The following is a 144179-nucleotide window of genomic DNA, read 5'->3' as shown; positions in this document are numbered from 1 at the left end:
CAATTAGTCGTGTAAACGGAGATATTTTAGGGCAGTAATTAGCATATCAATAGAAGTTCTAGATTGTTCTTATATTCTGTTACATAACCATTTGAGTACAAATAGCGGACCGTACAGCTTGTAGTCAGACATTTGGGACCGTGTCTCTTGCGTTTTACTTCAAGACTTTGGAAACTTCAGCAGTATTTATTTTAAGACTTTTCAAGACCTTCACAGCCACGCTGTATTTATTCTGTGGATTGGTCTAGCTCACTGTCTGACTTCAGAGCTTTGCCGTCCCAGTTGAGATAATAACCTGTAAGCTTACACTTTAGTTTGTATTCTCTCCCTTGCGATTATTGTTTTGTTATAAATTTCGTTTAAAAAGGAAACTGTTCAGTTCACCGTTTGGTTCATTTTCTCTCACGTAACATATTGTATGTAATTTTCTGTCGTCAATCATTGTTTTGAGGTCAAATAATACCTTTGACTCGTTTAATAAATCAACAGAAACAAAACTTGTTGAAATATTGTTCACACCCCCTCCCCCCGCGCGCCCACATTTCTTATTTTTAAACTCCCATTTGTCCACATACCACGATTGGGAGTTATAGGTTGAAAAGGATGTCTGTCTGTCTCTCTGTCTTTCTGTCTTTATGTATGTATGTATGTATGTATGTATGTATGTATGTCTTTATGTATGTATGTATGTATGTATGTATGTATGTATGTATGTTCTTATATATGTATATATGTATGTACTATGTATGTATGTATTATGTATGTATGTCTGTCTTGCTGTCAGTATGTATGTCTGTCTCTGCATGTATGTCGGCTGTCCTTCCATCTGTCCACTCAAATAACGTAAAAACCGCTGCAGGTATCAAATTGGTATTTGGTATGACGATACATTATGGCTTGTAGATTAAGAATTTGTTAAGATGAGTTTGCCTGCTTCAAAAATACGCAGATGAGCCAAAAAAGAGTGAAAATTGTAAAAAAATAAAAACTCAAAAGATACAGATTAGATTTCTTTGATATTTTGCATACAATACTTTGTGATGGTACTGCTTAGCCAATGGATTTAAAATGGTCATAAGAAGTTCCTGGTGATGAAATAAATTAGCTTGCAAAATTGTATGGTGAAATTTAAAGATAGTATTTGGGGAGATTCTTTCTATTTTTTGGTCAAAATAATTTTCTCTGGAAATATTTGTCTGATCATTTTTAAGTTGATATATACATCCCTTATGGTACCTATTCATTTTTTTAAAATTAAGATTTAATGGCAAGATTAAAAGTTCAATATAATAAATCTAACTTAATTGCTTAAGTTTGGCCCCAGACCCCCCCACCCCCCCTTCTAACTTAACTGACCTAAAATTGAAAAACATTGCAGACTCATACTCTGTACTATTTCTTTCAAACGACATACCAATGTACCATTGAATTAAATATAAATCGAAAAACCATTATAAAGTAACTAAATACTTTTATTGCAACCCAGAACACAACAATAACAACAACAATAAATTTGCACATAAGTCATAGACTCCACAGTCACTGTGCCTTGATTCAAGGATCAGGCAGAAATATCTACTGGTCGCTTGCAAGAATGTCAAGACGCTGAGATTCCTGTCTTCGCGTGTTCCAGCTGATACACAGGGAAGAACCAAATGGCAGGGTCTCTTCCAGACTAATAAAGTCACTAAGTGCTTGAACACAGCTTCACTTCGGAATCAGTCAACCAACATCAGCACCTGCACAATGCAAACAAATTAATATTATACAATAAATATTCAGAAATATGGTGCTTCCTGAAATATATCAATAGCCATGGAAATATGAATTGTATGATTTTTAATTGCACTATTAAGAAATACAATTCATATTTTCATGGCTATTCATGCCTTTCATGAAGCACCATATTTCTCAGACATGTACAAAAATTTTGAGGGTTGCATAACAAAATTAGATATATTGTGAAACTGGTATAACATCTGAGTAGGTTTAGTGTTTTTCAGCAGATTTTGAAAATTAGTAGGGTATATGTACAATGTATATCCCATGGTAAATACATGTAGAATACATGCATTTTCCCTTTATACCAATGAACAAGTAAAATTTTTAACAAGAGCAAGTATCTAAAACCATGAAGTTGAAGCTAATTTAAACTTTCATGAAACCTTTTGTGTTGTTTACTTTTACAGGCAATTTTTATAATATACTTTTGTTACAAATTTCAGTAGCGTAGGAAATCAAGCACACAAATGAACATTAATTCAAATCTGAAATGTAAAACTACACTACGCCATACAACTGAAAAAGTACAACTTACCTTGTGCCTGCTGTTTTGGGTGCTTGATATGATTGGTCACTTCAAAAAATGTCATGTAGTGACCACTATGGACGGCACTTAGAGTTTGGGTTGGTAGCTTGTTCCCCATACTCTTAAGGTAACTCATTAGAGTTGTAGCCTTGATAGCTGGGTTTATTGAACAGTGAGTGCACATTGGAGAAGGACATTTGGTGAATTCCAACATATATGTTCTCCTCACACAATGTCTTTGGAGAAATATATACTCTTTTCGAAGCCTTTTCAGAGCTGGTGTCGCTCTGATTTCACGGATTCCCTTTTTGAATAGCTTTTCCACATTTTCATGATCTTTGTATGGTGTGTTTGTTTTCCTGCAAGGCACAGGAACTGGTATTATAGGAAAACCATCGTGATCTTTTCTCCAATACTTATTCAACATTGAAATGGCATTATCATGGCATTACCATGGTCTCCACGTATAGAAAATACGTCGCTGCTATGTCCCACAATGGGGACATGAACGATTGGGCACCGACAACATCGGGAGTTAAAATTTCGGATGGATCGAGTTTTAATCTGATAGGAAACTTTGAATCAATCGCAGTCGGCTCTCACTAGTAAATGCATCCTGTCGTGATTGATCAAAACGAACGCCACCGGTATTCGGGGCTTTTAGGGGTGTACCTTCCGCATTTGAAATGGGAGACCTTTCCTGACTACGCTCATCTGACTCACGATTACCAGCAACACTTTCATCGGGTGAGTTCTGCTTAACCGAAAAATATTTCGAAATACCGGTATACTGTTTCGGCTCGACCTCCTGGGACAAAAACTCAACCAAAGATCGTCGGTCATTTTTGAATTTGGCATGCCACAATTTCGTTGCGCTCCCCTGTACATCAGCACGGGATTTTCCCTCTTGTTTTTGATATTTAACTCCCAAATCTTGTTCGTTAGTTTCTGAAAGTCGTTCGTAGGGATTTATACATTGTGTGAGGAGAACATATACGAGAAAATTCGAACTCACCAAATGTGCCTCACTATCCAAACCTGCAGCCGCTCAGCGTTTCTCAAATGTAATAAGTAAGTAATGTGTGCGCACGTGCACGTACACACCGGGAACTTGAACCACCTCGTCCAAGACCCCCATTTTGTAGCGCACATCTCAAATCTCGTATGCTGAACTTCGACCGGGTGGCTGGATCGATTTTAGTGTACAAAAAGCAGCCTTGAAATCGTAAAGTTTGCCAAAAAGACGTTAAATCGTTTTTGACGGCACAGAAATTATTGGTCAAAAACCCCCCACCCCCAAACTTAAGCAATTAAGTTTTTTTTCAAACATCGATCTTTTGACGGCGTCCCTTAATTGGCAAGATTAAATTTGAGGACAATTTTAAGTATTTTTTAATAAAAATATCCTTCACTCCTAAACCTTATATCTGATTGCCGTGAATTTTGGTCAACAGATTCCCAAATGTGATCTGAATAAAATTTTATGAATGTTATGGAATAATTGAGAACATCTTTATTTTCACACAATATTCAGAACAATGAATATTGCCATATTTTCTGAACAGAACAACACAAAAATGCTGGAATTGAGCATGTTTGGTGCTTGCTACAAAAAATGTGTTTTTCTTAGACAAAAGTTTATTGATGATTATCTAATAGCTGGCATTCCTGCCGTGAGATGTAACTCTAATTTGTAAAGAACCAGTAATGTTACTTGATAATGATATTTTTCACAATATTTGTTCTGAATGTGAACCATAATTCCATATTTTCTCACAACGCATATTGATATATACTGTGTTCACCTTGTCAACTCAGCCTGTACCTAGTAAACTGCATTGTTATTGTTGAAAAGTTACTTCTGGTCTGGACTAGAATTCAAGTGTAAACAAAAGCAATGCATTTTACAAATACATGTATTGACGCTAAGTTGACAAGCTTAGTATTGGGTGTTTCAACATTCATTGGAGTGTAGCATAACAAGTTGCAATTGATGTACAACAATGAAAAAATCACCAGACATATTACTGACCTCTAAAGTGTGTATGAGATTGACATTACAAGGAGTTTTATGTATAGTCTTGCACTGAGATATCTGTGACTATTTATGCATGTAAGTATGAAAGAATACTTTGATTGTCGATGTGTTTTGAGTTAAGGATTGGACTTGTTTTCGTTCTTAGAAACACCTGCCCTATTGCTTTGAAATGTTGGTATGCTGATACTTCAAAATGATCTATTTAGGTGTCTGAATTGATATTTGGTTATATGAGCAAGATTGTACTCTGTTGGTAAAAAATTCACTTTTAATAGCGTCATATCACATATGAAAGGACAATTAGACCTCAAAGGTTGAATGCAATGTAAATATATTAAGTATTACTTGTGGTAGAATAATATGATAGCCCAAATATTGGACTATGTGCCCGAGGGTAGGTGACCATTTTCTTGACATAAGGAGGGCTAGCTGTGATATATCGCAGCGGTACTTGTGGCGTATGCCATAAGTACCGCTGCGATATCACAGCTAAAGGAGGGCAAATGGTCACCTTCCTCAAGGGTACATAGTCCCTTGTTTTGGCTATAATGTTTTATATGATATGCCTCTCTTACATAATGTCACTCCAAATTTTTTTTTACATACATATGACAACTAAACACTGTATTCCATATTAGATGAAAATCTGTTGGAAAAAATAGAATGATTTGTCATCCAAAAGCGCATTGAAATAGAATGATTTGTCATCCAACAGCGCATTGAAATATTTAAATCACTGTTATGTTGTTTATCTATTTTTCCCTTAAGTTTGTAAAACAGTATTTCCTGTGCAAAACATGTAATTTTATCATCTTCAAATCCTGAAGTTGTCAAGTTGAAAATAGTTAAGGTTAATTTTAAATCAGATGATGACTATGCAGCTTTGTCCCGTTAAGTATTGGCATTTGGATGTGCAGCATATCTTTTTGATCTGACCATGAAATTTCTAAATTATCAGAATGTTTGCCTGGTTACAAAATATTAAATCTAATGCCGTGTGGTTATCTGTGGTGTCTTCATTTATCATCTGCTGACATTGACAGGATTGCATCATGATATTTAGAAAATCAACATTTGGCGGAAAGAATGTTAAAGTTAAAAGCACCCACCTTTACTAATGGCGTGGTCAAATCAAGGTGTGGAAGAAGGACATGAGAAAACTGCAGTTGACGTGTGCGTGAACTGCATGAAGGAGGGACTGTGATACAAGATACATCAATATGGAGTGTCATTGGCACTAGTGTCTTAGATAACAGAGGTGGCATATGATATTTTTTATTTCATTAGACTTTATTGAATTAGGGTAATTATGTGGTAAAATCTGTCTCCCAAGTGCCCTGAACATTTTAAAATAAAAAATGTATCAACCACCGAAAATATGGCGAGAGAATTTACAATAATTAAAAACTTACAAAATCAGATAAAAAGACAAATACACAAATCTTCCTTATAATGTTTTAAGTAATAGCTTTTAAAAGAGACTTGACATGGAAGATTTCTTTATTTGACAGACCAGTGAAACTCAACAATTAGTGTGTATTGATTCTGGGTTATCTTTCTAGGTAAAGCAGTGAAACTCTGCCATAATTTTAGTATGATTCCAGTTTATTGTGACTTTTAAGCCACTGTATAGAAAACAAATGACAAAATATTCATGTCTACACTCATGATAAGTGCACCAGTTAACCAAGAGATTAAAGTATACAATAACTGTCAAAATTATGGTCTTTGAATTAAAAAAATGAATAAAGGAGACGCTGTGATTGTGATGATCAACTTTTTAGATATTGATTCTTCCTGAGTTATAACCTTCACAACAAGGATTGACATGTATTGGTGATGTGTTAATTTTAATATATACATGTAGTTGATTGCTCTAAATAAAATAAATGTCTGAAATATGGATTTGAATTTGGTAAGGGTCATTACTTTACAGTTTTTTTGCACTTTATGATTATCTGTAAATATTTTGCTAGGATTCAAATTTTGAAAGGCTGGATTGACAATACTGAGCTTTCAAAATGACATTTTCTTTGTTTTTCTTTTTCCCATAGGTACAAATACTATACTAGATGTGACAGAGCCAGTCAACCAATATGATTACTGCTATACCGGTACATGTATGGATCACACTGATGTAAAAGGGCATAGGGACAAGAGCATAGGAAAACTGAAAATGACAAATATTTGAAAAAGATGGACCAGATATGAAAAAAGGATCGGGGCAGGTGTGTTATGTTGACAGTGAAACTCAAACTGATATCAGTGAACATGACATTGATAGGTTTTTACTAATGGAAAAAATTCAACTGAAAGATAAGTTGAATGACAAGGATAGTCTTTGAAGAGATCTGTTCATTGAGAAAGTAAAATAACTGAATTTGATAAAAGTGTCTTTCGATTCACAGGGTTTTCATCTCACTATTATCTTGATTCTTGTTTTAATGTTAATGTTCTTGACAACAAGTAACCAAAGCTGAAATAATGGTGTAAAAGTACTAGCACACTGATAAAGAATCATCAAAGGCAACAAAAAAACCACAAAACCAGAGCAAAATTTAAACTACGGAGATATAATGAGCGTATATTAACTTTAGTCAGATTACGTTTGCATCCACTTAGCTTTTTTGTTGGGGAAATGTTTGGAGTGTCTCAGTAATTTACTTCTGAAGAAGAGAGCCACTTTACATATTCCCCCATTTACTAGGAAAAATAAACATGCCAAAGGGAAACAGTTGAATTCCTTTGAAGTTCTTGAAACACAAAATTACAAGATTAAGAATTTATGTAGAAAGGGCCATTGGTCATTTGAAATATTTTAAGGTAGAATGTGCCTCAGGGACAAGTAGTTGGACTCTAAGAGTTCTACAATTCTTGTCTGATCTACCACTTGTGGGGGTTCTTTGTAAAACTCTTAGAGAAAGAAAAACTTTCACCAGTTTAGTTTTTGAAAAATCCAAATTTTAATTCCCCCTAGATTTAACACAGGAATGGCAGCCATTTTGAATTTCAAATATCGCAAAATGTTGGGTAATTTGTTTCACTACTTCTAAACTTTGCACAGTGACTCCCCATTTTATTATTGATTTGGTAAGAGAATGGTTGAATGTTTCATCCAGGAAAGTTTGAACAAAAGTTTGAGTCTTTCACTTTGGAGGCACATACTACCTTAATTTATTGAAGCACGTCACATCATCATTACTCAAGCCTGCAATGAATCAAATGGTCTTTGTTGCTGCAGGTATCTGTAATTTCATGCCGACGCTTGTAAGGAAATAAATAGCGTAGTGCAACTTTTGTCTATTATGTCTATTATACATATCCACCTATGTTGACACGACAAATACCAGAGATTGAAATATTTTTTGCCAACTTCAGATAGTGCATGTAAGTTTTTCATCCACATGCACCAAGAATTGATTACTTGTGCTACTGTGAGAGTTAACTTTATCATCAAAATATGTGAACTGGTCATCCCCATCATCCCTTGCAAGTTCCTCTGTAGATGTCTTAGTTGATGGCATGGCTAAGCTACATATGCTTCAACATTTATAACAATCCCATACAAGAACTTTCAATGCATGACTAGAGATCCCCTTCATCTGGCTTCGTTGGTGCCTGGGCTTGGTCCCGATATTGAGAAGGGTCCTATGTTTTGATATAACAGTATATCCAATAAATTAAACTTTAAAATGATGATAGATAGAATATAAACAATGGAATATGACTGACATAAACAAGTGAAGCCAATGAAACACGAGAATATGAAGGTTGGTCCTCTGTGTTATTGTTTGTGAGGTGTATACTTAAGTGTGGTGGGTGAGATTCCAGAAAATCATGAGCCTCGCTTGACTTAATTTGAACGTTAATTTCCACATTGATTTTATGATGGCTGTAGATTGTAATTGGCCTTTTGGTTTATTTTTTGACCTGAAATCAAAATGTAATAAAAAAAATGAGCACATAAACTACAAAAACACAAAAATCTGAAATATTCAAGTAAAAAAAATTGAGATTATTAACCCCCATTATATTCAACCTCAACGGTGATCACATGGCTTTTCAAATCCACCTAATACCTGCACAAGGTAAAATTGAAGTGCACAGTGTATGGTACACCTGGGTATTTTGATCCTGAATACTGGCTTGGTTTTTGATCATACTTAATCTCTAAAGAGGACCAGAGCACTTGATATAATGAGAAAAAATTGTCAAAAAATAAATTCCTTATAGTTACAGCTATAGTCCTTTAATTACAGTAGCTGTGGTAGGGATGTGATGTAAAATATTAATAATATGCAATACAATGTGTACTTTACAATTACTAATTGATATTTATTTCAAATTTTAATATCACAGTATTATAGAGTTATGTTTCATGTCAGTCACAAGGGAAATGTGAATACATATATTTCTATATTGATATATTTGTAAATATGAATAATGTACAGCTAGGGAATTTATAAATATTATATAGAAATACAATTAATAATTTAAAATGATTATTTTAAAATGTCTATTCAAATTTTAAAATATTTACCAGGAATATTTTATATTTTTGAATTGAGTTGATTTTCACCGAAGCAATTTTAGCTAGTCACAATAAACTTGTACATTGTAATTTCTTCAAAATTAAGTCATTTCGACATGGAATCAAGTACTTCATACCAGAAGTAGCATTTGTAAAGTAAGCAAAGTCATCCTATCAAATTTTTGTTGACAGTCCTACCACTGAAGCATTAAATTGGTGATTAATAAATCAAATTGTACTTGCACAATATCAGTTTTTGTAAATAAAATTAATTCTACAGAAATTTACCTGGAATACTATGAAAATTACTACATTAACAGCATTTCATTTCTCTGATGCAGTGTCATATACCAAACAAAGACAATTTCACACAAACATACATGTAAATTGACTTTTCAACGTCCTCTGTAGTTTATATCTTTCCATGTCATTTTGAATATGTAAAATTGCATTGTATTATTGTACTAAGATACACGACAGACTTGCCATCTTACAATGAAATAAAGTAATAACTGGATTGTGTCTCACCAAGAAAATGTGACAAAGTCATTTGTTGAGGCTTTTTCTAAAACACTGCAATCTGAAACTTATTGACTTTGAAGACAGGGAACAACATGTACGTTCCCTGTTAAAAGCTATGGCAACATTTCCCAGAATTGACGATCAAAATCAATTCTCTCTACTGAAATTCCAGTAAGTGTAAAAAAAACAAAACGACACCATTTTGCAGACTCTTCACATTGCTGCACTGACTACTGAGATTTAGGAAAGTATTTTGTGGTCAAATATTCATTTAAGCTGTCTATCATTTCCATACTCAATAATACTATAGATCTGATTCAGACCTGGTCTAGATGTTAGAGAGGATGCATTGATTGTACATCTGCATCCGAACGATCAGTAATTTTACTTCAATCTGGCACATGAGGGAATTGAGAAAATAAGGGGTGATACCATTTGATATCGGGGGGGGGGGTTCTGGGAAGATTTTCGAAAAACAATACATTCTTAGCAAATGTCAATAAAAAAAAATCAGCCAGAGAAGACTTGATAGAAAAAGAATGGGCAAGTGGAATAAAATATTACAATAGATCAGTAAAAATATAATGCTACTTCATCAACCTTCCAGCCTCCCCCTCCAGGATATCAAATGATTCACCCCGAAACAATCGGTACTCACGCCATACAAGGGCATTCACCTGCCACTACATCACCTTCCTCTGACAACAGGTTTAATTGCTAAAGGTTTTTATGAACACTCGTCTCTATATAGACGAGTTTTTGCAAAGCTGATTATAATCATATTAATAATCTCTTGTCAAAAATAGCTTGGAGTTCACTTTTAACCAATAATATTGAAACAAGCGTCGATAACTTCTACGACATTATACACAGGCAATCATTAGAGAATGCGTGCCCCTGCCGAGGGCGCGAAAACGGAAGTATCCTCCATGGTTCGACAATGATCTCATATCACTCCTAAAAGACAATAAGGAAACTGCATATAACGACTATAAACGTTTCAAGTCCCTTACTGCCTATAGTCACTTTTCTGCATTGCGGAAAGACTTTCAACCTTCAAACCGGGACAAATATGCTGAATATATCGAGATCATAAAATCCACATCTGTATGTAATCTAAAAGACTTTTGTAGCTTTGTCTAAACAAAGCGTTCATTTACATCCATCTTCAGTTACATGAAACATTGTGACAAAAAATCAACAGATCAGATAGAAATATTTGAAATGTTCAACGACTTCTTTTACAGCGTTTTGACAACACCCGAATCCGAAAACCCTCCAAATTTGACTTTGCCTCAAGGACAAATATTAGGACTCTCAATTTTTTACAATTCGTTTATGATATATCATTTTTGGGGGTTAATTTTAAATTCGAAAATTGTATTTTTCTCCATAGAGTTAACACAGGGATGGCGGCCATTTTCGCTAAATCTTTGGTTATTTGTTTCTCTAGTACCAAAATTTGCACGGTGACCCCCGATTTGTATTCTTGATTTTGAAAAAAAATAGTTGAAAGATTCCTTAAGGAAATTTGACCAAAAAGTTTAAGTCTTTCACTTTCGAGGCGCATACTACCTTAACACAAGATACTTTGTCTAACCTGTACCGTATGTTACGGTTGACACAGTCAAAAATCATCTCAGTGATATAAATGTACACAAAGCTTGTGGACTAGACAAAATCTGGGCTTTTTTGCGAAAGGGTGCCGAAGAATTGGCAATACATTTAACCATGATTTTTAACTATTTTTTCTCCCTGTCCTCTGGTGTTTTTCAATTTCATTTTAAAACAGCCGACGTCATCCCAGCTTTTAAGAAAGGCGATTGCCATGATGTCAAGAACTATCGTCCGATATCTCTTCTTTGAAAAATCTGTATATACAAAACTTTTCGAGCATGTTGGGAGTTCTCTTATCTCTGAGCAACACGATTTCAATAAGAACAGAGACATCGTGTCATTTCATACGTTGACCCCCTGTCAAAAGCTTTTGACTCCAAGCAACAGGTGGACTCGATTTATTTAGATCTCAGCAAGGCTTTTGACTCTGTGTCTCACGAACTTTTAATTCACAAAATGAAATATGACGGATTTTCAGGCCCACTGCTAATATGGTTGAAATCGTATCTCTCAAGTATACTTTGGGAAATTGCCATACATTTTGTCTTTGCAGTATGAAAGATAATGTCGTGCTCATTCTCATAATGTTCACAAATGTTATTTAGTTTCTGTAATGCTTTAAACGACGGACAAATCATGACTAAATCATCGGCATAGAACAAATGGTTAACAATTTGCCAGGTGGCAACCCACACCGGCCGACTTAAGCTTACTACTTAAACCATCTACATACATGGCAAACAGTTTGGGTGAAAGGATACTACCTTGACGAACACCGTTCAAAAAAAAACTTAGTAAGCAATTGGGTTATCTCAATGAATGGCTAATTGATAATAAATTGTCTCTTCATGTCGGTAAAACAGAATCTATCCTGTTTGGTTCTAGTCGAAAATTAAAACAGTGTTCGGAAATGCAGGTTCTGTGTGGGGATGTCAACATCGCTGCAAAACAGTGTGTGCAATATCTTGGTACTGACTTGGATCAATCCTTGTCTGGTGAAATAGTAGCATCTAAGGTTATTAAAAAGACATGCTCTCGTCTCAAATTTTTATATCGTAATAAGAAGTTTTTAGATTTTCATACGAGAAAACTGTTGGCTAACTGTTTGATACAATGCCATTTTGATTATGCAAGCTCTTACTGGTATAGTGCCTTGACTTTAAAAAGCAAACAAAAACTTCAAACTTCCCAAAATAAGTTATACGGTTTGCCCTTGGTATGTCAGCAAAAGCACCTTGAATCGGTTCACTTCAAACAATGGGATGGCTACCTGTTAGCCACAGAGTCGCAATATAAAACTCAATCATGTTCATAGAGTTACATTAGGATTAGCACCGAAATATTTGTCTGATAATTTTGTTTTTAACAGTCATGTCCATAGAATGAGATCCGGACCCTATTCTATTTTTATTCAAGGTGGGGCTCGGTTTTATCAGAATAGTTTTGTATATACAGCTAGTGTTGAATGGAACAAAGTTCCAAGAAATATACAGAGTATTACTTCAAATTCTCTGTTTAAAAGAAAGTTAAAGAAGTATTTTTATGAAGCAATGATTCAACGTGAGCAAAATGATTTTGTTTTTTATTAATTGTTGTCGTGCCGATTTGCTTGTGATTTTATTTTTCGTGGGACCGCAGTGGAAATAAGTTTTTAACTTTTCTGTGTTATCCCAGCACTTCTGTCTTTGTCTTTTTTCTTGTTTGTACTGTATGGTTATTTTTTAAGTGCTAAATCAATCAATCAATCATCAATCAAACCCAAAAGAGTTAGAAACTGCAGATGCCCATCGAACAAAAAAACATTGGTTACTGTACCAGTATTGTAAAATACGAATAATAAAAAGAGGTATCTTACTGTTGATCAGTTTTCTAAACAATGTCCAGTGGTTTACCTTGTCAAAAGCTTTCGTTGCGTCCATGAAACACAGATACACTGCTGGCGAGTTGTGCCTTTTATAAAAATCTACAATTTCTTTGAGCACGATAATACACATATCAGTAGAGTGGTTACTTTTAAAACCAAACTGTAAATTGCTGGTATCTAAAAATGATTCAATACGAGAAAGAACACAAAGTTCAAACACCTTCGAAATGGCCGTCACAATTGCAATTGGTCTATAATTATCCACAGAAGTAACATCCTTTGGTTTGTCCTTCACGACGGGACAAATGATCGCATGCATTTAAGTCTCGGGTAAATATCCATGTGTAAAAAATCTAGCAAAGCATAGACTCAACAAATCGCTAAGGATTGAACTAGCATAAATAAGATGTTCAGCTGCAATACCATCATTAGCCAATGCCTTTCCCTTTTCTAGCTTATTGATACACCCTTTTACTTAATTTGCAGTAACCACCATCGCATTGTGGAAACCAGTATCATTTAATGTTGATAATACAAAATTTTTATCACGACACTTCTGTCGTGGTTCTGTCTGTGGCCTCTCAGCTAGGCGACTGATGCCGTATGTTGTGGGTTCGAATCCGATTGAAAATTATCCGTATTCGAAACAGAATTAAGCAATTTTTCATAGTATTGTTTCCACATATCAGCAACAATCTCGTGACCAGTGCACCTACCTACACTAGTCGGAAGCGAAGACAGACAACCACGAGTGGTGTGAACAGAATGCCAAAACTTACGTGAGCCCCCCTGCGTCAAGTTGTTAGCCAAAGCATCGGCTTTGGCTTGATTTTCATCTTTTTTACACGCTCGTAAGGCAGATTTAAATTTTGCACGCGTTTTGCGCATAAGATCAAAAAGCGGACCATACCTAGGCTTACCATCGGAGGCTCATAAATTAAATGCATCACGAGCGGCACTGTGAAACTCGCGCACATGTTCATTCCAAGCTGGAATGAATATCTTTAAACCCCTGACCGTCTGCCTTCGAAATACGGATACAGTTCTGAGCAGACAAATAACAACATTCAAATACAATGGGTTCAGATTGGAAGGTGCTCAACGTTCTTACAATTAGGATCTCGACACGCAAGAGAATTGCTGGGGATTTCCACTCTACGGAGTAAGCAATCGGTTATATATTCATAGGCAGACATATCAGGCGTTGCTTTACTCCAATTAGGTTTTGCATGAGAATTGGTCACATTCTGCCGAATTTGGTCAGTATGAACAAGCTCAATAATATCAATATTGACACAAAGAGGAAAATGATCGGATGACATACAATCATACATAGCATCAGAGATATGCAAATTATTTTCAATACAAACAATATCAAGCTCACTTGCAAATAATGTACCGAAATTGGCATTAAAATCGCCAAGAATGATAACATTCGTAGTGTCAACCTCATTTATAATACTTTTGATTTTTGCCAAATAACTCATATAACTATCATAGTTTTCTCTAGAACAGGTCGGAAGATACGCACAAACAATAAATAGCTTTCTGGAGGATGTAACTATTTCAGCACCTAAAAGTCTCGTATCATTGAGATATTTAATCGTGAAAATTTGTCCCAAGGACTTACGCCATATGAAGGCAACGCCACCGAACGGCCGCCCGACGCGAATTCCACAGTTGTCATTAATAGCAGAAACACCATATGCGTTAAAGTCCTTGTGAATTCTCGAAATAGGAGGCAGTTCCGCTTCCGTCAGCCAGTGTTCTTGCACAAGAATAATATCATGATCTTTACAAAGGGTCCTAATCGCGTCAATGGATGACTTTATTCCACGGCAGTTATAGGATGAAAGACGTAATGTCATAAATTAATAATATCTGCGGACGAGAATTCCAGTTGGCCATATTGCCGGGTCACGCATTTTGTCGGCAAACTCACGGGTTGTTTCAATCAGAAATGATGAATATGTGTCATATTTGGTTTTTATGATATTTTCCTTTCTGACAATAAAGTTCATCCAAAAACATTGAGAGATACATGACGTCACCTTACTCATTGACCTATGGTCGAGAGTATTTCAACTTATAATTTTATTTCAAGGAAAGAAATGTTTTCGCGAAGTTACACCGAAAACGTTTGCAGAGACTTTCAAGCTGTCGGGTCCGATTACCCTGTGTGCAACGTTTTCTTCAACAGGTCGAAACAGTGGCGCGATACTGTTTGATATATTCACCATCCTATGTAATTATGGGCTGTAATGCTTCCATTCATTTATTGGGAAATATATCCATTATGTTAAGCATTTGGAAAGCTGTATTTCAGTCCCAGTCGCCGTAGTCTCAATGACAAGGACTGTATCAGCAAAATTTGACTTGTCGTCACGGGACCGTTATCGCTGGAATAATAATGGTTTATAGTTCACTAGTTGCCCGATCCAAAGTTGTCAGATTGCTGCTCATTCTAATTTTGTTGTTACCGAATTCGACTCTCTTGTCCTAGGATAGAACACGTTGTTGTAGGACTCCGAGCTGTGACTGTCTTTGCACTGTATGATTGATAATTACAAAATGGAACACAATTTGAATGGAGTTTGAAATTGACCTGTTGAAAGCAATCAATAATGATGATTTCTCAGTAAGTTTCACCTCTCAATGGCTGACAACTAAAATAACACTTCTATGTATCCGTGTGTCGATAGTTACTGTCAGGCAATGATGGTGTAACCAATTCAAACGACAGTTGCCTGCGTGTCCCCATGTTTTCTGTGTCAATGATGTAGTCCACTTTTCATCATCATTATCATCGTCATTCTGATATAAATCGACAAATAAAAATTGCTTACACGAATGTATGCTTGAGCCAGTTTGATTAATGCGCTGTTCATTATGAAACCAGTCAGCAGTTCGATGGCCACAAGGCTTTCAAGAGGTCTTTATAACATTATGGTTCCTATCCAGGCATGGTGCATCATGATGCGTTTTATTGATGATTCCGTGCAGAAAATACAGAGAATAAATGACAAATTATGAGAGAGAAGAGGGAAACCAGATCTTACCTCCTAAAACCCGAGATTTCAAGCGCAATTCAACTGCGACAGTAAGACTAGATGTTATTTTGAGAATTTATATAATATTTGTGGTACTGACTCTGATCATGGTAATACAGAATCGAGAATTTTAAAATCTAGATGTCGTTACAACTATCATGAGGGATTAATGTAGGGCCTATACTGTATAGGTCAGAAAGCTTCCGGGAATCACCATCTCACGTTTATCTTCACAAAATTCCTGATGTCCACATTCTGTACTCCACAACTCTGCCAATGTCTGTATGGCTACAAATTTTGTCCGTGACAGTTTGGAAGTACGGCATGATTCCGGAAATTCAACAATCATTAAAATGCTTTTTCTTTCTGAGGAAAAGTGATTTTCCTGAGTCTCTATCAGTTTGTAATTTTTAGAGAATTCTGTGTGCAATTGCCAATGTTAATCCCTTTGCATTCTTGTGTAGTCGATTCTTGATGTCAGGGTTAAAAGGCACGCCCCTTTGAAAATTCAAATATATAATGTCGTAGCAAAGGAAATAATGGTTTAAAGTTGGTGCAATGCGTTGTTAGTGGGTCGTCCAGACGAAAAATGCACAATGAACTGTTGGCCGTCGACTTGTATTTCAAAGTTTCGAAATTTCATGGTCGTTGCCAAGGTCGATTTTGAAGTTTTGAAAAATCTAGGGGGCGCTGCCACAAGCTCTCGAACATAATAAATGTTCGGCGATATATTGCTACCCAAAAGCAATTACAGAGCCATACCAAGTGTTGAACCACAGCACATATGGACACAGAGAAATTAATTGTACTCACAGTGTGGTTTTACGTCAAACAACATTAAAGGCAAAGCAAAGAAAAGTAGGCTCTTATGAACATTATGAACCACAATACTGCAGTTAACAGCCTACCTTAAGTTACTTCTATATAACTTTTAGTAAATCTGCCAACGACTGTCCCTTTTTGTGACCGCTTGGAGCGAGGTGGTTCGTAGATACACAGAGAACAGAACGAACAAACGCGTGTTCAGTCAACAACAGCAAAAAAATCAACTCAGCTTCATTTCCGCCAAAGCCTCCAAAAACACGTACCCGTTAAAGAGGGCGTGGTACAATACAAATACGGAAAGTCTGGGTGATTGACAGCGAGACAATGCGCAAATAGGCAAACGAGCGCATGCAACTGTTCTCAACACTTTTACTGTATTATTAAAAAAGTTGAAGTGTAATTATAGATACTTCCTTCAAATTAACTTTGTATGAACTTTGTAATATTTATTTTATTTAGAACTTTGTTTCTGATTTACTGGTGCCCTGACACCGTGTATCGTGTACGGTATAATAAATTATTGTCTGAGTTTTGTTCAGTGTCTGAAAACTCCATCGTGTTAATCCCTGGGAGTATCATTTTGGTGTATATGCTTGGAAAGTGACCATTAATAGAGACAGTCGCCTATAGATATTGACATCACATACTCATGGTGATGGTACTAGAATGGAAGATTGTCAAAAATAGTGAATTTATCGCCTTATGTAAAGCATACATCAGTACCGGTACAGGCGTACGGGTCGGGGGGGGGGGGGGGTTGGACGAGACGGTATGTCAGATTAGCTGCCATGTAGGTCAGAGAGGATAAGGAATTATGATTCATGGCAAGATTGAAAAAGTCAATAAATTTGTGATTATGATATTGTTGATAAAAAGTTTAACATATACTTGCAAAAGTACCCTACTCCACTCAAATCTTCAATGATGATCAGTATTTATGCCAAATTCACGAAGTTGTAGCGCAAACCTTCAAAAATATGGCCAATGTAGTTACAGCCGCAGCATTGCACAGTATGTAACTTGATGCGCGGTGACAGTACTGCATTGTCAGTCTCTCTAAGCAACCTATCTGTCAAGAGAAACTGCAGTACTTTGAACGCGCATCACGTGACTGTGGAATGTTACAGCTATAACTATATTGACCATATTTCTGAGGGTCTATATCACAACTGCGCTCATTATCGCCGAGCGCAGTGTCCTCTTGATCCTTGATCGAAATGAAGAACATGAAACATTAAGTTCAAAATAAATAAAACTGTAATGTTTACATGTAAGAAATCACATGTTTCACTAAATCGGCTGGTAGGCTTCCCTTGAGTAGGCCTTCGAAAATTCTGTCCCATGAGTTTTGGTAAACACTGGATAAGGCTTTTGTATTTTCTCAGACTGGTTCAAGTGGTTCAACTAGTACTGGTTGTAAATTCTTACTGCCCCCCCCCCCCCCCCCCCCCCCCCCCGTTTTGCTAAAATCAAACAGACAAGCTTTGGATTTTACCTTCCATAAGTTTTATTTTCACTTTGTCTCATACTTGTGGCAGCGGCCCTAGATTTTTTAAAACTTCAAAATCGGCCTTGGCAACGAACATGAAATTTCGAAACTTTGAAATACATGTCGACGGCCTGTTCCTTGTGTATGTTCGTCTGGTCGTTCCACTAACAGCGCATCGCACCAACTTTTAACCCTGACATCAAAAATCGACTATACAAGCGTGCAGGGGGATTCTCTAAAAATTACAAACTGATGGAGACTCAGAAAAATCACTTTTCCTCAGAAAGAAAAAGCAAATTAACGATTGTTGAATTTCCGGCATCATGCCATACTTCCAAACTGTCACGGACAAAATTTGTAGCCATACAGACATTGGTAGAGTTTTGCAATCGAAATAGTGGACTACAGAATGTGGACATCAGGAATTTTGTGAAAATCAACGTGAGATGGTGATTCCCGGGAAGCTTTCTGACTTATACAGTATAGGCCCTACATTAATCCTTCATGATAGTTGTAAGGCTGCGTTCACAAATAACGATTGGGGGGGGGGGGGGCTGAGGAATCGCGATTGAAATCATTTTTTTTCAGATCCCCCTCAATACCCTAAAAAAATTTCAAATACTCCCCTCTATATGATCAACTATCACAATCCCACATATTTGTAAAGGATGTGCGCGCAGAAAAAAATAAACACGTATGCGCCATTCCACTTGCAGGTGTTCAAGACTACCTGTTATTAGCACTTTGTAAAGTCATATTCCCAAGGCAAGTTCTTAAATTGATTCATTTTGGATTTATCAATCTAAGCCAACTTTAGTTAATCCAGCTCTGGTCAGATCAATTGCTCCTGCCGAAGAGCACACAAAATGACGATCATGAAATTCTGAATTCTGGCTAATTGCCATATTGTAAAAAAATGAGCACAGTGACCTACCAAAAATTTGTTTCAAAAGTACAAGACATATATGAATTAGATGCTACTCAAAATTGGCGATACTGGAAAGTTACAATATTCCATCAAATAAATGTTTTAATCTCGGAAATGCTGGGTGTAATAATGGCAAATTTGGTTAAAAAATAAATAATTCCATTTAGTCACATATTCTTTCATTTAGTCTTTACTGTTCAAAGTTTTACTTTTGTATTATTTTATGACGAGAATTTGAAAATTTAGAAAACAAGCATAGTGACCCTATCTTTTTTCTTTAATATTTGGTTATTCTCATATGCCAGAATTCAAAAATACCCGATAACTTTTCAAGTCTCCTGGTCTTTCATGTGTTGCTTCTGGCCTGATGTTGGGTACAAGTATATGTTTCACTGTCATGAGCGTCATTTGACTCCAACTCTTCTTCAACTACATGTACCATGTACATCAGAGTCAGAGCTATCTCTATCACTGCTCCGAGTCGGATATGCAGTAACCGTCACACTGCAGTAGCAGGGCAGTATCTGATAGTGACAGTTGCCCGTAGGCAGTAGCTGTATTAACTTTGATAATTTTGACAATATTTTTGTTCAGTTTATACAACTGCGTTTCTTGTTCCACTCCCTACAGCATGTTGAACTGTCCAGTATTCAGCTTGCTATCACAGCCTGTGTATGTGTACCATGCATTTGTTTCAATGACAACTGACTGTCAGCCTGGACTCTAATTAAATTATCACCTAATACATATTTATATATACAGGCTTTATCAACAAACTGAATATTGTGTGTTTGAGCATGCTGTATGGAGACAGCAAGAAACTGCATATATTGCATAGAAATATTGCAAAAATCATCAACAGTTGCAGCTTCTGCCCTGTTACTAGGCTCAAGTTTGGTTTTTTTATCACAAATCATACATGTTTAGATTTTTCCGAGATAAAAGTCATGAAATGTGACAAAATGGTTATAGATTTTGTTAAATTATTACTAATATTACAACAAATGGATGAAATAAAAATGGTATTCATTTTTCATTGAATTACCTACAAAAACTAGGAATTGGAAAATCTGAAACACAAAAGGGAACCGGAAAATTTTCAAGTCCCTCCCCCTGCAGGCAGAGCAAAATTTTCAAGTCCCCCTCTACTACCCCAAAAGTTTTCGAATCTCCCCCTGAATTCCTCCAGCCCCCCCCCTAACATTTTTTGTGAACGCAGCCTAACGACATCTAGATTTTAAAATTCTCGATTCTGTATTACCATGATCAGAGATGGGGCACCGGTATCTTTTCCCTAGTGATATTAGCATAAAATTTGCATAATCTTGTTAGTAACGTGAGTTCAAAGTTCACGTGAAACGCGAGACTTACCTACTGCGCTTGCGTACACAGATGTAAACATAACCTTACTTGAGGCCGGTAGTTGAAGATCGGTGTGTAACTTTTTGTCAAAAGTGAAATTTGGAGAGATTTTGATACCAATGCCCCGAAAACCCAAAAGACAACGTGTGGCTGTCGCTGCCAGTCATTTACGTTGGAGTGAGCAGCACAAGATACCGGGATCGGGAGATGCCGACTTCAGGACTTTGACTTCCGCATCGGAAAGTGGTAAGTGTCGCCCGATGCTTCGCTTCTTTTCGTGTGAGGAAGTTCATTGTGTTGTCATTCTTGGGATGATGGAAGTACACTGTTGTGATGTTTTCAATGTTCCGTGTGGAGTACAAACATCGATAGTATAGTGATTCACTGCACCAATGATGCGATCTGATGTCTATAGGGCTTCGTTAGCTGCAGTCGTAGCTCGCGCTCTCGTATGTTTTCCCCGGGGGAGTATGAGTTGCCACGGAAAAAGGAGATCTCATTTTTCCGTTGCAACCCGTACTGGCCGGGAAAAAAACTGCAAGAGCTGCGACTGCAGCTAGGGCTTCGTCAGTTTTGACAATATTACACCCATCGCATTAGTTGAGACTAAACTTTCTTTCTCGCCATTTCCCATTCTCTCTAGCTCTTGTACCAGACGGACTGGAAGTCAGTGCAGACTCTTCTACTGAAGGGCCCCAAATAGATCAATCAAATAATTCTACTACAATTTTACCATGTCTCCTATTTGCCAATCAAACAAATCCCCATTGCATTACCAATCAGATAAAATATCACATCACGAAAAATTAAATCAATATATTTCCCAAGAAGAATTTTCTTTTCCTTCATCATTAATAAATTCATCTCTTTCAACTCAATCATCTCACAATCCTATCCTTACAACATCAGAAACTATTATTAATTTTGTGGAGCAAACAAACTGTGGAAAATGTCAAGAGGGAAAATTGTGTCATGAAATTGAAAAAAATGTACTGAGATTTAATTGTAATGTTTGTTTTAATCAGATGGAATTGGTCAATGATAAAAAAATTAAGGGGGTGACAAGACCAAGAAACTGGCTGCCCACATACACTGTCATGTCATTTTTAATGTCTGGTCAGTATCACAAAGATTACAGTGATGTGATGGATCTGCTGGGGTTGCCCAAAGTAGCAGAGTCCACATTTGAAATGGATGTAAACTGGCTCTTCCCAGCAATTGCCACACTATGTGACTGGTCTTGCAGTGAGGTGCAGCGTATGGTAAAGGAGCGGGGTGATGAGCACAACTGGGAGGCAGTGGCAGACGGTTTCTATGGAAGCAGAAGAAATGCTAATAATAGTTCATTCACCCTACATGATCTGAAGAGTGGGAAGATCGCCTTCAGAGCTCACCGAACCAAACTTGGCCAGGGACATAATTGGGAGGGAACAAGTGCTGGGGCTGAGGGAGACATGTTTAGTGAAATCTGTCACAGTGTCAAAGCTTCAGGTATCACCATCAGTCGGCTAATTGCAGACAAAGATGCAGCTCTCGGCAATATATTGGTGGAGTTGTTTCCTGAAGCTGAAGTCACTTACTGCAGCAATCATGTTCAGAAAACTCTCTATGGTGAATTGGCAAACTTGTCACAAGTGAAATGTAAGGTAAGATTGGGTTCCTTTGGAAGGGAGTTGGAAACTTTTATGTTTGGAAAGTATGTGGATGATAGAAGCAAAAATAATATTCCTTCGTTAAACTTGATATTTTATTACACCAACACAAATTTCATGATGGTTACATTAGAATTCACTAGGAATTATCTACTTCTGGTTGCAATACAGCAAAGTTGATGTGAGCTTAAAGAATCAACCAAATTATATGAGAAATGTGCAAATAGCGATATGTTACGAATTTACAGTAGTGGTGTGTCAATCAAACAGCAGATTAAGACTACTATCTTTATTTTATTCATCATGTTGTGGATATCTGCACAGGTGCCACTACTCCATTAATTATGAAACCATATAATAGTCAGTCATTGTCTATGGTGTATAATAAGAGATTGTGGTATATGGCTTTGTGAAATACTACAAAAAATATCTTTTGTTACAAATTTTCTTGTTCTACAGTGCAATACCAAGTGCAAACGCTTTACAGCAAAAGTGTTGGATGCATTCAAGGAGTCATTCAATCACTTTGTAAATTCGGAAGACATCCTGAAAGCAGAAACCCGCTCCAGGAATTTGCAGAGGCAGTGATGAATTTTCCACGACACTACTCTGATGATCATTCTTCAGAATGTGCAGATTTCATCCAAAGGTGTGTATCATTGTCAGGATCATTCATACACCTGTAATATAAAGATGCAAGTCTCATAGCTATTATTAATAATATAATGATTACAAATGTCTTCTTACATTCTCCATGATAAAATGTTGTACTTCTACAATGGAAATGTGTCTAATTTACATTTTTAATTTTTTTTTAAATGTTAAAATTATTTTCAGAAGAAAGACGGTAAACTTACAGCACTACAAACTTGTGAATTGTCCAGAACAGTTAAAGAAATTCACAGACATCATGCAGAAAGTAGCTAACAAGCCAGAAGAATCATTAATCCTGCTGGTAAATTCACAACAAATGTTGCTGTGGCCTTCCACTCGCTGGCACTAAAATACAGAGACAAAAGGATTTACCTAGGTCACAAACACTACTGTATGAAGACGGATATGGCAATCTTGCACAAGGTAAAATTGGAAAATACCATCATTAATAATACACTTCAATGTGACATGGGACAAAATCATGGTTTAGCATGTTGAGTGTTTTTTATTGTTTTATTCCTTACCACAAAAAATAACTTGGTATATTACATCTATTGATTTGCTATGAGGGTAACAGTATATGGCTGTCTACCCAAGGGATTGTGAGTCACCCCATATTAACCTGTTCCTCACAGGTGAAGGCTGAGGGGAAACAGATCATTTTGGAGTGACTCACAAAAGGAGACATTCATCATGCTGTTAGTACAGTAAATATTTTATTTGTAATGCATCTCACAGAGTTCATCATTTAGGTATGTTGAATCATTGTCAAACACAAGTGACAATGATTTGACAAACCATATAACAGAAAATAGGCCAATTGTGTTTCAGATATGAATTAAAACTAGAGACATAAATATTTTACTTACCTAGAATATTGGACCAATTTGGAAACTGATGCTGTTCCTTTACTTAGAAGTTGATGTTCCTGAAACAGCAGTTAGAGCAGTATTAGAGCAGCAAAGACAGTGGCGACTAAAGAAAGCAGAGAATGAAAGTCAGGAAGTCATCAAGAAAAGGTATCCTGTATCTTAATGGCACCTTTCTACATTTGTATAATTAGTAGTTTGTCACACTGACATCAAATGTTTGCATTCTACATTGATTTTATTGAGGAATTTATAGGTTCGCTACCCACTAAGGCCTCAAATCATGATCTCACTCAAACAGTATTACTAAAGCATTGTGTGTGTCAAGTATCTCTGGCAATTACACGCATCATCAATTCTTCACTGAATTCTGGTGAATTTCCAAAACCCATTAAAATCAGGGATTGCACACAGCTCACTATTAAGGAAATCAACCCTTGACAAAAATGTTTTAAAAAATAATACAGCAGTGTCAAATGTAATGTGAAGTTGATGCAGAAGTCTGTATTAATTTAAATTAATTTGTATCTGTGCAATGACAGTCTGGCTGCACTCTTTGCTTTTCTACTGATGAGGCTCATACCATTTTAGCAGTCTATAGTTAACACAGCATTTTATTGGGATAGGGCATTCTCTACAAGTGCTCCATGTGATATACAATGTACCTACAGTCTTTTTTCTATTAGAATTATTAGATTAGTGAATTGCATGTCTCAAACACAGAGCTACACAAAAGAAGAACAGGAAGCGTCGCTTGCGGCATGAGAAGACTAGAATGGACAGTATTAGAGCCACTGGTGTGACAACTGTTCAATATGTAGGCAAAAGTATGGCTGTAGATCAGAGTGACAGCAGTGATGAGGATGAGACTGTCATCACTGAAGACAACATGAATTCAGCAACACTTGCTATCACAACCAATTCGTCTAGTACAGTTGCTACCACCAATGCCAGTACTCAAGCTGCAGCAACTTCATCTACCTATGGTACTGGGACTGAAGCTGGAATCAAACAAATACTTTCCATGCAATCAAGGATATTTATTATCTTTGATTTAGAGGGTACTGGTGGAAACACACACAGAGATAGTATCATAGAGATTGGTGCCAGTGCATACATACCCCACAGAATCCAGGATCTGGAAACTCCTCTAGAGTTTCAACTCTTGTTAAGACTTCTGCAAAGATCAAATCAATAGGTTAGTATAGAGTATTAAAATAGCAAAGTTCAAACAAAACTGAAAGTTAATTTAAAAAATGCATGATTATGGAATGGGTCGGATATTTTCACAAGAATAAATATTATATTTCAAACATTCCCTTTCCAGTTGCAATGAAGACAGGTATTTCCCAGGGAATGTTACAGGGCAAACCAAACTATCCACGGCACTACCATCCTTCTTAGATTGGGTGGCCACCCTTGTACAGGAAGTACAGGAAAAATTACAACGCACAATTTATCCAGGCAAGTACACTCACATAATATAACTAAGTTTTATAAATAAATCAAATTATTGATCAAAAGGAATAACAATAAAATTATTTTTTGAGGGCATATTGCTAATCACCACTCAATTATTGTAGTTTGAAGTTTCTTGTGGAATATTATCTTATTGTTCTGCTTATGGAAATGGGCTCAATCACTGGTTCCCACAGCTCAACTCACACTCTATACACAGACGAAACGCATTATTCTTCCATCATTTAACTTTGGTATGTACCAAAAATTGTTCTGAAGAAGAATTCATGTGAACTTTATCAACCAGTGATTAAGCATTATTTAGTGACCAGAACAACATTTATAACATTACAAAACTAAAATAACCAAAATAATGTCAAAAAGAGTGACTTAATCCCTTTAATAATGATGAACAGACTGATTGCTTGGAGATTACTGAATGGATGCTAGGTGCATTAGGTCTGCACTATGTGTCACTGTCATACTTATTAAACATATTTGTCTTACAGTAATGGTAGCCCATAATGGTTATGCTTATGACTATCCTCTACTTTTCAAAGAAGTCCATGTAAGAGGAATGACAGACTTAATTGTAGCCAGGATGAAAGACTGTAATTTGCATTTTGCTGACTCACTGAAACTATGTAGAGAGGTAAGTTGTAGCTGTGTTTATTTTAACATCAGCAAATGTGAACGGCTGGTAACTTTTGAGTTCTTGTTATTTTTTATGAAGTTTTTTGTTTTGTGTTTACTTAGGCCAAGAAAAATATAAGTTTGTTTCTCAACCACACGCTCATCAATCCAGACCCACTGCATCAACCTTTTTTTTCTGCATATTGTCTTCATGTTGTTTGCACATTCTTGTTGGTTGGAGAATGAAAAAAGAGAAAAAACATGTCACTGCATCATTTTTGCAAGATGTCTAGGATGAGACACAAACCTTATCTTTACTTGGCCTTTACAAACACAGATTTTTTGTGTAGGGTCAGATTCAACTACATGTATGGACAAAACTTACCATAGATGGACTGGAAGAGTAGATGAACATCTTATGTGTAAACTGTAATTGAGAAACAATATATATGTACATATTAATACATGTAGGCATAGGAAGGTATTTTTTATTTAAGTTACCGTGGTTAAGGAACATTAACTCGGTCAAAATGGCTTGTAAATAAGAAAAGTGCAAGAAGGCAAACCCATGAAAATCTATTAATACAAATACAACAAAAGAACCAAATTTGCTAATTAACTTTAGATCTTCACATATATGAAACATCACATATGTGGAAATATACTCAGTGTTCTCCCCAGAGCAATTACACAGAGTGGTGCATGTTGCTCTGTACTTTTCGGTAAAAAATAGAAATTCATTACCATAACAATCATATTATTGTCAATAACTTGATTGAAGAGTGATGAACAATTTACAAATTAAGGATTATACTTTTTCAGCTGAAGTCTCAGAATGTACTGAAGACAACCAGTGTATCAATGGAGTCTATCTTTAAAGTTCTATTTCCCAGACGCAGGTATAATGGTGAGTAATGACAGTTTGATGTTGTAGTTCATACATTTATGCACTTGACAGGGCTGTCCCAGTTTTCAAGTATAGAAAGGTACATGCGACAGAATAGGAGGTCCATCGGCTTGTGTGTTGTGTGATAACAATCATTCTTGCAGACAGTGAATGGGAATAACAGGCGGAGACACTGCATTGCAGTACATAGAACATCATAAATCTACTGAAAATAAATGTTACTTACAATACACGTATTGATCTTCTTTTACAGCTCATAGGTCACTTGAGGACACAAGGGCACTGAAAATGATCTTGACCAGCAGAAGGGTGAAGCAGCATCTGCAATGCATGGAAACAAAAAATGTCACAGAAACAACAAACACCTGGGAGAAAAAATACCATCATTACAATGCTGTAACAGCTCTGAAATTAAAATTTGTAGAAAACACTCCACCACACAATTCAGTTATTAAAATATCAAACTACACATACAGTAAATTGGTGGAGAAAAATCTTACATATGAAAAACTTCAAGATTTATATGCACAGGGGTCAACTGTTCAGGATTTCGTCAATAAATTTAAAAGTTTGGGATTTAAAGAGAAAATACAACTAATCAAATTATGAAACATTTTCAAAGGATATCATGATGATTTGATTTAATTCATTTTTATAATTATTTAATTTACATACTTAACACATTTTTTATTATCACTCTTAATTGAACACAGTTTGGGGGCTGATTACAGAATATAATATATATTTTAATAAAATAGCTATATCAATCAATAACCAGTTTCTGTGTTGTTTATAATTGAACATGTCAGTGTGTTTTCATAGGAGACGGCTAAATTTGTCTTCTGACCAAATTTTCAACAGAATGATCCAGTTATAAATATTAGCATTTAGTCAAAGAGAATTGAGTAATCTCCAATGAATCATCTCTCTCATGTTCAATTAATCTACAAAAATTGTGTTCTCATCAAGATGCACTGTAGACACCTTTGCATCTTGATTTAAAAAAAATCACTGACAGAATCAACGAAGGTAAAGTTGGCGTCATCCTGATCCTCATCCTCTGGTGACCTTTCTAGCTGACGCTAAAAATGACGCTACTCAGCCTCAGCTTCAGCATCGTATCCGAAGATTGCCAAAGTTACACTACCTGATGACGGATGAATGATAAAATTCACCCATAACTAAAGAAAATAACTAGATTCTTTCATAACTTTATTTTGAACCGTTTAACTGTTTGCAGGTAATATTCTATCGTTACAATATCCCATACAGACTAGTTTTTTGAAATGTTTGTTATTTTCAGTCCATGGATCCGTGGATACGTTTTTTGTATCCTATCAACTCTTGTGTTAAGATTTTAAAACCAGATATGAACTGAAAATGCTCACGTGTTTTCATAATATGCATTTATGTGCAAGTTTGAACCTTTGCTACATGCTTTGCTACATTTAAAGTGTTATGATCAACACAATGAATTTCACCACAGATCAATTAAGTATTCAAATATGTAATTAGCTGAAATAAAAATAATTAATTTCTTTGAGTACTGTCATTGTATCACAATATAGCATGTGTAATTACCTTTGGTCAAGTCCTTCAAGCTCTATATGCCAAACCGTGAAAGCTTGTTAGCTATTTATGCAAATTATGAATTAGCTGACATGAAAATGCAAAATGACTTTCAATACTGTTATAACCTGGTATAATGATCAATGTACACAGCATGTTTCGCCAAATTTTATCAAGTAAATGCCAGTATATATCCCTAATTTGGAAGGTTCATTAAATATGCATATTGGGAATTGGCTGAAAAAAATGTCAAATGACTTTCAATAATCTTGTATCATAGTATCTTTAATGTACATAGCAAGTTTTGCCAACTTTGGTCAAGTCAAAACAGATAAATATCGCTAATAAATGCGGGATATCGGACCGCAGGCGGGCGAAGATTGCATTATAAGCGCGCCAACCCTCACTGCATGGACATCACATTTACGAAATCGAAGTCCAAGTCAACTACGTCATTGTTAGAATAAGAGAGGTTTTCCATCACACGGGAGCATACCACCACAAATTTTGCACAGATGGCGTTGCACTGGCATTGAAAAAGGGTGCATGGGAGCATGGGAACGCGGGCAGTTTCCCTCGCTATGGGTAGGAAATGCATTGAGCAAGACACACTTCCGGGTTCGCAAAAAAACGAGGATCCCATTTACGGGGCGCTCAAATATAACTATTTGCTGTGATACATAGCAGAGGCGTATATGTTTGTGATGCTGAGAATAACATCAGTAAATAAATGACGGGTTTTAAAAGTTGACGTTTTTTGTGATGAAACAGACTTCTGAAGGTAGCTCGCTTGGGGAACACGTCATCCCGGCCGCTGTCCGCTTTGACCCCAGTAATTCACACTGGTTTTGGTCGGCCCCAGGTACCCAAGTCACTTCGACCCCGTCACACTTTTGCCTACATATCCAAGGAGACGATTCAACATGTTCCACAACAAAGCCAAGACAAAAATTGAAAATATCAATAAAATGGCTTCACAAAGGCTGAAATACACGATACTCGATGAAGTATGAAGTTTATGAAATGAAATCAAATTGACAACACAAGTGTTTGTCTCGGGTAATACCACTTGAAGTTGAACTATTCTTGACCGCGGAGTGACGTCACTTTCACCTCACGCACGCGAGTGAGGTGAAATGGGATTTGACTTCACAGGACAATGAACAATGCAGAAATTATGTGACAAAGTACAGAACTTAGTGTTTATCATTGACATGATGTTGAAACTTTGAATACTGCTGTAAATGTTGAAAAATCCACACTTCAATATTTTGTTCTCTCGGCAGTGTGACGCAAAAATGACGTAAAAATCCGCCAGTTCCCGGATGTCCGCGGTCAAGAATTCTACAGACTGTTTTTTTCCATACAGTGCAGTATTTGTCAGTGACAAATTAATCTTTGCAATACATTTTTTTGCGATGAGCTGGAAATTTGATTAATATCGAGTTAATGTACATAAATATTCCGTTATTTACTGGGACACGTTTATTTTCTCGATCCGCTATCTGCGGACTACGTGCTGAAGTACATTGACTGTTCATGTCAACGATCGTTTCTCCCTCTGCAGAGTTTCTGTATCCCGTTCAACAACGCTGTACCTCGATCACACGATAGTGACGCTATGTAGCTGTGCAGTATTGAAACTTATCATAAAATGGCCACCTCGTCTAACAGTAACACGTATTGTCGGGATTATCGTACGGAAAAAAGACTGCAAAAGTAAGACTCATGAATCTTCATCAGAATTGAACACATCATGATTGTACACGAGTATCAACCGTGAATGCACGTTGAGCTCGGCAGTTACACAAGCATGGTACGCTACATGCATAGCCCTACGAGTATGGCGACAGTGTCCGGCTTTGGCTACGCCGGGGGCTACGCCGCCTACCGGAGGTGGGAGGCGGCGTAGCCAAAGCCGGACACTCTCGCCATACTCGTAGGGCTAGCTACATGCACTGCCGCGATGCCGATCGTATGCATTCCAAGGCCTATCCCGGAATTTGTTTCACAAACAACCTCAAAGGAGAGCAAACATACTTCTATGGACAATGACGAATACGTTTCTTGGCGAAGCAAAATCAAAACAGTGCAGAAGTACATGAAGTAGGTCATGGCCTTGGACTCTGTGCACGAACCTGATTGGACACTTCAATACCTTTGACCCAAAGTTATTATTCATCAGCACTTCCATGCCATGAGGCTAGGTAGAGAACGTATTAGCCCTGCGTACGATGCTGTGTGTTCCGCTGCAGCTAATAGCCCCGCTCACCACAGCCCTGCAAAGACCCGTACGTAGAGTTGGTGACTTCAAATCCATTTTTTGACTTGACGTAAAAAGCCAAATTACTGCCGAAATTCAGCGTTCTTGGGCCCAAGTCGTATCCCTGCCTACCTCAGCTACTCGATCGCTTCCAAAATGCCAGTCTTTTATTCTTTTTTCGTAAATAACCGTCGATGTCGGCAACTCTCTCGCTAGCCCTGCGTACGTACGCAGTGTACGCTGTGTGTTAGGAACGCACACAGGGAATGCATATGTACTCATTTCTGGCGATCGAGCAGCGAGGGAAACAGTCAATTACCAAGGATAAAGCTAATTTGCTAAACGATATTTTATCTTGAATAGTGAGTTGAATGAGTAATAAAATATCATATTTTTAATGTTCAATACGAGGTTGAAACACGGAGGGACCGTGGTTGAAACCAGTGCTATCCAGCTGTAGCCAACCTGGACAAGCACATTTCACAGCGCCCTCAAACAGTCGATTGTTTTCACTTGTCATACGCGGCGTAACAGAAAAATTAAAACTTTCATAACTTCATTAATATCCAAGCCACGCCCACCAAAACCTTTTCAGTTCTAGCCATTTGAATTCTGAAGATGTCTACCAAATTTGACTGAAATACGTTCAGCCGTTTTTGAGAAAATGGACCAACAGACAGACAGACAGACAGACAGACAGACAGACAGACACACAGACAGACAGACATCGCTGCGACATATGCTCACGTGTTTCACACGTGAGCAAAAATTGGTGCAAAAAGGTATACATGGTCCGAATGTTAAAAATTGCCACCATGAGAGGTGATATGAAAGCCCTAATTATTCTGAGGACATATAAAACAATTAACTTGTGTAGCTATGACTTGACGCCTGAAAAGTCAACATATTAAACATACAACCTTTGAACTTTAAGGGCTAAGAATGTTGCGTTGTAACTACACCGCAAGAAACAGATATTAAGAGGAGAGGTTACTAAATATTATGAAATACAAACCCCACTGTGTTTTGATTGGAGCACATTTTTAGAGTCGATTTTACACTTATCATTCCATCAGACGCATTCGGGAATAATCGGATCTGACGCCAGTGAAGCTGACGCTGTAGCATCATCCTCATCCTCATTTTCACATGACCCCTGAGGATGAGGATGAGGATGAGTATGATGCCAACTTTACAGTTTACGCACCTACAGAATCAACCCAATCTATCCAGGTTTTATGTGTGAAGCCTTATGAAATTTTGAATTGCACTGCCCCATGTTTATAAATTTCATATTCATATTCATATTGTAATTTTTATCATGCATTGTTCCACCCAAAGCCAATAAGCTGTAAAGCTTTGAAAATCATTTATACTAGTCACTACAATTAAAACTATTTCTATACAATTTATCAATAATATTGTAGAAATTACCTAGGTAAATTGTCACTCAAATATTGCTGATGACCACCTATAATTGTCAGCTAGGGGACACAGTGACCCATATTTTGGAAAAACTGTTTACAACACAGGCTGGCTATTTCTACCTCCAGCTCCAAGGTCCTATTTATGAAACCATTAAACAACAGTGAAAACAAACATACCCACTTACCTTACTAAAATACATTTTCTGTTCTGTCATTTCTGCACATGACGATGACGTAGTGATGATCCTCCCTATCAATCTACAAGTCACTATGCATGCTATGTTGTCCTGGTGTCTCCATCATACTGTTGCTGGTGGGCATCCTAGGCTAGGCGCTTGCAGTGTTGGACAGGGTCAGTTAATAGGTCTGTCAAATGCCAAGAGTGTGAGGCGGAAGACAGAATCTCGGTCGTAACTTTTAGTACTATTGTTGAGATGCAATTTTTCGGCATCACACAGCACTTCAGAAATTTTCCTGTATCTAGCCTGCAACTTTCCTCCTACTGCCTGTCCGCATTGGTTCTTCTACGATCCCGCGTACGAAACAGACGCGACTAGTCTCCAAGGTAACTCTTTCGGGCGCTGAAAATTCATGGTTTTCTGTCGCCGCCATTGGACCGTCGACAGTAAAATCCCTAAGGCTTTTTCTACAATGAACCGATTTCAGCGTTATTTTACACAAATGTAGACAGTCAATGTCTGCAACTGTTGACGCATCGTTTTCGCAAATATCCTTTCGTCGAAAAGGATTATCAGGCGAAATACCCGTCTGAAAACGCACCAAATCCATGATTTTTGTAGGGGTGTAACGACCAAGCTAAAATACCAACATCGAGCCGTTTTCGCTGCAAACAAAATCCGTCAACACTCTTCAGGGGTCACAAGAATGACCCTTGAACAACTACTTCTCTTGACATGCAGCGTTTTGCAAAGCCTTAGGGTTTTGAACTTTGCACTATTCAATTTGCATATCAATGTCGTCAGGGGGGCGCGCTCATACAACTATCGGATTTCGACTTGTCGCTGCACCTAGCCAAACCATGGCAAGCGTCTTACTCTGAAGGCATAAGTAAAGCCCAGAAACGGCCCATAGCAACCATATAAAAAGATACCGGTGCCCCATCTTAAATCTCGGGGTTTAGGAGGGAAGACGGTTTCCCTCTTCTCTATCATAATTTATCATTTATTCTCTGTATTTTCTGCACGGAATCATCAATAAAACGCATCCAGAGGTAGCATGCCTGTTACAACCGATAACGTAGTAACTAACCGATAACGTATCAAACCCGATAACGTGGTAAAAAATTACCGATAACGTAGTAAATTAAGCGATAACGTAGTAACGAACCGATAACGTAGTAAATTTTTCTAACCGATAACGTAGTAATTTTTCCTAACCGATAAAGTAGTAACGGACCGATAACGTAGTAAAAATTAACCGATAACGTAGTAATTTTTCCTAACCGATAACGTATCAACAAACTTACCGATAACGTATCAATGAACCAATAACGGAATAAACCGTTGGTAGCACAATACATATCTACATGTATGAAATTGAGAATGGAACGCCTATTAGAAATGTAATCATTACTTGATTTTCTCGTTATCTTGATAGATTAATCATGCTATTGTTTTGAGTTTTTTGTATGAATTTATTTATTTTTCTGATTATTACTTTGAAACACTATTTTGGTTACTTTTGAGTAACTCCCTCATTTGTTTTTGTAACGCTTTTCTTCCCTTCAGATGGAAGTTGTGTGTCTAATAATAAAGTATCAACCGATTTTATTCAACCTATTTTGAGCCCGATATATGACGGGCATTTCATAACGTTTCTCAGACTGGAACATGTTTATTACAGGCACAGACAAATATAGAAACAGTTTCTATATTTGTCTGTGTTACAGGCAAGGGCGTCTGTCTATAGTGCAGAGAAAATGCCGAGAGAGTTTGACCGGTGACCTCGCTGTTAATTTTATGCAGGAAATTACAATAACAATGCTTGGTCGAATGACGCAGTGCCTTGAGGGTGGGATCACCAGTGGTATATGGGGAGGAGTACCTTCCCGATGGTGATAAGTGGTGCAGATTACCGTCGCCTAGGTGACTGGCGTATACGCGTGCCAAAAGACACCTATGGTTGATTTCCTGTTGACCAGTCGGATGGCAGAGTTGCAAATACCTGGACTGAACCATTTGGTTTTTTGTGGGTGTCGGTGGTACTTTGACAATATAAGTAAAAATGCACATATATTGAGTTTATTGTCTTGTTTATGAGCGGCCAGTATTCCAACAGCATAAATTATGTGCATTTGCCCTTGAAGGAATAAATAATTTTCGAATAAAACATCGCGAATGTAACTACATTCCTTAAGCTCGACGTACACTTAAGTGCCCCAAAGAACCATGAAATCGCCCGACTTTCGATTGAAGAGATGAGTTTTTGCCAAACCGCGTATACAGAAAAAGTGGCAGATGACTTTATTTTTAGAATCATAGACAGTATAGCGAGATGTAAAAAATGTGAAACAGGCTCCCCACCTAACTATCCTAAATGTTTTTGTGTCGAGTTTGTGTTTGATTCGTTTCGAAAATGTGTTCCTACATTCTTATCCGATTGTTTGTGTTAATGAAATGTTTGTTTCGCTTTGGATATTTGTAGAGAAGTTTGGATTAGTGTGTACGGTAATGTTTTGTTTGTGTGGGGAAAGCTTATGGCGAGACGCAGCCGGACCTATGTTGTTACAAAAGTTGATAGAGTCGCCCTTTGACGCTTGCGTTTCGAAACCCGAGTGTGGTTTCTCATCAGTCGCAGTGTAGATTCTTTCCTTAGTTTGTGTTTGTGAAAATTTATTTTAATGCATTTTAGTGGTCTTGCTTCCGATTAGCGAGGCAAGTATATTAATTTTGGTCACGTTGTGAGTCCGTTTGGTGGTTCGGTTTGTTTGTTCTATATTTCTTTACTTCGGTAAATTTTGTTTTGACTGGTGTGTCTTTTAGATTTTTGCGGAGGTTTGTGAATTTTTAGGCAATAAGTACCACTGCGGGGTACGGATTTTATGTTTATTGGATCAAGATACTTACAAGTATCCTGGTTGATGTGCTTGTTCTCGTACATTTTAATTAATAGTTCATTTACTTTGTTTACTGTTTGTTCTGGCTTGTTGTGTATAATACTGAGTGTTACGTAATTGCCTTTCGCATTCGAGTACGTAATCGTTTGTGTTGACAATAACGAAAAACCGACCCTTGTCGAAGGGTTATTTTCCCAAAATTTGTCCAATGTTTGCAAGCTGGTTTATCGCGATTCTTTTGGCACGCGACATGTTTTGTTTCCTTGTTTGAAAGGGTATCTCTAGAAGTGCGAGTTTAGCAGCTTCAGATAGCTTTCAAGTTTTTGTTTTTTTGTTGTTCGTGGAGTCCAATTTGACTTTTCTTTGAATTGGTGTTGTTGCGATTGTTTGTGTCTCACGATGTAGCGTAGTCACATTATACGACTTTATTTGTTGAAATCCTGAGGTGGTTTTATTCTGTTTGGTTTTGTTGGTGTCCGAATGAATTTTAAGGCTTTTGCCTAGTACTATTTTTCGGAGTTTCATAGTTTGAGCGATGATAGGTTGTTGTTGAATTTCATGTTGTTGTCGGCTTTTCTTTGGAAATAGCTGATTTATTTCCACGGCCATGTTTTCTGTTACGTTACTGTGATTGTTTATTTTGTATTTAATGTTGTGTTTTCAGTTGTTTGATATGTGTACGATTTTTGTTATTTCTTTTAAGTGTTTGTGTGTTCTATGTCATCTTATCGTATTTTTTGGTAGTTCCCTTTTTGGAGTATTTGGTGGCCCTGAAAAGGGCCGCTTGGTATGGGTTTTTGTTAGCGCTTGGCGCGTTTGTTTTGGCGATAAGCCTAGCTTTTTATGCTTCTTTTCGCCGATTCGATGTGCTTGGTGAGTAGGTGTTTGCCGCCTTCTTGTCACTGTGTGTGCTTACATGGACAGTCTGCATAGCCCTTGAATGTGGTCTCGATTTTGATCAAACTTACAATTTAGGAGTATATATCAAAACTGATAAATGATTTATTTGATTACTGTAGCTATAGATAGGCTACATTCAGGACGGGCAGCGACGGGCAGTAATTAGTAGGCAAAACAGGTGGTTTTCACCGTGGGCAGAACTCGGTGCAATGATACTGAACATTAATAGTAAGCCTGTCACCTTGAAGGTAATGCTGTAGGTGAAACAAGGACACACACGATGGTACAAACAACACCACAAGTGAAACGTACACACAGAAATACACGCGTTCCTACGTTGTGCCCACCCGGGCCACGCGATTAAATATGACTGATACTGCTGGATAGTGTTAATTGGGTCGGTAAACAGTCAATTAATAGTTTAATTGACTACCTGGGTGATTGGCAGGTCGTGTCCAACGACGCATATGCAAAGCAGGCCAAAAGACAAAAGCCCCCAAAGTTATTGACAGCTGGCCAGGGGTCACCATGAATACGTAATGAAGCTTCACTACGCAGAAACTGCGTAGTCAAGCCCTTCTTAACCGGTCAAACTCTTTCGGCATTTTCCGGCATGTGTCTATAGTGCACTGTTAACTCTCGCTGAAGTATGCACTAGTGTACAAAGTCGACGCGTAGATGGGGAAACTGTAATCTGCCCCGAAAATGCATGTCCATTTTTAACTCAAGGACTGATGGAGAGATGCATGACCTCCCTTTTCATGGGAGTGAAAGGATATCCGACAAAAGGTTGGAAATTCGAAAAAGGTGAGGTGGCCGCGAAATCGTGTACTATACCTGTGCAGAATCTATGAGATTCCGACGTGATTTCTAGCTTCCAGACGGCCGCAAGTGTTACGGCGAACACGAAATATTATGTACGAAAGCACAAAGATAAAGAAAGACATAATGTTAAACGGCAGAAACTGTGCTAGAAAAGGAAAGAATTGCAGGTATGATCGTATTCGTCCGATTACAGAGACCTCGGTGAGTTACCGCATTTTTACAATTTGTTGCAATTTCATAGCGACGAATTAAATTACCGATTGTTGGATGCAGATACAGAATGAGGTTTGGTTGGATTTTTCGCTCTTCCAAACTTTCGTCTAGGGGTCGAGGCCAAACGCACTAAGTTTCGTTTAGCGTGCGCATGTTTTAATTATCCAAGGCCCCTTACACGACACCTCTATACTCAATACTAGAATAAGAACACCATAAGTTACATCTGATTGATCGATAGCATCAATCGGTCAGGATGAAATTACAAATGCTCGATTTTGAAAAAGGGAACGTATAGCGCCTGTGCTCTTGGTATTGCTTATCTTGACCTCGAAATTTATCACAGTGAAGGACACATAAGATAACAATACCTCACAGTTATTAATCTTGAATTTACCAGTATACAAATTAAAATGTTAATGTCTTAAATGTGATCGAACTATGACAGTAAAGTTTTACCTTCATAACTCCAGACATGCATTTTCATGCCATTAGCCTAAAGTCACGTTTTGCACAACATGAACACCTTGAAATATTAAATACATTTTAAATTAAAGCGACAGTTACCAAACTCTGGTTCTCGCATTTAGTTCTTGTTGACATTGACTATTTACATAGTCATCTGTTCTCCTTTGAAAGTTGTGCCGAGTTTATCAATTTCTTAAAGAGACAAAGTCGGCCATTTTTCATGAATTTTGTTTGACATGAGATACTACTTATATTGTGTGACATGTTGAAAGATAATGAATGGTGATCATGCATATATTCGACCACGGTTTTAGACACGATAAATGAAACCATCGCGAGAATGAATAAATGACCATTTTTCATTTATCGTGTTTAAAACCGGAGTGGAATATAAGCTTATGCATGGTCACCCATTCATGCAGTATCTTCCAACGTGTCAAACAATATGGCTGACTTTGTCCCTTTAATAGCTAAAGCTGACAAAGCTTTAAAGACAAGGGCGCAATTTTGTCAGTGAACAAAATTCCATATACCCAACGGCCCCGGACGCCAAATGGGTATTTGCCAGACAACAAATATTGGGGCCTGTACACGGTGTAGTTGCACGAAATTACGCGTACGCCTGACGGCGCCGCAGTGATGCGTATCTGTGCTAACATGCGTTTCCTAAGAAGTCGCTCCATTTTGTCTCGGTAACACGTGAAGATGCAAGAAAAATATGAAAGAAAAATATTCATTTCTTTACGCGACCACCATTCCTATGTTTCTTACATTACGGTCCGTGAATTGAGTTACCGTCTTCAGATAATGAAAGCATTACGATAACGTAATGCTTTCATTAACCGAAAGCAAGTTGTCGAATGTAAACACCTGTTACGATCTTCATTAGCAAACAAGATCGGTGAAGAATCAACTTCTAAACCTCCCAAAACTGTACTTTTGTCTAGAAAGTGTACAACTTATACAGTTTCCAAATCTACGTATTGAAATGAATGAATGACTTAGAATACAGCGTTAATTATGTATGTTACAGATACGCCAGAAAGTATTAAAGGACAGGAAAAATTGTCAAAACAGTATGAAACGATCTTTCAACTAGAAGCTTCAGTCAACGTCAACATCCGGTCATTTCTAATATGATAAAACAGTACATCACAAAACGCCAGACAATAATCTTCAATGCACATTCGGATTTTTCCTGGGTGGAGATAACTGGACATCATTATCGAACACAATGCTGCGATGAAACACACACCACACACCTCTCTCCTCTCTCTCTCTCGTCTCTCTCTCTCTCTCTCTCTCTCTCTCTCTCTCTCTCACTCTCTCTCTCTCACACACACACACACGCACATACACACACAGGTACATACAACACCATGCAACCTTGTACATCAAAATTAGTTATACAATCTACCATTCAAAAGTAAAAAAAATCCTCTTGTATTGCATGGAATTAATGTACACAATATTTGATAATTCATCAAGCAGCGATATTTATGAAAAAACTGATTATAGGCTAGGGAGTCTTTGGTACTATTTCTGTACAAATCATCATCAACATGTAAAAATCTTACAAACAGTTATTGAGATTTTCACCAAGTTTATAATTTTGCAGCTCATAGCATACTTTCGTTAAATGATAGTTTCTCCCACATTCGGGTATTTAGAAGTATCAAAATTGGACAAGTGAGGACAAGTGTGGGACACGCAAACTGTAATATGGGACTGAATCTAAACATCAATGGTCATTTTGATTTCCAGACATTTAAAAAAAACCGGTAATATTGTGAAGGAAATAGAAAATACAATGTCACAGTTGAAAACATTCATCCCTATCTCATTGGACTACTCTGTGCAGTTTATGTGAAGATTTCAGTGTAAGATATGCTCAGTATCCATGGTTTTTGCTTTTTCACATGGGGCTGCGATTTAATGTTCGGGCAAACATTTAAAGGAACAAAGTCAGCCATGTTTCATGAAATTTGTTTGATACATATACAAGATACTTCTTATATTGTTTGAAATGTTGAAAGCTATTGAATGAATGGGTGACCATGCATATATTCGACCCAGGTTTTAGACATGATCAATGAAACCATCGCGAAAATGAATCAATGGTCATGACCATTTATTCATTTTCTTTCTTCAGTAAGATCTTCAACCATACACCTACCAAATGAAGCATAAAAGTCGGGGGCGGCACCATGCAAAATTTAGTACAAGCAAAATATAACTTTTTCTGAAGATCTGAAGTGTTATTACCCTATATAGCGAAACCAGTCTTACAGGAAACGTTACTTTTGAGAGTTCTTCAGCGTCGAGTGTCTTGAATGCTAGACTTGGTTAAAGTCGGTGAATTTTAAAAAATAAAACGATTTCCAATAGTTTCTCTTGTGTCTCTCCTATTTCATACAAATTCATTTGGTATCTGGCAACCCATATCAGGTTTTCCTGGCGATATCGATCGAACGCGTTACCTTTGACTCTGCAGTGAGTTAGTTTCTCTGTCCGGACAAAACTCCCCTGTATTGCGTACACCCGACTCATGCGTTTCACATGAAAACAGAACACAAATCATTGCGTTCACCCAATTCCAACATTCACAAATCACAGACTTGAACCAAGTACCAGTCTATTGTTCGGCTGCTGATCTTCATCGTAGCGGGCGCCAAGCATGTGGGTGAGGAGCATGAGGGAAAATGCCAAGAGGATTTGACCGGTTAAGAAGGGCTTGACTACGCAGTTTCTGCGTAGTGAAGCGTCATTACGTATTCATGGTGACCCCTGGCCAGCTGTCTTTGGGGGGCTTTAGTCTTTTGGCCTGCTTTGCATATGCATCGTTGGACACGACCTGCCAATCACCAAGGTAGTCAATTAAACTATTAATTGACTGTTTACCGACCCAATTAACACTATCCAGCAGTATCAGTCATATTTTAATCGCGTGGTCCGGGTGGGCACAACGTAGGAACGCGTGTATTTCTATGTGTACGTTTCACTTGTGGTGTTGTTTGTACCATCGTGCGTTTGAAGTCCTTGTTTCACCTACAGCATTACCTTCAAGGTGACAGGCTTACTATTAATGTTCAGTATCATTGCACCGAGTTCTGCCCACGGTGAAAACCACCTGTTTTGCCTACTAATTACTGCCCGTCGCTGCCCGTCCTGAATGTAGCCTATCTATAGCTACAGTAATCAGTCAATATATAATACCCCGCGCCTTATATTTTTTATATAAACCACAGTCCCTCTATCCACGAGGGACTGTGTATAAACTTATAAAATCATAGTCCGAGCCGTAAAATTGTTGACTTTCGATCCGATATACAGGCTGATCGTTGAATCGCACCGGCGCATTCACGTTTACTTGCCCCATAAGCTTACTACTCTGTAAAGGGTGGGTAGATGGAATTCTGGGCCAAAAATGAACACCGGGGCGAAACTTTTTGTGAACCCATGTGAAAACATAAATCATTTATCAGTTTTGATATATACTCCTAAATTGTAAGTTTGATCAAAATCGAGACCACATTCAAGGGCTATGCAGACTGTCCATGTAAGCACACACAGTGACAAGAAGGCGGCAAACACCTACTTACCAAGCACATCGAATCGGCGAAAAGAAGCATAAAAAAGCTAGGCTCATCGCCAAAACAAACGCGCCAAGCGCTAACAAAACCCATACCAAGCGGCCCTTTTCAGGGCCGACAAATACTCCAAAAAGAGAACTACCTACCAAAAAAACCATAAAATGACATAGAACACACAAACACTTAAAAGAAATAACAAAAATCGTACACATAACAAAGAACTGAAACACAACATTAAATACAAATAAACAAACAATCACCGTAACGTAACAGAAAAAATGGCCGTGGAAATAAATCAGCTATTTCCAAAGAAAAGCCGACAACAACATGAAATTCAACAACAACCTTTCACCGCTCAAACTATGAAACTCCGAAAAATAGTACTAGGCAAAAGCCTTAAAATTAAATTCGACGCCAACAAACCAATCAGAATACCAGATATAACTGAAAATGCTCACGTGTTTCATACAGTTTATGTGTAATTTGAACCTTTGCCACATGTTTGCAACTTCATTGAAAGTATTATGATCAACATAATGAACAATAATCACCGCCGATTAATTCTCAAAGGTCATGAAGTATACAAATATGTAATTAGCTGAATAAAAATATTAAAGTTCTTTGACTGCTGTCATTGTATCACCATTTTATATAGCAAGTGTAATTACCGTTGGCCAAGTCCTTCAAGCCATATATGCCGAGCTGTGAAAGCTCATTAGATATGCAAATTGTAAATTAGCTGACATGAAAATGTGAAATGACTTTCGATATTGTTTTAACCAGGTATAATCATCAATGTTGTCATGTTTTGCCAACTTTGATCAAGTAAATCCCAGTATATATCCCTAATAAGCAAAGTTCATTAAATATGTAAATTAGGAATTGACTTAAGTAAAAATGCTTAATGATTGTCAATAATGTTGTATCATGGTATCTGCAATATATGTAGCAAGTTTTGTCAACTTTGGTCAAGTCAATTCAGATATATATCTCTAATTAGGAAAGTTCATTAAACATGCAAATTAGGAATTGGCTGAAGAGAAAATGCTTAATGACTTTCAATAATATTGTATTACAGTGTCTGAAATGTACATAGCAAGTAACATCAATTTTGATCAAGTCAATTCAGATGAATATCCCTAAGTATGAAAATTCATTTAATATGCAAATTAGGAATTGGCTGAAGTAAAAATGTCTTTTGACTTTCAATAATGTTATATCACAGTATCTTTGATGTATATAGCAAGTTTCAATGACTAAAATCAAGTTAAATTGTATTGCTAAGTTATCCCTATATACCAAAAATCAGACCTCTAGCTCTATTGGCTGGCTCAGAATTAGATATGCGCATAATTAATGAGGTACAGGATGTGATGTCATAAAGTCTCCCATCATACCAAATATGAAGGGTGTAGCACTTGGGTTACTTAGTTATGGCCATATATGTATATTTGAGGTCAAAGGTCATCGGGTCACATGACATTTTGTCAAAAAAATTGTATTGCTAAGTTATACCTATATACCAAAATCAGACCTCTAGCTCTATTGGCTGGCTCAGAATTAGATATGCGCATAATTAATGAGGTACAGGATGTGATGTCATAAGGTCTCCCATCATACCAAATATGAAGGGTGTAGCACTTGTGGTTACTTAGTTATGGCCATATGTATATTTGAGGTCAAAGGTCATCGGGGTCACATGACATTTGTCAAAAAATGGTATTGCTAAGTTATCCCTATATACCAAAAATCAGACCTCTAGCTCTATTGGCTGGCTCAGAATTAGATATGCGCATAATTAATGAGGTACAGGATGTGATGTCATAAGGTCTCCCATCATACTAAATATGAAGGGTGTAGCACTTGTGGTTACTGAGTTATGGCCATATATGTATATTTGAGGTCAAAGGTCATCGAGATCACATGACATTTTGTCAAAAAATTTGTATTGCTAAGTTATCCCTATATACCAAAAATCAGACCTCTAGCTCTATTGGCTAGCTCAGAATTAGAAATGCACATAATAAATGAGTTGCAGGAAGATGCCAAGGTCAAAGGTCAAGTGGAATCCCCAAAATTGTGGAGAGCAATTTGGTCCCCTACTGGCCATTGTCCAATAGGGCCGTTCACAGTTTACGTCACTGTTTTCTCATTAATATGCAAAAATAAATATTTGTCCTCATTTTTAGATTACGCTTTTGAAAATTACGCATGCAAGAACGACGAAAATACATCTCAGTGGGCGACTGCTAGTGTAACAGTGAATACTAAAAAACATATTCACGACTCAGAGTACAAGCTGCAAAAACAGCCACGCATGCAACATTGATAAAATTTGTCCGCATTTCAAGCTGAGTGTCCGATGTCCGCGCGCGTACAGCTATATTTAGTAACAAACCTGTAACTGTGAACAAGGCTATAGACGCTGGCTGTCTTGGACTTTAACATAGGCCAGAATAAGCCATTGCCATAGCTTAGCTGCATAGGTATAGGGGGGTCAAAGGTCATAGAAAAATCAGAAAAATAATACTTTAAAAATCTTCTTCTCAAATTGGCAATACCTGTGACTTTGATATTTGGCATGAAGGAGCAAGGCTATATTAGGTCTAACCAGATTAGGTTGGTAGCGGGTCGAGTTGACTGGGGTCGAGTTGGTTAGGGGTCGAGATGTCCAGAAACCATGGTCATCATGCTTCCCATAGACTACCATGTATCACAAAAATTAAAACTGTGATTACTTCATTAATATGCAAGCCACGCCCACCAAAACCTTTTCAGTTCTAGCCATTTGAATTCTGAAGATGTCTACCAATTTGACTGAAATACGTTCAGCCGTTTTTGAGATAATGGGGATACAGACACACGGACACACACACAGACACACAGACACACAGACATGGCTAACCATATGCTCACGTGTGTGAACACGTGAGCAAAAAACCACCTCAGGATTTCAACAAATAAAGTCGTAAAATGTGCCTACGCTACATCGTGAGACACAAACAATCGCAAAACACAAATTCAAAGTAAAGTCAAATTGGGCTCCACGAACACCAAAACCAAAAACTTGAAAGCTATCTGAAGCTGCTAAACTCGCACTTCTAGAGATACCCTTTCAAACAAGGAAACAAAACATGTCGCGTGCTAAAAGAATCGCGATAACCAGCTTGCAAACAATAGACAAATTTCGGAAAAAAACCTTCGACAAGGGTCGTTTTTCGTCATTGTCAACACAAACGATTACGTACTCGAATGCGAAAGGCAATTACACAACAACTCAGTATTATACACAACAAGCCAGAACAAACAGTAAACAAAGTAGACGAACTATTAATCAAAATGTACGAGAACAAGCACATCAACCAGGATACTTGTGAGTATCTTGATCAATAAACATAAAATCCGTACCCCGCAGTGGTACTTATTGCCTAAAAATTCACAAACCTCCGCAAAAATCTAAAAGAGACACCAGTCAAAACAAAATTTACCGAGTAAAGAAACATAGAACAAACAACCGAACCACCAAACGGACTCACAACGTGACCAAAACTTTATATACTTGCCTCGCTAATCGAAAAGCAAGACCACTAAAATGCATTAAAATAAATTTTCACAAACACAAACTAAGGAAAGAATCTACACTGCGACTGATGAGAAACCACACCCGGGTTTCGAAACGCAAGCGTCAAAGGGCGACTCTATCAATTTTGTAACAACATAGGTCCGGCTGCGTCTCGCCATAAGCTTTCCCCCACAAACAAAACATTACCGTACACACTAATCCAAACTCCTCTACAAATATCCAAAGCGAAACAAACATTTATTAACTCACACAATCGGATAAGAATGTAGGAACACATTTTCGAAACGAATCAAACACAAACTCGACACAAAAACATTTAGGATAGTTAGGTGGGGAGCCTCTTTCACGTTTTTTACATCTCGCTATACTGTCTATGATTCTAAAAATAAAGTCATCTGCCACTTTTTCTGTATACGCGGTTTGGCAAAACTCATCTCTTCAATCGAAAGTCGGGTGATTTCATGGTTCTTTGGGGCACTTAAGTGTACGTCGAGCTTAAGGAATGTGGTTACATTCGCGATGTTTTATTCGAAATTATTTATTTCTTCTAGGGCAAATGCACTTAATTCATGCTGTTGGAAATACTGGCCGCTCATAAACAAGACAATAAACTCAATATCTGTGCATCTTTACTTTTATTGTCAAAGTACCACCGACACCCACAAAAAACCGAATGGTTCAGTCAAGGTATTTGCAACTCTGCCACCGACTGGTCAACAGGAATCAGGGTCTCTACTACCTCCATGAGGAAATCAACCATCGGTGTCTTTTGGCACGCGTATACGCCAGTCACCTAGGCGACGGTAATCCGCACCACTTATCACCATCGGGAAGGTACTCCTCCCCCTATACCACTGGCGATCCCACCCTCAAGGCACTGCGTCATTCGACCAAGCATTGTTATTGTAATTTCCTGCATAAAATTAACAGCGAGGTCAACCGGTCAAATCCTCTTGGGATTTTCTGGCATGCGGAAATCCCTCCTTTTCCGTTTATTTTGTTGATATAATTAATTAGAGCGCTACGCATGCACAAATCAGAAAAAAATGATAACATTCTCATGTTTTCCGCGACTCGTAATTCAAAAAGTACGACATGAACCCTTCGGTTCCCATCTATTGTTTACATTGTTGATCATATCTAGCACAACATGTATAAAAATCAGAAAGATGACAATATTATCTGACAAATGTTTGGCTTCCTCTTTGCTAAAAATAATCGAAAACGACAAAAAGGGTAGGGGTACTTTTAGACCTCGTCGTAACTAAAAATGTAGAACAGGAACCCTTTTTGTTAAATATCGTTAAACACATGACATCATTCTCTATATCAATCCACAACGACATGCGGCCATCGCTTTCCCAAACGATTGACTGTTATGGCGATAAATCTTTGATTCCCACGCATTTATAGCTCCGCAACTTTGCATTCACCTAGATATATTAATTATTCCGTAAGACTTGTGATAAAACCTTTTACGACCCTGATACTGATTTTGTAGACCTCGTTCGTATGGCGTATTGGCCCTTGGACGCTCGGGCCCTTCCGCCGCACTACTTGATTCCGCAAAACCCTTATCAGGGCCGTAAAGATTATTCAAAAATAATCTAGGCTTTGCAATCTTTTTCACTATTTAAAAACAAATACGACGACATCAACAGCAGCAGGCGCCCCCCCCCCCCCGGCGACAAATCAATCAATCAATATCAATAGTAAGTTCTCTGCAAACAAAAAGTAAGCAGGTTTTCCACTTCGGCTCGTAGCTTGTGAATATTTCTGAAGGATTTCTCATGGTGCATCAAAAACAGCGTAATACAGCAGTCCTTCATATTTAATTTTACACAAGGATGAAGTGACAAACGTGTGATGTGTTAAACTTCGCTAAGTAAAAGAAAAAAAAACATTTTTCATGTCCATTTTTTAAAAGTCAGCCTACTGGCATTCAGAAACTAAAAATAAATTCAAATTTTCTTATATTTCAGCTATTATTTGATCATTACACGTATATGTTTGAGAAAATAATCATATTCCAGGACTGGAATAACAGACAGGGATGGCTATGAAGGCACGCCCTTGTGTTCCTTAACTGATTACATTGCATTTGGTATTTGCATAACTTGATAAATACACTCTTGCAAACGTAAACATGATCCATCAATGTCAAATGAAATGAACTAGTCAGAGATTTATTATGACGTCATATAATTTTAATAGTTTTAAGCGCTTTACTAATAATGATAACCGTAATAACAATGGTAATAACCTTAATATTGATAAAAAACAACAACAACAACAACAAACAAAACAACGACAACAACAACAATTGTCGTCATCATCATCATCATCATCATCATCATCATCATCACCATCATTGTATCAACAAGAATCATCATATTACACTATCGACAATCTGTGAATATTGTATTTCAATAAAACATCGAAAATATATATAATAAAAGTTAAAATACGAGAGAGCAAGACAGCCTAATGCATTAGAACTTTAAATGTCTTTTCACATTGTCAGAAAGGTAGGAGTGGCTCATATTGGAGGCCTATTTTAGAAAGATCTAAAGTAGCAAGATTTCAATCAAAAGAAGCTTTCAAAGCATTTTGTCTGTGCTGCTATTATTATTTTTCCTTGGCGGTCACTAAAATTCTGTATCTGTCGATCACAAACTTGACTGTCAAATGCACAATACATTATCTTAGAGGATATTGACTTGAAAAGTTTGTGGCGAAATCTGCCATAAGTTCCTTACTTTGGTTTTCACCTCCTGTCTTATGCAATCCAAACAAATCACAAAGCCGTATTATCCTCAAGTCTAATTGTGAAAATTATCTGTCAAAAATGACATCCCTTCTTTATGGTAGATGACATTTACTGCAATATAAATATTCAATAATTTATTCGTAACGTTTCACTCTTCACCTTCGCATTGTTGCCATGGTTGAATGTATCAATTCCTTTGATGTCATTTTCAAACCATATATCATTGGCCAATTTCACTCTAGTGTTAGATCACTATGCATAGGTTTCAAAGCAATGCCATTCATACCAGAATTTTGCAAGTTGAGAAAAAGGACATGCCTGTAGAAAAACAAATATTTTCAAAATGCTCAAAACAAGATGATGAATATTTCCATTAACGACCTTTTTAAGTAACTACTTTTTACTCGCTATTTGTAAAAATATGTTAAAAGTTAATAGATCGTATAATCCGTTCGTTCGTTTTCTAAATCCCCATCGAAGTTTAGTCAAGATAATAGTATTGATAAGTTAGTCTTTTGTTGATGAAAATTGTGAAAATAAAGGGATAAATAAAAAGTGCAAGTGCATTATCAACACTGCATAATTACTTTCATCATATTTATCACTAAACGTCTGCAATGAAGGTTGAATGTAATACTATGTCTATGTTAAAATGTAACATACAATTTTTAAAATGGTTGATTTGATACTTTAACGTTTACCTTGTTTACTATGGATGCATGATTTATCTCAAAATTTACCGAGTTCAGTTTTTAAGCATTTTATAAATTCAGCTGATACAGACGTAATAGGCGATATTAACATAAAATGCCTTGTGAAAAAAATTGAAATTAAAAATAAGCATATTTGAAATATTCGTAACACGTTATCAAGTTAATATTAGATTCAAAATTAATTATGTCATATATTTGTATATTTTGTACGATTTGATTTTCTTCAATAAACACAGGCCTATCTATAATGATTGTAACCCATTGAATATATGGACACGCGCTCCGATGACCTCGGGCCTTTAACGATGATCAAATACACGTATACTTAGTATGAGATATAAAACACTAATCATTGATACAATAAACATATTGTAAGCTGAGTTGATATAATCGAATGTTAATTTTTGTAAAATTACTATATAATGATAAATATGAATCACAAAAAATTATTTATCCTTGATGGCTAACTATATAATAACATGAAAAATTTCACAAAAAATTGTAAACTTTTATCCTACATACAACTTTGTCTCATTTGATTACACTGCCATTTCTATCTCAACTGCTTCAAAGTTTTCAACACAGAGTTTCACGATGATATCGTTAGGCAAGTCAATTTCTGTTTTCATATGTAACGTAAAATTTCAAACAATGCATGCAAATGCACCTAGCTTCAAAGGTCGTGAAATAAAGTCTTCTTTCGATAGAGTATATGACATTAATAATCAGAACCAGGAGTATATACGTAATGTGCATCAGTAATACATTAGTATTACAGATTAATTAACGACATGCTAATAGGTCATCTTGGAAAACAGTTCATAGCGTTCCTGCATGGATAGTAAACTACGAGAATGCGTCTTCTATCCCACATTTACTTCCAAGGTGCCAGACAGGAACCACTACATAGAAAAAATATTTATTGAAGTAGAAGAAAACTATATTATACATTGTTTCCTCTGTTAACGCATCAATTTGTATCAGGCATCTTGAAGGATGGCAAGCCATTGCATTTGCAGATCAGTACGTTGACATCTGTTGAACTCTCAGGCTGCAAATAAAAAGCACATCAAATTTAAATGAGTATTAATGTGTTCGGAATTTTGCACATTTATATATGGCTCATATTTTTAGCAATTAACGAATAACGTTCGATCATTAGATTTTCCACACATATATTTGCTCACCTACTTTCTTCAATATTATTCAAACACAAAGTGTTAATAGTCTTATATTCGGACAATGGATTATATCGAAGCATTTAGGTTAGTGAGTTATTGAATGTAAGTGGTCGCTAATTATTCCAGATTGCATTTTGATGTGTAGCCAAGCACATGTTTGTTGGAAACAAGACAATTGTAGGGAAACACAATTCTTACCCAACATCCTTCATTTTCCCACTCTCCTGTGACGTCATTCCAGAAGCTGCAAATATTGACGGAAACAGTTATCCAAATGTCATGTACTTCGGGATCTCTTCTCGGATACTCTGCAATGTCGGAAAAACGAAAACATTCTATTTATAAGCTGAAAAATTTCACGTAAGATTCCTAGACTGATAAGTATAAGGCCATCTAAACAATGATTTCTCTGCAAACAACTTAGCTTGAAACACCATTAAAGAATATATTTTCTCAAGCCTAGATATAAGTACATGCTGTCATTTACATTTTGTGTTTTACGTGAAAACAGGTTTTTTTGTTCTCATCACTCTTTAACGCTCCGCATCAGAAATGGAAAAAGCGCAAGATCTAACTTCTGAGAACATTATTCTTTCCCGTCTGTCAGTGCAAATTTATATGCATTTCGGTAAGATTTGATAATATGCATTTCGGCAAAGTGGTTTTCTCACTGTATACAGTTATTGGGCAGATGTTTACAACGTGTATATGTTTTACAATTTTGACTGTCACGATGTTTAAACATACACAAAAGGATATCTAGGAGGAATTTATTAGCATTTGCACTCCAAATTCACTGAATACATAATAATTGTTTTAAATTCTCGTCTTTGGTTACTATGTCTTGACTCTTGCAGTCGTCGTTAAAGGAAAATTGCGCCAACTAAGAAGAGAAATTCTATGTAAGACTTGCAACTTTGTTCGGTACTTTGTCTGAATTTTTGGTTCATAAAATTAGCAACATACAACACCTCTGTCCGAGTTTCTTGCGGAATTTTCCAGTAGGTGTGGATGTACGTTTAGAATATTAGAGTGACAACTTTGTACAAACGAACCAGCTTAACAAAAATGAGATCCATTGGACGAAGTTAGTCTTGCTTTGCACCTTCACTAGGGTAGAAAATACCATATTTGAGAACCAACTTTAATCCCAAGGTATGCGCTCATAGATTTTAAAGCATGCAAATGCAGAATGAACAGTGGACTAAAACGGTTTAAGTTGATTACTTATGTACCCTCTGTGTACGACGGTTAAGACCATACCCAAAATTTGCCTAAACATATAATACTGGTTGTAATAAATATAGTATCAGTAGCATGGGCTGCTTCGCATCAAACAGAATGTGGGTTCCAACCGGAATTATCTCAAAACGCAATCTAAAATGCATACAGTATTTCAATATAGAACTTGGCACATTTTGACGTTCTAGCACAATTTTAAGAAAATGCCAAGTCTGTATGTAACTTATATGGTCTAACCTGTATATTTTACAGGCAAGACATCCATTAATAATAAATGTACAAACCTAGAGTAAGTAAAATAAAGTAAGTCCCAGCATGCGTTGCATTGTGTACCACAGTTTTAGCAGGATTACCAGGAATTTTCCATCCTCCGTCATGCATTGTTTCATTAGCCATCAACCCTTCTCGAATATATACTCCATACACAGCTGATGGATCGTGAGATTCAAGTGTCATGGATACCATACTACTAGGTTGTGTGAGGTTGAATGAAAATCCAACAGGTTCGGTTTTTGATATGCCCAGTCTTTCTCCTGTGGTTGTCGTGTTACTGTGTGCTGCCATGACATCGGTTTTGGTGATATTGATTGTGTAGATGCCATCCAATGGACGTGGTACACCGTATTCGTCATTGATTTCTAAAGAAACAACCGGTGAACACTGAAACATATCCGGTGAGTCAAACAGATGCGTATTTACGATCGTGGCCAGAAACTGAAACATAAACGTTAAGAATGATTTATACACAATAAAACATATACTGGGTTATATCTCGAAATGTCAGACACAGAAGTAAGTTTCATCGCTTACGTTTGCAATTATGATGAAGGTAACAGGGAAGTTTCGAGATTAGGTAACGTGATTGGTATGCGTGTAGGGAAGAATGGAAATAAAAAGTGAATAGAATTTAAGTAAGGGTATACCATGCGCATAGCGTGTTCTTAAATAAGTTGAGTTGGACAGGAAATAGTACAAATTGTCACCTTTACTGAACGTGTACGATTCCCGGTTTCTTGACTGTCTGGCAGAGTAAAGCCTCCAAACTTAGAAGTTAGTCGTTTGTTTCGGAGGGAAGATGGCTTTCTTTTCTCCACACTCGCTTCAATGAATTCTGTTACCCAGGTGAAAGAATCCTCCTCTTCAGAATCCAGTGTGAGCATTGCAACATCCAGTACAACGTCAAGAGCTTCTGATATACTCGATAGAATCGTGGCAGCCTGTAAGGTAGACAATATCAAGAAAATGACATACTTTGTCATATCTACAGTTTTCTCGATGGTAGTACTATTACGTATGCGCGCGCACATACTTAAGGCTGAAACGTTTTATTAAAGAAAACTAGATTGCAGATGAAGGCTTTGTCGCGTGATTGATTATCTTAAAAATAATTAATTTGAAGCCCCAGTAATGCAAACCCGTAGCGACATACAAACGCTATATATTGCCCGATCGGGTTGAAATACCGCGCGGGTTTGTGGACAGATTCTATGTTGTGCATGTGACTCAGAACACTGATACTGATGACGTCATCGACCTAGCAAGATGTCCAGGACCATGAACACGCCACCTGCGTAATCAAAACAGCATGTCAACGCGTCTTGCTATGGCTAGCTGAATGACCTGCTTATGAATTTACTCTGTACTTCTCAGTTCAAATAGGTACGGCTTTGTTTCAGAGGATACATAACTTGGGCAGTGGAGGCTAACATTATATTCTGTTGCAATTTGTGCGTTACTTTCGGCTCACAAATAGTAGGCTGTGGCCTGTGGATCAGGTCGGGCTATAGTGTGAAATCCAGGTAGCGATGTAAAATCAATGCCCCAAGTCTGTAGTCAAATAATTATCAAAATAGAGTAAATCAAAACATAATGTAAGCACACTGTCGTGCCAACCGTGAGGTGGTTGCGAATGAAGCAACTTACTTTGGCAGACTGTCAAGAAGATAGTGTGGCGTGAACACGATGATATGGCCAATTCCAGCAAGTATTAAACTGCTGCGTACATCTGAGCCGAACGACCAGGACTAGTCTTTGCAAGGTAAAAACCGAAGCTACTCAGAAGGTGCAGAACGTCGGTCTCGTCGCTTAAAGTATTGAGATTTTATTTTTAATGCATATTGAATACAGCTGTAAATATCCTCCCAAATTTGAAAGGCGAACGCGGGCATCGTGCAATTGCCGCTACCAACTTCTGAACTTCTACATACTGGGAGTTTCATCGCAGCTAGCCAGTGAAGCCTTCGTACAAGTTCTTGTGAGGAATAGATATTTGGTATGTTCGATATTACTTACGTAAATTTCCCTTACATTTACTATTAAATGTAATGGAGTGAGATTTTTGGTTCTGCATTAAAGATAACTTTTATTCCTTTGTATTAGTTTTCAATAACAAACGAAACATACCGCCTTAAACAGCGTGGAACTGCAAAACTACTGTGCTTGTTCATTGGCAGGACTGAGATGACATGGCGTTTCGTTTGTAAACAAACTTGTATTGCAGTCCGGACAAGAATTCATTTTCACTCGTTTTATACGATTGTGAGTCGAGTTGGGCATACATACTGTGCGATTCAGCATCATTTGTCTTGTAGTTTTAAAAATTCAAGATTCCGTTTCAAACCAAAATATGACAAAAATATGACTGAAGTTGGCATCACGTGGGCTTTAATGCACATAGCACATATCTCTGAGCTAGTTTTGTACGTCTTTTGAGTATTTTTGTACGCCTTAATAGCTACTAGTCAAAACAAAATGTCGGGTATGTTCTCCAAGAATTGAGACTAATTGTTCATGAAAGGCATTTGCTTCAATTATATCTTGATACGAAATGTGTCATTCTATAATTTGTAAATGGTCTTGATTTGATTGCGCCGAAAATTACCGATGAAATTTTTCCGAAGTACATATACTTCAAGGTATCGCAGTCTACTTTTGGTACTCACTTTATGTTTTTCTGGCTCTTCATATTGCCATTTCGTAAGGATCGTTGAACTAAGGAGGTTTGATGAGGTTTCGAGGATATCTACAGACGGGAATTAGCATGAAAAGGACAGAGTGGGTGATTTTATAGTTACTTATAGTTACTTATAGTTATTGTGACAAGGTTTATGAAACGAGTGGGATTAATCAGATGTGGATATTGAAAAATTCTAAAGAATTATTACATACTCTAGATACCAACAAAAGCAAATATGGTTCAATCCGCACATTTGATTTTTCTACACTTTACACCACCATCCCACACAACAAGCTTAAAACTAGGTTGTCATCATTGGTTAAGCAGGCCTTCTTTTACAAGAATGGCAGTCGTAGGTATGATTACATTGTCATCAAACACAATTCAGGCTATTTTAGTAACAACAGTGATGCCAAATGCAAATACACTGATACGGAAGTAATTAAGATGCTACACTTCCTAATTGACAACATATATGTCTCATTTGCCGGTATGACATTCAGGCGAACTATAGCATTCCTATGGGTACAAACTGTGCACCACTTCTTGCTGATTTATTTTTGTATTCATATGAAGCTGAGTTCATGCAGACTCTTCATAGTTCAGGATCTAAAAGAGTTGCAAAGTCCTTTAATAATACCTATAGATATATTGATGATCTCATCAGTTTGAACAATCCTGGAATTTCTAATTACCTCCATCACATATATCCAGATGAATTAGAAATTAAAGAAACAACGGAGAGCATGAACTCAGCATCGTATCTTGATCTATTTATTGAAATTAGACACAATGCAATACACACCAAGTTGTATGATAAAAGGGATGATTTTAATTTTGAAATCATTAACTTTCCCTACTTGACCAGTAATATTCCGTCGAGTCCAGCTTATGGTGTGTACATTTCACAACTACTGAGATACTGTAGAGCTTGTGATTCATATGGAGATTTTCAAGAGAGACACAGCTTATTAGTCTTAAAGCTGGTGAGACAAGGATTTTCACAAAGTAGGTTGGTTAGATCTTTTAAGAAGTTTTATGGTAGATATGGAGATCTTATATCTAAATATGGCAAATCTGTCACTCAGATGATGAAAGACAGTATTCCCGACTTTGACTCAGAACAGTAATTTAGCAGATAGCTGAATTACCGTACAATAACTTTGTCACACTAGTTCAATCTTGACGGGTGTAGCATGCTAGCAGGGTACGCTTACCCATTCCGGACACCTGGTACCACCACTTATATAGTGGTTCAAGATTGTACTACCGTGCTACCGATTTTGTCAGTGATCTTATGTTTCTTTGTGTGTTTGTTTTTACTGTTTATTGGACCTGGTAATTTATTTGCCTTGAATGATAATGATTGCTGGAATCGATTTGATGTCATATTACTATTAATTGTCATTTGTGTGATAATGTTGTTTTTGTATCATGCAAACACTTCATCGATAACAAATACTGCACAATTTAATCTAATACATCTGTTAGTGCATGGAGAAGGACTTACTCGAGACAACCGATTGAGTGAGCCGTGCATCAATATCTGTCCCGTTACCAGTTGTTGATAAAAGCACTCCTGTTATGTTTTTTAACGCCAAGGATACTGCTACCTGATTAATATGAAAATTACAATTAAATTAGAAACATCAATGAGAATTTCGACTTTTATCAGAACTAATTACAAGCCAAATGTTGACATATCTTAACATGTTCATATCATATGATTGGTATGCGACGCCAACAACAATATTCATTACATATTCCAGCATATCATATCACCTTAATGGACTACCTTTGTATCAAGCCATATTCCATCACTATCTCCATTTGACGTGATATCTTCTAATATCTGTGATGTAAATTCTAGGGTGTATACACTGAAGTCTTCTGCAGTTGAAAGAAGGATAGCCAGGGCATTCATCAGCACTTCTTTTGCCTGAAAGGATAAAGTACTGATGACACATTTTGATTGCTGCATGGCGGTGCTTGAAAACTTGTTGCAAATACATGTTTCTAATAATTGTACTAATTCGATATCTCTTCACATGAAATGGTGTGAAAATGAATTTTGGCAATGAGGATATTTGTTAAAAGTAGAAATACATAACATGAATAAGTATGAGTCAGCGTTGTAATTGTCAACCCATGCGGACACCGACGCGCACTACTTTAACCATGCAGAGGGGGACCTGTTATATTGTTAAATATGAGGTTCATTTAATCATGAATTGCATTTCGGAACGAAAGGTCAATGCGATGCTGTAAAACATTTTTTACATTATTGGTGATGATCGAAGGCACGGCGTACATGTAACTGAGCGAGTTTCGTATATCATAATCATTCATAAGGTATGCTGAAGAAATGTGTAAACGAGATTTCATAATGCGAGGTTTGATAAAGAGATCCTGTAATACATTGGCTACTCCGAGAGCTTTTGCATCCATGTATGTATCTTTCGTAAGAAGTAGATTATAGTAGTGCATTGTGGTCTTGTCTGCCCATAGCCAATATTTGAGTGACCATGTAGAGAATGTTCAAAAAGTTTTTCTGAAATATTTATTTTAAGTTTAGGCCAAAGTAATTAAATTCTTTGTTTTGCGTCCAACCCGCTTAGGTTTTTAAGGTTTTCATAAAAAACACACACAGTGTATTTGAATAGGAAATTTTAGGACATGGCCGCTTAGCTTTCTGAACTAAAATTTTGTTTCAATTTTTATTTGCTGCAATCAAATTACATTGTGTTAATTTTCTTGTGTGTGTTTTTCAGCCGCTTAGACGCGTACCTTTTCCCATTGAGAGTGGACGCAAAACAAAGAATTTACTTACTTTGGCCTTATCTTTTATATCAACAGCCATTTTATACAGCACTTAGAAGCCTCAGGACTCCGTCATTATTTCAAGTTGCACACTGCAGGTTAAATATATGAAAATGTGCTTTTAGGTCTTTTACACTATGTCATTATATTTCTGTAGATATATTTTACCTAATACTGCTTTTAAGACGTTTGCACATGCTGTATATATCTTTATTTTTTTGTTTGTTTTTTGTTTTGTTTGTTGATTTTGTACGGTTTGCTTGTTTGTTTTTACCCTGTTAATTTTACCGGAATGTATTATTGGGCCTATTGGCCTGTTCGACCGTCAAACAAATAAATAAACACAATAAAATGAATAAATAAAATTAATATAGAAGTAAACTGAGATTTATACATTAATATCATTTTGTTTTGAAATTTATTGTAACTCAAAAGAAGATCGTTTTGTCCTAATATCCCCATGTCTGCTGTGAGACATAAAAATTATTGAATCCTTTGCTGAAACGTAAATGCAACTTACCTCCGGTGTAGTTCCAACAGTTTTGGCGACCACATACAATGCAGCTATTGGATCCTCCTTGGTGCTACTTGAATTAAGTACCTGCTCTACTAACTCTTCCGTTCTTTCCAAATCAGTCCGCAAGTCATTTCCAACATAAACCTTGTCAGTAAAATAAAAGTTATTATTAAATATTGTAAAATGTGAATAATAATCACCAAAGAAAATGTTAGCATACGGCAGTTCTCTTAATCATATTTCAAATTAAATGTCTTTTGAGAGATTAATTTACATATTTCATCACTCAATGTGACGGTAAATTGGAACATCTTTCTTTTTTTTCCTTTCCTGATCTAACAGGGGATTTTCACAGGATTAAATACTGTGTGTTGTTTCTAGCTGAGAATGGAGTATCAATCATTCAAGGAGTAAGTGAAACATGAGAAAAAATGAAAATATTCACGACAATCACTGAATTTTACAGATAAGGTTAGATATAAAATGTCCAATCGTCAGCTAATTTATTTTAAAGAAAGACTATGAAGATGAAGGCAACAGATCCATCCGCCGTGATGTAGAAAGGGATATGTAGTTAACATATATGTATGTGAGAGTTTGAGTAGCCTGCTCATTAGCTGTTCTCAACTGCACGAACAATTTCATATTCTGAAGGTATTACATTTGGCTTCGTACACATTGTCAACAAATATTAGGTTCGTATTGTTTTGCTATCGTTTCACAGCAAAATGGCCATTTCGGACTTTCCACACCGCTTTCATCCGCACTCATTCACATGCTGAACAAGAACAATATAATATCCTTCATTGAGCAGTGTCTCAGAATTTTTTAACTTCAATGTTTGTATTCGCAATGTAAAGGCGGGGGTTGCGTCTGGTTTGTGAACGTTTCAAAAACCTACATATTATTTAATGCAATGTAACTGTATATGGACATACCCCTGTTTGATTTGTCTATGTAGACTGCGCTCATGCAACCAAAATTACCTTAAATGTACTACATTGGACGCGCCTCTTTGTATTGTACAAATGTATCGATCTCGAAAAATTTTTAGGTTTCGGAGTGTGTGAATTTTGCGTTTAGAGTCATTCAAATATTAGAGATCAAAAAGGTTGGCTAAGGAATTATTTCCTACTTGGATGTAAAATCCAGTCGACTGGAAATTCACATTCACACAGCACTAAAGAAAAATTGAATTCTCAAATCGAAAGTGTAATGTATATAGTGCAGAGTGTGTCGGTGAATAATTAAATTAATTCACATGTTATCCCTAAACGTAAATGTACTCTAACAGAATATTACAATAAACCGGATAGAGAAGAAATTGCAGTAGATACCAGATACAGAATTACAGTTTTAAAAAATGAGTATGAAGTACAGAACCACCGCAAAAAGGCGAGTTGGCATCAATTAGTCTGAATAGCTTAATAAAGTCAAACATGACACAATTGTGAGGAGGCAGAGAAACTGTGCCTTTCTTCTGCAGATATTTAGAATATTACTTGAGAAAATGAAGTCAAGTCTGCTTGACAAGAGAGTCGGCGATTTCGGATACCGTTAAATATTAAGCCTAGTATCCTTTTTTTGCTCCACTATTGACTCATCGATGTTAACAGTACAAAAGGTAAGGGCAGCGAATGCGTGACACTAAATGATAGCGTTAAATAAGAAACACACTACTATTTAATCATGAATACATAGCGAATAGGAATATTGATTACTGTTTATGATCACAGTTTTCAAGGAATAAAGTCCCGCAACGATGTGCATAGAACGTTTACCGTAAAAAAATTGAGTTTGGTTACTCGAAAAATGCATACTATCCCAACCTACATTTTCATGGTGCAAAGTTAGATGCCCATTGGAAGCATCTCCACTCACTATCAAATGTCTTGAAATGTGTTATTTTATGATAGAATAGTGATTATGTGTCCCGAAAGGGCAATCTCGTACTTTGTATTAGGAAGGATAATCGGCTTAGAGTTGAAACTGATTTAATTCGAATTTCTTCAAGTCATGGAGAGGTATATTAAAAAAGCCATTCACGACCTGCACGTGATTTGTTCTATCAACAGACTTGTTGGTTCGTTTAGCATTTTGCAAGAGTTGCTGCTGGTTGTATAAGATATTTCTTGCATATTTTACTTTCATTCTGATTCTAGTTTACCTCCTAGATCCTGTAACGGCAAAATTGATGCTCCATAGAATTAAATGCGATAACATGGCACACTAATTATTTAATTGCCTCTACATTGAATTAAAACCTAAAGAGATCAAATAATGACATACTGATAGGGTTATGATATCTATGTCCAAACTTGTTTTGCGTATTAATATGATTTCATACCAGGGCAAATGGAGGCTTCAACATCGTGATCCAGTTCATTCCAAGATTTTCTCAGTTCAGTCAGGAAAATTCAAAAAGATTGCTCATCCTTATGATCCTACTCTGTGTTGTAAAACTTGACCCTCCTGTACATAATCTTAAAATGTATCTTTTATTTCTTTTTGACCCTACTTTGTGGGGTACTTGGCCCTCCTTCAGCTAAGAGATTCCTAAATTATTTTTTGTTTATTGATTCTTGACATTGCTGTAGATTAGGGCGAAAATCTTTTGTTCGCATAGCTCATAAAATTTTACATTAGCTTAAAACTTTTGATATGAAGAAGTCGTACAAGTAGATGCTAGCTAATAAAAATATAGCACCAACACTTAAATTGATCAAATACGCTGGACATGCTCCTGATCAAGTCACTTAGTCTGAGTCTCCTCATCTAATTGATCAAAACATGGCTCTCAAAAGTGTCAAGTCATTTGTCTTTCAATACTGACAAGGGACACCACCGTTCTCTCATTAATATTTTTAAAATTATACATTTTCCTAAAAATAATAGTAGCATTTTACTACGTTTCCAAAAAAACCAGTGGAAACAAGCTTTATGTGTCACGCAGTGTTGAGATGGACAAAATCAAGCATATCAAGACTCAGTCTACTTGCTAAAACAAGCTTGCATAAACCACAGAAATTTGTTCAAATTTGCAAGTGTCAGGGATGAGAATGCACCGCACAAGCAGTCCGGCGGTGAAGAAAATGTACCGCATAGCATAAACAAATCACTGATAAAGGAGACTAAAAATAGAATATCAAACCGTGTTTAAAAAACTCAACACTTTTCCCAGTAAGATTCTCTACAGGCAACATATTCCACAACGATGGTGCACACACTGAAAAGACCCTCTGGCAGTATGCTTTACTGAATTTTCCGTGAGGTGGAAGACGTAACTAGTCTGCAGAACAGAGATCTCTGGTATGAACAAACTGCTCTATCAGCTCTGTCAAATACACAGGTGCAAAGCCTCTAATTGATTTAAAAGTAATTAACATAATCTTGAACTGAATACGTGCTTCAACAGGCAGCCAATGTAAATCAAGGGTGTAGTATAATCAAATTTGTGAGAACGGCTGACTAAACGTGCTGCGTCATTTTGGAGAGATTGCAAACGGTGAAGCTGATCTTTGTTGATTTCATACAAGAGACTATTACAATAATCTAACAAACGTTGATCAATATATCGGTAGTGTCCTGATCGGGAAGTTTACCGATGTTGCCAATTATGTAAAATGAGTAAAGGCCATTTCTACAAACGTGGTTTATGTGATCAGACAGCACCATTTCTGTTTAAAATTGTGCCTACATTACGGACAGAGTTCGAAGGGATGATATCGATGTTGCCGATCCTTAATCTAGACAGTCCCGTCGCATCGAATTTCAAGCACGACGAAAAACGGACAACTTCCGTTTTGTCAACGTCCAGAATAAGTAGATTTGACTTCGTCCAGTCACGTACATCGTCGATATTTTCCTGAAGAGAGGTACGTACGTCATCTGGTTGCCTGCAAATAATAAAGGCTTAGGTTTCGTCGGCGTACGTCATACAATCCAGACCATTACCTTCGATGATATCTTCCAAAGGTGATGTATATAGTGTGAGAACGATTGGCCCCAGTACAAATCCTTGTGGTACACTGTACTTCCTTGTCAAACTAGACGATGTTACATTGCTGACTTTGATACACTGATTGCGATCTGACAGATATGATCGTAACCAGGACAGAACAGTGCCATTTATGCCGAGTCTTGATTGCAGTCTGTGTAATAGAATGTCATGATCAATCTTATCGAACGCAGCCGACAAATCCAACATGATGAGAATGACGTCCATTTTGTCGTTTAGGACACGCATGTCATTATGTACCCGCAAAAGAGCTGTTTCGGTGCTGTGATTAGGACTGTATGTTCTTTGGGGCTTTGTGACCGGATCAAACCTGGTAAGATAGCTACATATACGTAGTTGTTGTGCAACGATTCCTCAAGAACTTTTGAATGAAATGAAAGATTTGACACCGGTCTATAGCTCTTCAGCATGTTTTTGTCTAGGTCCGGTTTTTTCAGGAGGGGTCGAATAATGGCGAATTTGAAGTGAGTTGGGACAATGCCTGTCCGGAGCGAGCAATTTAAAAAGTCAGCCAAGAAAGGTGTGAGGTTATTGACATATTTCTGGATAATGTTCGATGGTAAGACATCAAGGTCGCAAGACTTCATGGAAGATAGTGTTATGACTGTTATGTTATATTATTTTATGTTATGACTGCTGTTTTATGTTTTTGATATAAACAATATTAAAAAAGAAAAAAGGGTCGCTGTCCAACTTTTTGAGTTAGGGTCCTAAAGTGCCCCACTGCATGGTTTTTCAAATAGAAACGGACATTCCTTTTCAATTTTGATGATATCAGCAACTGGCATCTTACTTATTTTGCATATGTTTTGCTCTGGTAGACTTTTTGAACAAAAATATAACTTAAGAAAAGAGGGTTACTGTCTTCCATTTCGAGTTAGGAGTCCAAACATAGCCCTACCCCCAAAACTATTTCAACTACAGGCGGGCATTTTTTGTCAATGTTAATGGTTAAGTAAAGAACAAGCTCAAACCTTTTCTATCGTAATAAAAATGACAACTCACTGTTGCATTTAAAGGAAGCCTCCCAATTTCTCCACACGCATCACTGATAATTACCACGAGGTCTAAGCTGTAATCGTTTTCTTGTTTTCCGCTTGGAAACCACATCCCCGGAAATGAACTCTTCGCAGATGTATATATCAAGTCACCTACGTCTGAGGAACTGCTTTTGCTCGTTCTCAACGCGTAAACCAGCTGGGCCGTGTGTCTCTTCTCACAGGATGAGCTTTCAACCAATACTTCCACGTGGTAGCAATTCACCTTGTACATGTCAACCAGTGATGTACCTGTAGGTGAAATGATCGCCATTTTATTACAATTGTTGGTAAATTAGAAATGACTGAGATGATACAGATCTCCAGTAACATAATCTTTGTAAAATATTGACTGAAATGGTTATCGTATATGAACCTGTAGTTTATATAGTGGTAATTGTTAACTACTAATAGAAAAAAGGGAAGGTACATGAGTGTGTTCTCTTTCCATTAAGTATAGACATAAAAATGAGTCAATGAAAAGTACATACGTACATACCTTTTGTTGGCTAACTTGACAGTGTACGTCTAGCACAAAGTCGAGATCATTGCGAGAGGAAAGAAGAAAATTTGAAAAAATAAATTTGTTTTTTCTTCTAGATTCTCATACGAATTTGGGTCTTTTTGAGTAAATTTTGTTTTATGACCTACATGTAATCACACGTGGGGCTAATGTCGTATCGATATATGTCATGTGTTTGCCAGTATGCCTATCGATATATGCTAGTTTCTCTATCATTGTGACTATGTATCTGTGCGCGTGTCTGTTCGTATTTCTGTGAAGAAGATATCTCATGAAAGACTGAACGAATTTCAGTAGAGTGTATACAAAGATTATGTTGTCGTTCACTACTTAAAGTTTGGTGGATGTGGCTTACATTGTGATATTATAATATTAAGTTATAAAAACATTTTCTAAAACTTGTTCTTGATGGAGAACACTACGGCAGTACTGGTTCAAAGTCAGAGAACCAGATTGAATCAAATATATTCCACATATCAATATCATAAAGTTACGTATTCGTATTGTTAATAAGATTCAAGGTTTTGCAAGTGAGATTTCAAGGATTGACAAAAGGCATTCACGTCTGTTTGATAGAGTGATGATGAAATGTTATTTACGGCAGGAAAAGATATTTAGCATTTTCATTTTGGACAGTTACTTATTTGCACATTAAAATAAACAATGAAATCATTCATAGTGAATATTGATAGTGATGTTGATAATAACATTTTATAAATTCAACCTAATGGCAAAATATCAGAGAAAAGAGTAAATTTACCGACAACTGCAACATACTGAGACTGAAAACATTTCAATTTATATCAGACGTATCTGGCTGGTTCTACTGTGATACTATAGCACATGCAATATTAAATCGCCCTTCTAACTGTTGTGTAAAAACATTATGATCCCAATTAGCTGCCCCCTTAATTACCATTCTGATGATTTTCTAATATATCAAGGAAGATATATGAACATTTTGGATTTCTCAATGACGTCGATGAAAGCAACCCGATATCGCTGGAAGCGATATGGAATTATTGAATTGATGAAGAATGTAATGGAAAAATATAATCGTACCTGTAACAGTGACGACAAACACGCAGATAGCATTGTTGCCAGATCTATCTTTGAACACACATCTAACATCTGTCGTTCCAGCGTAGAAAGTACCGTGTAATGTTGGCGTACACTCACGACTGATGAGATTGTCTTCATCTACATTGTCTGTGACGACGATCGGGAATAAAACTATGTACACGCAGTTGATACCAGGCAGTGTTATTGTTGTAACGTTATCACATGTTGGAGTTGGCGGTTCCACATCTAATGATAATAAAAATAATGTAAAGACATATTTCATATTTGCAGTTGATTCTCGATTTCTGATCAAATGAAGGTTAAGTTTAATATGACGTGAATGCAGCCGTATAATAAAAAAGATGCAGCAACAGTCATTGCCACACATAATAATAGCCGTAGTTCGTCCATCGACCTCGAACTGACCTTTTTAAGATAGTAGAAAATATAATATTTGAATTCAAGGAAATCTGATTATTTAATGCAAATGCACGGAAGAGTTATAATTTTATCGTTATAACGATAAAATACCATGCAATGTTTTATTAGACAACCGAGCATTTGAAATAAAGGATATATTCTATGATATTGATGTAGGGTTGTCTTTAGAATAGCATGATTCAATCCAATATGAAGCAAAACCACCGTACTATGACTATTCTCAAGTAATTTTAACATCCTATGGAGGATCATCATTACAAATGCATATTCCGATGTTATGTTCAACATCCTTTTCAAATGGCTTAGTAAATGAAAAATAATGTTATGGCTGACGCAATTTAATCCTTTCTCACACACATCAACAAGCAACACGCTGCCACACTCGATCGTGTGACTGATATCTATGGAAGTGACATAGAATTATTGATTTGTTGAAGAATTCAATGAAATATCAACGTACCTGCAACGGTGACGACAAACTCGCAGGTGGCATCGTTGCCAGATTGGTCTTCGAATATACATGTAACATCTGTCGTTTCGGCGTAGAAAGTACCGTGTAATGTCGGTGTACACTCACGACTGATGAGATTATCTTCATCCACATTATCTGTGACGATGATCGGAAATGAATCTATGTACGCGTAGTTGACACCAGGCAGCGTTATTCTTGCAACGTTATCACACGTCGGAGTTGGCGGTTCCACATCTAATGACAAATAAAACAAGTAATTGCAGTTTATTTGCGGTTCCTTATTGAACGAAGGCCAAGTTCAGAGGCAAAATATTAGAGAAAAGAGTAAATTTACCGACAACTGCAACATACTGAGACTGAAAACATTTCAGTTTATATCAGATGTATCTGTCTGGTTCTACTGTGATACTATGGCACATGCAATATTAAGTCGCCCTTCTACCTGTTGTGTAAAAACATTATGATCCCAATTAGCTGCCCCCTTAATTACCATTCTGATGATTTTCTAATATATCAAGGAAGATATATGAACATTTTGGATTTCTCAATGACGTCGATGAAAGCAACCTGATATCGCTGGAAGCGATATGGAATTATTGAATTGATGAAGAATATAATGGAAAAATATAATCGTACCTGTAACAGTGAAGACAAACACGCAGATAGCATTGTTGCCAGATCTATCTTTGAACATACATCTAACAACTGTCGTTCCAGCGTAGAATGTACCGTGTAATGTCGGTGTACACTCACGACTGATGAGATTATTTTTATCCACATTATCTGTGACGATGATCGGAAATGAATCTATGTACGCGTAGTTGACACCAGGCAGCGTTATTCTTGCAACGTTATCACACGTCGGAGTTGGCGGTTCCACATCTAATGACAAATAAAACAAGTAATTGCAGTTTATTTGCGGTTCCTTATTAAACGAAGGCCAAGTTAAATATCACGTTAACGTAGCCTTGTGACGGTAATACGAAACAGCTGTAGTCATGATATAGTCTTTGCGAAATATAGTTATAGCTGTAGTTCGTCGATCGTAGTCATACTGGCCTTTTTAAGATAGTCAACGTAACATATAATCAATTTTTGAATTGGGGAAATCTTCTTGAATGCAAATACAAGAACACTTACACTTTCGTCGTTAATGAAAATACAATCCTATTTTTATGACGCAATCGTTCATGTAAAACCAGTAAGAGTGATTAAACCAGTTACAGTGATTGACCACTACTTAGGCGTCAGGACAGCTCATTAAAACAATCAACTGATTCTTGATCTGTCTTAATCCGATTGTCTGAATGTCATACATTTTTTAAAGTATACCAATCTGTCAGGCTGACTGTATCAATTGAAAGTTTACAAGTCTAGTTTCAACTTTACATAGATGTTATTCACCTTCCCACCGATAGGAATATTATATTAAATAATAAACAATACTGAAGCCTATTGTATAAGAATAAACATTATTATTATTCATACACAATGCTGGAGAGTATGACCAGACAAACCGTTGCTGACAAATGCAACGAAAAACTGAAAAATAACTGTAAAAAATTACAGTTACTTTACCTTTACATAGTATGTATATATATTTATTTATTTAGTATTTATTTGCAAGCAATTTAAAAAATATCTAGTTATAAAATTGACAATATATAGTCGTTAAATTGCCACTATCTCAAATTTACATAATTGTTATATTTGGATTGACCGAGATATCTGTTTAGGCCCATTTATCGGTGACCTTGTGTCTTGTAGCTTCTTATTTCTCAAATATTTTTGTGAAGCCTACGATATAGGAACTTCAAGTAACATATTTTAATACGTGTATCTGAAATTGATCTGACTTTAAGAAGGATGTTTGTGTTGTACGAAACGCCGAATAAAAAGTGTACTGAATGTATCATCCGAAACAGATTTCACTTGGATTAAGGGATTTAGGTCAATCATGCAGTAAAGTGTCTCAAATGCCATATGATTTTTGTTTAGATAGTTCCTCTGTAAGGCTGCTTAAGCCATATCTCAGACGTAGAAACTTTCCTGATTTTAATTAGCAAAATGTTGAAATTGAATGTCTATCTAAATGTAGTGTACTGAATGTGTTATCCTTAGTAGATCTTAATATTATTAAGATCAACACAGAGTATGATTTGTAGGCCAAGCCATGCAGTAAAGGCCATTAAAGCCCTGTGTCGTAGGTATACATTTACCAATTTGTTACTCGAAAGGTGGTGATTTTGGATTTCAAATAAGTATAACGCAATTAATGTAGTTTCCTGAAGGGATCTTACTTTGTTACAGATCCATCATGTAGTAAAATATTTTTTTTCAAGTGTAGCATTTTTTGTTTTATTAAATGGTCCTAATTTTAATTAAAAATTATAGTCTGAGCCATGTCACATAGGTACACAATTCCAGAAGTATTAAACACGAGGAAAGGTTACGAATATTGGGAATGCAGTATACATAGTGAAGAAAATATGTTATCTTAAACAGACCTTAAAATGATGACAGGTCACTTTTTAGCTGCTGTAGTTGTCACTAAATTATATCACTAGACGAAGGCTTCATTTAGATGTTTTAAACGGCAAGCAAGGGTATTTATTTGCAGATATAAGACCTCTAGGGTCCCTTCGCTCGGTGATTATTTCCCGCCAAATTTTTATGCTAATTTTCACCCCAGGGTCTCATATTGGCAACCAAATACCCTCGCTTGCCGTTTATAACCTCATTATAATATACTGAAGTTAAAAACAAGTGGTCAATGTCGTTATTTAGGGCTGAATTTGGAACGAGGGTTCAGGAGCACCCAGCCTCAACACAAACTCTGAAAGAACGTTGCGGAATGCGCGCTTGCACAATTGATTCCATAAAATAAGGTAACGCAAAACACCAATATTGCGATTAAGACATAGAATTTGAAGAATTTTACTTAAAAAACACTCAAAAAAACTTTGTTGTTAAATATAACCGTCGCTGCTTACACAAACTCTTCATTTGTGGGTTCATCGCGCTGCATTAGACTAAAGTTTAACAATCAAAATCAATCTAAAGCCATAGACCTGTTCGACATTATGGCGCGTTGAGCTCTCAAGCAGGCATTAGAAATTTGCGCGAGCTTAAAAATGTTACGCAGCGCGCAGGTCTATTTGTTTAGGATATAAACCCCGGCTTTAGCCAATCAGATTGCCGGATTCCTGCTGAGCATATTATAATAAAAAACTAATTACAAAAGAACATAAATTCTGTATATTCGACAACTTCTTCTAGAATACGTAGATATATAAAAATGCAAGCTGTTCCACACATTGGTATAACTAATGTGCTGTATTATCTGCACCAAAGACACGCGTTACGTATCTACTCGCACTCACAGTACTCGCTATCACACATCGCACACAAACTTTATCAAAGCAATGAACAATCACTTTACTGGGCGAAAGACAGCTACGAGGACAATTCCGTCCAACACCAGGAACTATGTAAAGTAAATTTTCGACAAGGTTCAAACTCACAAAATACGGCACCCAGTCACCTAGCGAAGAAGTCAAAGTCAAAACCGCTCGGCCACATCCCCACTCTTAAAAATGGTTAAATAAAAGAGCTATTAAAAATAAGTTGTTACAATTTTCTGATTGCGACTACTCCACACGTCGTAGAGTTCAGGAAACACTCTCACTCACACACTCGCTATCACACATTGTACACAAGCTTTATCAACACAATGAATAGTCGAGTAGTAAGAAATACTTGTTTTCTGTGACATGAATTTTGTTTTCCCCCCATTTTAGCTACATGGGAAACCCCTCCATGTAGCTAAAAATGACGTACGCGTACGTGAGTTCACATACAGGTCATCGCGACAGCTGGCGATGAGTCATATACAGCAGATAGTGCATTAACCTGAACTCAGTGGGAAATTCCTCGCTGAGTCACTCACGTTCGACTTGCGCAATGCGCTAGCTATGACTCACTGGGTAATCCCCTAACAGAACATCTGTCTGAACGGCATTCTATTATCGGATGGAAGGGAGATCATTTGTTCGATAGATTCTGGCTGCAGCTCTGTACCGTTCCATAAGGGTTCCAGTGCCCGTTCCGGAAGTGATTCTCGTCTTCTGGATGTAAGTATATACTCGTTTCTGGTTGTGTGAATTTACTATGTTTTTCCTACGCCTATCGGAACGACTTATGTTAGATTTTCACCTATTTTAGTCCCTACCCTACAGTAACCGTTCTGATCTTGAACACTGCTGCGCAATACCTTTTCCAGCAGGGACTTTCCAGTAGGACTTTTGCAATAACTTCGAATGTTACTTAGCAACTTGTGATGTCATTTCAAAGGTCTGTCATTCTACAGTTTTCATGAAAAATTTTCTACGGAGTTTTTCTGAACTCGAGAGTTAACTTGTTCACCCGATAGATAAAATTTTAGAAATTTCCTCTGAACTTAAAATGTGACGGAAGACCATTACTTCAAACAAAATGAGTCGTTTTAGATTAAATGATACTGATATCTAAAGTGTTCACACTATCTTTACATACAAATGTAGTTCCAGGGTCGTTCTCTACTCTATTCCCTCCAACAAAACATTCAATACTCATTTCATTACGATCTTTATCGATACTTATAATAATATCACAAGTTGTTCTGTTGTCTGTTTTCAAAGCGTAATATCCAACCAAATCATCAAACTCGTCTCCTGTAGCTAACTTTACACATCTAATGAGAACTGTACCATGTTGAAGTATTTTCATATTATCAGTCATCTGTTGATTTGTTGTCTGTAAATTCAATTCAGCTGTCCCCTCCCCCACACTTTTCAGACCCAGTTTCTTTAAAGTTGTGTCCAAAAATAATCTTACTGGAACCCCGCTAGCATTGTATGAGCAATAATTCTCCCCCTCGTTTATCCACCTTCGCAGTGTATTATCTGAAGACATTATTGTTGAAAGAGGTTTGATCTTGAGGTGAATCGGTATACCAAGAAGTGTAATGTATGGATTCTTAGGAGTAAGCCAACAACGAAAATCTAGCAATTTATATTTGTTAACATTGCTATCAAAATAAATCACATTTGGAGTCCCTGGCAGTTCAGCAACTCCACCTGCAATTTCACTATCCAATATATCTAAGATGTTACGTGGTACATTATAAGGCATGAATTTCTGACTAGCCGAATCCAATGTCAGAGCAAAAGGAGTAGGATCATTTGAAGCCTTTGTGGCGTCAATTACGGTTTCATCGACGTCTTTCAATTCGGAAAATTCTACAGAATGTATGTGTTTCTGCGCTGTTGCTGGCGATAAAACGAATTGTTTCTTACGGTCCTTGTATCGAAGGACATAATCCTTATTATGATTACCTGCTATCTTAGTATTATTGTTCACTTTAACATCACTTAAATCTTCAAGCTCAAGATTTTGTACATGAATTGCACCTAGACCGAAGTTACTTGGACCAGACATAATTAACCTATATACAGTGAAAAATAAATAATACCTTGTAATAATATACAGTTAGCTATGGCTTCAGCTATAGGAATGGCAGTTCTCGGTGCTGTATTAAATGTAACGGCATTCACAGGAGGAAATATTATCGGACAAAAGCTTAGCGGGAATGGTGACGCTCTTATTGAAGAGAAAATTAGACATAATAAAGCATTAGAAAAATTTGAACATGATCGCAACGTCTGGTCAGAAAAAAGATTACTCCAGGCTGAGTGGGAAAGAGAAATCAAGCAAAGGACGCGCATGCTGCAGTTGAATTAAGAGATACAGATGCAGAAATCCTGGAAGAAGCAGAAGCGGTGGCACAAGCCAACTCTACGTCAGGCAAAGCAGTTCAATTCTCAGATTATTATCAGCCCAGTCAAGAGCAAAAGAAATATGAAATGATTTATATTGCTGGAGGATTGGTCGTAGGATGGTTTATGTTACACCGGTAGGGCTTTGCTAGCTTTGCTGCTGCGGTAGCTATAATAATTCAATACAAAAGCTAGTTGGCCAGTTATTGAAATTAACTATGTTTCCATCCTGATCTGTTATCCAAATACGCATTGAACTCATCCAATCTGTGCCTTTTCTCAATGGCATGGAAATTGAGCCCCCGTTTTTAAAATCATAGGTGACCTTTTCACTTATTTCTTTTGTATCCTGAATGGTAAGTATTTGTAAACAGTCCGATACTTTCCCCTGTATGTATCCTCCAGCACCCGAGCCAAATGAAACATAATTTCCAGTAACATCAAAGACATCTGAATGAACTATGTATTTAGTGACTGTTAAGAAATCTGCTCGACCTGGACTCATAGTACTTTTTGTTACGGGGTTGTCCTCAGGTTTATATGAAAAACCGACGAGGTTAGCAAAGTTACCTGTAGCATTAAAAAATACTTTAATATCTTTAGCCAAAGTTAGAAGAATGTTTTTAGATGTTTTTCAAAATTAATTTTCTGTTTCAACCCGATTGCTTTGTTTAACGTATCGATATTGTAGTTACCTGGACGTATTGATTTGGTCTTCTTCGGTTGGTCACCTTCTTGGTATTTTAGTACATTATTCGTCCCCGTTATGTTATGCCATGAATTACATAGTCCACACTCTAGCAGTCTTATTTGAGTAAACTGTGATATGTCAATGCAAGGGTTAACCAGTTCGCCTGTTTTGCTGTCAATCCAAATGATCATACTTACTGTATATACATTACAAAGTATAAGGTTCTGCAGGAATAATATTTTTAGTTCAAGAAGATCTTTAGTCGCAACCGTGGCAGCAGTCGCACCGCCTAATTTTGCCAATCGAGTCAAATTTGGTCGACTTGGATCGCCAATATCTATTTTTAGAAATTTGCTGGAGATCATTAGATATCCCATCGCTAGTCCTGCGATTACAATACCATCGTACATTGTGTTTACAACTGTTTTAGTATCCATGATTGCTGACAAGTATATAAAATAGAAAAATAAAATAATTATGGAGTTAATCCATCTCATACAATGTAGAGGAGCTGGGACTTGGTTCCGTTCTGGAGGGAGAAAACTTACTTTTTTGCTACCGTTTCGGGCTCTGTTTTTTTCGCTTTCTGAAGCGGCTCATATTTCCGGAGGGGACAGGGGGTATGCCGAGCACGCCCCCAATATAGCCCTAATGCAGTCAATGAAACTCCTATAATTCCTAAAACAAGATAACATTTATTATACCAGCTATCACACTGTTGTGGCGGAAGGCTTATATAGTTTGCTTCAGTCTCACTGGATGCTTCGGCGGTAACGTAATTTTCTCTATATTGCGCTGTGGCTTGTTCCGAATGATAGTCGTCGGAGGTGACGGAGTCGTTTCCGTTTGCTGAGCCGTTTCCGTTTGCTGAGTCGGTGTCGGTGCTTGCGAAGTTGAATCCATTTATTTCGGGTATTATATTAAACCCGATTTTTTTAAAATCTAAATGTTTACCCGTAATTAAACCGGTGGAAACTAGAGCAAGTATGGGTCCGAAAGTGTGGGCTATCCATCCTGATAATCGTTTTATTTCACTGTTTAGAATAAAATCCTGTTTAAGATCAGTGGCATAGTTTGTTCGATCATCGATTGGAACTACCTGACTTATTGCTCTTGCTCCTAGATCTATGAAACTTTGAGTGATATTATCACTTATTAGAGAACTGTATTTCGCTTCATAGACTTTAAAGGCTCGTGTTATGAATTCATCTTTCCACGTTTCCACTTCTCTAAATGAAAAATCCTTGCCAAAAAATAACTTGCTTTGACCACTTTCGATGACACAGAGTATTTTTTCACGCTTTGTCTCTATTATGGATCGAGCATCCAACGCTGCGGTTGGCCCTTCGGAACGCGCTGTCGTATTTGCCGCTGCCGATGTCTTTATTAAATTCTCCATTGTTTGCAGTATGTTATCTATTCTTAGTAAAAAATAAAAAATTCGTTTAAACCTGAATCCGAAATATAGTATTAACATAGTCTGGAATGTTAGTACGATTCCGAAGTATGGAAAATTCTCCTCCATTAAAATCTATCTGTATATACTACTACATGAATCATGAGTACAGACTTATTCCCAGTTGCTTTTCAATTGAATAAGATGAGCGTACCGACAGTACAACATGCTAATATTTGTCCCAAACCGAATGACATAAAACCTATTCTCATGGACTTAGAAATATATGTAACGCCGACAGAAAAATTTACTTTTCATCCACCGGATATATTTAAAGATAACGTAATCACTCATCCAACAGCAAAAGGAAGTAATGTCTGGCTGGGCAGCCCGCACATGAAATATTGGGACCAGCAATTAAATTTCGCCGTATGGTGCAGCTCTACTGGTTGTGGTATATCGTTCGCCCATCTCTTCGATAAGAAATTTCCACCGCAAATACGATCATTCTGCCGTTTCCATGTATATTTTACAATACGTCGGATCCTTCATGAAATGGGCGTTGCACTTCCAGACGATGAAGGGATCTTCAAAGCGGGCGACAATCCATACAATCTCGTCCAATATGAACTTCTATGTACTGAATTTGGAAATATAAGTTCAACGAAGTCTGACTTTCGTTATCGAAAAGGTCAAAACTCAGGTCTTGGTTATGGTTATGAATATTACACTAATCGTTGGCCTGTTCGACAGCCTGCCGCTGTATACAATGGCCACGACTTTTTCCTCTCCGCCGAAGGAGGTGTTTACTACACACATACAATTTTTGGAAAGAAAAAACATGTACTGTCCGACAAAGACCGACCACACTTTTATTTCTTCTGAAATGATGGAACGGAGGGACAATATAATAGTTTCATGCCTCTGAAGGGAGACTCCGGTACCCGTAGGGGACTAACAAAGGCCGGTCTCGCCTGCCTCAATGAAAGCCTTGAAGCCTACGTATATTGCATACTCAGCGCACAAGCAAATATTCGCAGTACCATAGTGGGCGATACTGGCAGTTCAGAGCAAGTAAGAAAAGAATTCAGCGTTCTCCTTGAAGATGAAATTCGTAATACCGACAAAGTAATCAGTTATAGGCGATATCAAGACACAATAACGAATACTGGTGTAAAACTTGATATGGCCGTTTCGCCCGATTTACTTCTATTACCGTCTGAAATGGTCATTCTTTCGGGCCCGGCAATCGCAGGTTATAATAATGAATTGCAATACGCTACAGAATCTATGGTCTTCGGGGTGAATGGTGATATAAACACGGAAATTCGAGAAAGTGCTATACATGAGATGGATGGGGAAGAGGATGCCGTGAAGTGGCAGGACGAGCGTAAGCCGCCTCACAATGACACGAGTCGGATTCCCCTATCGCCCCTTCGGAACCGTTCCGGCAGGGCTTCGAAACGGAAGGCAGCATCCATGACAGTCGCCGGCGCGGATCCTATTCACGAATATGGCAAAATTGGTTTGTTATCTTTAGCCATATTCATTACATTTATGTACAGTATATAGATCCGTTCCGATGGAGATGTACGCGACCCCGCCATTCAACATGATTATAACTGGACCGACAAATTCTGGCAAAACGGAATATGTAATGGATCTCCTTACCGGTCCGTACCCAATTTGAATATATAGTTTTCATTTGTCCAACATTCATGAATAATAAAACGTATAATAAAAGATTCATTTTCACCGATGATAATGTGTTTATATTTCCGGTCGGACTCGATGCTGTGGATGATACACTAGCCTTCATACATAAAGAATGGGCCAGAACGAACACTTTAATAATCCTTGATGACTGCGCCTCGTCCAAAGATATGAAAAAGCGCAGTGACATTTTAGTCAAACCTGGTTTCAGTGCAAGACACGACGGATTATCTGTCTGGGTTCTGACTCGACAATATACTAGTATTAGTAAACCATTCAGGGAAAACATACAGATATTAGTACTATTTTACACATCCAGCAAGACACTAAACAAGAATATTATTAAAGAATATGGAATGGAGGTGTCAGACCGGGAAGCCACGGATCTAATCAGACAATTGAAAAGTATACCATTCAGTAAATTAGTATTTCATTTACGGCATCCGTACGACATTCAATTTTTCGTATAATATAGCTAATTATGGCTTCGCCCGAAGGCTCTACCGATAGGAACACCGAAGGAACTCTTAGAGAATTATATTACAACCCGAAAACTGGTTTTGGAGGTGTACAAAAATTATATGACACAGCACGCTCCAGCGGACTAAAAGTTACTAAGAAAGAGGTACAGGACTGGTTAAAAACTCAGCTAACTTAAAATCTACATAAACCGGTACCTCGTACTCGTGGCGGCCGGCGCGTTTTCATAACATCGATAGACGAGTTTTGGCAGGCAGATCTCGTGGAGTTTTCTTTACCATTCGCAAAAGAGAATAGTAACATTCGATACATGCTAACAGTAATCGATGTGCTCAGCAAATATGCATGGGCCAGGCCGATACATTCAAAAACGGCTGATGATACGTTGCAGGCGCTAAAAGACATAATTAAGAAATCGGGGAGGCAGCCCGACAAACTTCAGACAGATGAGGGGCGGGAATTTACTAATCGAAAAATGCAGAAATGGTTGGAGGAGGTGAGAATTCACTGGTTTCACACCTACAGTGACAAAAAAGCTAGCGTTGTTGAACGTATTAATCGGACCCTCAAGACGATGATGTGGAAATACTTCACATATAAACAGACACGTCAGTGGCTCCCCATTCTACCAGAACTTCTCGAGAATTACAATAACACCGTACACGGAAGTATCAAAATGAAACCCGTCGATGTAACAAAGGAGAACGATTGGCAGGCATTTTATACACTTTACCCTGAGTTGGCAGCCATGGGAGCTAACCCTGAATTCAAGCCAGGAGAACGGGTCCGAATTACAAAATACAAGACCACTTTCAGGAAAGGATATTTACCAAATTGGACAGAGGAGATTTTCATAGTTTCAAAAGTGGTGTACGCAGCTGGACTGGGAACGCCGCCAGTTTACAAAATAAAAGATCTGAATGGAGAGGAAATACTCGGCACTTTCTATTCCGATGAACTTCAGAGCGCTGCTGGCGCCGACGAGCTGTACAGAGTAGAACGAATTTTGAAGACGAAAAAAATTAGAGGAAAGAAATATTATCTGATAAAATGGCGCGGTTATCCAGAAAGTTTCAATAGTTGGGAGCCAGAGGAAAATGTTATTAGAACTTCGTAAGTACTCGACCAAGTTCCTGTGCTGGTACTTGTCAAGTACTAACGTAAGTACTAACGTAAGTAATTACAAAAGTTATTCAATAAGTACCACGGATCACGCCTTAATTTCTTGAAAGAAGAAAGTGTCAGTTTACCACCCCGCTTCCAACCACCCGGCCAAGTATTTATCATGTACTGTCGTAAGTAATGTTCACTTATTGCATCTTTTTTGGCTGTATGTGGATGAGGTGGTACCCCGGATCCTCCGGAGGCACATATTAAGTTTGCAAGATCTTCAAAGCGACTTCTCATGTTGCCATGGTCCGTTCTTTCCAGTCCTCCTTGTTCAGCTTTATCTATAAGTTCTGGCTGAAGTACAATGTACACAACTGACATGAGCCATTGACAAGTAACTTCAAAGTCTTGCCCGTAACCGTAGGGCTTCATCATGTCAAGTGCCTGTAAGTCAAACGGAGCATTATAAGCACACACAGATTCACAAGCATTAAGAAGTTTGTGTAGGTTCTTGAGTGAGACTTGAGGTTGTTCTAGTTGTTCTTGGCTAGGTGGATAGTAAGCTTTTTCAAGTTCCTCCTCGCCGAAACCGTCTATTAAAAATCCCTGGCTGCCGCTATCGCGTGCCGAAGGACCGCTCCATGCAATTCCAAAGTCAAAAGCTCATGGAGAAACTACTGGTCCGACTGTCTCGGTATCAATTGTTGGATTAAGTATATTCTTGAGAACTTCAGGCGTAAGTGGCTGACTAATTACCAAACATGGAAGTCTGTAGTCATTACAAATTTCTAAGAAAACTTTTTTGAACTTATCATGAATCTCTTCTAGTTCTTTTAAGGTGGTTATTTCATATTGTCTGGCTCGAGTTAGAATATTCCACCTGCATAATCCCAAGGCATATCTTTGAATATGATAATGAAACTGTGTAAATGGTCAAATGCTCTAGAAACAATCTTTTTTTCTTCCGCTGCCACGGAAACGCCCCGGATTCTAGAAAAAGTTTGATGTTGAATTATGGAAGAGTCACAAATAATGTAGTTTGTATTGACTTTCCCAGCCCGTAAACTAAGAGTATGTTCTATAAACTGTTTCTGAAAATCGGCAATCGAAACTTTCCCATTACAAAAGTCGGCAATGTTGCTAGAAAAACTAGTGTCAAATTCTGGTACGTGAGACGCAGCCAAATTTATTACGTCGTAACTCTTACCACTTCCAGTTGATCCATTTATGAATATGTATGACATTTTTGTTCTATATATCATAGAAAAAAAATTTTATAAAAAAAATTTAGGATAGTATATAGTACAGTTACGATGGAGGTAATCAAGAATGAATATAAGATAAGAAAATTGTCCGATATACTTAAACTCGATTTAAATAGGGGGCTAGACACTCAAAAGTACTTATACACCGCGGAATTCGCATATTTAGCAGATTATTCAGGTAACGTATTTGCTCAAGAAAACCCCTTCAGTAAAAAAAGATCCAGGTTTGGTTTCAATTATCTTAGAGAAGAATTAACAAAGGAATTTGAGGAAATTATTAAAAGAAAATGGGGGGAAATTGAGACAAAGTCTTATTATCAGTTTATTCCAAGGAGACTTGTCATCCATTACAATAAATGGTACTTATGCACATCATTCAAAGGTGCAGAAAAAGATTAGGCGAGAAACAAAATATTATAGTGGATTTTGATGACCTATCATAGAATAATTATTTTTTTCTTTTTAAAAATTTTTAGGATAGTATATATTATAAAGATTATTATGGATGAGAATATTGACGTTAGGCACCGCTTACGAAAAGCGTTCGACGGGGCAGTTTTACGAAAAGAATTTCCTGAAGTCAAGCGAGTCGTGGATATTGAAACGCTGGTGGATATCGAAGGTATGACCAAAGAAAGAAAGATGTACTCTGTTTATACAGATATGGAAGTCAAATTATTGGATCCGAAAAACGGTAATACACAAATTCGTACATTGCATGTTAAGTTAAAAGATACATACACAAAAGATGTAAGAGGATCGGAATCGGAAATAAAACAACAATTAATAGATCGCTACGACCATATGCTTGATACAATTAGCAATGTTGAGGGTTCTGGTCTCGTTCTCGAGGAGATACGTAATTTTGAAGTAATTCTAGTAGAAATTTTACTCGGGGCCGGCACCCCTACGGGAACAGAACAAGTCCAACTTCCAGGATGGTTAAAAAATAAACATTGTGTGAGCGATCTTATTCTTCCTTTCGGCAGCGAGAATTGTTTTCAGTATGCCGTCGTTTCAAGTTTAAAGTTGGGCAACCCCGAGTTTCGCAAAAAGAAATGTGGACAGACTAGAAAAAACTGAAAGACGTATGACAAATTTATGGCTGACTACTGTTGGGATGGAATACCATTTCCTACGCCCGCCGATGAGGTAGAAACATTCAAGCACTTCGAGCAGCAAAATCCAAGCGTCAAACTCCAAGTATTTCAGATCTACAAAATTGATCCTGATCCGTCCGGCATAACTGTGTTATATAGTGGCAGAGCCCGTTCCGAAGGCCCTAACGGAACGGAAGGCCCTAGCGGAGCTCGTTCCGAAGGTGATAGGGAACAAATAGCGAATATCTTGCTAATAGTAGGCGAAGACGCGGGCCACTATGTACCAATTACTGCGTTAAATCGCCTTCTTAATTCTCAAAATGATCGTAAGAATGTGCACACACGGAAGTGTATTTGTATGGTTTGTAAACAAGGTTTTAAGTCAACAGAAGAATTAGAAATACATCAGGTATACTGCGGAACAGACACTGCTCAGCCAGTTTTTCCTAAGGAAGTGTGTCAATTTGAAGGCCATCGGAAAAAGGTTCCGTGTCCCTACGTCGTGTATGCAGATACGGAAGCAATTATTGAGCGGGGCACCGGCCGATACATTCCAATTTGTATTTCGTATGTTATGATTGAACGATGGCCGGGCCCCTGCCGGAACGGTTCCGGGCCGAAAGTTTATAGTAAAAGAACATTCACGGGCCTCTCCTGTGTTACAGAATTTCTAAAGGATATGAAGAAAAGGGCTGAGAATTATTCGAAATCGTATTATTGGAAAATAAAACCGATGAAAGATACTTCTAATTACAACGATCCAGTCTGTGTTGCATGTGGAGCCCAGCCAGCCGGATACCGAATAGTGAAGGATCCTACGACTTTTTATTTTACAAAGTGCCGCCTGTCGAGAACCATTCCTATCTACTTTCACAATCTCAAGGGATATGATGGTTTTTTTATTTTACAAAAAATACATGAAATCGGGGATGAGGGTCCTTCCATTCCGGTAGGGGAACCAGAGCCAAATATCATAGCTAAGACGGGTAATGGTGGAGTTATGTGTCGTATGAAAACATTTATTTTTAGTGCCTCAATTGTTGTCGATGGGGGGAGGGAGACAAAGAAACGTTTCTTTTCTATAAAGTTTATGGACAGTGCTCAGTTGATGTCTGGGTCGCTCGCGAAGTTGGCAAAGACTGTTCCAGAGGATGGATGGACGGCAGTACCACTTTCGTACCCGGACATTCAGTGGGCGAAAGGTTTCTTCCCGTACGAATATTTAGATTCTCCCGAGCGATTGGAAGAGGACCAGCTCCCGGAGAGACACAAATTTTATAGCGAATTAACGGAAGAGGGGATTTCTGAGTCTGGTCACGAACATGCATTGCGAGTATGGGACGAAGTTGAATGTAAGACGATTCGTGATTATATGGAATTCTATTGTGAGACGGACGTTCTCCTTCTTGCGAATATATTCAAAAATTTCCGTGACACATGTTTAGAAGCATATAAGTTAGATCCAGCTCACTTTATGTCAGCGCCCGGCTTGACTTGGGATGCTATGTTACTTTACACAGGTAATAAATTTAAACTTATTCAAGATGCTGAGCAGATGACTTTCATTCAGAGGGGAATTAGAGGTGGTATCAGCCAGTGTAATATTCATTATTTACAGACAAATCATCCAGCTTACGCCGGCGGGAATTCTTACGTTAGTTACGATCCGGAGAAACCCCTTCGGAACGAGTTAACCAAAATAAAATATCTCGATGCTAATAATCTTTACGGATGGGCAATGAGTCAGGCAATGCCAATGGGCGGACTTCATTGGATGACGATGGAAGAATTGTTAGAATGGTCTGCTCAGAATGGCGGAGCAGGCTTGGATTGGGGACCCGGCGCTAGATTTCCTCCAAGTTTTCTAGAAGTAGACTTAGAATATCCAGCCGAATTACATGAAGAACATTCCGATCTACCACTCGCGCCGCATCACTATGAATTTCCAAGGCAGGGAGCTACCGCCGGAGGGAGTCGACTGATTACAAGTCTAACGGACAGAGAGAGATACATCTCACATTATAAGTTACTTGAATTCTATCTTCAGATGGGAATGCGACTGAAAAAGATTCATCGGGTGCTTGCCTTCGAAGAGGCTCCATGTCTTGCGAAATATATTGACTTTAACACTAAAATGAGGGCAAAGGGAAAGACAGATTTTGAAAAGAATTTCTATAAGCTGATGAATAATGCAATGTTCGGCAAGACAATAGAAGACGTTCAAAAGTACAGAGACTTTAAATTTGTTTCGGGCCAGAACCGTTCCGATAGGGGTTCCGATAGTGGCCGTAAATAGATTCAGAAGTATAATCCAAAGATGAAACATATAACTCTCATAACTTCCGAAGAGGATGGCGATTCCTGCGACAGTGTCCTACTGGAACTGAAAAGGGATCAATATGAATATAAAAAGCCAGTTTTCATTGGCGCGGCAGAGCTTGAACTTTCTAAGCTGCTTATGTATGAGACGCATTACAATTACTTTTGAAAGCAGTTCAAATGAATACGATTAGCCTACATAGATACTGACAGTTTTGTTTACAGTGTACCTCTTCCTTCCCCGGACGTAACTTTCAGTGATATAGTCCGAGAAGATGTGGAAAAGAATGGTGAGAAGTCTATATATGATACTAGTGGGATGAGCTCCGCCCCCGATTTTCCAAAGATTAATAAAAAGGTGATAGGTAAATTTAAAGATGAGTTGAATGGAGAACCTATTCTTGATTTTGTCGGCATACGCTCGAAAGTGTATGCTTTTCGGACTCCAAATTCCGAGACGAAAAAAAATAAAGGGATAAAAGATGTTTGTGTTAGAAAACATTTGAACTTTGAAGACTATAAGGATCTGTTTGAAACTGGGAAGGAGCCCGAGCGGGCACATTTTGTGCAGTTTGTACGGAAAAAACCTGGAGAAATCCGTAGTGAAAAGCGTAGTAAAATCATGATGGCGCCAAATGATATCAAACATGTGCAGTTATACAATCCAGACACGGGCGAATGGTTGGCAGAAACATGGCCGATAGGACGGAGTTCCCCTTCGGAACGCTAACGGAGTCAACTTTCATATCCATTTAATCCATAATGTCGTATGTATCTTTCTAAAGGGGGACTAAATCCTTCTTGTTTTTGAATTTCTAGCGCCTGATGAAATATGTCCTGAATAAGTTCTGAGGTGCGGGTATTCTCTTCTTTCTTTATAGATGCGCCTTTTTCTTGTATTTGTGTAAGCAGCTGTTTATATTGAACGTAATAATGTTTATATTTCTCTCGCCTTTTTGATACTCCTGTTTTTCCTTGTATTACATCAATAATAACACCTGGTATAGGAGTTAAAGCTAAAAGAACTGGAACTGTCGGAATTGCTGCTATGACAGCAGAACTTACAAGAATTCCCTTAGTCACATTAAGAGCCATATCAATTCGGCCCATTAACTTATAACTTCGTCGATATGCGGCGCTAGTTCTTTCAATATAGTCGGCCAATTGTTCAACGCTTTCAACAACTGAGACGTGCATTTTAATTTTTACTGCATATGTAAGGATGATCAAAAATAATTGTAGTAATATAGAAAGACAATATGGCAGAAGGAGGAGAAGATATACCACTCCAGGATTTCGATGATGCAAATTTAAATGATGATGATGATGCTACTGCTGAAACATACTTTATAGACGATAATGCTCTTGCAGAAGCCGATCCTTTCCAGGCCGGCTCAAGCGATAGTCCATATGTAGATCCTACGATTAAACATAGAATAGAAATTACAAAGCAAATGGCTGAACAATTCTTAAACGAGAATAAAATTGAAAATCTGGCAGCACGAAGCGAATTGATTTTAAATGCTAAGATTAGGGGTGGAAGGCTGTATTATAAAAACCTCAGGCTATCAAAACTTGCAGGACGTGGATTTAGATCGCTCGAGTCAGTAAAAAGAGAAGTGGGAGGATATGAATTTGTAACTAAAGTATACAAATGGAGTGGAGTCGAATATCACTCTAGCGCAGAGCCCGAATTTGTGAGTTCAACATTGTATTCTGAAGATGTGAAAAACGATAAAATACTGGCTGAGAAGATGACGCCAGAAGACATGGGTATATATAAAGATGAACTTACATTCTTACGGCAAGATGCTTCTGGTAATGCAGATAAAATACAAGCTTTTGAAAATAAAATCGAAAAATGGAACAATCTAAACCCCTAATATAGAGCTATTAATGATGAATTAAGGATTGCGAATATGCGTCTGGACGAGCTTAACAATGAAAAAAGAAAATAACGCTAGAGAAAAAAGAAGTTGAAAAACAGTTAAAGGATCCTGAAACGGGCACCCAAGCAAAAGAAAAAGCGGAAAAACTACTAGCTGAACTCATAACAAGAGAAGCTAAAATTGTTGATCGAATTGAATATGAACATGGTAAGATCAGTGAGGCACGTGAAAGTCTGGCTACTACTAGGTCTCTTTGTGATGTAATTTCCGATCCAGAATTATCACTCAGGCTGAAGCTGACAGAATTATTTAAACGAAATGGTATAACAATCGCTGCAATACTGACTGCCCTTGGAATGACAATATCAACAATTGCCTTGGCTGTGACTAAAGGAGGAGGAGCAGCAGCAGGAAATGGAGCAAACACATGGGGAGCAGGTCCGCCCAAAGTATACACAAAAGCGAAAGAAATTGTAAAGCAATTTGGTGAATGGTTAAAAACATTGGCTGCAAAAAGTGCTGCTGCAATACCAGGTTTAATCGGCTCCCTTGTCAGTTTTCTATTAAAAACAGCAGGATCAGTTGTCGGATTTGTTGGAGAACAGCTATGGATATTTTTAACAGGTTTAACATTAGTCATTATAAATAAAATTATGTATTAATATATGACCCCTACGGAATCGACATGTTTGGTGAAAAGAATATTACAAAGTTTCTTTCTAAAAATAAAGACCTGTTTGATTTCTCTGTTGAATTGGAATGGTGCAAACTCAGACGAGTAAATCGACATATACTTCGAGCAAATCCAGGTGTCCGACTCAAAGATGATAATCTATATCATAACATATTAGCTTTCATGAAGGAATGTCAAAAGACTAACTTCTTTAAGCGACTAGAATTCATAAACGTCTTTCAGGAGATTGACAATGATGAAATGGAAGTCCAACATTTACAAGAATATTGGGTTTTCGATTGATTCGCGACACAGGTAATCGATTTATCTTTCAGTCAGACGGAAATATTTATGTAAAGATGTGATTTATTTTCTTTTTAAGGCCAGGAAGAAAAAATAAATTGTTCATCAGAATCGCCGCTTCTACTTTGGCATATTTGGAAATTTTTTTTTTTTTTTTGATCCCGGCAAATTCTTACTTCCGCATTACAAATATTTTTAGTACTGCCGCTGGTGGCGCCCTACACTGTGTCGGGTTTTCGCGGGCACGGGATTTTGAATGAGACTTCATACGTGTTCGGACTTGGTTGACCGCCAAAACGTTGTGACGTCTGAATTTGGCGAATCACGACGCAAAGTGGGTCGATTTGGCCAGAAATTTGCTCGTTTTGTAAAGGTTAGTACATGTCACATCATGAGTATTAATTTGATCGCCAACATTCGACGTGATGGCCAACAGTTAGTTCCAGAGACGCTATTCAGTGTTTGTCCTGATATTACGTTCGGCGATTTGTTCAACAAGATCGTGACAGCAGATATAGATGGACGGTGCATCCGATTGAATGAAAATTGCATAGAAAGTATAAAAATTTACGGCTATGACAAAACACATGGTTGCGTCGATGTTAAAGTACGATCTGAATGATGACTATATAACTTCACTTCGATCACAGTACAGTGTTGTTAGACCATTGTGTAAAATGTGTATATATAGACAGTGGTAAAGAGGCCAAAACATGGGGCCAAAGTAAAATGAAAAAAACTCAGATGCTAGGTCCCACCGGGACAATATTAAAGGACAATATTGAATTGTTGAATTTCAGTGATTTGCTGTACATTTCAGTTTTTTTCTGAGAGAATTTTGAAATGCTCAGAATATGTTGTGCAAACACTAACTGTGAATGTAATGGCCTATGTTATTGTTGGGAAATATAGTATTGAATTCAGTTACCAGTATCAGTGTTTCTTGTCTGAGATATTTCTGGTAAAAAGGGAAACAATTATCTTGCCTTGTCTGCATGTGTGCAAAAATGCCAGAGAAACGGGTTTACCTTCGGCCTAAAAGAATTTAAAAAAATTTTTTCGCTCGCCGCTCCTGGGACTTGGTCCAAAAAATCCGATGAACAAGATTTTTTTTTTCTCTGGCCTAACTGTAATTTTTTTTCTACACTACTATATACATTACACGAAAATGGGGTACGATAGATCATTATTACCGGAATTCACCAACCGAATACCGAAGGGAACGAAGTCAAAAAGAACTCATCATGTGATTGCCCATAATCCAAGTGAGGCAGATCCAGGTCAGACACTTATCATACGATGTCCAAAGTTAGAAAGCGGAGTAGTACTAGTTCCAGATACTTTCGACCTAGTTTTTGATCTCGAAGTAATGGGTCATGAAGATAACTGAGTAGTACAAAATGTTGCAAAAAATTTGGTGGAGCGTATGGTTCTCACATTTCAGGGGCAGCCACTTTTCAATTTGAATAAATATAACCTTATTGAATGTTATCGCGATCTCTTCAAACATAAAAAAGAGAGAACGAACATGACACTGTACGGAATTCAGAATGAAAATGTAAGAAAATTAAGAAGTGGGGCGGCCAATGCAGATCACGCCGTCGTGGACGATAATTTACTTTTTGACACATATAAAACAAAATATGCTATTCATCTGAATCATCCCCTCATAACAGGCCATGGGGTTGCATATCCAAAAGAGTTAGGGAGTCATATTGAATGGGAAATTACGCTTGCACCCGTCTCCCAATTCCTTGTCAATAATACTGTTACACCCAATTATAAATTAAAAAACATTCAAATGGAATATGAGACAATTTCTGATCCCGTACTTGCGAGAGAAACTGCTGGTTATTACAACGGTGGAAAAAGTTACCTTTACGAGCATATACATTATTTTAGAACAATCCCATTCAAAGATTCAACAACGGTTATCAATGGAAATATAAATGTACCACGACGTAGCATGAGAGGTATCATGATACTCTTCACTAAAAATCAGAATCAGTCAGAACTGAATAGCGAACTTTTCTTTAATCCATCCATTGAATCTGTGTCTGTAATGATTGAGGGCATTGCGAACAAAATATACGCTCAGAAGATGTTACCAAGACAATTTTGGCGAGAGGCACGACGGTATTTTGCTGAAGATAAAGATTGGTGTGAAATTGATATAGATGAAGTCGATTATTTGAAGAATAAATTTTGTTTGTTTATTGATCTGCGTAGTTTTAAAGATATTGAATTTCATGGAAATGGTCTTAGAGTAATGAACACAAAAGATGGAATACAGCTTGAAATAATAAAAATGGATACTTCAGTGAAAGGTGTCGACTCTCGTGATGATAATAGAATCAAAGGTCGGGATGATAATATATATTTGCCCACGTTTATGTTATTAGCGATGCCCAAGTCTCTGTTAAAAATAGCAGATTAAAGTCTATACTATTTTAGTTAACTGGAGTCGTTCAGAAAAAATTCCGCAGAAAATTTTTCATGAAAACTGTAGAGATTCAGACCTTTGAAATGATGTCACAAGTTGCTAAGTAACATTCGAAGCCTACCGGAACGGAATTGCGAAAGTCCTACTGGAAAGTCCCTGCTGGAAAAGGTGTTGCGCAGCAGTGTTCAAGATCAGAACGGTTACTGTAGGGTAGGGACTAAAATAGGTGAAAATCTCGTTCCAATAGGTAAGATAAGTCGTTCCGATAGGTGTAGGAAAAACATAGTAAATTCAAACAACCAGAAACGAGTATATTCTTACATCCAGAAGACAAAAATCACCTCCGGAACGGGCACTGGAACCCCTTACGGAATGGTACAGAGCTGCAGCCAGAATCTATCGAACAAATGATCTCCCTTCCATCCGATAATAGAATGCCGTTCCGACAGATGTTCTGTTAGTGGATTACCCAGTGAGTCATAGCTAGCGCATTGCGCAAGTCGAACGTGAGTGACTCAGCGAGGAATTTCCCACTGAGTTCAGGTTAATGCACTATCTTCTGTATATGACTCATCGCCAGCTGTCGCGGTGACCTGTACGCCATTTTTAGCTACATGGAGGGGTTTCCCATGTAGCTAAAATGGGGGGGGAAACAAAGTTCATGTCACAGAAAACAAGTATTTCTTACTACTTAGTCGCTTTACCGGGCGAAAGACAGCCTCTGGGACAATTCCGCCAAACAGGGGACATATCAACCCACGTCAGAAAAATACAGTAAACTTTTGATTGGTTTAAACTCATTAATAGTGTAATTTATGTTGGAATCGGTGGATTCACGGCGTTAAAATATTATGTTTTGCTCCTTCAAGGGACAACATATGTAGTTCTTAAATTAAACACTAATATTCAGTTAAAGATTAAAATGGCTCTATTTGGTGCTATTGTTATTAATGCTTTTTATGAATAACACTTGTCCCGAAGTAAAGCTTTACTTAAAATTGTCGCCCATCGCGCAAACAACGGTGGCTGTTAACTCCTTATCTCCCGATCATACACTACATGTTGGGAATATTTGTTTTTGTTTGAAAAAGCTTAAAAGGGGTTCTATCGTGATTATTAGCGATAGCGATCGCCTACGTTGCATTTGTTCGAATTTGTATCTAATTCTTATCGAAAAGAAATAAACATGAAATCCAAACAAATTATATTAAGTTGATAGCCCGAGTCGTCTACAAATTCAGGGTCATAGTCAAATGGAACAAACCCTTAAATGCTCGATGAGTCACGAAAGTATCCACTTTGACAAGGAAAGTAATGAATGATATTTAGCTTACCGACAACTGTTACTTCAAAATCGCACGTCGCACCATTGCCTGCCGTGTCGTTGAACACACAACTAACATCCGTCTTTCCAACGTAAAATTTACCATTTAATTTCGGTGTACATTCAGCATTGATCTGGCTTTCTCCATTTACAAAGTCTGTCATGTTGATCACCCGTGACGCAAGCGATGCGAAGTTGACGCCAGGCTCGGTAGTGTTGATAATGTCTTCGCAAAGAAATTCGAGATCTAATAAACGTAAAGATAATTGAAACCCATCAATTACGGATGGTCTTAATTCAAGATATGTAAAAACTTTGTGTTAAAAATTCTCCAAGATTCTATCTTAATGTATGTAGGCCTAGTACCACTGTAGGGAACATTTAGAAACTGGAGCGAGAAAGTTACTTTTTCTCGCCAATAACTTTCTCCCAATTGTGGAGAACCTCTTGTTTTGCTCACTGCTCTCTGTAATAAATTAAAATTTGTCACTGGTTAGCATTGGTTAGAATCAAGTATGATAATAGATTCTCGCCATTGAGACTTGAAATTTCCACCAAGCACAGTGGGAAATGAACTCTGAAAGTGACAATGTATAATACTCATTATTCTCTAATGAGAATCAACCAAACTTGCTTTTCAGCAGAGAACCTTGAGTCTGGCTGATTCTCACCAATGAACAGCGAATTTTGTCGACTTTTGACACCTGTGAATGAGTATGATCCATTCTGACTGTGAAAAATTACCATTCTCACTGCGCTTGGTGTGAATTTCCAGTGTCACTGGTGACATTCTGTCATCATATTTGATTTTCCCCACGGATTGCATTTTTTAATGCTGACCAGTGATAATTAAAAATAATTCTCACTGAGAACTGTGAGAATAACGAAAGATTATCACTGCGAGACTGTTCCACAGATTAAAAATGAGACAAAGTGTCGCCATATTTTCTTTTACGGTTGACAATGCTACTTGAGTCGGGGAATCACCTCGATGAGAGGTACCACAGGGATACTACTATATAGGGACACCGTAAGGTTGAAGTGGATGAAGATTATTGATTCACAGCCGATGGGACCAACGAATTCGAAAAGCTGCCGAGACTAGCGGACGCGTAGACTCTCAATAGTCTATCCCCCATCCCCAAGTCTGGGGTCTAAAGTTAAAAGTCTGAAGGCCTCCAAAGGCTTCCGAAAGTCAACAAAAGTCTCCAAAAGCTTCCGAAAGTCCCGAAAGTCTCTTTTTTACACATCAAAAATTCACCTTAGCCTTGTATAGACAATTTTAAAGGCGTGTCTAAGCATGTAAAATGCATCACAGGAAGAAATCGTACATTGGCTGAAAAGTATGAAAGCTACTTGATTGGATAAAAAATGAAATAATTTCCAAATACTTGACCGGGAGAATATTTAAGCTATACATTGTTATTCTGCTGACTCTGCATACCAACCAACGCTTTTTAGTGTTTATGATATTCGTGTGATAAAATGCCGACTTTTAAGAATGGTGGTCAATAAAGCTACACGGTAAAAACTTACGGAGCCAGAACCCGACTATATACATGTATGTATAAGCTATTGTTTCATTCCAAAGTTAATCAAGTATTGACTAAATTGACGTAACCATATCGCTGTCACAACTTTTTGTTTTAACTGTACTGTCCATTCGAGTACCAGAATCATGGTCAATGTCAGTAAACATCTTTTGTCCATATTTAATGAAAAGTAAAGCTGTTGGTTGTTTTCCAGTTTCTTTTAATTTACAAGCCGGTAGCAGCGTTGTACGTTAATTATCACATTGGCAATGATATTTGAGGTAATAAAAGAAACACTGGTAATAATACTGAGTTAATTAATGGAGCTTCCATGTTTTACCGACTACGATTGCTTGTATTCCCACCCACCTGGTAGAATGTTCGTCATGGAATGAACAGAATTATACATACCCGTGTAAGACTTTTACCTGAACAGGTAAAATCGTAACACTTCCTTTCTTTACGGAAATGCACCGATTTTGAAGTAAATACTTCATTTTTTTTTACAATTGTATCATTCGTTCTTAAATGTCTCAAGTGCCTTAAATGTATACATAAATGAGGGCGACTTCTGACCATGGTGTCGTCAAAGAAATGTAAAATTTTACAGGTAGCACAGAAAGTTGAAGTCAAGTCATTGAATCGTGATATAAAAAAGGTGAACGAGCTGGAAGCTTTAGAATACATGTACAATGTTCTCTTCTCGATTCCACTTATTCTATCCCCAATGATAAAACAGTTCATTCGCCAAACAATGCAATGTCATTGTAAGTTGCCTCACATTTCATCTGTTGACCTGCTTGCAGCAGAATGGCATGCTCTCTCTCTCTCTCTCTCTCTCTCTCTCTCTCTCTCTCTCTCTCTCTCTCTCTCTCTCTCTCTCTCTCTGCAAACATGTCAACATCACGCTGAACGGATGATTCAGGCTGCTCCTGATGCGCGGAAGTATTAATATCAAAACCAGCAAACTGTTAAATCATCATCTTACATTCTCCTCACAGAAACCGCGGTCAGCCATCCTACATTAAGTTACCCACAATATTCTGTTTTTGCCAGAGTTACAAACATTTTCTCGCTCTTGTCTCGAAAGTTTTTCCTGTAATCTGCTTAACTTTATGGTCTGTTTACCACAATCTTACTTTATGGGGATACGGTTTGTTGGCTCTGCTATTTGATACGTGATTATTTGTGAGTGTTTATTTCATTTCGATTGATCAAGTTTCATGGTAGCAATTTACTGTTTCATTTACAGAAATGTGATCTTTGATTCCCTGCCGATTGTTGACCAACTTGCAAAATTTCAGATTGGTATGGTATTGTCCACTCACTTACGTGCTCACTAGGCTGTGCATATTTGCATAACATAAACAATAGTTAGGCCAAAGTAATTAAATTCCTTGTTTTGCGTCCCTGCCCGCCTAGGTTTTTAAGGTTTTCATGAAAAACACACACAGTGTATTTGAATAGGAAATTTTAGGACATAAGAGCTTAGCTTTTCTAAACTAAAATCTTGTGACAATTTTTTATTTGCTGCAATCAAATTACATTGTTTTAATTTTCTTGTGTGTGTTTTTCAGCCGCTTGGACGCGTACCTTTTGCCATTTAGAGTGGACGCAAAACAAAGAATGTAATTAATTTGGCCTTATGCAACTACGCACAACCTGGTGTGGACTTTAGTGATAATGCCATACCTATCAGAAGATGGTCCCCTCCATATCACGTTATGAAAGCCCCAAGCTTGGCGCTTTTCCAATGATTCACAATACATTAAGTTGATGAAGCCCTAAATGCAACTTCCACCATAGTGACAATGTATGTTCATTTTTTGTAAAAAAACTAGCGCATGTTATGAAGCGCCGAGATGGCTTTCCCGGAAGGTGACCCCAATGCTAATATATATATATATATATAATCTCCCAGTATTTCGAACGAGTGTGACGTCATCGAAGACGAGGGTTTCCCCCAACATAGCGGCAGTATCCCTCCGAGCCGGTAGGCGAGGAGGGATACAGCTATGTTTGGGGAAACCCGAGACTTCGATGACGTCACATGAGTGAGAAATACTGGGAGATTATATATTATCACATGCATAGACCCACTTTTTTATTTTCACTTTCCGCGCGATGTAATTTGGACCTTTATTATGTCGGCGTGGCGGATGAAGTGGTACGGCTCCAGCTGATTCCGTTCTCATTCGGACGCACGTTCCTCTCGATGAGTCAGAGTAGTGTCTCGCTGTCGGATTTTCCGCGCAAAACTTGAATGGATATAGCCGTTATCAGCGAGGACAAGGGAAAGGAGGACGATATAGTATCTTCAGATGTATTATTTTGTTTGAAGGTAAAGTAATAATGTAAATAATGCATCGAAATTTAACCTTGTCTTGCTGTTCATAGCGGTGCTTACACGTTGTTCACACTGTACGATTCGAACGAACACGCTGTGCAATGCTGCAGTCGTCATTTTTACTGCTGTCAGTTCCTGACTTCGGTCATAATATATGAATAAAACCACAATTGAACTGTATCACATCGTTCTTGTTGGTCATTTATGCAACCACACTGTACCTAGGAAAGTTATATTGCTCGAAACTGGCGAGGACTGGAGGACTAAGTAAGATGCCCTATGAAGATCGTACGTTCGCATATTCTCAACGCCTTGGACGTTGTTTGAAATTGAGAGGAAAAGTGTATCATCGTTCGTTGTAATTATGAATGAAACTAAAATCATAAACAATCACAGTAAACAAAGCGCAAAAAGAAACTTTTAACATTTGGCATGTAATGTTCATTCGATCTCGATTTTACTGGTGTCTTATGAAAACACTTCATTGTGGCCGCGGCTCCTATCGAGCTGTCGACGAAGTGGCACAAGCTTCTGAAAACTGCGTTTGCCGTACGTTACTGCAGTAAACATTCTCGCTTTATTACAGCCTACCGCAGAAGTTCAACAGCAATACAACACTTTGCCGATGCTAAAAATTTAACCCGTCACCTGACAGGATGAGATGTTGATTTTGATACATCATATTATATGTTGGATTCTTGTTCGGTGATAAATTGGTCGATTTTGAGCGATGACTCGGCTGTTACGGCTCGTGACGAGATAGCACAGTACAGTGGTATAGTAGCAAACGTAGGGAGCAGACGACAGTGAACGCTCTCGTTTTCCCCAGTAGAAAAAAAACAGACAAACTTTCACAATCGCTACCAAAAGCCTTGACGTTTTCGCTATTTATTACTATTACCGCATTTTTCAGTAAACACCTTTGTGCCCACTCAATTTTCATCTGCACGAGAATGCTTACAAACAGTTTCAGTAGAAAAGAAAAGTGCCGACCCCGTATACCCTACTTCTGACGTCAGAAGTAGGGGTATACGGAAATCCTGTAAACCGTATACCTATAGTGTGATGTCACACTATAGGGATAACTGGGTCTATGTATGTGATAAATATATATATATCCCGGAAAGGTGACCCCAATGCTAATATATATATATATATATATATATATATATATATATATATATATATATATATATATATATATATATATATATATATATATATAGCCCTAAATATAAATCAGCCTTTGTGAACTTCCCTTTTTAATAATTTCCATCGGCCTATTTATGATTCAGATCAAATTTAAGCTGCGATTTTCATTTACATGCAAGGCTCTCTTCTAGGACCTACTATCGATCGGGAAAGAAACACTTTTTCTTCAGACTACTTACACAAAAATTAATGTTTTTATTTGATGTGCAAGAACGCCTATTTTATCAATCCTTACCGCATAACTTTCATTGAAAGGGACTTGAAAAAAGTTAGTTATCGGGCTGTAGCGCTGTGAGTGTAGTAATCAAATCAAACCCAATATATCTGTGAAGGCCTTGTGCTTATCAAACCTCACTGTTTTTGATTGTTCTTCAACAGTTTCAGCAGAATTATATATATATATATATATATATATATATATATATATATATATATATATATATATATATATATATATATATATATATATATCAGCCTTTGTGAACTTCCCTTTTAATAATTTCCATCGGCCTATTTATGATTCAGATCAAATTTAAACTGCGATTTTCATTTACATGCAAGGCTCTCTTCTAGGACCTACTATCGATCGGGAAAGAAACACTTTTTCTTCAGACTACTTACACAAAAATTAATGTTTTTATTTGATGTGCAAGAACGCCTATTTTATCAATCCTTACCGCATAACTTTCATTGAAAGGGACTTGAAAAAAGTTAGTTATCGGGCTGTAGCGCTGTGAGTGTAGTAATCAAATCAAACCCAATATATCTGTGAAGGCCTTGTGCTTTTCAAACCTCACTGTTTTGATTGTTCTTCAACAGTTTCAGCAGAATTAAAATAAAGAGATATTTCCATTAAGTATACTGGTGAGTTACATGAATAATACGAATTTTTCAATTGTTGGAATTCATGTTGAAATTCGAGATTAGCGCATGTTAATGTCATCTTCAATGTCGACGTCGCCTGACTCTTTCGTTATAAATTGCTCAAGTAACCTCCCGATGTTCCGAACAGGTGGGATTATATTGAATCACAAACTATCTGTACAGTTGATGTAGGGTGGCTTTTCATCCAAGGCTAGAGCTTGTGATTGGCTGTTAAGATTTATTTTGTAATTTTAAGAAGTTATTATCAAAAATCGAATATTAATCATATATCATCGAAAATCGCATATTCCTTTTTTTGTGTGAACACGAGTGTAATCTCATTATGTGACCAAACAATAGACGAGAGCTAGTGTCTGACGTGTAAAAGTGACATGTAAGCTTTTGCGACGGAAAGAATCGGTGATATTCTGTGTACGTAAAAGCAGATTTACCGTATAGCCATGCTAAGGAGTCTACTGGAAGAAAGTAAACCCTGCGATTGAGGAAGGTTTCTTCATTTATCCGCAACGCGCATAAATATGGAAATACTTTAAATCTGCACCAATCGCGACACGTCCAGATCTGATTGAACATTTTGATTGACTAAAAGTAGTGACTGAAGAAAAGCTGTTTACAATCCATTTTGATGATTTTAGTCAGGTTCTGCCTAAATCAAGCCATTTGATCGACTAAGATTAGGAATTATATTCTCAACGTCTGTCTGACTGTCTGTATTTCTGTGTTTGACGTCATCGTATATGAGTGCTTCTCGTGGAGCCGTACAACTTCGAGCCGGAGGCGAGACATTCTGCGGCTCCGCGAAAAGACAAGTATACGATGACGTCAAACAGAGATATATTCCATTGGATTATATATTTATCACATGAATAGTTTTCTCACTTTTCGTTTGACGTGGATGGATCAAAATCATAGTCGAGGACACTGCAAAACTATTGTCGCCATCTGTTTATTTCCCGGGATTACTTTCAAATATTGAGTAAAACGGCCAATCGCCCTGCAGATATGCAAATATTTACTGGGTATGCGTTCATTCTTCAATCAAGGTGAAATTTTGATACACCGACTGCCATATTAACCAATCAGATATAGGGATTTGGTCACGTACACTTGTCAATCATTGTCTCGCGCTGTCCCGATGCCAATCGGAAGTCTGCCATCGTTAGCAATGGGGGCTTTACTGCGTTTACGCCCTACAGCCATGCATAGTAATATATCAAGAGTTATATATTTATGAAGGGAAGTCACCAGAAATATTGAATCAGTAGTTTTTATTCTAGAAGGTATCGAGGCTTTCAAAATATCACGAGCTTACGATCTTGGTGATCACGAAAAGTTCAATCCAATGGCACCCACTGAGACTCCGACTACGTAAGTGACCACAACGAGCCGTCCTCACCACCGGTTTCCGCCGGCGTTCTGGCCATCGACACGATGGCTGTGAGGGTAATCGACACGACCATGATAACTTGCGATGAAATGCAAATTTTACACTTATGCCACCGTGTTCCCTTATCAAATTATCTCAAATGTACGGCTTTCGAGTTCAAATAAATGTTCCTTGTGTGACAAAACGTGTTTCTCCATATTTTAGGCCTCACATGTTCAACTGCTGACACCGCTTGCTAAAATCCAATCGCTGTTTCATAGGCGGTTCTTTCAGCAGTTGCAACCAATGAAATCGTGTTCACGATCTAAATATTTCACGCTTTCGAGACTCAAACTGCCAAAAAATTAGAGAGCATAACAAACAAAATCGCAGCTTTAAACACACAACGACACTCCGTTTATTTATATTGCTTAATGTCTAGTCGATCGACATCGATTCTATAGTGGCGTACGGTTTTATCGTTATTCGTCGAATAACTTGACTCTTTTTGCCGTCTATGTCGCTTTCAGAAGATCATACGGTACTTATTTATTCTGTTGAACTTACGTTGAGTGTAGCTTTTGGGATTATCACCAGGTACAATGTTCACGTTAAGGCATCCGTACGACTGGACCGGAGTGCTAGCCGCGGCGGCACCCATTCTATTCTTGGGAACACAGACAAACATAGACAGACTTGTAACGGGTATTGTTTAAGGCGTGAAGCGGTTACGTAACCCATCCATGTTCGCCTTGCCTCTGGTTGCTCTCGCCTCTCTTTTCCGAAGAGTGCCGACCATGCATCCTTCGCTAATTTTCGGATATTCGCCAATTGTTAAGCGAAAGTATGTTCGGCAAAGTTTGTGTTGTTGTTGTCGTGTGGTGCTGAGCGGAATTGACGTGCTGGCGTAAAGAGGAGTGTTTTGAGCTTCAGGAAAGCGAGTTTAACCGTTTTAAAAATTCCTCTCATATTTTTATGAATATATAATGACTGTGTTTTAACCAAATTTGAAAGTCTTTTATCGATACTGTCTGGTTTTACTCAATGGTTCACGGTCAGTCATACCGTCTTTTACACGTGCGTCAAGGAAGGACATGTTTATGAAACTGCTGGCGTGTTATGTTTTGATTGGCGTGAAGCAGTGTTTCTGGCCTGAGAACTCACAAAGTAACTATGGTTGCTACGCGACTGGCAGTACGATGCCATCTCGTCGTATTTTTCGCATAATCTCGTGCAATTATCAACCACAAACAAAGCCTCCAAAAGTTTAAGACCTTTGAAGCTCATTTTAATATGAAAAGCCAATAGTCTACCGAGACGACCATTGAACAAAAGGCATGCCGCGTTACAAGTCTGTCTATATTTGTCTGTGTTGGGAATAACTAATAAAGCTTTAGCGACTCGACGTTTCGTTGTACAAGCATTTCATGTTTCCAAGTCGGAATTTAATCGCATCAACTTTTTGTAAAAGTCTCGTGAAAGCACGGCATCGATCGTGACAGATTAGTCTGTGCACGCATGGAGCTAGAAACTGAAGATTTCGTGTACACATGGTGCCCGCAAGCGTCATGGCGAAGTGCAAGAAAGAAGTTACGGTTGATGACTTAGAACAATGGTAATTCTGATTTTTTATCCGCACTGTTCTACGTCACACAGGTGGCGATTCGGGCTAGTTCATGCGATAAATATTAGTATATGTCTATCTATCTGGCTGGCTGGCTGTGTGAATGTATACTTTGTAATTTCTTTCAAAAGTTTAACGAACCATTAGAAAGTGGCTTGCTGACAACTGTAAGTGAATACTATCCAGTGTTATGGTGCAACAAGAATATTACAAATGCAACTGCTGAAAGAACCGCCGAAATGAGTATATATTGCGCAAAATGTAGTACTAATTATCCCACATACCTGCATAAACTTCAACTTCACAAAATCTCAATGGATATACTTCTTGTTCCTGCTCAATGCTGATGTATCGGGCAAACGTCAGAATACAAGGAAATACGAGTTCGTCTTGTGATGTATCGTTTAGTGAAACTTGGTCTCCACATACCGGGTTCTCACCAAACTCCAACGAATTTCCTGCACGGACGGTTGCATTATACGTCATCAGTGACGATTTGTCTGTGTGAAGATCATGTAGAGTGTCATGATGATGTCCCTTCACTATCTCCCTTATCGTATCATGAATATATTTAAATAAGCTTTAGATCAGAGGATCAAATGATGTTTCCTGTGCAACTCCCAATAGCATGTTAGTATGCCAAAAATTCTGCTCGTCAACGAATCTCATACATGTGTCATGACTTTTGTTATTGTTGACATACTCATATTTGATTTGAATTTTTAATAATAACCGACATGTTACAATGCCGACACTCTCAAATATGGAATTTGTTAATATATGCTAAATTCTGGGAATTTTATCATACCTCAAGGGTTTGAACCAGACACTGCAGTTGCGACACAAACAAAAATAGTATGAAATAGCCAAACTTCACAGCTAATTGAGCTTTAAGACAGGTTTATCTGCTCAGTGGGTATGAAACTTTTGAAATCACATGATTCAAAGTTACTATGATTAATACTGACACCATGATTCCATATCTGAATCACTGCCACTGTTGAGAACATTTTAAAACCACATCATCACCTCCACCATCATCATATTCATCATCATCATCATCATGTTTCAGCCTATATATTCTGAAGTGTCTGTTGTTCAAAACTTTGTCCTAAATGTGCCTCAACACATTCTACCTTATCCTTCCTCCTGCAATTTCTCAACTTGTCAGCTTTACCTCTGCACATATTGTATTGTAATTCTTCCATTGTTCGCGAGAGCACTGATGAGAACCCGTATTTTGATATGTTAAATTATGAGTAACATATTATGTTACTACTTCCGACACTTGCACTTTAGGGGTATTCAAATGAATACGGCCGAGTGAAGATATCTCGTAACCTTCAAAAAAGACGAGTCATTTTCATTATTGTATTTTTAAGTTTTTAGCCATTAAATTTAGGTACGATAACAGTTTTGCCAAAAACAAACACATATTGAATTGTTGCGAGTATTGCTTGCAGAGCACTGTATACAGGTCAGTGTATCATGGTGATTGATGTACGCCGATTTTCCCGATAACGAGTTTTATAATATGCCACATACTCATTCCGTGTCACGATTCGCCAGAATACGTCACATGACGAGAAAATATATACGTCTAGTCCCCACCGGATCGATAAAAGTGACGTCAGAGGGTATTTTTTTAGAACCTATTTCCCTAGGGAAATAGTTCTGACCAAATTTGGAAAAGTGCCTGCTCACGTGACCGTAGTGTCGTCTGCAGCTTTGCAACATTGTGCACGCGGCTGAGGTGACGAACCATTTATAAAGCAGATTTTCCAACATTTTCCAACATTCAAACAGCGTAGGAACTTGAACAGCTCATCGACGGAAAAGATTAAAGTGCAACTAAAGATGTCGCTAGGTATGTTTAGAATATTTTTTGAAAGAAAGTGGTACCACGTTCAACTGAAACCGCTGTGGAAACATCGCCCAGTAAACTTGTTACAATGAATTGTTGCAGTGCAAAATATCAAAACACATTAAAAACTATATAACAATACAACATGAGCATGTGGGGTGTTATAAAACACTTATAGCCTGGTCTTTAATCGGGCTATAGCGCTCGTCTATGACCCCTCGTGGCCGTGTGTTACCAGAAACACAATGCTTTTTCAGGACCACTTAGGAGCGTCCACATATAATATTTTAAATCCAGTATTTGACCTGACAGTTTCCAGAAGCGTTTCAATAGCGATCTTTCACTAAACGAACGTGGAAAACGGACGAGAACGTCGTATTTCCAAGCATGCCATTGGTCCGCTTTCGTCACATTTGCATGTCTCATCGCAAATTCTGCAACCCGATTGGACAGTAGCCTAATTAATTAGTACCGACGAGGACTCTTCCGTTCCTTTCGTCGTCTCTCGTCTCATTATAATATTCGGGCACTGCTTTGTGTCACGGACAAGACAATTGACAGAAATAGTTGCAAAAAGGGACCGTTCATTGATGCGGTCGACGGGAGGGGATAAATTGTCATGTTAGGGTATATATTTGGAACCTTGGATTGGCGGTGAGATTTTTAGATGATAGGGTTCACATCGTGAGGAGCACGATTTCCACAGGCCAGGAGGTGGCATAAACCATTCATTTTTGCTAAGATAAAAATACCTATTACACGCACAATATACGGTGATAGTAGCGATGGTTTTAATTCACTGATATATTAGTAACCAGGCAAAAACAAAACAAATAGACAATGATGCGGGATTTTCCCTAGCGACGTCTTCGCAATAAGGTAATGTGGCGCTAGGCGAGAAAGGCACACACATCGGCAACTACAGGCATGAACCAACGTGGCTGGCGGTACAGTTCTTTTGTGGCTTTATAGGTCTTGAAATATGCTATCACGTGCTCCACGTTAATGCGACACCGATTACGATTGAATATTATGCAATCCATTCGATTCTCGCCTACAAGTTGACTCGCTAGAAACTGTCAGAAGAGGATACTTGTTCATGTATCCATGATCAATAAATATATATCATTCGGAATATCCGATTCCAGTCCAGAGCCGATGCCTGGCAGCAACTGAAATTGTCCGTAGTCATTTAAAATGGTCCCAAAATCCAGACTGCAGATATATTATATTCCCCCTGTTGTCACAAATTAATTGGGTGCTCATCGCATGACACGAGAATGTCCGCTGTAAAAGTTGTGTTGTGGTTCCGTTGTTGGACGATATATTGCGTGCAACATACCGTCTATGATGCATATTGCGTTTGGAAAAAACTCCCAGTGTCCTCGGAGAGTTTCAATGTCCTCCCTTGAAAGCCATCTCACTATTCCTCTGAAATAGTGCCACAACAAGGGTACCAAATGGGTAATTTCTCTGGAAACGGTTTATATGCTAACTTGAAACCATGATGCCAGTGTATCTTCATTTAGGTACTTTCTTAACCAGATCAGTACCAGTAAGATTCGATTTCTTGGTGTCATCGCTCGACGCTCAGAACAGTTTAACCTTGGATACAGATCGGTGACAATCTGATTCAAAGACTCCTCAGTTTCGCCAGTTTGCATCCAGAACAATGCAATGAAGAAATACATCTTATTTTTTAAAATTTGATTTAAAACAGGTGATAGATATGCAACGTAATTTTCCAAGACTATAGGCGCCGTGAATGTATCAAGGGACGACTCGAGTTAAACAGCCTACAATACTTGTAACACCCACATGCTTTCATAGTGACAAATGCCTAGAATTACAGGAACACGATGGACAGGTTTGCATTTATATCGACACTCACTCACAATCCTGCCATCCATCTGTCGTGGCTAAGCTATTCTCTGATTAGAAGGCATGAATCAAGCGCTACCGTGGCGGCAACACAGAGCAGCGGTCTGCATATTATAATGAGACGAGAGAACGAAAGAAGCGGACGAGTTCTCGTCGGCTACTAATTAATTAGGCTACTGTCCAACCGGGTTGCAGAATTTGCGACGAGACATGCAAATGTGACGAAAGCGGACCAATGGCATGCTTGGAAACCCGACGTTCTCTTCCGTCTTCCACGTCCGTTTAGTGAAAGATCGCTTATGGACCGTGTGTGAACGCACTATAAAAAAGCATGTATTCAAACGGATTCCGCACGATTGTTAACGCTTTTTATTTCAGAAAAGATAAACAATGGTAATATCATCGGGGTCGCAGTATATATATCGTCGTCCGATGTACAAATAAAAACAACGTACTGAAAGTAGGTGAGTCCTTAACAAATACGTTATCTACAATGTTTGTACGACTTTGTTACTGTGTTAAAGTGTCAGTGCACCTTTTGTTAACAAAGCCGACGTATGACCCGGGTTTATAATGGTGTGTTCGAGCACTTCGTAGCATACCAGGGTCTACAAAGCTGGTATTCCGATGTTAAAGCGTTGTTAGATTAAAGGCCATTGGTGCTACAAAACTATAAATGTATATTGTCATCAAGCCGACCACCGATTTCTTGAACACCGTGTAGAAAAACATTGTGTTGTCGTGAAAAAGAGTAGAGCGCTTAAGACAAACAATATATGATACATATATACATACATACATACATTTCATTTTAATACTTACTTTCATTGTAACCGAGATAATTCCCTCGTTTTTTATTCAATGATATCGACGGGTACATCACACAAAAAGTACCGTTACGGTATAGACACTGTGGTGTGCTCTTGCATTCATCGCAACATTGCTTGTCTGTGTTCGCAGATCCGATGTTAGGGGCTCCTACAGGTTCTATATCAGGACGTTTGTTGCAGTCTGTGCAATGAATTAAAATAATTGAAATGAACTCTCTTGTCAGCAATGTCAATATTTAATTATTTTTTAAACCAACTGGTTTTTATTGACTCAGGAAAATTATTGATAAAAGAGAGTAATTACCGTTCTCACATATTCAAGCCAAGATTGTTATGTTTTGACTAATATGAAGCTGTTTCTTGTGTTTAATCGTCACAACGATGCGCGCCTATGTCATCAATTTTTATTTTTTGGAACCTTTCTTTGGCTTCGATTTTCGATATGCTTGTCAATGTACCAGTGAAAATGTAACGGTGAAAAATGGGTATAATCGTTATAGTCTGAAAAAATATATCAAATTGGGGAAATTTTGAGTCACTGAGTTAAGTCGCCAAATATACGGTTCGTACTCATATAATAGACCCGACAGCCTGAACTTTCGATACACTAGAATAATGTCATTCCCAAGACGTATCTTTTTCACTGTAACAACGGGACTCAAGTGCTGCGTCTAGTGCAAGAAAGGGAAAGCAACTCCTCACATCATATCTTGGTTATTTGCATTTTGTGCACGATAGCGTGCATTTTATAATGCATTTTGTGTTTTGCTGGTTTGTGTATAGGACATCGATACAAATAGCAATCTCAGTATCATGTAACTTTTTCTTTTAAAACGCAGAATAGTATATATCTCACGTCGAAGACATGGCATGAGAAACTATCAGAAATCGGTGAGATACAAATGAAACCGTTAGATAAGGAAATGGTACAGCTTTAATTCTGAACACTAATGAATAAATAATAAGGAAGCGTCAAAAATTAGTTATCAACAAGCAATACAACACAGAGTTTACAACATACTTCTAAGAACAAACAACAATTTGAAAGGAAATGTGTAACCTTATAACAGAAAAGTACAATGCAAAACATATCAATGACCAATAATTGCCGATTCCAATCTAGTAAACAAATTGCGAACATTACCATGGACACAGTAATACAAAATTAGACGTTCTTACTGCTCGAAGTAAATAACAAACTTCACAGCACCACTGTGGGAAAGCATTGTAACGCATATAATTAGTCAAACACTCCGCATAATTGATCAACTGAAAACGAATTTTAGGCGACTAATGATAAAAGTCTACCAAATTTTCGGAACATGTCACGCTTATGTTTCGGGTTCTAAAGTGCTGAGAGATACCGTGGAAAATCGTAATACTTTTGGTAACTGGAGCAGACACCAAGTTGCCAGTTGTACCCACTACTTCAGATCTTTATCACAAATTGAAAAGCGGCTCACCATAAACGAATGTGCAGAATGTTAGAGAATGTCTCGCATTGGTCCACTACTCTCTCTCACTTTGTCTCCGATATTTTTTCCGTTTGTACATTTCTTAGCTTAAATTATAACTCACTCATGAAATTTTATATTTAATTGCCCTTGATTTAGGTATGTTGAATGTGTCCATTCCATATGACATATGTTCGTCCCGGGTGAGGTATGTCATGTAATCATGTGAAGGACGCTATAAATGTCAGGAAAAGGTTACATTTTTTAAATCAAAGGTGTAACACTACATAGTACAATAAATTACCCACAATTATCTTTGATTTGTATCCTTGAAGGTTACTTTTCTTTTTTTCAGTTCTGTATGCAAGCAATAATGTGCAACATCAGAATAATTGATAAATAATATCTAGTAAAAGCATGTTTAGATATTTCAGTGAAAGTTTCCAAATAACCATTAAACAACCATGGAAGTCACGTTCTGTAGGTACTTCAAATGCCATCTTTTTAGGCAGCAAGTTATGACAAACTGAAGGGGTCGTTGTCAGAGAAAACGTAGAATGCAAATTTCTTTGTCATTTTCATTGGAAAAAATTAATATCTTTTTGGTTTAAGTAACAGGTGCAACTAGTCTCCCTAATTTCCATTACATTATTCTGTATGGCTGAAACATTTTCTCGAGGGTCTATGGCTGAAGACACAATCAGTGGAAATTTTACAAAAATGCTATCTCCTCTCTCAATCTTGCATCATTTTCCAAATCATTTATAATGAGAATTAAGAAGAGTGGTGTCCTTCAAAGTATGGTTCAGAATTTTTACAACTAGTCTATGCATTTGTCTACACATGGGAGACCCGGTAGACTTCTCTGGGGAATCTCTGAGGATACAAATCGCAATGAATTATGGGAAATCTACAGTACTGTGCACTACAGTCCCTTTAATCTTGCGTAAAGGCTAGGCATTGACACAGAGATTACAGCCGTGCTCGCTGTAGCTGACCAGTTCTCTACCAAAATAGCGAAATTAATATAAAATACTCATTCAAAGACACTATCACACACTGTACGCAAACAACAAAGATATGATGATAAAGATATATTGCTTTCCCTTTATCGCAAACGCATATCGTATTTCATAGAAAACGATATCGACTGAAAAACCCACTCTCTCCGAGGACAAAGAGAACGCCAGGCTGTAGAAAGGCGTATAAAGGAAAGATATCCTGAACATCGATGGGAGAATAACAGCAAGACAACTTCCTAGCCAATTTGGTAAATTGGCCAAGAAAAGAGCAAAACTTCAGAAACAGCAAAGTACATAACATCGACGTACATAACGGGTGTCACGGGCCTAATAGAAGCATCAAAACCAAATGGCCATCTTAAGGCCAACACATACGATAAAAGTGTGTTACCATATCAACCCTATACTAATCCTCAACGGAAAATAAAAAAAACACACTACAATACATCACATGAAACCAATGGATTTTTAAAGGAGGCCAACATAAGATGACACAGAAACGGAGAACAAAATAACTATATATTGCCAACAAAATGTCATAATACAGAGGAAAAGTTCAAATCAAAATTGATACAAAGATCAATCTCAGATTCATGTGAATTTTCGCTTCTATATCGCAGAATAGAATACAAATCACGTCGAAGGCATGGCATTGAGAACTCAATTTGATAACGATGAGATACAAATGAAACCGTTAGATAAAACAAGTCGTACAACCCGTGACGAATCGCGGCCATCCGTTTCACTTAATGAGATTTCCATAATGAATTTACCCAATCATTTTATAAGACTAACGTAATTTGAAAGTAGCAAATACTATCTATTCCCATGTTTAGGATGGTGCAGACATGCGCAATGACGCGAAGCAACGCCAACCCGGATTTCAAAAAGACTCCGATGCAATAATAATGATTTACAATATGTATCCACAAACTATCCAGCGGATTGAGCAGGGTTTAGCGTCAAGATACACTCACCGTTGTTTATAATAGCACAAGACATGCTGGCATAAGCTTGAATGGAGTCATAGCAAATCAAAAATGTCATCCACTCGAACCACTGGCGCACATAATCTTTGCCATTCTATGGCAACAAAACTATTTTTCGTATACGCATACGAGGGGCCAAATGTTAATCAACTAATTTGCACTTACACGCTTATTTTAGAGATAGTACAAGCGGAAAATATATATAAGACAAATTTTCATTATATTATATAATATTATATTATTATATCACTGGTATTGACAAAGCTATAATATAATATAATATAATATAATATAATATAATATAATATAATATAATATAATATTACATCATATCATATCATATCATATCATATCATATCATATTATATATTATAGCCAAAACATGGGACTATGTGCCCGAGGGCAGGTGACCATTTGCCCGACGTAAGGAGGGCAAATGGTCTCCTGCCCCGAGGGTACATAGTCCCATGTTTGGGCTATAATGTTTTTATTACATGCCTCTCTTACACAGTTTTCACTCAAATTATTTAGATTTATTGGCAAATGATAATCCAATGCTTTATTTCCATCTTAGACGAAAATCCGTTAATAATGGAACGATTTTCATCATCGAATGGCGCAATGATATATTTAAACTACTGTTATGCGGTTTATCAATTTTTTTTGTAAAATTTTCAAAACCGGATTTCCTGTGCAATACATGAAATTTCGACATTTTACATATAAAAGTTGTCAAGTTGAAAATTATGGAACGCCGTTGCTGCCTTCTGAGGTTTATTTGCTGTATTTGATGAGATGACATCAATATATGATTTAGTAATGCCTTTATATGATTAGGTTGTGTCAATATATGATTAGGTGACGCCTTTATATTATAAGGTGGTATCAATATATCATAAGGTGCCGTTATTATATAATTAGGTGATATCAATATATGATTTAGTAATGCCTTTATATGATAAGGTAGTGTCAATATATGATTAGGTGACGCCTTTATATTATAAGGTGGTATCAATATATCATAAGGTGCTGTTATTATATAATTAGATGACATCAATATATGATTTAGTAATGTCTTTATATGATAAAGTAGTATCAATATATGATTAGGTGACGCCTTTATATTATAAGGTGGTATCAATATATCATAAGGTGCTGTTATTATATAATTAGATGACATCAATATATGATTTAGTAATGCCTTTATTTGATTAGGTAGTGTCAATATATGATTAGGTGACGCCTTTATATTATAAGGTGGTATCAATATATCATAAGGTGCTGTTATTATATAATTAGATGACATCAATATATGATTTAGTAATGTCTTTATATGATTAGGTAGTGTCAATATATGATTAGGTGACGCCTTTATATTATAAGGTGCTGTTATTATATAATTAGGTGACATCAATATATGATTTAGTAATACCTTTATATGATTAGGTAGTGTCAATATATGATTAGGTGACGCCTTTATATTATGAGGTGGTGTCAATATATCATAAGGTGCTGTTATTATATAATTAGGTGACATCAATATATGATTTAGTAATGCCTTTATATGATTAGGTCGTGTCAATATATGATTAGGTGACGCCTTTATATTATGAGGTGGTGTCAATATATCATAAGGTGCCCTTAATATATAATTCGGTGATTTCAATATATGATTTAGTAATGCCTTTATATGATTAGGTTGTGTCAATATATGATTAGGTGACGCATTTATATTATAAGGTGGTATCAATATATCATAAGGTGCCGTTATTATATAATTAGGTGACATCAATATATGATTTAGTAATGCCTTTATGTGATTAGGTGACGCCTTTATATTATAAGGTTGTGTCAATATATCACTAGGTTCCGTAAATATATGATTAGGTGACATCTACATGTGAATAGGCAATGCCTTTATATTTCGAGTCAATAACAGTATATGATTAAGTAGTGCTTATATATTGTTAGATCACAGCAATATATGAATTGAAAAGGCCACTATATTATAAGGTAATGTAAATATATCATTTAGTAGCGTCAATATGTTATGTGTGCACGCCATTATTATTATGTGTAACGTCTTTATTATTATGTTTAAAGTCATTATATGATTATATAGAGGGCGCACGCCTTCGGACACTTTCTTTGAGCGTGCAAGCTTTCATTCCTTGTTCGCTTAGCCCGACGCATGAGTTCCTGAGGGTTACATCACTCAAATCACAATGGATGGAACGGATTTTACGGGAGTTGGGATTTGGAAATCTCTTGCAGAAATTCACAGACGAATGAGTCGATCCTAAAGTAGTGATCTCATCAGATGGACAGTTGGAGCGTCTTTGCGGGAGTACGATTGGTGATCGTTCAATACTCCTGTGTAAGTGCGAGAGCACAGTTGCACCGGACGAGAGTGCGGCGCAAGTGTAAGTGATCCCATCGCTGCTAGCAGTGCAGGTATACAGTCAAATTTGCGACGAAATATATCGTATTTGTTGACATGTCGTATTTCTGCAGTAAACAATGTCAGACGAGGGTGGACACGGAGAGACGTCAAACCACAGTCCATCCACAAAGGGACCGTGGTCAAACATAAGTTCGATCGTGCATAGTTGTGGAAAAGCAGCCATCTGTTGGCGTAATAGCGTGCTTCACTATGCGGATCATCTAAAGGTCAACACCGCCACGGCTTTGACCATTTGATGACCCGCATAGCGACGCACGCTTGTCTACCCCGCCAAAAGATAGCCGCGTTTCTACAACTAGATCGTGGAATGCAATAATCTTGTGTTTAGCTAAACACAAGAAATACAGCTGTATTTCGATCAGCCAAACACAAGAATGTTACCGTCCAATCCAAGATCGAACTTTTAATATGTTTGACGTCTCTCCCACAGTTGCGAGTGGAGTGATACGTACCGGCCGCCGCGTACTGTGCATAGAATAATTGTAGTACGCGGCGGCCGGTACGTATCACTCCACTCGCAACTGTGGTCTCTCCCGCCGTGTCCGCCCTCGTCTTACCATGGAGGTAGACTGTAATGGTCTTACATTGTTAACTGCAGAAATACGATATATCGACAAATACGATACATCTCGTCGCAAATTTGACTGTAGACCTGTACTGCTAGTAGCGATAGGATCACTTACACTTGCGCTGCACTCTCGTCCGGTGCAACTGTGCTCTCGCACTACCACAGTCGTTTGGAGAGCTGTTCAGCGCTGGGACTATTCGCCCCATAGACGAGTGTGCAGAAGCCAGAAATTCTCGCTTCTGCACACTCGTCTATGGGGCGAATAGTCCCAGCGCTGAATAGCTCTCCAAACAACTGTGCACTTACACAGGAGTATTCGAGAACGATCACCAATCGTACTCCCGCAAAGACGCTCCAACTGTCCATCTGATGAGATCACTACTTTAGGATCGACTCATTCGTCTGTGAATTTCTGCAAGAGATTTCCAAATCCCAACTCCCGTAAAATCCGTTCCATCCATTGTGATTTGAGTGATGTAACCCTCAGGAACTCATGCGTCGGGCAAAGCGAATGAAAGTTTGCACGCTCAAAGAAAGTGTCCGAAGGCGTGCGCCCTCTATATAATCATATAATGACTTTAAACATAATAATAAAGACGTTACACATAATAATAATGGCGTGCACACATAACATATTGACGCTACTAAATGATATATTTACATTACCTTATAATATAATGGCCTTTTCAATTCATATATTGCTGTGATCTAACAATATATAAGCACTACTTAATCATATACTGTTATTGACTCGAAATATAAAGGCATTGCCTATTCACATGTAGATGTCACCTAATCATATATTTACGGAACCTTATGATATATTGACACAACCTCATAATATAAAGGCGTCACCTAATCATATATTGACACGACCTAATCATATATTGATGTCACCTAATTATATAATAACGGCACCTTATGATATATTGATACCACCTTATAATATAAATGCGTCACCTAATCATATATTGACACAACCTAATCATATAAAGGCGTCACCTAATCATATATTGAAATCACCGAATTATATATTAAGGGCACCTTATGATATATTGACACCACCTCATAATATAAAGGCGTCACCTAATCATATATTGACACTACCTAATCATATAAAGGCATTACTAAATCATATATTGATGTCACCTAATTATATAATAATGGCACCTTATGATATATTGACACCACCTCATAATATAAAGGCGTCACCTAATCATATATTGACACTACCTAATCATATAAAGGCATTACTAAATCATATATTGATGTCACCTAATTATATAATAACGGCACCTTATGATATATTGACACCACCTCATAATATAAAGGCGTCACCTAATTATATATTAACACAACCTTATCATATAAAGACATTACTAAATCATATATTGATGTCACCTTATTATATATTAAGGGCACGTTATGATATATTGACACCACCTCATAATATAAAGGCGTCACCAAATCATATATTGACACTACCTTATCATATAAAGGCATTACTAAATCATATATTGATATCACCTAATTATATAATAACAGCACCTTATGATATATTGATACCACCTTATAATATAAAGGCGTCACTTAATCATATATTGACACGACCTAATCATATAAAGGCATTACTAAATCATATATTGATGTCATCTCATCAAATACAGCAAATAAACCTCAGAAGGCAGCAACGGCGTTCCATAGTGTAAAATAGTTCCAATTCACTTTCAGTAAGTCATGCGGCCCGCGAGTGCGCGACGTTCGATATACGAGGCATATAATATAATATAATATAATATAATATAATATAATACAATATAATATAATATAATATAATATAATATAATATAATATAATATAATATAATATAATATAATATAATATAATATAATATATCATACCAGTATATTGATGGCGCAAATGCAGCGATCTGATTGGTCGAGACACGAAAAGAACCGTGGTATATTGGCGATATACCACGGCTGGCATACGTGCGAGCTCTCAGCTTGAGCAAAAACCCGTTTTTGACGTTCAATGCCAGAACTTCAATATACTGTAATGATATAATAGCAATAAATCACACTCAGCAACGGTATACCACTCGATTGTGTGAAAGGATTGAACACATGATATGCACTTGTTGAACACCTTTAGTTTTGGCGTCCAAGGGGTGTTCAAGCCTGGAAATAACAAAACGGACCACTGATATTCAGTAAAAGTGTTTTATTCTAAAAATAGACAAAAATTCCTTGAGTAAAATACAATTATTTAGTGTAAAATGGGAAAATAAACATTGCAACTTTGTAAAGCTTGTCAGAGAAAACACCAACGGTGTTAACACCTTCCTATCAAAACATAAACAAAAGAAAGTCCTTATAAACACTGTCGATCGTTTTCAAAAAAATATGAACAAAGTAATGACAAAACAGGTTTTACTTAAATATTGTGGATTACGTTATATGTTCGTACTTGTAAAAACGTACAAAAATATCTGTTTTGAAAAAGCTCAAAATTTGGCTTACTTATTGTGTTGAAAACATGAAATGTTTACTCCGTTTTTGGAAGATGGTTTAATACATTTCCTCTTGTATAGACAATTGTAAACTTGGAAAAAAAGTTAGTCAAGGCTTCTCTGATGCACATGATGAATAGCTGTCCACACTAAAGTAAACACGACATGTCAAGTTGTCACAAAGTGTCACAGTAAGGCACAACATGCAGAAAGTGGATAAAGTGGGTCCTTTGCGGTGTAAAACCTATTTCCTTGTCCAACAAAGTCCTTCATGAATGAAAACGTCTGTTTATTTGTAATATCTATAAATAAACCCTGAAATAAATCAGTGACATTTCAAAACTCTACTTCTCTGAAATAAAAAACACATTACCTAATTTTGACTTCGTTTCATAAGTTTTGTCCTGTTTGTCAATACGCATTTGCTCTTGAACCTAACAATTGCATTCCTCACTAAAGTTCACTTCTAAAAGGAAACTGCAGTCTGAAACCAATGGCAACAACCTAAATGCTAGCCATTTCAACACCAATATAGCAATACAACAAGCGACTTAGATGTCGAAAGAGCTCGCACTGTTATGTACAGGATCTCTGACAGCTCACTTCAGATGGCCTCACCAAAATTGGGGAAATAGCTGCAAAAAAACACAATTGAATATTTCACCATGATTTGGACATATCAAATTCAGGTCATCCTAAAAAACATGTGTAGCAAATATCAAAGCTATCAGACAGGTAATTTTTTAACATATAAATATTTTGACAAAAAATTGAAAAAATTGCCCCAAAATAAAAAAAATGGCAGATTTCTTCATAACTTGAGGTTATCACATTCTAATAATTCCGTTTGCCTTAAAAATGTCTGAAGTGTCTTTTATGTCTCAAAAATACAAAATTGCATATTTCTGCATAATTTGAACGATCTAAAAAAGCTATCCGCAGAGACTTATGTCCCAAATATCAAAGCTATTCAATCAGCAGTTTTTAAGAAGATTTTTAAAGAGTATTTGACCAAAAATGACAAAAATTGCCATGAAAAATAAAAATTTGAATATTTCATCACATCTAGCACGAATTTGACGAAGGTCATTCTGAGGGACATGTCTACCAAAGACGTCAACCATAAGTATATGAGAAGAAGATTTTTGCCAAAAAATAGCAAAATTAGCCTCAAAGATACAAATTTGCGTATTTCGTCATAACTTGAACATATATGATTAGGGTAATCCCTGGATACCTGCACGCCAAATATTAAAGGAATCGTACTGGTTGTTTTGAAGAAAAAGCTTGGGATGTTAAAATTTGAGGATGGTGCCACACATTCACCTATTAGATAAGCTCTGCGTCGCTAACAGCAAAGCTAAAAAACAGTAACAAATCGGGAACAAAAGACGTGTTGATCTACAATATAATCTTAACTTTGGTAGTAGACTATGATCCACTAAATGTTACTTGAGCATGTCTTCAAAGACGTGAAGTCTCCTTCATCAGATGTAAGGGTGGAATGAAGAATTGAAGCAGAAAGTGAAAGAAAATTCAGAGCGAAAATTTCAGAAAATTCAGAAATTCAGAGTGTACATTATTTACTCTGAATTTTCTGTCGCGTTATGCTTTAATTCTCCATTCCATCCTTGCATCTGATAAGGGAGACTACACATATTTGAAAGTTTATTCTCCAGTAACATTTAGTTGATCATAACGTTCTACCAAAGCTTAGATAAATTCAGAACAAAAATACAGAAACTTATCAAAATTTAATTACTGACACTCGAAAGTTTAAATCTACATTAGAGATGAACTGATGTTCTCAAGCTTGTTTCCAGACAGCTACCTGTACACTCATCTTCTTCGATTTCTGTACCATCAGCTTCTGTAATAACTCTTCAATTACCAGGTTAATCCAACTTTTCACATACTGAAAATAATGCAACAAGAGGTAATATGGCGACATGAGACTTTAAATGAAAGACAAGGTGGCCTTATTAGGTTAAGGAAAAGGGGTGACTTTGGTATACAGTGCCTCTTTTCGATACTGTTACAAAATATGACCCTTGACCCAAGTGCGATCGATACGCCATGGCCCAAAACACCGCTGCCTATTGACAGCTAGAATAAGGTATACCAGCCACTGAAAACAAGGTTTCTTCACGTATTTTAGCTATTACAAAGTACTATACAAATAATTTAAAGGATAATAATACAGATGCTTCAAAATTTAACACCTTTTGCTATTTTGGAGAGAAAACTTACCCTTTCTGGTCTTGCTTCCGCACGATCACGACTTCAGCGTGCGTGTACAAGAAAAATTTCGCAACTTCCGTTTTGATGCATGACGGGATAAGTAAAGGCAGCAAACTTTATACCAAGTGTTGAGGAGTAGAACGCCTCTTGCATGCCGATGTTAAAATTTAAACGTGGTGGTTATCTTATATTCGTTTCACAATTTCAAAAATTAAACCCTTAATAAACGTGTAAAATTATTTTGTATACTTCCTTTTTTAGAATAAACAAGCTTTCAGCAATTTTTTAAAACTTTCTGGAAAATTCGTTACATCAAAATCCGCGTACGTTTGCTGGACAGAGAGGCAGTAGTAAATTTAATATAGCCATAGTAGTGAAAAAAACCTTAAAGATTGTTAATTGTTTTACAGCAATGTAAAATTTCTGTAATGTTGAGTTTTGAACACTTGCAGGAGATGGTTGTAAACACTTCGTGTTCAGGTTAAAATCATTGTTAATAATATGAACACTAGTGTTAACAATATATAAATACTAACCGTAAAGACGCGTTTAGCGTCCGCTATTTGTTCAGTGTAGGTGAAACAAAACTCAATACGCTTGCAAACTCCTAGACGATACTGGGTTTGACACATAGCATATTCTGTATGTCAGTGGCCATGTAAACGATGCAAGCGTGAAAGGCTACTCGAACCAGCAATAGACGGGCCAACAACGGCAGCTGTCATCAACCTTGACCGGAAGTGTTTACACAAATAACTATGGAGCCATTCAAAGTCTCGGTCCAACGTCAGCTACTGCCAACAATCATGACGACCGTGGACGCTCCGTTGATCGAACTTCCGGCCACCTAATTCTGATGCACTGACTGTAATCGGAGACAACTTTCATTCATCGTTTTCTCTACTTGTCTGTGGTTTCAGACAAGTAGGGTTGCCTTGTTAACGACACCGCAACGAAGACCCTCAAGTTTGTTGTCAATTGCACCTTTCAAGCACCCGTTTACGTCGAGTTTCTCGTTCGCCGAAATAAAATAGCTCTTGCCAAGAAGCCATCGCAAATTAAATTTATAGACACAATCATTAATGAAATTTAAACAGTTGAATAACATTGTTGAATTCTGTTGATATCGTTTGCGATTGAATGCTGTACTACTAGCGACATATTAATAATGATCTTATTGATCAGCTGATACCATGCAGCTCGTTGATCATGCTGATATCAATTCACGAACATTCCGTTTTCTTTATGTCTGGCACTTCACCGTGTCGGCTTTTTGAAAGACATGATATTAAAAGGTGATGTTTCAAGTTCGATATAGACGGTAGGGATGCACTTCCTTTTCACTTCCTTTAAAAATACATCGTTTTTAAATTCCAAATTGAACCGTGAAAGTGCTGCTCATTTTTTGTGTTGAACGTGCTTGTTCAGTGCAGTGCAGTGCAGTGCGGAGTGCGTGTAAATTTATACAGTATACAGAGTCACGGCCGATCATGCCGGACTTGCGACGCTCGTAACCTCCACAAATGTAATAATCTCCACAAATGTAATATCAACCACAATTGTAATAAAATTAACCACAAATGTAATAAAATAGTCAACCATAAATGTAACAACCCGCAACCACAAATGTAATAAACAAATTAACCATAAATGTATAAAACTCAACCATAAATGTAATAAACTTGAACTTGCGTATGTGTATGTGATCATTTGTTTATCAATGCCCTGAGTAAATAATAACTTTAATAAGACCAGTGTAATGTTATTGCATACTTTCCTGAAACTAGGTTTCCTTTCCGAAACACAGAATAGAATACTTTGAAAACGCTATCAGAAAACGGCGAGGTACTGATCAAACCGTTAGATAATGGAAGTGGAACAGCAGTTCTAGACACTGATAATTACATAATAAGGAAGCGTCAAAATAACTCGTCAACCAGTGACACCACACAAAGTTTATGACAGATGACTCAGAACAAATAACAGAGAAATATAAAACCTTATAACAGAAACTTACGACACAAAACATGGCGACGAGAACATATATTTGAATCTAGTAAAAAACAATACGAACACTACCTTGAACACAGTAGAACAAAATTAGACATCTTGGCATCCCGTGAAGGAACAAACTTCAAGTGGGACAACATAGGAATACAGACAATCTAACGATTATTCCACACAATTTATCTACTAAAGACGAATTTGAAGCAATTGATGAAGAAAGTACGGCAATTTTCGAAAAAACGCCGTTAAAGGATCGTAGTGTTATACAGTCTTCCCCACTCTGGAGTAGAGACTGTACTGATATTCATATTACAGCTGTGTCTCGCCGTGGCCAATCAGTTCTATACACAAAACAGTGAAACGTAAAATACACTTTCAAATATACGTACAAACACACTAAAACGCAAACAATCAAGATATGAATAATGTGTGGAGTTGCTTTCCTTATTACATAGATCAATATTTAAGGGCTAATTCCTCAATTGCAACGACAAAATAGATTTATTACATTTATGGTTGATTAGTATTACATTTATGGGTGTTTTTTTATTACATTTATGGTTACCATTTATTACATTTGTGGTTGGTGTTTTTATTACATTTATGGTTGATTTTTGTTACATTTATGGGCGATATTACATTTATGGGTGCATTTTATTACAATTGTGGTTGATATTACATTTGTGGAGATTATTACATTTGTGGAGGTTACAGACGCTCGCTGGCTTCAAACTCAGTTTAAATTTCCTTTTTTATTCATTTTCTACATCTACAAATTCACTTGTATTGCCAAAACTATAAAATAATAGCAGTAATGTACCACCTCACGGCCCATAATGGACGAAAGCAAACTTTGCATGACAAAATGTACGAGGCGAAGCCGAGTACATTATGGAGTGCAAAGTTTGCTTGAGTATACATATACTTGCTATACATATATATATATATATATATATATATTATATATATATATATATATATATATATATATATATATATATATATATATATATATATATATATATATATTCAGTCAAAAATGTGGTTCTCAAAAAGTACTAGTCTCATTCTTTAATATTTGGTATGCAGGTTCCTAAAACTGAATTATATGTGATATATTGAAATTATGATGGAATCTGCAATTATGTATTTTTGAGACAATTTTTTCCTCAAAAACAAAAAGCTTTGACATTTGGTACACGGGTTCCATTAGGTTTTCTTATTTATGATGTATTTAAATAATAATGAAATCTGAACTTTTGTATTTTGGGGCAAATTTTGCCGTTTTTAGTCAAAAAATTTCTTCCTCAAAACTACGTGTCTGATAACTCAGATATTTGGCATGCAGGTTCCTACAGCTGACCTTAATGTGATATATTGAAATTATGTTGAAATCTGCGTTTGTATTTTGGAGCAATTTTTGGCATTTTTGGTTACAAAATTTGTCTCAAAAACTGCTAGTGTGGTAGCGTTGATATTCGGTATACAGGCTTAAAGGGGTTATTTGTAATATGATACTTAAATCATAATAAAATTCGCAATTTTAATGGGGGGGGGGCAATTTTGATCAAAAAAATTGATTCCCAAAAACTACTCGTCTAATAGCTTTTGTTGACATGTTTTTAGGGATGATCCGAATATATGTTATGACGAAATCTTCAACCGTGTATTTTTGCACCTATTTTTGTCATTTCTTGTCAGGCCATTAAAATGAGCTATCGAATAGTTACACTTCATTCATCTATACATGTGTCACTAATAGTTATCCTACATAATAGAGCTAGCTATATCAGCCGCAAGGTCTTTTGTTGGAGAAAACCTATGATAACCGTGAGATAACATTCAATAATTTTCTACTCAAAAACCAACACACCATTTCAAGTAAAAGTTTACGCGTATTATCGTTAGTGTGTGTGCTGTCTAGAGTTCAAATTGCATGTGGACCAGTCTCTCGGTTTGGCGATCATATACGGTGCTTCTTTGGTAAAGGGTGCAAAAGTTATAGGGAAAGTGAAACATTATGCTGACAGCGATAAACGAAGTATGTATTTTTATGCCCCGATGTCAGTTAAAATAACTTGTGGATATCGTTTGTGTTAGGCAGTCATAGCCGTCTTCTACAAAATTGTATCATTATCCAGAGGCTTTCTTTTACTTGACACACGATTGGACTCCATTCGACAGAATTGGAAATTTAAATTTAAAAAAAATTATAAAAAGTGTTACGTACCCTATAGCTGAAAGTTTCAATATTAAAAATTATCCATTAAACGAATGTATTGCAAAAAGTAAAGTGGATGAGCTTGAATTTGCTAATTAAACCAACATATTACTACACTATCGAATTATCCCAAACTAGTTTCAACCGTATTTTAGTAGTTTTGAACGCCAATTGCAAGAGTAGACCTCATTATTCCATACTTGCGTTGCTAAAGTGTGAAAGTGCAACTGCAGATTTTCAAACGATTTTTGATAAACGGAAAATCGTTTGGAATCTTACTGGGCATTTATGGTAACATATAAAGTGTACAAAATGAAACACTTAAAATTTGCTCTGAAGAATTTATTTTCGCTTGTTCTCAAACCTTGCTAAAGAAAGGTGGGTCTAAAGTTGATATATTGCAAATCTCGACAAGTGGGAGGAAAAGTAACATATATTTGTGTTTATGGCACGACTGATAGTTAGTGTGTGTCTGGCTCAGGAACAACGGAACTTATTAATTTAGTTGATGCAGTTCTTAAAATCTCCTGCCCATTTCTACTTTCGTACTGACGGAATTCTTAATCGAGACACATTAATTGTGGCAAAGGCATCGTAAAATCCAATGCCATTGACACTTTGTAGGACATACCGGTATTGTAGTCGTGAATCATATTGCCACGCTAACTATCTAATAGTGAAACAAGTAGCAGTGCTTTTCGACCATAGATGTATTCTCTTTGGTGACTTATGCACGATTTTACGTCACGATTTCTTTCCTTTGGACGTTACAATACGCATTGCATAATGATCTTTACCTTCAGAACATGCAAAGTTTCATCGAAGACGTATTCTCTGCAGCACACCATTGCTTGCTGTTTGTATGCTATAATTTATTGTATTTTTGAATTTTACTCATACAATTGTAAGCGAATGATATGTCATCTGTGCAAAAATACTTAAAACGGATTAGAACTGAAACAGAAACAGAACCTTACCTGTGCGATTGGTATTGATCAGCTTCACTTCATAAATACGGTATGAAGGGTAATTTCCCAAGTCAATCCTCCACCACTTAGAAGGCTGCACATCATCAATGAGAAAGCAAGTGTTTACATCGCCATCGACAGCTGCTTCTGACAGAGCTGTTGATGAACTTGTCCATGTGGTTTTACCAGTAGCAATATTTGTGAAACCTAAAACAAAAGACAGTTAGATTTACAAGTCATCTTAGATGACACAGTCCCACTTGTTTTTTGATGCCTGATTAACGGAGAACATACCTATGTATGATGTCCAGTAAAAGTGTTTGTTATGTTAATTAAACTGTTGCCCGGTTGAAGGATACACATTTGAGGTGGTTGGCATGGGGAATGTTTAATAATATAACAGGATATAATAACGTCTTTGTAGACGGGTGAAGCAAAGTTGAACGAACATCTGTACCACATTTCATCAAATTCGATGCAGTATTTCTGGACATATACCCCTAATTACGAAAATTCATTAAATATATGCAAATCAGCAGCGAATAAAGCAAACTGCTTAACGTCTTTGAATGTTAATACAAAACTCTTAGTGATTAACATCTGTAGCAAGTTTTATCAACTTCGCTTTAGTATTTCTGGGAACATCACACTAATTAAGAAAGCTTCTAAATATGCAAATTAGTAATATTAATTAAAAAGCATAATACTTTTTTAAAATGACTTGCACATTATTACAGTACCGAGAAATAAATATGTGTGCGTAGGTTCATCAAAGTTGATGCTGTATTTCTTGACACAGTACACTAATTAGAAACGTTCATTACATATTGATTCAAGGAAACGGTACTTTGCTTTCTCTAATAATATTAATGCTAGATTATAATTCATACTTTAGTATCGCTTGAAGAGACTTCCGCTACGAATTTTTTTGGCATGAAATTCCGTAATTTCTCGATCGGATTCGATTTCATAACATACACACTTGAGATAACGAGAGACGAGGGAAAACTGTGTAGTCTTCTCTAATTAATTGCGATAGTTACTAATTAAAAAAAAAGAAGTTGCGACAAGAGTATGATTTATGTTCAACTGTTTGCACACTTACGCCCGAAATTATAACCCTAGTCCGACGATAATAGATCGAAAGACCAATATATGTAAAGAGGTTAACTTACGACTGCTTTAGATAATTAATAATATGAATCCTTATATACTAAAACGCCTCACTCTATTTATTTCCTGTATTATGTTCTTAAAAGGGCCAGGTTAGCCATAGACCCCTCGAGAAAAACGGGACAGGCAACTGCGATAGAGAACAAAGGGTCTATGGGATTAGCAGCTTGCAATCTATCTTTGAATAATTAAGAGGTGTTAATGGGTCGGGGACTGCACAAGGTCCGGTTCATAGACACGTGCATGCGGGTATACGGTAATAATGTTTTCGGATTACAAGTTATTTCGGATTACCCGCAAGTCCATTTTTAGAAATAAAAGTGTTACAACTACTTTGAGAAGGATTCGTCAAAATGGTTTTAAAGTACTTTTTACATATTGGTAGCGAGATTCGACGCAACTAGAAGTCTGCAGGGAGTCAGTATGTTGCTGTAAAGTGACAAAGTTTCGAATAGAAATCCGAAACACATACCGCTGCAGTTCCAGACTTGACAGCAGTTGACATCACAGAGTTGTTTACATTCCGCAATCGTCCGTGTATCTTCGAATTTTCCTCGTTTTTGCAGTTTTTTAACCGTCAGAATATTTTCTGTGCGAGGAGTGCTCCATGATTCGGTAAAGTATGTATGTTAACTACTGAAATGTTGTTGTTTGAAAACTGTGAACGGCCAAATTTACGAGGACAGCGTTCAGCTTTGTGTAAATGCATGTCTACCTAACTGCTTCTGAATCCATCAACCGATGGATAGTCCCGATTTATCACGAAGTTTCTCCTGACAGCGTAAGTCAGTGTTACAAATGTATTTTCTAGTACTTTGCGGATGTAAACACGCGTAGCTTATCCGAACTTTGGTGTTTCTTTAGGCTAAAACAGTACCAAAATGTTAGAGGTCGTGTATTTGAGCTCCGATGGAGTAGTCATTTTTGTGTTCCCTGATTTTCGTCCAAATGTTGCGTGACAGATGAAATAAAGGTCAGATTTTCGTTTCGCAGGACTGGGGAAGTGTAAACCTGTCTAACTTGTAAATGTTTCTTGTTATCGGTGATTTTTATGGTAGAGAATGTAAACTTATATTGTAGATATCTAGCAAGAGTTTTCTGTAGCGTCTATGGCTAAATGTACACAGTTTTTACCGTCTAGTTTTTTCCCGTTGGCTTCGGCTTGAATCCAAAATGTGATCTTCATCGTTACCAGAACATTCACCATGACTAGTATCAAAAAACCCTCAAAATTCTCTGTGTCATTACTCGGAACGTACCATGCAAGAGCAAAGTGTACATATTCAGAACGTCAGTTTGATCGTTAATGAGATTCAGTGTTAAGTACGAAGTATTGTTGTCAGGGACCGCTTGGCAAATAAACTTTAATGTATTCAAAGATAGATCGCACAAGAAACCTCAGCAGTTGCCTGTCCCGTTTTTCTCGAGGGTCTATGGGTAGCCCAGCCATTTCTTTCAACATTTTGGTCTGAGGCATGTTTCAAATATTTTATTAGACAATTCGTAGTGGCCCTCCTTTACAGCAATAATCAAGGTGAAGTTTATTACAACGAAGTTTTCACAAACAGTTCGCCAAAGTAAGCATCTGAGAATCGTGCTTTATTTCTTTGACAATGGCCATACAACATTTTTTTCGCCGCAGCATTCTCATTTCACTGAATCACTCGTCTTCATATAAAAAGTGCGTATTGAATATTCCACGCACTGCCAGCTTGGAACCGACAAATAAAACGTGCTAAAGCGTGTTTTGAAGATAGAACAAAGGCCACTTTAATTGACAGTTGACTTTCAATAAGTGTTAATTTAGTTAATTGAAAACAGGCACTCCAGAAATTTAATTAAGAGAGTTGGTTTTGATCGCCGTCATTGATGTGTTCGTTATAGGTGAATATGTACCGTAGCTTCTGAGTTGTTTGAATCGACGATCACAACGTACTGAATGTTCACTCTATTTAACGTGACAGCATTCTCATTCAAAGTTTGAGTGAATTGTCTACAAGGGCAAAGATGCTAATTGATGATATTACCCAGTCTTTGGAGATTTTGAAGGCTGCGTTGTTTTCCCTCACCTGGTACTCATTTGTTTAATGAAGTCAAATATTTCATGCAATAATTTATGCCGATCAAATTTTCGCAGTCATTCGCACTGTCATCCAGTTTCAATTGTGCCCTTAATAGAACCGAGAGTACCTTCTTTTAAGCTTTATCATTCCAACATGTATGCCATGGTATGTACAAAGGTATATCGCCGCTCTTGTATTTCTGTGAAACCATATTACCAGTACTTCGATTTTTATACAAGCCCACCCGGGTAAGGCCTATAACAAATCCAACTTTCGTACATAAAGGCGATACAAATAATCAAAACGAGTTTCAAGTGAAATTATGTCAACGTTGTCTATTCCTGTATTTATGACTCTTTAGAATTCTTCGTCTTTTAAATGAGTTGTTATTTCACAAAATCATTCATCTTATGATTCGAAGAGTTGTCGATTTTAGGGTTTATATTGGAGTTCAATAACAACAAGATATGAACCGAACGTGCTCATGTGTTTTACAACAGGTTCATTACATTGCAGTACGCTTAAGAGAACAATCAGATATCTGTCAGATGATTATATGTAGACAGATTTCATCAACTTTCGCACAGTACTCTCGAAGTTAATTGAGTAATTACAAAACTTCATATAACATGCAAATGAACTATTTATTAACTTGACACTCTTCAATGCTTCATGAGATAATCAGATATCTCTCAGATCAATATCTGTAGCACGTTTCATGAAATTTAAAGCTGCAATTTCAGAGTTATATCAATAATTACAAAATTTATTAAAGAAATTAACTTGATACCGCACAGTAATTCACGCGACGATTATATATTTACCAGATCAATTACTATAGTAGGTATTATCAATTTTGGTGCTATAAATTCAGAGTTATATCACAAATTTGCAAAGTTCATTACATATGCAAATGAACCATAAATTAACTACACACTACTGAATGCTTTACAACACGGTCAGATATCTGCAGCAGATTTCATCAAATTTGGTGCAGTTACTTCGTTATATGAATAATTAAAAAATCTCACTAAATATGCAAACGAGCTATTTTTTAACTTGACATTGCTCAACGCTTCACGTGACAGTTCGATATATATCAGATCAATATCTTTAGCGGGTTTCACCAGAATAGGTGCCATGACACTAACAGTATCAGCACAATGTTCTGAGATTGTCACCAGTGAATAGTTTCATGAAATTTTTTGCAGTATTTTTAGCTCACGTGTTCACACATGGGCTAATGTCATAGCGATGTCTGCCTGTCCGTGTGTGTATGTGTTAGTGTTAGTGTGTGTGTGTGTGTGTGTGTGTGTGTGTTTGTTTACACGATAACTAAAAAACGCTTGAACAGATTCATATCAGATTTGGTACACAGATACCATATGCTACTTGCAAGAACTGATTAGATTTACACAGATACCATATGTTACTTGCAAGAACTGATTAGATTTTGATTAGTGTGGCTTGCATATTAATGAAGTTATGCAATATCATTTTTTCCGTACAATGGCTTCCCTATGGAGATGATAATGATAGTGTAGACATATATCAAGAAATACTGCACAAAATTTCATGAAACTTTTCGAAGATGACAATCTCAGAACATTATGATGATATTATGAGTGTTATGTCAATTATCTGCTCATTTGCAAATTTAATGAACTTTTGTTATTAGTGACATATCGCTGACATTTCTGTACCAAACTTGATGATACGTGCAACAAATATTGATCTTATATATATCCAATTCTACTTAGAAGCATTGGGCAGTATCAACTTAATAAAAAGCTAATTTGCATATTTTATGAAGTTTTATAATTAGTCATATAACATGATATCTGCTGCAGATACTGATCTAACATGATATCTAACTGTGGTGTGAAGCACTTAGTAGTGTCAAGTTAATTAAGGGTTCATTTCCATATTTAATGAACTTTGTAATTAGGTACATAGCTCTGAAATTACGGCACCCAAGTCAGTGAAATCTGGTACAGATATTGATCTGATAAATATCTAATTGTACTGACAAGCATTTAGCAGTGTCAAGTTAACAAATAGCTCATTTGCATATTTTATGAAGTTTGTAATTAATTAGTCATGTAACTCCGAAATAACTGGATCAAATGTGATGAAATCTGCTGCTGATACTGATCCGACAGATAGCTTATTGTGGTGTAAAGCATTTAGTAGTGTCAAGTTAATTAAGGGTTCATTTCCATATTTAATGAACTTTGTAATTAGGTATATTACTCTGAAATTACAGCATCCAAGTCAGTGAAAATGGTACAGATATTGATCTGATAAATATCTAATTGTACTGACAAGCATTTGGCAGTGTCAAGTTAACAAATAGCTCATTTGTATATTTTATGAAGTTTTGTAATTAGTGACATAACTCCAAAATAACTGCACCAAAGTTGATGAAATCTGCTGCAGATACAAATCCGACAGATATCTAATTATGGTGGAAAGCATTTACTTGTGTAGAGTTAATTAAGGGTTCATTTGCATATTCAACGAATTTTGCAATTAGTGATATTACTCCAAAATTACAGCATTACATTTGATGAAACTTGCTACAGATATTGATCTGATAAATATTTAATTGTACTGGGAAGCATTGGGCGTGTCAAGTCAATAGGCCAAAGTAAGTAAATTCTTTGTTTTGCGTCCGCGCGCGCCTAGGTTTTTGGAGATTTTTCGGAAAAAAAACACAAACTTTCTTTTCGTTATTTTGTCGCAAAAGCAAGTCGTGGCTTTTAACTTTGTGATGAAACACTCCTTTACGGCAATCAGATTTCACTCATGGACCATGCGGTGACGTAAAACAGTGCTCTCTACACATTACCCCTATCGATACTCTCTGCCTCACGCCGGGACCTCACGTTCTCGCTGTCTGTTGTGGCTTTGCCTGTTGTGGCTTTGCCGTACGATAAAAAATGGATGAAAAAAGGGAAATAATCGAAGTTACAAAACAGGAAACCTTTGCACGGCAACTTGAAGGCATGGTCATTGCGAGCAATCGGGAATTGAATAGAGAGAGATTCAGTCGGCCGATTGGACTTGGGTACGACGACTCAGAGAGTATCGCAGAGGGAAAAATCGGAAAGTGTTGAAGCCTATCCTAGTTTATCGGTCTTTCAGGTTTGCCAAAAATTTGGTTCATTCGTCCATTTTAACTTGAAAACAAAAAACAAGCCAGTGATCAGTCCTCTAAACGGAAGGCCTTTACGTACTTTTTTGTTCAGCTTGGGTAAGGGAAAGTATATTAGAATCCCTCTGTGAATGTTCAAACTTGTAGTAGGCGTTCGTAGCTTCTCTGAAAGAGTCACACTTTCTGCATTAATGACATCGGCTGGTAATTTATTTCAGGTGTCCACAGCTATTGCTGAAAAAACTTCCTTGTGTAAAGTCGAACGGTTAGTTTATGAAGTTTGGGACAGTGTCCTTGAGTTCTCGAGTCGGCTGCTAACTCAAGTGAAAGGTTACAGTGGTCATAGTCTTCGATAACTTTCTAGAGTTGAATGTCGCCGGGAATTCTTCTTTGTTCAAGTGTTATTAAACCAAGCTGTTTAAGTCTATTTTGATAATTGTAGTGTTGGAGTTTAGGTATTATTAGCCGTGCTAAGATTTTTATGTCCTTTTGTAGCCATGGTGATCAAGCTTGTACTGCATGTTCGAGCTGTGGTCTCACAAGTTGCTTGTAAAGACGAAGAATGGCATTTTTCTTATTTGATCGACATGATCGTTTGATGAGATCAACATTCTGTTTGCTTTTTTGCAAACTTATAACATTTGCTTGAAGGTTTTAAGGTAGAATGAAGTAGGACGCCCAAGTCATTTTCTTCACGTCCCAGTGAAATATTGTTCATTGACTATTTATGGAAGGGGTTGTTGTAGCCAATATACGTCCGCCAGTGTTCACTCATTTTTTGTAGCTTGTCCAAACCAGCTTGTAGAATTTCAGGATCACTACAATTTCGCAAGGGGTGATATGTCTTGGTATTGTCAGTAATTTTTTTGAGTTCAGAAATAATTTCACCACCAGTGTGACTGATGTAGATTAGAAAGAGTACTGGTCCAAGAACTGAACCCTGTGGGACACCACTTGTGACGCACTCTCCATTCAGATGATGTTCTATTTATGACTACTCCCTGTTTTGTATTTGTCAATCAAGCTTTGACCCTCTGTAGAATATTTCCGTTTTTGCCATGATACGTCATATTTTAATTCAATCTTGGGTGTGGTACTTTGAAAGTGCAAGGAATATAGATGTGAAGCGTCCTTCTAAATTTGGGTTTGATGAGTCTGTGTGTGGAGACTGACAATGGTTCTACTCCGGAATAAAAAGGACGCGATGCTTACGCCGTTCTACATACTCAGTACGCCCAAAAAATCACGTGATGCCGGTACAAACAAACCCCCATGTGTACTGAACGCGTATGGAAATACACGTACGTCTGTTGCGCGTTCCCGCACATGGCTTTGTTTGTACCGTGGTCGATTCGAATTCCGGGTTTGGCCTATTGCGAAATGTTTCTTTTATTTGATGGAAAGGAAATATGCTGGTTTTACGGATGGTCCCGAGGAAGCTACAGGGAATACTTTTGTCAATTATATCATCAATGTCGTCTTCTGTCTGATGTCCCATCTTTCTAAAATTGAATGCCGAGGCTACAAGTTACCCAATCTGTTTGGTGTTTTCTTTCAAAACAGACACCTTTCAGCAAAACTATGACATTCCATCAGAGCATAAAATTACAAGAAACTTGAAAGAAACGTACAAGAACTTGAGGACAAAAGACTGCTACTGTATACTGTTATAGTGTACACATTCCTCAAACTGTCCATATTTAAGTAATTTGATGAGGCTTTCAAGTTGCTGCGCAATGGTACTGACATGTGGACACTTTGAATGCACAAGAAAGAAATTTAAAACTAATAAGAGAAAAGCAAACGTCAAAGAATTACTGTTTATTTTTATCCATTTGTCATGACAATGCATACAGTGATCATACAGTGTGTCATACTGTGACAGGAGTATTCATGTGGTTTGAGAAAAATTGTCCAATAAAGGCAAACAGGTTTTGTGTTAAATTTTCTGTGTGTGTTTTTTACCCGCTTACCCGCGTACCTTTCAGGATTTTGAGTGGACGCAAAACAAAGAATTTACTTACTTTGGCCTTATTAGCTCATTTACATATTAAATAAAGGTTTTGTAATTAGTGATTTAACTCTGAGAGTACATTGCGAAAGTTGATGAAACCTGCTACATATAATGATATGACAGATATGTGATTATTCTCAGTACACGCCACACACGGGTGTCGATTATATTGGTATGAATTTGGTTTATTGACAGGAATATTGAAAAACATAATACAATAAATCCTCGTCAGAGATGGTTACTCTAGCAGTAGACCGTATACGCGTCAAGTGTTATCAGAAGACAGTCTTCTACTCCGCGTTGTGTGCTCAATTGAACTGCTGTCAGAATATACAATGTCTATCTTTGTTCTTGTGTTTTGGTGAGTGATTATTCTAAGGGCTGCAAATGTTGCGTGACATCTCCTTGCTCGTTGATTTGTCACTTTGATATAAGACAGGTCAAAGGTACAATTATTTTAAACAACTTCATACTAGTCAAAAAGTATGCAGTAATTCATGTCATTCTGTATTATTTTATGCGTCTAGTAGTGTCTGATAAATGTCAATACATGTCGAGCCATCAGCAGTCAATTTCAATGCTTGATAACTAAGTTTGTAATTTTGTCAAACTCAAAGTCATTCCTTCCATTCCGGGGTCACATTAGTAGGTCAAGTTGTTCTGTTGAGTAAATGCTAAAATTTTCTAGTCTGTTTACTGACTATTAATGAACCTATTGTAAAACACGTGAGCATATTCAGTTCATATCTGGTTTGATATATGTTGACACTGACATTACTGTCTCCATAGGAAACCATTATGTGAAAAAGTAATATTTCACGACTTCGTTAATATGCAAACCAAATATACCAAACATACCAAAAATCTAATCAGTTCTTGCCATTTGTCTACCAAATCCGATTTGAATCCGTTAATGAGTTTTTGAAATATAGTGTAAACAGAGAGACAGACAGACAGACACACATACACTTACAGACATACAGACATCGATACGTGTATGAACACCTGAGTTAAAAAAAAATTACATGAAAAAAAGAGCTGGGACTACTTAGTTACATTTGTCAAATTCTGTCATGTTCAATACAGTTGGCTACCTGTCATCTCAGATTTGCGTAGGTCCTGCTGGATTTTCATTGAAAAATAATTTATAAACATACCATATTTTGTATATTCATTCTACATGATTTTTCATAAAGCAATGTAATACTCAGTTTTTTGTAACGTGTACACATCTTTTAAGAGATAGAAACTCAGTTTTATCTTTTTTAGATCGGCAGGAACAAATGTAACTCTTGCCAAGAAGAAGTAGAAGATTAACAATGCATGACAGCTTAGGTTTCCCGAAACATTCGACGATGTTGATTTTTAGTTCCTATGGACACCGTCCGAGGGACTTATAGGTTTGGTCATGTCCGTGCTACCTGTCATCTCAGATTTGCGTACGTCCTGCTGGATTTTCATTGAAAAATAATTTATAAACATACCATATTTTGTATATCCATTCTATATGATTTTTCATAAAGCAATGTAATACTCTGTTTTTTTGTAACGTGTACAAATCTTTTAAGATATAGAAACTCAGCTTTATCTTTTTTAGATCGGCAGGAACAAATGTAACTCTGGCCAAGAAGAAGTAGAAGATTAACAATGCATGACAGCTTAGGTTTCCCGAAACATTTTTAGTCCCTACGGACACCGTCCGGGGGACTTATAGGTTTGGTCATGTCCGTGCGTGCGCGCGTGCGTGCGTGCATCCGTCCGTTCACGCAGATATCTCAGAGACACCTAGAGCGATTTCACTGAAACTTTATACAAGGATTATCATCTATGCCATACATATGCACGTCGATTTGTTTTACGATCCGATCCAATATGGTCGTTTGGCAGCCATTTAATTTCCTGTATTTGATGTCGGTGTGTATGTTCACGCAAATTTCTCAGTGATGCTAGGAGCGATGCCATTCAAACTTAGTACATAGATTATTCTATATGTTATACATATGCACATTGATTTTTGTTATGATCCAGTCTAAAATGGTTGCATGATGGCCATTTTGTTTCATATATTTGACGACTGTGCGTTTGTTCACATAAATTTCTCAGCGATGCCGGGCGCGATTGCATTGAAAGTTGGTACCTATATTAATCCCTATCACATATATATGCACGCCGAATTTTGTAATGATTCAATCATAAATGGTTGTGTGACGGCCATTTTCTTTCCTGTATTTAATATCCATCCACAGGGTCCCCAGGTATGATCCACAGGCGTTCAAGGATGAAATTAATATTATTGCTGTGTCCATGCATAGGGGCTCATGAATGCAGATATCTGAGATATTCCTGTGCCAATTCTTTTAGAAGTTGGTAAAAGAATACTACACTATGGCATACATATGCAGGTTTATTTATATTTGTGTGGCATGCATAATTAGTTCTAATTTGCATAATTCGAGATTAGAGCGCTGTTTCTGGTAAAACTGTGCCAAATTTGATGAAACTTTGTCCAGATGTTTTTAGTCCCCACGGACACCGTCTGGGGGACTTATAGGTTTGGTCATGTCCGTGCGTGCGTGCGTGCGTGCGTCTGTTCACGCAGATATCTCAGAGATGCCTGGAGCGATTTCATTCAAACTTGGTACAAGGATTACTTCATATGTCATACAGAAGCACTTTCTTTGGTTTTGTGATACGATCCAATATGGCTGCCAGGCGGCCATTTTATTATGATTTTTTGTACAGAGCCATTACTCATGCATGTTTCAACCGATTTTATTCAAAGTTTCTACAAGGACATTGACCAATGACATAGATATGCACGCCAATTTGTTTGATACAATCCAATATGGCTGCCGTGCGGCCCTTTTGTTTCGATTTTTTCATGTACAGAGCCATAACTCAGGGATATCTCAATCGATTTTATTCAAACTTGGTACAAGGACATCGACCTATATCATACATATGCATGTCAATTTGTTTTGTGATACAATCCAATATGGCCGCCAGGTGGCCATTTTTTAGCTCACGTGTGTAAACACGTGGGCTATTGTCATAGCGATGTCTGTCTGTCTGTCCGTGTGTGTGTGTGTCTGTCTGTCTGTCTGTTTACACGATAACTCAAAAACGCCTGAACAGATTCAAGTCAGATTTGGTACACAGGTACCATATGCTACTTGCAAGAACTGATTAGATTTTGGTTAGTGTGGCTTGCATATTAATGAAGTTATGCAATATCGTTTTTTCCGTACAATGGTTTCCCTATGGAGACGGTAATGACAGTGTAGACATATATCAAGAAATACTGCACAAAATTTCATGAAACTTTTCACAGATGACAATCTCAGAACATTATGATGGTACTGTGAGTGTCATGTCGATTACCTTCTCATTTGCATATTTAATGAACTTTTGTTATTAGTGAGATAACTCTGAAATTCCTGCACCAAACTTGATGATACTTGCAACAAATATTGATCTGATATATATCTAATTATGCTTTGAAGCATTGGGCAGTGTCAAGTTAACAAATAGGTCATTTGCATATTTTATGAAGTTTTGTAATTAGTGATATAACTCCAATATAACTTGACTAAATGTGATGAAATCTGCTGCAGATACTGATCCGACTGATATCTAACTGTAGTGTAAAGCATTAAGTAGTGTGAAATTAATTAAGGGTTCATTTGCATATTTAATGAAATTTGTAATTAGGTATATAACTCTGAAATTACGGCACCCAAGTCTTTGAAATTGGGTACAGATATTGCTTTGATAAATATCTAATTGTACAGAGAAGCATTTGGCAGTGTCAATTTAACAAGTAGGTCATTTGCATATTTTATGAAGTTTTGTAATTAGTGATATAACTCCAAAATAACTGCACCAAATGTGATGAAATCTGCTGCAGATACTGATCCGACTGATATCTAACTGTAGTGTAAAACATTAAGTAGTGTAAAATTAATCAAGGGTTCATTTGCATATTTAATGAAATTTGTAATTAGGTATATAACTCTGAAATTACGGCACCCAAGTCTTTGAAATTTGGTACAGATATTGTTTTGATAAATATCTAATTGTACAGAGAAGCATTTGGCAGTGTCAAGTTAACAAATAGGTCATTTGCATATTTTATGAAGTTTTGTAATTAGTGATATAACTCCAAAATAACTGCACCAAATGTGATGAAATCTGCTGCAGATACTGCTGCAGATACTGATCAGACAGATATCTAATTGTGGTGTAGAGCATTTAGTTGTGTGAAGTTAATTAAAGGTTTATTTGCATATTTAATGAACTTTGTAATTAGTGATATTACTCCAAAATTACAGCGTTAAATTTGATGAAACTTGCTACAGATGTTGATCTTATAAATATCCAATTGTACTGAGAAGCATTGAACAATGTCAAGTTAATAATTAGCTCATTTGCATATTTCATGAAGTTTTATAATTAGTCATATAACTCCGAAATAACTGCATCAAATGTGATGAAAACTGCTGCATATACTGATCTGACAGATATCTGTGTTGTAAAGCATTTAGTAGTGTAAAGTTAATTAAGGGTTCATTTGCATATTTAATAAACTTTGTAATTAGGTATATAACTCTGAAATTACGGCACCAAATTTTGTGAAACGTGCTACAGATATTGATTTGATAAATATTTAATTGTGCTATGAATCATTGAATAGCATTAAGTTAATTTAGGGATTATTTGCATATTTAATTAACTTTGTAATTAGTGACATTACTCTAAACTTACAGCATTAAATTAAATGAAACGTGCTACAAATGTTGATCTGATGGATATCTAATTGTCCCATGAAGCATTGAGCAGTGTCAAGTTCATTAACAGCTCATTTGCATATTAAATAATGTTTTGTAATTAGTGATTAAAATCTGAGAGTACTGTGCAATGTTGAAAAAAACCTGCTTCATATAGTGATAACATATATCTTATTGTTCTGTGAAGCGTACTACTATTAATGAACCTGTTGTAAAACACGTGAGCATATTCAGTTCATATCTTATATTACGATTTTTTCATGTACAGAGCCATTACTCAGGCATGTTTCAACATATTTTATTCAAAGTTGGTACAAGGACATTGACCAATGTCATAGCTATGCACATCAATTTGTTTTGTGATACAATCCAATATGGCCGCCGTGCGGCAATTTTGTTATGATTTTTTCATGTACAGAATCATAACTCAGGCACATCTCAAAAGATTTTATTCACACTTGGTACAAGGATATTGACCTCTGTCATACACATGCACATTGATTTGTTTTTTGATACGATCCAATATGGCCACTGTGTGGCCATTTTATTACGTTTTTTCATGTCCAGAACCATAACTCAGACATGTATCAAGCGAATTTATTTAATGTTTGTACAACAAGGAGATTGACCAATGTCATACATATGCACGTTAATTTGTTTTGTGATACGATCCAATTGGCTGCTGTACGGCCATTTTGTTATGATTTTTTCATGTACAAAGCCATAACTCAGGCATATCTCAACCGATTTTATTCAAAGTTGGTACAAGGACATCGACCTATGTCATACATATGGACATTGATTTGTTTTGTGATACGATCCAATATGGCCGCCATGTGGCCATTTTATTACGATTTTTTCATGTCCTGAACTACAACTCAGACATTTATCAAGCGAATTTATTCAAAAGTATTGTTATCACAGACCTAATGAAGAGGACTCTATCCTCTCTTAGGACCTGTAACCAAAGAACCCATTAACAAGTGGGGACTGTGTTATCAACGATGACTTGTTGTATTATACATGGAGTAATGTTTCATCTTCCATTTTTGCACAACGTAAAAAGAAAATTTTCACCTGCATGTTACTGTCAATATCTAAAAAAATAACTTTGAGCGTGGTGTGTAGGAATATGAGGACAAGTTCGCGACTGTTCCTGAGCACAATGGCGACCTTTGCAAGTACCGGTTTACTGGTTGGAACATACATCACTACAAAGACAAACACGAAATCTATCAGAACGACGAACAAAATGCATTTTTCTTCCATGTTATCAAACATTTTAACGAAGTTTCAAAGTACAATAAAATCTTAAACATGAAAACATAACGGAAATGGATTAGACTTGGGTAGGCCACTGTGTAGTGCCGATTTTCTAGAAATAAAGCTCTGAATGTAAACATAGAATAAAAGGTTTAGTTTTAATTGAAGGAGACAAGATGACATTTCTAGGAGTAAGTATTGATAAACACTTGACTTCGAAAAAGCATAATCTATGGTAGAGATGTGTATATCAAAGGGATATGATTGCCATAGAGAAACCCGTGATCGTATCTCGTAATGTATCAGTTACACTGTACAAAACCCTTTCAAACCTTCCAGAACATATATATAGCAAGTCTGGTAAATCACACATTTACAAGCCTATTCTATAAACCAAAGTCAGAAAATGTGTATGCAACGCAGTATATTCTCATGCTGTACAGAACCGTCTTTCTGGTTGTTATGGACATAAGGACGGTTTGATAAATACATAAAATTAATGTCTTGACTTTTAGGCGTTTGTTTCTATATTTATACTCGGACGCATTTCCCATTATTTGCTCACCACCTTTGCCGGGGCATTTAATATCCTAAATACGAAAATTGTTGTTTTTGTATCCGTTAAATAGACTTCTTCCCGTAGTAAGAATCTCGGGGAGGCAAATTTCTGTATTCGCATTCGAGTTGTTCGTGAAATCGGCAAGAAGAACAATGGTACAATTATGTAGCTTTTAGTCGATTGTCAACGGATTAAACGTATCGGTAGTGTAAGTGTCTTCACACAAAGGCTGCGAAAACTTATCGACAATCGATCGTTTACTACATAATTCAAGATCATTGGACATACTAAAAAAAGTTGCAGCAAATGTCTGAAAAGAAACTTTTGACATAAACGTCAATCAGATACACCGCTAAAATTATCGTAACAATTATCTATCACTGAAAAAATACTCTTATCGAAAGAGAGAAGCCCACTTAAATTTCAAGTCTTTCTTTTACAAACGGAAAGTTCAAGCGTCACTGTCGTTATATGAATGTAAGACAGTCGCAAAATGCGTCAATAGAGGCTTGAGATAGACTTTGTGTCACAAGGACAAGCGGTCGTACTGCTATCACTGCCAGTCATATGATCTTGCGTTTGCGACCACTGCTGCCCATAAGGCTTCGCCCTTGACGGCCCGGATGATTCAAAATTTATCCTACTGTATTGTCGCTTCGGCATAGTTACTAATCCGAAAGAAAAAACCGACTTATTGTTGACTCTCACTGCGAGCCTTCGACTTCAAGGTGTAGTTGGGCCGGAGGGTTGAAGTTAGTTTGGTACATTCGCCTATCAAAACCAGACAACTTCGCCCTTTTGTGTTTGAACAAATGTTTTTTGGACATCATGTTTGACGGGAAAACAACAAAAATATGTAAATTGCAATTTCAGTACTTTTGCAGCTTTTCATCTGTGTATGGTAATATTCAATCTACACTGCTGCGCTAATGCTCCTTTTTGTAAGGGGAACAACACCCATTGGCTAGCCAATAATAGCCCCATTGTGTCCTAATGTCATCAAGTATGACGCGAATATGGACTGAATATGCTGCTTTCTGTCATACATTTGATGGAGAGAGAGTGCATCATGCGTTAAACTGATGATCAGCCTCAAGAACAAGTGACCATTGTTACGAAATAATACGTTTCGTCTTCAAACAAGCTGTGCTTTATAGCTAATTTAGTAAATGGTCTTGCAAGTGAATCGTAACTGGCTAAGCAATTTAGATTTCCATAGCGTTGTTACTGAAGCGTGAGTATGAAATTCTGTCAGCTACATTTTCTGATCATTTTTATACATAAAAAATGATTTACATGGATACGTTAATATTAAAATGAAACTCTATCGGAGAAAACAAGAAAAGCAATTTAAAGCTAATCATTCCAGCTTCGGAAGATTGAACAAAACTGATAAGATGAAAATACGTATTGTTATATTACATGATTGCAAATTGCTGTTTAGTCATTGTGTCCGACCGTGTTTGGACACAATCGTTACTATTTTTACAAATGAATAATCAGTTTTGTAGCAACCTGTATGTCTCTTAGCTAATTGAGAAAACACGGTTACAGTTCAGTTGTGACAAATTACTCAGCATTATGTTTACGAAGCGATGTTTCTGATGTGTGACAAGTGACACTTTTACATGTTCGCGTTTCCTTGCTCGCATAAAAAGTGAATTTTATTGGTAACGTGGATACTAAAATATAAGCACTGTTAAAGGAAGTTATTGAGAGGCTATTTGAAAAGCCCACAAAAAATGTTAAGATTTTATTCTATTCATTTAGGAATGATAATTGTTAAGTTACATTGTCCAAAACTGATCGTAATTTGTGTCAATTTTTCGGATACATGTTGACGTTATTTATGGACCTGAAGAACTTGCAAAGCAACGCAGATGTACCAACAAAGCATGTGGCAAAATCTAGGTGTTATAAAAATATTGGCCTGGTGTTAATTTAACGTGAGGTACATTGGACAGGCGGCGAGGTCCGTTTTTGAAAGAAATCGATTGAAAGAATAATTGTGCTTTAAAGATATTTTGTAACCTATTTGGAGATGTGCTTCACCATGTACTTCAGTTTGAGCGACTGACGGCCCGGTCCTTGTAGCAGCCAATTTGATGTATTCTTTTTAGTCCCCCTTTTCATCTTCAAGAAGCAGAGATAATCAGCAACGCATGTAGTTTACACTATTTTCAATAGAAAAATAAGTTGATGTTGCCTACCGTGGCCGGAAATGACTTTCTCAACATTGTTCTCAAATGTTCCTTCCAGTAAGGTTTTGTGTATTTTTGGTAGGAGATACCATCTTGGTGTGGTTATGTTTGGCTTAATGATTGAGGAGGCTAGAAGTCGCCTCGTTAATGATTTTATACTGACACATGTAAACTTCGTCCACGGTACGTAGTTGCCAGCTTTACTGTCGCCACTATGATCACAGAGAGGAGACCTTTATCTAATATCGTGCTGGTTTTGCTTGCAAATGGGACACAGGGATTTATAAGTGTTTAGAACAAGATCAACGATACCTTATTTTGGTACCAAATGCACAACAAATCATGATTTCAAAAAGCAGAAGGATGTAAGTTTCTGATTACTTGCATCCATATCGCGCTCGGACCAAGTGTTAGCAAGCTATTGAGTCGACATATATTTGTACAAAGCGGTTAATGTGTCTTTAAAATTGGAACTTCAGAAATTAATAAGACATCATGGTAAAAAATTAAGAAGAGGCAATTGCGACGTCACAGCCGTAAACATTGTACAATGATAGACACAGTGTATAATACACAGTTTTGTCTTGAATGTGCACCATATGACGTTATGTTTTTGGCGACTTTCACTGGGTAGTTCAAAAATGAACTCATTAGCCGAATTCGGAAACATTCAGAGTGGCTGCAATTTTTCAACCTTTCGCAGTGCAGTTACGGTGAACTTCTTTAAATCAAAAGAGGACCAGGAATTTGAGACACTCCTCCCGATAATGGTACCAGGTTGGGCACGATACCGTAACAAATGCAATGATGTAAATACGCTTTTCCCATTAGGTATAATATAGACTATCGTTTCTGCATAAACTTTCCATGATCATCCTATTAGCAGGTCATTATGTAGATCCCTACGATCTGTCTTCATAGAATAGCCACATCCCACACTCTTACGTCACTTACTATGTTTAAACAAGTTACAGGACATTGGACGCACAATAAATGACGTAGCCATTTGCATACACTGGGCAAGACTTTTGAATTTTAATAACATAGTTTTGACGGGGTTGAATGGTCGTACAGGGAACACATTGTGAAACATGCGTTCTCCGACAAAAAGGGAACATTTTTTTAGTTGGGTTTCTACTCAAGTTTTGTCGCTATATATTCACAGACATCATATGCGAGCTTCAATGATAATTAACGCCTGAAACGCTGCAAAAATTATAGGATTCTAGGACCAAACGCGGCGCGTCCGATCAGAAGAATGGCTTTTTTCATTTGCATAGATTTACCATAATCCGGTTTTCATTGGGGAAGTTCACTTTTAAAGCTGTTTTCATGAACTCACGCACTGAGTAGTATGGTAGCTCTATCTCTGTATAATGTTACCCATTCTGTTGGGACATACTAGGACATACTATCTATCTCAGGCCTATGCGCTTTCGTATTGCTGGTGCCCTCTGGCAAACATATCCGAGTCCCTTCTGCATTGTGTCATGATTAACGCCTGAGATACTTGATCAAACGTATGGCAATTCAACAATGATTATTATAAGAGATATAGTCTGATTTCACCGAAATTTGGTCAACTTTTTTATTTTGTTAAATTATAACAGATACAGTTTGATAAATGTTGATAGACATGTTCATGAAAGAAAATCGACATTGTAGAGCAAAAATTCATAAGTTGTAAAGGAGGGTAAAATTTCAAATTAGAAACTCAAAAATAGTAGGTGTTTTCCTGCATACACAGAACGAGTAATCATCATTCAACGGAAGAGATACCATTATACGCTAAATAAAATAATTTAGAATATCTGATTAATATTGAAAACGTCAGGTGAAATCTTAAAAATCGCTGGATCTTTTAAGGGTTTGAAAGAAAAACAATTGTTGACATTCAATAATTTTGAATAAGTCCAGTGACTATTGCACGAGCTTTCCTAATGCTTAATACATATTGACAATTTAGTTTGTTATTAGATTTTGGCGGGAGAATACACTTTTTGTCACAGGGCATAATGATTGGATATTCAGTTTTTCTTTAATATTTACTATAAAACGTAATTAAAGTAACATTTTTGATACTGCATGCAAGATATCATATTCTAAAACCTATATTCGTGGATCATGTTTTGTGTTGCATTTACAACATATTTTCACCAGACGGAGCAGAATCCCATCACCTTTTTTGAAAACAAATTCATAACACTGTAATGCAAGAAAAGACTAGTTTAAAGATTATGACAGTGTGATGACGAGTTTTGTCAGGTTTTATGTGTTTCTCTTTATCATCAATTCATTGTGCAAAGTTGATCTCCTCGAATATACTGCGTAGGTAGTGCATAGAGGTAGTCTACCAGATTGCCTTCATGGTCAGTGTACATGAATTGTTGAGAACGTGTGTTTGTACAGCACGTACAGTCGGAACACTGCTCCGTATGCGAGAAACTCTCTTAGTACCCTGTGGCTTCATAGAACAATAATATGATTCTCTGAAAACAATGTTAGCAACAGTACCAAGACACAGGCCCTGTAAAATCAAGTCTGATAAGAGCGCACAGCCAAATGCAGAAGAGTACGCTAGAACAATTTCTATCTGTACACTATGAGGTAATCAAATTAAGAATTTGCAATCACACAAATACTGATCAATCGTGACTTTCCTTGGACCAGCTGATGGGCTGATATCTATGCAGCTGACTTATTGGTACGTCAGTGTACTTATACGTTTGATATACATTTAGGGTACCGTATGATGAAAGGGAGAAGCGAGTCTGCAATAACTGCCAAGCGGCAGTGTGAGAAGGAAGGCGCCATACATTGGAGGAAGTAATTGGACCCCTCAACACCGCTAAATGCGCCGGGCATAACTACAAAGTCGACAAACTATGACAGGTACTGCATCCTATAAGATCATCCTATCAGCTATGGTCCAGGTTACTCGGGAAATTTTGGCATTCCTGACAAGTTTATCGTGTTGAAAGTTTGAAAGTGCAAAAGCGTTAAACTATGAAGTTTGCCATATCACGTATGGAGCCATTGGTCCAGGGAAGCGAAGGAAGGGAGACTGAATCTCTTCAACCATACTTTGGCACGTAATTGTCACCATTATTTGACACCAACAATAAGGTGCTGAACGTTAGTTGTGTATTGAGTATAGTGAAAGTGCTCATATAACACTAAAGTCATCTGTTTTAGATTAGGCCTAGGTAAATCAAATATGAAAACATGGATTCCGGACAAACTCGAGTGAAAGCTTTCGCTGGGTCGCTTTTGGTACGTTCGATTATTAGAACTGGATAACACCTTATCGGGACTGGAAACGAAAAGCAAACTGCTCATACAGTGTTTTTGTAGCTTTTCTTCTGATTATGGTTAAATAGGAAATGATTGTACATACTTGCTGTAACACATGCTCCATTTTTTAGGATGAACAAAGTCAACAGTCCAAACAGCATTATTCCATGTTGTCCTTATGCCATCACCAATAAGATGTAATGGTAAGGGAGTTTGCTATCGTCGTTATATATCTGATTGAGAATATGCATCAATATTTCAATTGCTTATTAGGCATGAAACCAACCGTGTCTCGATACAAGTTACTATGGTTACAGGGAAGTTAGTTTTACACGCAAAGAAGTTGCGTTTTAGCAAATTAAGAATGGTAACCATTGAATGATAAATGACGGTCTGAGTTATGACATAGCGATGATACTGAAGCGTGAATAAGAATTGTTGCAGTTTTTGTTTCTGTCAAATCCTCAACATATAAAAATGATTTGGATTGATACATGCATACTAAGATAAGCTGTATTCAAGAAGGAAGAAGAAAATGAAATTTAAGTAATGTAGTAATTATACTTAACTAATCAAGTCGGCAAAGTTGCATGACTTATAGGTCCAAAGAACCGATACTAATCTATTAATCAATAAGATCTTGAATAGCATTATGTACAACAAGCACAGGCACATCTTGCTAAAAATTACAAAACATTTTCCCTCGATAATTCCAAAGAGGGGGAATAAGGCTGGGTATGGATTGAAATACTTTTTTTTTCAAATTACACAATTTTATTAACTATTTATCTGGTCTACCGTGTTTGGACAAAGGTATCAATGGTTAGAAATTAATAAAATAAATTTCATGTCATATATATTGTAGCTAATTAAGAAAATATTATTTCCTTTTTGTAGTGACAAACTGGTCCGCTTTGTGTTCACATAGCGATGTTCAAAATGTTTAAACTTTTATAAAGATACTTTTTTATCCTTCAACATGAGTAAATCAATTGCATTAATAAGGAAATACTGAAACAAAACTCCTTCCCTGAAAATGAATAAGCAGCAAACGATTAGTATTGTAGTAACTGTATTTTCAGTGATATTTATTAAATATTAATGAGGGACTATACTTTCCTTTTTCATCTTGTAGCTCGCATGAAGCAATAACGATAGTTTGAGAGTTCTCTGTCATTTTTTAGCTCCGCTGTCAGCTTATCAAAAGAGTTGATTTTCCGTCGTCGTCCGTCGTGGTCCGTCGTCGTGGTCTGTCGTCCGTCAACAATTGCCTTCTCCTCTGAAACCGCAAGTCCAATTGCTTTGAAATGCAATATGCAGTTCACTTTGGGTGACCTCACTTAAGTTGTTCAAATCATGGTGAAATTTGCATATTTGTATTTTTGGGGTATTTTTGCTGTTTTTGGTAAAAAAAAATCTTCTTCTCTGAAACCGCTTGTCCAATTGCTTTGAAATTTGATATGCAGTTTACGTAGGGTGACCAGTCAGATTTGCATATTTGTATTTTGGTAAAACAATCTTTAACATCTTCTTCTTCAAAACTACCAGTCAGATAGCTTTGATATTTGGTACATAGGTCTCTAGTGATGATCTGTTTCAGATTTGTTCAAATTGTGCAGAAATATGCAAATTTGCATTTTAAAGGCAATTTTTGCCATTTTCGGTCAAAAAATGTATTTCTCAAAAAGTACTGGTCTGATAGCTTTAAATTTGGTATACAGGTTCCTATAGATTTACTTAGTAATATATATTGAATTTCTGATGAAATCTGTAATTTTGAATTTTTGGGGCAATTTTGGCCATATTTGGTCAAAAAATGTGTATGTCCAAAACTACTCATCTGATAGCTTAGAAATTGGGTATACAGGTTCATATAGATGAACTAAATTATATTTATTGAAATTATGATGAAATCGGCAATTTTGTATTTTGGGGGCATTTTTTTCCATTTTTGGTCAAAAAATGTGTATTTCCAACACTACTCATCTGATAGCTTTGAAATTTGGTAAACAGGTTTCTATAGATAAACTAAATGATATTTATTGAAATTATAATGAATTCTGCAATTTTGAATTTTTGGGGGCAATTTTTTTCCATTTTTGGTCACAAATGTGTTTCTCAAAAAATACTGGTCTACTAGCTTTGAAATTTGGTAGACAGGTTTCTACAGATGAACTAAGTAATATATATTGAATTTCTGATGAAAGATGCAATGTTGTATTTGGGGGCAATTTTTGCCATTTTTTGTCAAAAAATTTGTTTCTCAAAAACTGCAAGTCGATAGCTTTGATATTTGATATTTGGTATACAGGGACTATTGTATTATATGATATATCAAAATTATGGTGAAATCTGCAATTTTTATTTGGGGGGGAATTTTTGCCATTTTTGGTCAGAAAATTTTATTCTCAAAAAAACTACTCGTCAGATAGCTTTGGTTGACATATTCTTAGGGATGATCCGATGTGATATATTTAATCTTTGAACAATTGTGCATTTTGCAGCTATTTTTGCCACTTTTTCTGGTCACTGAAGTGAGCTATCAAAGATTTCCACCTTCTCCATCAACATGTGTCAAAAATAGTTATTCTCAACATAAACATCTGCCGCTAGGTTGCTTGTTTTTGAAATTTGACTGTATATTTTAAGACTAACAATTAAACTAAGTACAAAAAAGCAAATAATGAAATAAAACCAATGAAGATTGAAGGTAGCTACATACTTTTTAGACACTTTCAGATTTTTATTTTTTTCTCAATTGAACACGTCCCAAACCCCAATAAAGTATACATTTTCTGAAAGCCCTAATATAGAGCTATCCGACCAAGCACAGTACAGGGTCATTATTTGCATAGGAGTCACGTGACAAGCATTTTGCTGAAGCTTCAAAAAACCGGTTTTTCCCGCCTTATGCGAACACGCTGCAAGATTTCCGGTTGGAATTTCTTCATTGACAAGCCTTGAGAATATCCTTCAAAACTGTGTCTGGGATTTTCTTTATATGCCTTTGTTTATTTTTAATGCGCTCTTAAAGGTGTTAGATGAAGGTGCTTTTCAAGGAATTTTAATTATCTCGCTAAATAATTTGAATGGAGCCTTCGGGAAAAAATCGCAGACACGGACACATCTTGCCTTCTTATTACAATGGTTGTTTCATGACCCTTTAAAAATGCTTGCCCGAAAAATGGGCGACCCACCTCCAAAAACATCGGTCCTACCCCCCCCCCCCCCCCTGTAATTTCTGTCCAGTCAACTATCCGAACAATCAGAAAGGGGATTGTCCGCTTTTGTTGACCCCTTGAGGGATCTTAGACAAGCTAAGTTGCATGCAGGGATATTGATTCCAATGGCTGGTGGCTGTGAGTATATTCACTGTTTAGTGACTTTTTTTGTTTCGCCGACTGTCATTTTTCCCGTATTTTCCAGTCTTTTCATTCATTAATTTATTTTACAGCACGGTGAAAAATCGGCGCATGCAATGTTTACGATCAGTTATTTTCATATATCCATCCTAGTAATAATTGGTACTAACAGATGCAAAATGTCGCCGAACCCGACAGCTAACACAAAGGCTCGGTCTGAAATGCTTCAGCTTTGGTTGTAGTTGCGTGGTAATCAATCAGCTGGCAGAGGAAAAACACTCCTGACACCAACAGTGGCCAGGACCCTACTACAGTACCATGAATATATTAAAGTGTCTAAAAAACGGATAGCCGTCGATGACATTCAAGCGAGTCTTTTGGATACTGATACTGTTACGTCGATTCCTAGCTAACCATGCGTACCCTCTGTCACATATTTAACCGGGATCCCAAGTTGCAATTTCTTCTGATGAAACTCACATAGAACTATTAATGTTAGCGCTTACATTTCCTCAAGATTACACTTTTTTGACAATTTTACTGCTGTCAGAAACTCGCAGGGTAAGTTGTTTTAAGGTACGATGAACACAATTTTCAATAAAAAAATCGAGGAAGTCAAGCATGACCCATGATATTATAACTGTCTTCTGTGCGATTACCTTGTGTAGTTACCATGGCAACTAAATACTTGTATTGACGCGCTATATATCGAGGGCGAAAAGTTACACATGTATAATGACATTATTGAATTATATTTGAATAGTAAGTGAAAGTGGAGAAATTCATGTTGCTGTGCAGGATCCCCTTTGATCATTTTTAAGATCAATGGACTATCACATGCACATACATTGTGTAATTGCAGCCTATCCGTCGGCGTCTGCCTGCCTGCCTGCCTTCCCGAAATAGGTGAATTTAATGATGAGAAGCAATTAACTGCAAAACATCGAGCAACCAATCTGAATGGTGCACACACAGTGTTTACACGTTGTATAAAGACCTAGCACCTACAAGTCAGGCCTAAACACTGTACCACTGCAATGATCCAGGCACATATTCTACAACAGACCACGTGACCTCAACGTGGTGGGACTAGAGTCATGTCGAAATTTTAGAAACAGTTGCGCTGTTATCCAAGAGAGTGTAGTATGTACATGTGCTGTTTTGTATAGGAAATAATTGTGTGCGATATTTTAGATACCTTTTGTAACATGAAAGACTCGGTTTCAAACCGCCTTTTGTGTTTAATGTTACTATGTTGAGATAACTGCTCATTGTGGAGATGTTTTTTAAAGTTTTACAGACAAAAGGGAGCATATTTTTGAAAATGTATTGTTTTAACGATTTCTTGCAAAGATTCTTGTTAAGTTTATTTTAATATTTTATTAAATTAATTTCAAGTTATAAGATAATTCTGGAGGAAAACAAAGAAAACGAAAAAAACCAAACAAACATGAAGTTACAGTGAATTTCGATATAGCTTTGAATTACAAGGTGCTTGGGTGATAAGAAAAACTTTTCTGGCAATAAATTGTTGCAAAATCTATCAAAGGAGAACGTTTGCAATGGATGCACTTGGCCTTATTTTCTATCGCCAGAGACGTTTTTTTAGTCACCCAAGCATGTCGTAATTCCAAGCTTTTTTGAAATTCACTGTAAGTAATTCTGTCACTTTGATATTTTAAATGAAGTCGCTGACTTCGCCGTCTTTTTTCCGCCGTGACAATATGTTCAAAATCTTCATAAACTTTTACAATGTAAACTACCTTAGGCATTTTCTTACCATTATGTGTTTAGCTTTGAAATATCGAACATAGAAGTGCGACATAATCCATTGGTGTAGTAATTGTTAATCATAGTGACACAGGGTATCGTCAATCGATACCGTTCGCGGTTGTTGGTACTTCCCGACGCACAAGGTTGGTTGAAATCTTACTGAACGTAGGTATTTCTCTGCGGATTGTGTAATTATTTGTATCTGCAAAGTTGAGTTATATTTTCAGCCACCTTAAGTAGAAGAGCACATCACAATGACGCTGACTTGAGATGGCAGCTTTCGCCCTGCCTTAAGCTTCCGGCCACTCGTATGGCACTCTTTGAAGAATGATGGTGATTGATAAAAAGCGAAGACCACTAGACGCAAAGAATGATTAGAGAGCCGCTATCATACACTGTAAAGTTAAGTGTTAAAGGATAGAACGCCTTTTTGTAACACTTTTTGAACGCGTCTAGACGTTCAGAAATTTAACACTACGTGTTCAACCGACGTTCAATTTTGAACACACGTGTGCAGATTTTGAACGCTACGTGTTCATCAGAAATTATATTGAACATCATGGTGTTCCATATCTGAACACACGTTGCACATGAAATGTGTTCAAAAATTGAACGCATTTACGCGTTCAAAGGGCTGTAACACTTTTTGAACGCATGGACGCCGTTCAACGATAAGTGTGTTAAAGGCTAGAACACATGATGCGCGCTTGTTGAAGACCTTTAATTTTGGGCGTTCAGAGGGTGTTCAAGCCTTGGAATAACATTACAGACCACTGATATTCAATAAAATTATTTTATTCTAAAAATACACAAAGCATTTCTAGAGTAAAATACAATTACTGTAAAATGGGCAAATAAACATTGGCCAATCTGTATGTAAAGTTTGTCAGAAGAAAATACCTACAGTGTTTTTTTTAACTTAACACCCTCCTATCAAAAACATAAGCATTAAAAATAACCATAAAAAATGTAGATCGTTTTAAAAAATATGAACAAATTAATGACATAACAGGTTTTTCTTAAATATTGGGGATTACGTTTTAAGGTTCATACTTGTTTAAAATGTACAAAAAATCAACTGAAAAAGCTCAAAATTTAGCTTACTTACTGTGTTTAAACACGTGTATGTATGGAATGCATACTTCATTGTTGTAAGATGGTTTCTTAAACACATTTCCTCTTGTAGAGACAATTGTAAATTTTGAAGAACAAGAAAGTTAGTCAAGGCTTCTCTGGTGCACATGATACATAGTTGTCCACATTAAAGTAAACACAACATGTAAAGTTGTCAAAGTGTCACAGTAAGGCACAACATGCAGAAAGTGGGGAAAGTTGGTCCCTGTTAGGGTAAAACCTATTTCCTTGTCCAACAAAGTCCTTCATGAACAAAAAGCTTTGTTTGTTTGTAATATCTTTAAATAAACAATGACATAAATCGGTGACATTTCAAAAATCTACTTCTCAGAAATTAAAAACATATTCGTAAAGACCTTTCAGATTCTGGTGTACCTTGCTATTAATTTTTTATACAAATGTTTTTACCTAAAGTGATAAAAATCACCCTTAAAATAAAAAAAATGTAGATTGCATCATAATGTGAATATATCACATTCTGGTAATCCCTCATATCTTAAAATGTCTGAAATGT

At 37.0% G+C, this 144179-nt stretch overlaps 4 protein-coding genes and 1 long non-coding RNA gene across 5 annotated transcripts; 2 read left to right on the top strand and 3 right to left on the bottom strand.

Annotated features, from left to right (window-relative positions):
• Positions 1–1451: 1451 nt before the first annotated feature.
• On the bottom strand, positions 1452–3363 carry LOC139144129 (uncharacterized). Its single transcript, XR_011554753.1, has 2 exons — positions 2318–3363; positions 1452–1739 (listed from the first exon to the last, which is right to left on the bottom strand). It is a non-coding gene; the product is annotated as an uncharacterized lncRNA (long non-coding RNA).
• A 17102-nt stretch (positions 3364–20465) lies between these two features.
• LOC139144504 (uncharacterized) lies at positions 20466–22774 on the top strand. Its single transcript, XM_070715201.1, has 3 exons — positions 20466–20780; positions 21178–22180; positions 22646–22774. Exons 2-3 carry the CDS (start codon positions 21269–21271, stop codon positions 22772–22774), a joined length of 1041 nt encoding a protein of 346 aa, XP_070571302.1. The 5' UTR covers positions 20466–20780; positions 21178–21268.
• A 402-nt stretch (positions 22775–23176) lies between these two features.
• Positions 23177–27316, top strand: LOC139144502 (DNA polymerase III PolC-type-like). Its single transcript, XM_070715200.1, has 7 exons — positions 23177–23263; positions 23714–23859; positions 24433–24876; positions 25037–25173; positions 25677–25819; positions 26623–26707; positions 26961–27316. Exons 1-7 carry the CDS (start codon positions 23234–23236, stop codon positions 27314–27316), a joined length of 1341 nt encoding a protein of 446 aa, XP_070571301.1. The 5' UTR covers positions 23177–23233.
• A 21001-nt stretch (positions 27317–48317) lies between these two features.
• On the bottom strand, positions 48318–62133 carry LOC139143127 (polycystin-1-like protein 2). The gene is made up of 9 exons (XM_070713277.1): positions 61847–62133; positions 56827–56967; positions 55282–55425; positions 54997–55099; positions 53473–53552; positions 51514–51747; positions 50815–51244; positions 49487–49596; positions 48318–49158 (listed from the first exon to the last, which is right to left on the bottom strand). Exons 1-9 carry the CDS (start codon positions 62111–62113, stop codon positions 49078–49080), a joined length of 1590 nt encoding a protein of 529 aa, XP_070569378.1. The 5' UTR covers positions 62114–62133; the 3' UTR covers positions 48318–49077.
• Positions 62134–62239: 106 nt separating this feature from the next.
• LOC139144501 (hyalin-like) lies at positions 62240–119244 on the bottom strand. The gene is made up of 9 exons (XM_070715199.1): positions 119193–119244; positions 116895–117092; positions 96149–96364; positions 86909–87145; positions 65013–65258; positions 64365–64610; positions 63464–63709; positions 62378–62406; positions 62240–62254 (listed from the first exon to the last, which is right to left on the bottom strand). The coding sequence occupies exons 1-9, from the start codon at positions 119242–119244 to the stop codon at positions 62240–62242; spliced, it is 1485 nt and encodes a 494-aa protein (XP_070571300.1).
• Between the last annotated feature and the right edge of the window lie 24935 nt (positions 119245–144179).

Source organism: Ptychodera flava, chromosome 11, assembly GCF_041260155.1.
Source record: "Ptychodera flava strain L36383 chromosome 11, AS_Pfla_20210202, whole genome shotgun sequence".
NCBI lineage: Eukaryota > Metazoa > Hemichordata > Enteropneusta > Ptychoderidae > Ptychodera > Ptychodera flava.
The sequence above is the reverse complement of the archived record's forward strand: the minus strand, read 5'-3'. Positions and strand labels throughout refer to the sequence as shown.

What these genes read in the sequence shown, in the direction of transcription:
- LOC139144504 (XM_070715201.1), top strand. Translation starts at nt 21,269, where the DNA reads ATGTCTCCTATTTGCCAATCAAACAAATCCCCATTGCATTACCAATCA. An exon ending in TGTCACAAGTGAAATGTAAG is followed by an intron (nt 22,181 to 22,645) that starts GTAAGATTGGGT and finishes CTTGTTCTACAG; the next exon opens with TGCAATACCAAGTGCAAACG.
- LOC139144502 (XM_070715200.1), top strand. Translation starts at nt 23,234, where the DNA reads ATGAAGACGGATATGGCAATCTTGCACAAG. An exon ending in ACAACGCACAATTTATCCAG is followed by an intron (nt 25,174 to 25,676) that starts GCAAGTACACTC and finishes TTTGTCTTACAG; the next exon opens with TAATGGTAGCCCATAATGGT. An exon ending in TCCCAGACGCAGGTATAATG is followed by an intron (nt 26,708 to 26,960) that starts GTGAGTAATGAC and finishes CTTCTTTTACAG; the next exon opens with CTCATAGGTCACTTGAGGAC.
- LOC139143127 (XM_070713277.1), bottom strand. Translation starts at nt 62,113, where the DNA reads ATGTACAAGGTGAATTGCTACCACGTGGAAGTATTGGTTGAAAGCTCA. An exon ending in GGCTTCCTTTAAATGCAACA is followed by an intron (nt 56,968 to 61,846) that starts GTGAGTTGTCAT and finishes TTTACTGACAAG; the next exon opens with GTTTATGTTGGAAATGACTT. An exon ending in GAATATGGCTTGATACAAAG is followed by an intron (nt 55,100 to 55,281) that starts GTAGTCCATTAA and finishes CATATTAATCAG; the next exon opens with GTAGCAGTATCCTTGGCGTT.
- LOC139144501 (XM_070715199.1), bottom strand. Translation starts at nt 119,244, where the DNA reads ATGAAGATCACATTTTGGATTCAAGCCGAAGCCAACGGGAAAAAACTA. An exon ending in TGAAGTTGAAGTTTATGCAG is followed by an intron (nt 87,146 to 96,148) that starts GTATGTGGGATA and finishes TACGTTTATTAG; the next exon opens with ATCTCGAATTTCTTTGCGAA. An exon ending in GTTTGTCTTCACTGTTACAG is followed by an intron (nt 64,611 to 65,012) that starts GTACGATTATAT and finishes ATTTGTCATTAG; the next exon opens with ATGTGGAACCGCCAACTCCG.